This window comes from Taudactylus pleione, unplaced genomic scaffold (genome assembly GCF_031769625.1).
Source record: "Taudactylus pleione unplaced genomic scaffold, aTauple2 ptg000959l, whole genome shotgun sequence".
NCBI classification, from domain to species: domain Eukaryota; kingdom Metazoa; phylum Chordata; class Amphibia; order Anura; family Myobatrachidae; genus Taudactylus; species Taudactylus pleione.
Window position 1 is genome coordinate 4,400,743 of NW_028285360.1, and position 144,179 is coordinate 4,544,921.

Consider the following 144,179-nt stretch of genomic DNA (forward strand, 5'->3'; position numbering starts at 1 on the left):
TCGGGAATGTGCAACTGGTGTGCCTGCTGCTGTCATAAAATTTCTCAGACGCCATAGAGCCCCAAAATCGTGCACCACCCCGAACGCGTACCTCAAGTCAGTGTAAATGTTAGATTTGTCTGCTGTCAGTTCACATGCTCTAGTTAGTGCTACTAACTCTGCCACCTGGGCTGAGTGAGGAGGACCAAGAGGTTTAGCTTCAATGATGTCTGTGTCATTTACAACAGCATAACCTGTACATAATTCACCTGTGTCTGTTTGTCTATGACAACTCCCATCCGTATAAACAGTCACATCCACATTCTCTAAAGGTGTGTCGTATGTCAGGTCTAGCAGTAAAGGTCTGATTCAGATATTCCATACAATCGTGCGTATCATTATGTCCGCTGAACTCACCTCCCGCCAGCTTCTCGCCTCCTTCCACCCTTTGTACATCATGTTGTACATATGGTAAATAAGTTGCTGGATTCAGCGTGCTGCAATGTTTAACAGTGATGTTTGCGGGTACGATTAGAGCTAGTTCCCATTTGGTAAACCTAGCCGAAGAGACGTGTCTGGTATGAGCTGAGTTCAACAGAGCAGATACAGCATGAGGAGTGTAGACAATCATATCATGACCCAATACTACGTCCTCACTTTTACTCACCAATAAAGCGGTAGCTGCTACACTTCTCAAACAAGTGATCTTGCCACAGTGTCCAATTGGGCACTGTAGTATGCTACGGGCCTACTGGCATCACCATGTTTTTGTGTAAGGACACCTGCAGCACAACCATCGGCTTCCGTACAATACAAATCAAAAGGTTTTTAATAATCAGGTATTCCCAATACAGGAGCTTTTGTCAGACTATCCTTAAGATTAAGAAAAGCCTGCTCTGTTTCCTCTGTGTGTATGACACGATCGGGCTTTGAGGAAGAGACTAATTCCTGTAAAGGCAAGGCCAAAATAGAAAAACCTGAGATCCACATTCTACAGTATCCACACATTCCCAAGAAGGTACGAATTTCCTGTTGATTCTGCGGCAGTGTCATGTTCTGTATGGCCTGGATTCTATCATTTGTAAGATGTCGTAACCCCTGGGTTATGCAGTGTCCCAAATATTTTACTCTGGATTGGCACGGTTGTAGTTCGTCCTTAGCCACTTGTGTCCTGTATGTGAGAGATGAAGCAACAAAAGTTTAGTATCATTCAAACATGACATAAACGAGTCAGAACATAGCAATAAATCGTCCACATATTGAATTAGAACAGATCCATTGACAGGTTGAAAAGATTGTAAACAGTCGTGCAATGCCTGGGAGAAGATACTGGGGCTGTCTATGAAACCTTGGGGTAACCGTGTCCATGTGTATTGTACACCTCTGTATGTAAATGCGAATAGATACTGACAGTCAGGGTGGAGAGGCACAGAGAAGAAAGCAGTACAGAGGTCAATGACAGTGAAATGGGTTGCATTTGGTGGGATCTGCATCAGGATGACAGCTGGATTTGGCACTACAGGGAATTGGCTCTCTACTACCTTATTAACACCTCTAAGGTCTTGTACCAGCCTATAACCCCTCCCACCACTCTTCTTCACCGGGAAGATGGGACTGTTGGCTACACTAGCTGTACGAACTAAAATTCCCTGTTGCAATAATCGCTCAATTATTGGAAAAACCCCTAATTCTACCTCCTGTTTTAGTGGGTACTGGGGAATTTTTGGAGCTTGCCTACCGCTTTTTAAATTTACCATTACAGTGCTTACGTTTGCCATTAATCCAGTGTCCTGTCCATCCTTAGTCCAAAGGGAATCTGGAATTTGGGACATTCATCTACCTGAGATGGATTTTCATTTAAACTTGTAGATTGATACATTATCCTTTGGGGAGTGTCCAACATATCCCACACCTTGTGTGCAACTCTCTCTGGGATATCTAAAAATACACCAGCAAGGGTGCAATATATAACACATCCTATCTTACATAACAAGTCTCTACCCAGCAGGTTAGTAGGAGTCGCAGCAGCCAGAAAGAAAGAATGCCTGGTATGCAACGGCCCAATAGTAACCTCTGTGAACTTTGTTAAAGGATAATGTTCCACTTTACCTGTTACACCCATTGTTGGTACTGTCTCGTTGGTCACCTGTAAATTAACGGGAGATGTTATCACTGACCTGGTCGCCCCTGTGTCTACAAGAAAAGGATATTCAGTACCAGCTACATCAACCATCATGACCGGTTCTTCCCTAGTACTTCCCGTTAACCTGACTATCTGTAGACTAAAGGTATGACCTGACCCATAGCGTTGGCTACCATTCTCCAATAAAGCATTTACGGCCACAATTTGAGCTGGTGCCTGCTGGACATTTGCTGGTCTCTGTGCATATCCCTTATGGGGATGTCCAGGTCTTCCCTGATTTGGGGCTCCTACTCTTTTTACTGTACAGTTTCTACTTAAGTGTCCTGTTTGTTCACAATTAAAACATGTTCGTGGATCGGGTGAAGACACGTGTTGTTGTGAGGTTTCAGCAGAGGGTAAGGGTGGTGGATATGGGTAAGGATAGGTAGGGTAAGGGTATTGTGGGGGATATGAGGTTTGTGAGTAGTATGGGACCTGTGGTTGTATAGGGTTTGTTGTTGCGTGGGGTTAGTGAGGGCATATAACTGTTCAGGTGTAAGTGTGTGTGCAGATGCAAGTGTGTCTGTTGGCTGTGATGTTACCGTCATTCCCGCCAGAGCTTGCATACTAACAGCCATTAGTTTTTCGCTCTGGGTCTCTCTCTTTGAGATGTTTTTATCATGTTCTATGGCAGATTCTATGAGGGTATCTATTGTGAGTCCCCTACAGCCAGGTTGTGAGGTCTGAACCCGAGTCTTTAAATTCTCTTTCAGACCGTCCATGAGTACCGTGACTATCATTCCCCTGTGGTGAGTGCTATCTTTAATATCTTCTAACCCTTTGTACTGGGTGATAGCCTGCAGAGCCCGGTCGCAATAATCTTCTGCAGATTCACTCTCCTTTTGCTTAATGGTGAAAATTTTGTTCCAGTTAACTACTACCGGAAAATATATATCCAATTGAGTTACAATGCGGGAAATGTTACCTTGGTTTACTTGGTCTATTAAGGGAATGTCACCATCCAATACACAATCTGTGATAAATTTTGTCACGTCGGTATTGCGTGGTAGACAGGCCCTTAACAACGCACGCCAATCTTTATTAGTTGGCTCATGAGAACTACCCAAATTTCTCAAAAATCTTTGACATTTGGCTAGTTCCTTTTTGGGATCGGGGAAATCATTTATGATGGAATTTAGTTCTGCTCTTGTCCAGGGACAATGCATGACTGCTTCCTTCGTGGGCACAACACCGTTCGCATCTGCATTTCCATTCGGAACGGTTATTGTTCAAATGAGATGCAGACCGGCAGCGCTGCTACCTTTGACCTTGTTACCTGGCTGGGGGTTTAATCTGCTGCTGCTACGTATGGTATTAACAACTTCCTCTACGGGTGCAGAGGGTGTTAGCACTTCCCTACTTCCCTTGCTGTTACCGATGAAGATGGCGGCACCACTCGTGATTGTGGTGATGCAGCATGGGAAATGGCAGACATTACAATAGGCTCATCATCCACATCATAAACATTTTCTTTATGGTTGCTTAGGAGAGGGTACAAATTGCTTGTTACATTTTTATGGGTATTTTTGATAACTGTACTTGCATCTCCATCCACATAAGGTGGGGGTGGTGAGCGTGAACTGCTGGCAATACTCTCCACAACACTACCTTGCTGCACATGCGCGCCATTTTGCGGCTCGCCCATAATGCAATTTAGCATTCTCTGGTAATGCGCTCACAACGCTAGTTTGCATCGCTTGCACATTTTTAAGCCACGCATCCCCTTCATGCTGCCACAACTTTAAACATTCATAATATTTTACCTTTTTCTCTCGGGAGCGCATCAGACTGATGTGATCCCTGACATTATCTAGTACATTTTTATCAAAACTACCAATTCTGGGAAACTGTCTAACACTCTTCATCGTAATTTTAAACCATACATCACAATACCTTATCGCATAAGTACTGTACTTAGTATGCATAATATGATGGGCCTATCCAAACGGCGCTTCCATTAGCAGCACATCATTGTCTAACATCTCTATTGTTTGCATGGCCCCCATTCTGAGACAACTCCTATGCTTTTCAATAAAGATTTAAACTTGTGAAAGACAATCAAGATACTTTCACTTACCTGTGTACGATTTAAACGGCAGCGCCCACACACCTGGATAAGATTTGAAAAAGGCAACTTCCACACCCGGATAGGATTTAGTAAGGCAACTGCCACACGTATGGAAGTTTAAGTCGGCTACTTCCACGCACCTCTCTACAACAAAGACAACATATACACCTGCTACTGTGTATAGAACGGTAAGCTGCTTACCGAGCGACTAGCACTTAGCCCTTAAAGGTCATACGGTACCTCTAACTGTAGGGAACAAGTTACCCCTACCAACAAATACTCACTGTCACACTCTTTTTCCTGCGCAGAAAAATACACATTAACCCAGATATTGATAACAATTGAAAAATGTAAACCTCAACGGCTTTATTTAAACACGAGGCAGCACAACCGGAAGTACGTATACGCTATTGTGCGACCAGTCACATACACAATAATGCGACTACCACACAACCGTATGACAACTTTTTAGCTGCATACGGAAAAGTGCATCTTTACTGTACGCAAAACTGCGACTCAGCCGCGTGCTCAATACTGCGGCACCCCTTTAAACGTTAGGTTCTATCAACAAAGGAAAACAAACTTTTTCCTCTCTTGTCCCTGGATTCTAGTCAGCTTCCTTGGCTCACACGAAAACAGATAGCGATCTTTCAGCACAAAGGGGTTGCAGGTAAACCCTGCATGTGGCCACTGCACCCTTTGCTGAGATATCGATAACCGTATGTGCCGTGTGAGTAGGTAAGTGACTTCACGATGAGCCCCCAACTAAGGATTCTGCCTTCGAACCTCTATATACCCCTGCCTATACCTTCTAATATCCTACCTATAAACCTTTAAGGATGACGCTAATTTGCGTACACAGTCATACAGTAAATAAAGACTCCAGACCTAGAATCTGTGGTTCCAAAGCACAAAGTATTATTCAAGTACAGCAGTTACACGCTAAGATCCTCATGGATCTGTATAATCTCTTTGCGCTAAGATTCTAAGTACAATTATACATACGCAGCGCTCTCTGGTCCAGATGTTAGGCATCAGCAAGAAGCCCCTCGTCAATCAACATTCAGCACAAAGACTAGGAACCCAGGGTCAGAGCACACATATTTATACCCCCCAGAAATAAACAACACAATAGAGAAGATTGTTGCTAATACCATTGGTCCTAAAGGAGAGGGCATATGTTACAAGGCATTTAACAGGTTGATTCAAATAGACACAACCCAGCCTCTAACAACTGGGGGTCTCTGGTTTCCTGTCTCATGCAACATCCTAACAGTTGTTCATATAATGTACATTCTGTTGCTTGAAGTCTCTGTGGTCCATAAGTTGAGAATGCATGATGCGATCTCCACACCGATGGTACCAGAATACTGTTGAGAGAGTACGCATCAGTACAATTCCAAACATGGCTTACTTATCACATATAAAACCTTAGTTACGAAATAACCTTTATTTCATAGCAATTCTAGTAAATGTGCATACTTGAATCTTATACCTTAAAGCTTATTAAACCTTTTATGTGAATATGTAATGTGTAAGTATGCGGGGTGTGATGTAAAGACGCTAGTTAACTTGGGGCAGATGCGTGCACATGAAGCTAATAAACAGTGTTTTCATACAGGATCTTATGCATTCGCTAATATGCGACTAGTTAACAGCGCAATTGTGCGTATTAATGTGTGTATGAGAAATGGTGCACTTAAATCTCACTTAAAATAAGTGAACACCTAGCAGTGTGGAATGCTGAACCTTATAGTTCCATGACTTGCACATGCCCCAGCAGCCCTCACCCTTTTCAGGCTCCAAAATACTGGTTTTTGTTCTCCCAGGGCCTGTGTGGATGAAAATTAGCACAGCTAAAAGACCCAAACCTAAGACAACACTCTTGGCTTTGAAGGTATTTTATTGTAGGAAGCCTGCTAATGTAAGGTGCTACAAACGACCCTCTTGCTCTATTCGAGCAGGGCCACCTGGAGTGAGAGCAGACGTTATGTCCATGAAGCTTGTCTTCACAGACTAGTTGTCACGTGGCCATTTGCTCTGTTTAGCTAATGCAATCCAATTTTGACATACTGTACAGCCATTTCTGAAATATATCCTTTAGGGGAATTATAATAATATACACACTTTATCCAGAGCACCCAAACTACGTAAAGTCATGAAATGGGCTTTTGAATCGCCGTAACTTATGGCGATGGTCACAGATGCAATCGCATGATGCTAATAGTAATATCGCCATATGTACTAAAGTGTGAGTTTATCTAAAATGGCACTTATGCGGCCATTCGCAAAATTCCAGCTTCGACAAAATAGGGTGAAAAAGTGGGCACAGGCACCAGATTTTGTCATTTTGATTAAGAAGCTGTAGTTGTGCAAGGGTCAACTAGCCTCAGTCAACAAATTTTTCACTTGGAACCCACAGAAGTTGGTCAGGTACAAATGACCCACTTGCCATTTGCCTTGACCAACAAGGATTTTGGCATAAAAAAGGGTGGTAAAGTGGGAACAGGCACCAGATTTTGTCATTTTAAATAAGAAGCTGTAGTTGTGCAAGGGTTAACTAGCCTTGGTCAACAAATTTTACACCTGGAACCCACAGAGGGTGGTCAGATACATATAACCCACTTGCCATTTGCCTTGACCAACAAGGATTTGGGCATAAATAGGGTAGTAAAGCGGGCACAGATACCAGATTTTGTCAATAAGTACCTATAGTTTTACAAGGGTTAAATAGCCTTGGTCAACAAATTTGAGTTAATCCCCAAATTAGTAAAAGCCCTACACCTCTGAACATGGTCTGGTATTGGAATACAGGATTAAAAAACGGTGTGGGGTTCCCCTTTTTTTCCAATAACCGGCACTAGGCTGTTTATAGGGAGATGGGGTGGAGTAACACTATGCTGGGGAGACACACTTAGCGTGATGTCCTCCTGCCATCATATTAACCAGCCCCAAACTATTCAGCACAGTTCTGGAATCTCTCTTGAAGTTGGTACACCGGCAATGGCGTAATGAGGGGTGTGTGGGGGGTACCTTGCCCTGGGTGCCATCTGACAGGCCCGGCAGAGGGGGGGAGTTGCCGGCCAGGGCAATGTTCAGTGCTGTGACCAAGTGTTTGATCCCAGCACCTTAGTCCTGCAGTCCAGTGAGATGTGTCCCCAGCAGGACACATCAGTGTCTGGAGCTGGGACAGTATGTCTGTTTCCAGAGCCAGTCAAGGACTAGCGGTGGCTGATATGTGATGCCGGGTGCTAGCTGAGTGCAGCTCATAGACCGCTGTCCATTGAAGGGTGACAATTTGAGCCAATCACAGAAGTGACAATTTGAGCCAATCGTGGCGTGCGGACCAGCAGCCTATAGAAAGCAGCCACAGTGAGTCCATCGTTGTAAGCCACGTCATGGCTGGCTACGCCCGTGGTGTATGATGCCAGACGTCGCTGGGAGGAAGAGTCAGTTTGGCGGAAATGGGCAAAGAGCTCCAGCGGCTGCAGAAGAGGCGAGAAGACACCGCGCTCAAGAGAGAAGAGCTACGGCCGCACAGCTGTTGGCTAGAACGGGCCAGCGGCAGAATGCAGCTGAGGACCAGAGAGTGCTGCAGTGGTTAGGAAGTAAAAGAGCGAATGAAGCTTCTCACCGCAGCCTCTACCCCCGGACAGGTAGGCCCACTATGAGGCCTTACCGTCATTAACCCCTCCCTAGACCACCAGCTTGTCAGGCACTAGGTGCATGGGGGTAATCAGGCCTTAGCCCTGTGGTACTAATAGGTGGGCATTACTCCCGTGCTCCTAAGGCTATAAGTGACCCTGGCAATAGGCCCAGGTCACATAAATAAGGGGGGTGCCATTTGCTCAACTTGCCCTGGGAGCCAAACACCCTAGTTACACCCCAGGACCTTAGACTGCTGAGGCAGTGGGAGTTGGCCAGCTCAAGGTGAAGACTACAGGAAGCCCTGAAATGGTGGTAGTCAGCCCACCTCAGAAAATGAACACATAGTGTACGTGGCTGAACTAGACTTAGTTCAGCCGAAGACTACTGGTCTGGTAAGTCTAATTGCATTGTATTTTCATTCAATTGCATGCTATTTTAATTGTCAGGCATTAGGCTCGTGGCCACTGTAAGCGTTAAATTCTAATCAGCAGGGACGGCCTTTGTTAGGTGGACAATAAGCCCAAGCCAGAGAGGGAACTAATCCCACAAGGCATTAAGCATTATAGGGTTCATTTGGGTTTCACATAATTAACCCATTGGTCGGTGGGTAATAGGCAATATATAGTGTCATTGACCCCCTAGAAGGCAGGCACTAGGCCTGAAGCAGCAGAAGATCATTAAGCCCTATAGTACTGTTGTTCTGATTTGGGCAGCACAGATGGTGTAATGGTTAGCATTACTGCCTCACAGCACTGAGGTCATGGGTTTGATTCCCACCATGGCCCTACCTGTGCGGAGTTTGTATATTCTCCCTGTGCTTGCGTGGGTTTCCTCCAGGTGCTCTGGTTTCCTCCCACACGCCAAAAATATACTGTTAGGTTAATTGGCTCCCTAGTGTGTATGTGCATGTGATAGGGAACATAGATTGTAAGCTCCACTGGGGCAGGGACTGATGTGAGTGGCCAAATAATCTCTGTAAAGCACTGCAGAATATGTGGGCGCTACATAAATAACTGGTAATAAATAATAAAATAAGAATGTATTGTGGTTTGTCATCTCGGCTACTGCAATTAGGCCTCCATTAAAAGGTAGGCTGTAGTAAGGTACCTGCTTGTGATTATTGTAATGCTTTGTAACTGTATTATTTCATTGTCCTGTAACAATTACTACATTTTTGGTGTAGATGTATTGTTGGGGAGCATAGGGGTAGCATGGTGATATGAAGTGCACTACATCCAGTCTGTATTGCTGTTGGCAGGGTGCTGGTGTATGTATGAGTAGTCAGGTTGGTGTGTGTGGTACACATTAAAGAAAGAAGTCAGTATAGCTAAGCCGTGTGGGTGGTTGTTTTTTGTGTTTATTCCAGGTACTGAGATCGGGAATATTCGTCCATTGCCCAAATTATTTATGCCCAAATCCTTGTTTGTCAATTCAAATGGCAAGTGGGGCATATGTATGTGACCACCATATCTGGGTTCCAAGTTTGAAATTTGTTGACCGAGGCTAGTTAACTCTTGCACAACTACTGCTTCTTATTCAAAAGGACAAAATCTAGTGCCTGTGCTCGCTTTACTGCACTATTTATGCCCAAAACCTTGTTGGTCAAGGCAAATGGCAAGTGGGGCATATGTATGTGACCACCCTATGTGGGTTCCAAGTTTGAAATTTGTTGACCGAGGCTAGTTAACCCTTGCACAACTACTGCTTCTTATTCAAAAGGACAAAATCTAGTTCCTGTGCTCGCTTTACTGCACTATTTATGCCCAAAACCTTGTTGGTCAAGGCAAATGGCAAGTGGGTCATATGTATGTGACCACCCTCTGTGGGTTCCAAGTGTAAAATTTGTTGACCAAGGCTAGTTAACCCTTGCACAACTACAGCTTCTTATTCAAAATGACAAAATTTGGTGCCTGTCCCTGCTTTACTGCCCTATTTATGCCCAAAACTTTATTGTGCCAGGAAAAATACAATTGAAATTTGTGTAAGGGACACAATTCTTTGTTTACATAGTGTTAACTTATTTAAATGTTTTAATATAACATTTTCTGAATAAGAAGCTGGAAAATGAGTAAGAAGCTAGAAAATGAGAGATATGGTAAGAACTTACCCTCGTTATCTCTTTTTCTTCGAAGTCCACAGGGTTGACCTTGGGGTATACTTTGGGAACCAAATCCGGGCACCACGCAGTTAAAGCTTTCAGCTCCCAGGATGCACTGAGGGCCTAATTCAGACTCGCTCGCAAGCGGGTCGATGTTGGCCCAGTGCGCATGCGCACGAGGGAGCCGGCTCCGTCATGCACATGCGCGAGACCCGGATAGCGATGGCCAAGCCGTCGCTATGGGTCTCGCTACAAAGGGGGCGTGCTGTCGATGGTGAGTGACAGCACGCCCATTTGGTGGGCGTGCTGGGGGGCGTTGCTGCCAAGACAGAGGCGTTCCCATGGGAACGCCTACCGTCTGGGGCCGGCCCCACTGACATCACAAGTGATGTCAGTGGGAGTGCTCTCGGCTCTGATAGAGCCGAAAGCACTCCAGGGCTTGCGGCAACGAGACCCTACCACAAGGGTCTCGTCGCAAGCCCGATGATCTTGACCATCGCGACCATCTATTTGGCTGCTCGCTATAGCTGTGGGTGGTCACCCACAGCTATGCGAGCGGCCAGGAGGCCGCTCTAAAATTAGGAAGGAAGGCCCTGATTCAGAGCGAGCGCTCTGTCAGGGTCCGGCTCTGAATCAGGGCCCGAGTCCACTCTCCCTATAACCCCGCTCCCCAGCCAGAGGCACCTCAGTTTGTAAGTAGCCAAACCCAGAGGAGGAAAGAAAGAGAGAGAAGACTGGAACACTCAAGAACCATACTCACAGAGAAGGAGACGGGAAAACCGGTGACCAGTAACACAGCCCATATGTAGCCAGGTGCATCAGTGCGGGTGCCCTGTGGACCCTATGGATTTCGACGAAAGAGAGATAACGAGGGTAAGTTCTTACCATATCTCTCATTGTCTTATTCTGGGTCCACAGGGTTGACCTTGGGGATGTCCCAAAGCAGTCATAAGTGTGGGGACGCTCCTGAGATGAGTATCCGTCGCCCAAAGGAAGCATCCTGAGAGGCAAAGGAATCCAATGCATAGAACCTTAGAAAGGTGTGGACAGAAGACCACATGGCCACCTGGCAAGGCAGAACAGCCGAGGCGCCACAGCGAACCGCCCACGGGGTACTCACAGCCAGAGTAGAATAAGCATCAACAGAAACAGAAAGGCCTTCCTATGTGCCAGCCCCTGAGATAGACTTACGAAACCATCTAGCTAATGTCTGTTTATCGGCCGGCCAACCTTTCCTGTGAAATCCATAGACCACAAATAAGGAGTCTGATTTCCTGAAGGAACTTGAACGGACCACACAAATCCGGAGAGGTCGGACCACAGTCAATGAGGCCACCCCAGCCAAGAGGACTGGAGATTGAAATGTTGGTACAATAAGTTTCTGAATAATATGGAACTTAAAAACCACTTTAGGAAGAAACACAGGGCAAGTGCGACTCACAACCCTGTCTTGGTGAAATATCCAGAAGAGGGAGCCACATGAGAACGCTCCCAATTCCGACACTCTCCTGGCAGATGCAAATGCCATAAGAAAGAGTACTAAATCACGTAAGGGCTATCAAAACTAGTCGTTCAAATGGAGGCCCCAGGAGGGCATGAAGAACCACTATCAAATCCCAAGGAGCCCCTAGGGTGGATAAAGGGAGGTAGAGTTTTGAAAACACCCTGAATGAGGGTCTGGATACCAGAGAGTGGAGCAATTCCACATCCGAACCATACCGATAGTGCAGAGACCCGCACTTTCAGGAAGGCCAGGTGGAGGGCAAGACCCAAGCCAGCTGGAAGAAATGCTAGAACTTCCGGAAATCCTAAACACCGGAGAATCGTAGTTACAGGTATGATACCATAAGAATTATGCATGCCACATTCTGTGTTAGATCCCAGCAAAAGCTGGCCTACGCGCTCTAAACATCCCAATGATGACAGAGCCAGAGAAGCCTTAGGACCACAGTAGTGACGCAGTCAAAGACAAACGACCCAGGTCCAGGGAAAGGCAAGGACCCTGAGACAACAAGTCAGGATATTGAAGCAGCAGGAACGGAGTGTCGATGGAGAGACTCCAAAAATCTAAGTACCAGAGACTTCTGGGTCAATCTGGAACCACCAGCAGGACAGAACCTCAGTCCCGATTGAACTTCCGAAGGCCTTAAAGAAGGGACACTGGAGGAAACAGGTACACAAAGTGGAAAGTCCACTTCACTGACAACGCGTCACCGAAGGTTGCTTCAGTACCTCTAGTTCTGGCAGTGTGTGATAGTCAGGAGGCCATGAGGACCACCTCTGGGGAGGTCCCCTCTGCTCACTAGGAGTTGAAACCTCTCATGGAGAAGAGACCAGTCCCCGGGATGCACGTCGGCTGAGGATGTCCGCTTCCCAATGGAGAAATCCTGGAATGAACACTGCAGAGATGGCCAGGAGGAAACCCTTGGACTATGTCAGAATGTGTGACATTCCTGTCATTGCTGCCCAACTACGAGTGTCTCCTAGATGTAAGCCACTGTTGTGACATTGTCGGACTGAACCTTTACAGGTTTACCGTGAAGTATGTGTTAGGCCAGAGCGAGGGCCCAAGACAGCTTGAAGTTCCATTAAGTTGATTGGCAGGGCAGAATCGACAGACGTCCAACTGCCCCGAAAGGGGTGCAGACCGGTCACTGCGCCCCTGAAACTGGCGTCCGATGTAAGGATTACTTTAGATGAGATGGCCATAGCCACCCAGATAGAGAAACGCACCGCTGGAGAGAGCATCATCGTCTGAACAGTGATCCGATGGAGAAACCCATTCCAGCTGGAGAGGATCAGTTTTTGCAAAGGCCTGGAAAGGAACTGAGCATATTCCACCCTTAGAAAGCCTGGATTCCAGAACCCGCATTACAGAGTGTAATGACACCTGTCGACTGTGGGGGACATCCACGCACTCGTAGTTGAAAAGTGGAGATCTTGTCTGACGTCCGAAGGATTCTCAGATTCTGTGAATCCAGCAGGGCTCCCAGATGAATCATACCCTGTGAGGGATTCAGGGAGGACTTTTTCCCAGTTGATTAACCATTTGTGCTTGTGAAGGAAAGCAATGGTTAACTTGAAATGGCTTTAAAGTACCTTGGTGATCCGGCTAAGAGCAGAAGGCCGTCCAGATACTGGAGCAGACTGATACCCTGAATAGGTGGGCTGTCATAAATGCCATAAATTTGGTAAACCCCGGTGGGGCTGTGGACCGTCCAAAGGGCAGAGCCCGAAAATTGGAAGTGTTGCTGTGGCACAGCAAACCTGAGCTAACGCTGATGGGAGGGCTCTATATAAGGTACCTGTAGGTACGCGTCCTGAATATTCAGCTATACCATAAAGTCCCCAGGTTCCTTAGCTCGGATGATGGAGCGTAGGGGTTCTCTCCTGAGCTTAGACACCTTTAGGAACTGATTCAGCGATTTGAGATAGAGGCTAGGCCAATGAGGACCATTCGGCCTCTGCACCAGAAAGAAAGTAAAACAGTCCAGTCCCTTACTGAGATAGTGGGGCTGGCATAATTACCCCTGCTTACCGCAGGACTGTATAGCTTTCTGGCTTTGTAAGGCCTCGTTTGTGTCTGAAGAAGAGCCTGTGTAGCAAAACATGTGGGGAGGCCGTACCTGTGAGAGACTTCAACTCTTACCCAAGCATCCGTGGTGACTTAACACCAGCATTGGGCGAACTGAAAAAGTCCGCATCTCACTCTGGGATCCCCCAGATGAAGGCCTGTCCCGTCAGGAGGTTTATAATCAGGTTTAGAAGCAGGGCATCTGGAGTTCCAGGTCTGTTTGGTTCCGGGTATGGCAGTCCTCATGGTGGCCGACAGCTTAGGAAAGGACTGGCCTTTAGGCCTCCCCCCGAGGACAAAAAGACTTAACAGATTTAGTCAGAGGCCTTGAAGTGGAAGTAGCTAAAGGCGGAGATTTGCAGTTTGCGATACTGCCCACGATGCTACAAACTTGTCAAGGTCAGGACCAAACAAGATCTCCCCAATATAGGGTAATCCATTTCAAGGCCTATCTCGGAGTCCACCTCTACCTTCCATGAGCGCAGCCATAGGCTATGGTGGTGGATACAGTCGCAGCCGAAACTCTGAAGGTTAGGAGACTGGCCTTCAATGTTGTCACTCTAACACATGAAACCGCATTTTGAATCTTAGCCGCATAAGGCATCCGATCCCCAGAAGTTTTTGAGGGAAAGAGGTCTACAAATGCATCAACCCAGCACTCAATAGCATTAGCCACCCATGCGATAGCCATGGTTGGACGGGCAACAGTCCCTGAAGGCGAGTATATTGATTTCAGGCAAAGTTACCACATATGTATTCTTTAGAATCTGTCGGAGCAGGGATGGGAGGCGTAGTAGCGCTCTTAATCAGACGAGTAACATAAGAATCCACCCCAGGAGGTGATTCCTATTATTTGCAATGACCCTCAGGGAATGGGAAACATGAGGCCAAACGCTCTTGTGATACCTCTTATCTGGCGATTGCCATGTGATCCACTTGCTGGTCAGAGAGCAGGGAAACAGCCAAAGACACTTTAATGCTTAAACTGAGGGTGATTTGATTTAGGTGCAGGTTCAACATCCTCTATAACTAGGATGGACATGACCGCCAGCACCAAAGCAGGGATAAAAATACTTGATTTAGGCTCCCCCTCGTGTGAAAGGGATAGGAGTCCGATACATCATCCAGTGCACCCTTGGCTGGCGATCTGTGTTAGACAGCAGTGCAGTCTGGGAAGTAACCACAGGGCGTTTATTACGCCATCTTGTGTTTCTTAGAAACGACATCCACCCAGGGTGGCTGTTGTGGTAATCCCTGCAAGTGAAATGACAGACTGTTGTGGTACCTGAGAGAATTTGAAAAACCCCGGTAGGGAGCAATAGACTGTGTCACAGGGGTAAACCGCAAGAACTGCAACACCCTTAGAGGGAAGGGTAGCATGTGGAAGCAACCCCAAGTGGGTTACAACTAGGGGGCCGCCAGGCGATCCGGAATGGAGGCCAGGTCCGAAAAACAAACCGCCCAAGGGGGATCCTGTAAGGGGCCCGGCACCTCATGCCTAACCCTTTCTGAGTCAAATCCTCCGTACCCACACCTGCAACACATGACTTTCAGGATAGCAAAAATGGGTGCAGTATCGTGCTCTATTTCCTGGTCAGACATATCTGTGGAAATATCTAGCAGCGCTATACCGGTCTTGACTGACGCTAAGATTAGCTGCAGGGACCCATTATCAGCGTATGCAACACACAGTTCCATCTAAAATATGGCAACATGCAGCACGCAACCGTATGTGACAAATCTCACAAATATTGACAAGTATATATATGTGAGGTCTCAGAACCACCCTAGGTACACCTCTATTAGGACAGATTGTAAAGAAAAGGGATAGATATATACTGACAGGGGAGAGAATAAAGCACAGACAATCAGCACTAGCATAAGTCACATACAATGCAGAAATCTATATACATAAATAGTACATATAATATACTGCAAATGTCGATACATTCTACTGCCCAGATTCAGTGTCTTGGAAGGCTATAGCGCTGTGTACACTGACCTAAATGGTGAGGTACGCAGGGTACTGGACTCACTGTCATCCGAGGAGATCTGCTGCTGCACCATAGAGGAAATGGCCGCCTGGAGACCTCAGAGGAAGTGTGGTCCACGGAGGAAGCAGCTCAGGGACGCCAGACCACACACAGGAAAGGTGCACTGAGCTGAGGGGAGGAGCCGCTAGATAGGGAATGCTGCCTCCCCTGGCTAGCAATTAACCCGTGACGCTGGTTCCTGCTGCCGGCATAACTCCCTGGTGGTCTAGCGGTCACACGGGGTATACCTCCACAGAGGGGGAGCCCGCCGCCGCTGCTAGCGCCTCCGGTCTGTCCCCAGAGACCAGTGGTATAAGACTGCATGCACTTGTGGGTCACAGCACGCGACTTACCTGATCCCGGTGATCCGGCTGCAGCCTTGGGATACCTCCAGAGACCGGGTAGAACAGACTCTAGGGTCCCGCTGCGATCCCCAGATCTGTACTGGCGTCGTGGCGCTGGCGGGGTGTAGAAGCGGCAGCTTGGACGTCCAATGGACAGTCTGCCGCTGCCGCTCTGAAGAGTTAAAAAAATAAAAACTCTTAAAATATAAAGTAGCTTAGGGGCTGCTAATCAGCCCCCCCTGTGCCAACGGTGACCTGACTCCGGCCAGGCACCAACTTAAACTAGCCTTTGGCTTGGGGGCGGGGTTATAGGGAGAGTGTACCCAGTACATCCTGGGAGTTGAAAGCTTTAACTGCGTGGTGCCCAGATTTGGTTCCCAACCTATACCTGTGGACTCCCTATGGACCCTGAAGAAGAAAATAAATAAGAAATTAATAAGTAGCTGACCTAATAAGAAGCCAACTTCAGCCTCGTTTTAGCGAGACCTGTTCTGAGAATGGGAGAAGGGCTATATGAAGAACGGTTGCTGCTATATGAGAACTGAGGACGTTTAACACGCACAGAGATGTCATAAGAAGGTAAAAGCAGAATAAGCAACTGGATAAGGAAGAGCAGGGCCACATACAGCAAATATGAAGTGCATTTATGAAAGAGAAATGTTCTGAGAGGGCATTAGTATTATCATCCTTTATATGGTGCCACAAGGGTTCCGCAGCGCCTTACAAAGTACAGAAACAAATGAGCACACAAGACAACAGTTCTTAACAGTACAGACAATGCAGGACAAGTACATGATTTATAAACAATGCTGTATAACAACTAAATAAGCAGCAAGGTGTCAGTAACCAAGTTCTATGAGCCATTGTAAATGAAAGTAAAAGTAAGGCAAGAAGAAGCACGTGAGGGAAGATGATTCAGAGATGGATGCTGTTACCATTGCTGCTCACTGCCCCCGCTGCAGGTTTTCGCCTACTTAATACAAAAAGCCCAGCTGGCAAAGTCTAGTGCTGGCAGTGACCCTCCCCCCCTGATATTGCAGAGAATGGAATGGCCCCAAAAACCCGCCTAACCCATGATATCCCCAAGCCTAGGATCATGATGTGGGCATACACACACCTCACGCCCAGACGTAGGCAGCGCATAGTAAAAAGAAGTTTTCAGCATCCTCCAGCAGTGAAGTGGTTAGCCCGTATAGGTGACGTCATGACGTAGAGGGGCCGCTAACACCGTGCGTTTTGTCACGTGGTAACGTAAGTGTGCGCGGTGCTCGGCGGCAAGATGGCGGCTCCTGGGACAGAAGGACCGTCCGGAGCGGTGGATGACGCGTTCTCAACGTATTACACCGAGGTGACGCTTGTTTGGTGTTGGGCGGAAGCTCAGGGTACAGCATACACATAAGCTGGGGCGTCATGCAAGTCACGGGGGTAGTCTCTGTGTGCAGCGCTGAGGCAACACTGAGGGTTTTCCTCGGGCAGTTACTTATCCCCGAAAACACAGCTGCTGCTACATTATAATGGTCCGCATGCATCTGGGCCACTGACTGCACATCGCGTATTGCGGGCCTGTGCTGATCCCAGCCGGCCGTGGTGTGTGTGTGTGTGTGTGACAGCTAGGCTCGCTGCGCGGGTTCCTGCAGGTTCAGTAAGGTGCTGGTGCTTACAAGGAACAAGATCAATGTGAGCATTTGTATAAACACCTGCAAATACATAGGATTGCCTTTTTGGCTGCCACCTACTGTGTTCCACTTTCCCCTATCCCTCCCTTCAGAAGCTGTGGCTCACCCCCAGAAAATCTATGTAGTGATTCAATTGTTTTGGCCACCAGGCCCCGAGGCTGCACTTGTAACAAATTTCTGCTCACAACCTCTGGAGGTGCAGAATTCTGCATAAAGTAGAGCTTTGTGGCTGGGTGCAAATGTTGGGCATGCCTTACCTGCAGCGTGCCCAGCACTTAGCACGGGAGAAGCCACTTTATGCAACTGACCCTGTTCATATGGGCGTGAGAATGTTGCCACTTCACACAATTGAATTGCCCCCTATGGATAATAAAAGTATAATATTGTAAATAGTGATCTAAAAAAAAACAATGGGTGTAAAACTGAGCAGACTGCAACCCATGCGATGCCTGCTTCCTAAGGGGAGATGTATCAAACCTTCTAAAGGGGTCAAGTTGCCCATAGCAACCAAACAGCTTCTAGCTATGATTTTGTTGGCAATTAGACACATTTACTATTTATTCTGCCCTACAGTGGTTATGGGCATATTACTAGCACAGTATTTGGTAATTTGACAATTTGTTTTAAAATTAGATGGGTAAGTAACTGTGCTCTGTTCTATGTTTAAAGTGTATATACACACAGAGATACGTGATACTACGACATAGCGGTGCCACGAGGATGGGCTTGCCATGTGTACAGTACAGTTGAATCTAATTTTCTGGACAGTTGCATCAGAATGGGCATATTTTATTTTGCACTTTATAAAGATTGGTATTTTTCAGGGCACTTGTCATTGGGCTGGCTCTATTCAATTCAGCGCGATGCTGAATGGCCCTGGGAGGGAGCTCCCAGAGCTATTTAATCACAGGACCGACTAAAGGATTTCTTCTCGCACTCCTCTAACGGCGCGAGGAGAAATCCGACAAAAGTGCTGGCCACGAAGCTGTTTTCCTGCTTAGTGCAGCGCTAACAGCTGCACGACCGGCACTTTAGTAGGAGAATGACAATTCTCACGACTAAACACCCAGGTTAAGTCGTGACAACTGGCTTTCTCCAACGGGGTTCTGGACTATAGACAGACGGTAATTAGTTAGACAATGTTTAGATAGACACCAGATGTTAGGCAGTTAATAGTTAGACAAGGATTAAAGTTCGACACAGACAAAAGTCAGACACACTAAAGTTAGACGTAAAAACTTTGACAGGTACAAAAGGTCGATAGTGTCAAAAGTTTGACATGAAAATGATCGACACAAAACTAGTCGACTTTTTTTTATATATATATATTATATGTATATATATTTTTTTTTTTTTAGGGTTAGGCATTTACCCCCACGGGTAGGGTTAGCCACTTACCCAGATGGTAAGGGTTAGGCACCATGAGGAGGGTTAGGGTGAAGATTAGGGCTAAAAAACAAAAATTGACGACACACTTTTTTTTCTTCTTTTTTTAAGGTTAGGGTTAGGCACTTACACAGACGTTTAGGGTTAGGCACCAGGAGGGAGGGTTAGGGTGAAGATTAGGGCTAAAAAAAAGTTTTGTTTTTTTTTTTAAATTGTCGACCATTTTCGTGTCGACCTTTTTACCCTGTCAACCTTTTGTACCTGTACAACATTTTACATGTCTAACTTTAGTGTGTCAGACTTTTGTCTGTGTAGAACTTTTATCCTTGTTTAACTATTAACTGTCTAACATCTGGTGTCTATCTAGACATTGTCTAACTAATTACTGTCTATCTCTTATACCACACCCTCTCCGACTTAACTGGCAACTGTCGGACCAAACAGCGCAGTGAAGTGAATAGCTTTGAGAGATCCCTCCCCGGGTCTGAATTGACTCGAGCCCATTGTATTCATTGGTAAATCCTTGGGCGTATTTACTTCAACCTTCAAACATACAATTTTAGAGCTATTATTATTATTATTATTATCCTTTATTTATATGGCGCCACAAGTGTTCCGCAGCGCCTTAAATAGTACATAGAACTAATAGGTGAACAAGAAACAAGTAACTTACAGTACATTACAGTGCAGGACAAGGACACGACTTATATACATTGCTGAAATAGTGATTAAAGCACTCACAATAAGCTGCCGGGAGTTGGCAGTCCCGTGTGTGCCCTAATGGGTAGTAGAGAGTAGAAGAAAATGTAAAGAGAAGCACATGAGGGAAGAGGTCCCTGCTCATGAGAGCTTACATTGTAAGTGGAGGGGTGGGCAGACAGACAGGCATGACACAGAAGGGGAAGATAGGAAGGAAAGAGCATGAGGTGGGTTAGCTATGAAAGTGACCTGTATTCCTAGCTGTGCCATTATGCATGGACAACTAGGACGAGCTGTATTATTATTTTACTTACCTGTAGAGAGAGAGTGAAATAGATTTCTTACTGAATTGCAGCCAAAGCATGAAACTTATTAGGCACTTGTTTTTAGCAATCAAAATAGCAGCTGTATATGGTCCTCCCTGGACCTGGTTGAGGTGTACATGTGTGTCAAGGAAATACACAAATTCAATAGCACTTAGTAATTCTGTAGTTTTCAAAATCTTTAGCCCCAGGTGGAAAGCCTTATCTCATGGGAGTTTGTATAATTCAACCTAAGAAGGGAAACATACCAGTAGGCCAGTATGTAGTCAAGAAGCCGGCGGTCGAAATGTTGACAGCAGGCTTGCCGACTGTGGAGGTTAGAGTTAGGCACTAGGTGGAGGTTAGGGTTAAGCACCCCCCTAAGGGAGGGTTGGGGGGGAGTGAGGTAGGTATAGCATACTTACCTGCCCTGTTGGGATCTGCGCTGTTCGATCCCGGTAGACCATAACGGTGCTGTATTAAAAAAATATTAGTACACCAAAAAAGATAGACAATAACTTATCTGTTAGTACGGTATCATCGTTTCTGGCAGTCCATTTCTGAGAACCTCCTTACCCATAGAGAGGTATTTTTGGAGTTGTCAGAAGTCTTTTGAAAAAATTTGTTAAATTGTATTCTGTGTTTGATTTCCTTGATGGTTTTTATGACTGCTTAATAGATATTCAGTTTACTTGAGGGTCTTGTTTGAGTAAATCTATGATAAATATATTCCAAGTAGAACTTGGGTAGTTGCAATAAACATACTGTACAAGTGTATTAAGATCAATAATGTTTAATAAACTATAAGCAAAAGTTCAACAGATACAACATTAATGCTGTGGTTTTCTTTTCTGAAAGAGAACTCTAAGTTTGTGTATTTTAAATATTGTAGAAAATATTTTTATCTTAATGTTTGCTATTTTTTTTACACAGGTTAAGCAGATTGAGAAGAGGGACTCTGTTCTTACTCCTAAGCAGCAAATAGAGAGGTTGATTAGACCTGGATCTTCCTATTTCAACTTGAATCCTTATGAGGTACACTTGATCTAATAATACTTTTTCAATTAAGAGAACAATATAAAAACTACAGAAAGCAGTAACAGTAATACTCAAAAATATATAAGCTGTGGCAGTCTTTCCCAGTAACTTGCTTGTAGTTGCGGTCTTGTCCAGTAACACAAGCACATCTTATAGTGCTCAATTGGTATAACTGCTGTAGGTAGTATCAGCAGTTATACCCCTTATACACCTCAGTGTTTTCCCCAGAAAAGTTTTCCAGCCGGGTGGCATCAAGAATTAGCCGGATGGGAGCCTTCGCAATAATAAAATGTTTTAAACCCTGACCTTATAATGATTTCAACTTGAAATAACATTTTATATATTAATTCTCCTTTTCTTCTTAGAGGCCCAGTCATTTGCAGCTTTTTCATAAGCAAAGTCTCTAGGATCTGGTCTCTCTCTAGTGAAATCAGCATTAGTTTATTTAGTGCTGGCACCACAGAATTTTTTTTTTTATACAGCTCCCAGACACTTTCCCCACTTGCTGGCACCACAGAAATTGTTTTCAGTGTTCTCCCCAAAAAATTTTTCCAGCCGGGTGGCATCAAGAAGTAGCTGGGTGAGGGCCTTCGCAATAATAAAATATTTGAAGTCCTGACCTTTTAATGATTTAAACTTGGGGCACTCTCCCTGGCTCCAATACGGCGCATCCCCATACAACCTACTACCTGGCACTCCCTCCCACCCCAATGCGCCATGTCCTGTCGTCCAGAACCCTCACGTGTCCTTGTAGCCGGAGCACACAGATGCCAGACGCACTGAGAGCCAGGGGTATATCGAAGGGTCCGAGCACCCCTCCCCCATATTTTAGGTAAAACAAAAAAATTTGTTGCTCCCTTTCCCATCACATATAAAAATCAAGATAGGTAATGAAAAGAGGCTGTTACTCACTCCCTAGTTGAATAATAGCGTAACCGGGTGCCTTCTGTGGGAGACGAGGTATGTAGCTGATGTAGAACAGCAGCACTCACAGGACTTCCAACACAGAAAGGTTATATACACATAAAGCTATATCAACTTTTCAGCTGAATAACAGTCTGCCAAAACTTTTGCTGTGCGGCTGCACTAATGACCCAGGGTCCCCTCTCCCTTCAGCAGTAGCACACCTCTTCGGATCACATCAGTAATGAAGATCCGATCTCAGACACTGCTGGCCAGGGTGTACTCGCCCCTCCTAAATCCGGCTCTACCTGCCCTCCTTTATTATGAGACACTGCTGCGGCCGCTGTGTCACAGAGTCGAGACTCCAGAGCTCTGTGCAGCTGTCCTGATTGACTGCAGAGACTCCGTTTGGATAGGCTGCAAAGACTCCATCCCACGAAGGGGGCAGTCCCACCGGTGATAATGGCGTCACATCTGGCAGTGTTTGCAGAATATGCGCTATGGCGCGTATTTACGCGGTACAGGCAGCGAGGGACTCGCTTTTTAAAAATGAGCGAGTCCTGCAGGACACGCTCTGTTACAGCTGGCGAATAACATTTTCAGTGTCTCACTGCGTCCCCAATCAATCAATGCAGCTGGCAACATCTTGTACAATAGCCACCTGAGACCTCTGGTTCCCGGTCACATGATACCACCAGCCTAGTTGTCCTGTCCTCAAGGATCTCCGGGTATGAGCAGCCCCCACTGTGAGGAAGGCGGAGCTGCCACTTAGCAGCCGAACCCGAGCCTGGAGACTGCCCATGTCTCTCTTCTCCATACTACCGCACCGCTGCTCTGGGGCTCCGGATCAGGGAGGACAGCTCTCGGTAAGTACAAAACCCGGTCACCGAGATGGTGAGGGGGAGGTGTTTGTGTGTCCTGCGGTGTGGGTGTATGGAGTGCACTGTGCAGCTCCTGGGTGTAGGGAGGGCACTGTGCAGCTCCTGGGTGTAGGGGGGGCACTGTGCAGCTCCTGGGTGTAGGGGGGGCACTGTGCAGCTCCTGGGTGTAGGGGGGGCACTGTGCAGCTCCTGGGTGTAGGGGGGGCACTGCGCAGCTCCTGGGTGTAGGGGGGGGCACTGCGCAGCCCCTGGGTGTAGGGGGGGCCACTGCGCAGCCCCTGGGTGTAGGGGGGGCCACTGCGCAGCCCCTGGGTGTAGGGGGGGGCCACTGCGCAGCCCCTGGGTGTAGGGGGGGGGGGGCACTGCGCAGCCCCTGGGTGTAGGGGGGGGGGGCCACTGCGCAGCCCCTGGGTGTAGGGGGGGGGGGGCCACTGCGCAGCCCCTGGGTGTAGGGGTGGGGGGACACTGCGCAGCCCCTGGGTGTAGGGGTGGGGGGCCACTGCGCAGCCCCTGGGTGTAGGGGGGGGGCCACTGCGCAGCCCCTGGGTGTAGGGGGGGGGGCCACTGCGCAGCCCCTGGGTGTAGGGGGGGGGGCCACTGCGCAGCCCCTGGGTGTAGGGGGGGGGCCTGCGCAGCCCCAGGGTGTAGGGGGGGGGGGCACTGCGCAGCCCCAGGGTGTAGGGGAGGGGGGCACTGCGCAGCCCCAAGGTGTAGGGGGGGGCATTATGCAGCTCTTAGGTGTAGGTGCACTGCACAGCGCCAGGGTGTAAACTCCTTGATGTAGGGGCACTGCGTAGCCCCTTGGTGTAGGGGGTCACTGCGCGGCTTCTGGGTGTAGGGGGTCACTGCGCAGCCCCTGGGTGTAAGCTTCTGGGTAGGGGGGGTCACTGCGCAGCCTCGCAGTGTAGGGGGGCACTGCGCAGCCCCTGGGTCTCTGCACTTACCCCCCCATAATTTGTAATGGGACCCAGAAACAGTGGAGAAGGACCCCGATTTGTTAAAGTAAGGGGTCCCCGGGACCTACAAATTTTCTTCGCTCAGCACGATCACTGATCCGGCATCTGTGTCCACAGCAACAAGTACACGTTGGGGGTGACTTGGCGACATGGGACGAGGCACATTGGGGTGGGAGGGAGCGCTGGGCTGTTTCTGCTGGGCGATGCGCCCGAACAAAACAGCCTGGGGAGAACACTGATCAGTGAGTACTGGACACCCCCCTGCAGTGGTGAAAAGGGGACATGCCCCTGTTTCTAGTGACCACGGATGCTTTTCGGGCACTCTCGTGCCTTAGGTGCAAGCAGAGCAGTGCCCTTCAGCAACATCCATCCTGCCCACCCTAGAAGGAACACTAGAGGAACTCGATATCAGGATGCCCGGGAATGGACTGAACTATCTAGGTCCCCTGGAAGAGAAGTTTTGTGAATGGTGGGAGGGAGATTATTGGTGAGGTGAAACTTGCTAAGTGCTTGCCTTCCCACCACACCTCACCACCACCCACTTTTCCGTGCAGTGGAGCAGTCCAACTTGCTGCTGTGACTTCCAGGAGTGTTCCTATTTCCATGCAGTCATTTGGGACACTGGGCCTGATTTAGCTTTGGGAAAAGAGTAAGCAAAAGCAAGTAACTGCGCATCTTGGTAAAACCATGTTGCACTGCAGGTGGGGCAGATTTAATATGTGCAGAGAGATTAAGATTTAGGAAGTGTGAGTCCAAACTGATATCTAAATTGCAGTGTAAAAATAAAGCTGTGAAGTATTTGTGGGCTACATGTAAAATCAGCCAATATTTACCGCACATACAAAAAAAATATGTATTTGCACCCCTTGCACTGCAACATGGTACAGTGTTACCTGCTTTTTCTGCTGAATCAGGCCTACTGTTCAGACCCTACCTTCTCTCCTCTGCAATTGCTGTCTGCAGTTCCTGGTTTAAATAGAGCACTCTAAACACTGATTTGCTGGATGAAACATGTGACCGGAGTTGCTGGGAGCTGGTTAGACAGAACAGATCATGTGATGCAGTCCATGATGGCAGAAGAACAGCGGGAACTGCCAGGAGTAGACTACCAGCCACATTTATTGATAAGTGACTAAATACTTTTGGGGTGCCGTAGGTGGCCAGTGGGGATATGGATGGCCACAAAGTGACAGTGCTGCTCCTGGTAATGGGGTCCCGGACTTGGGGTTTTTCCTATTCTTGCATGAGGATCGGGCAGTCTCACATACAATGCCCTCGTTCCAGCCAAAAGTTGTCATCTTTTCACATTAACAAGGAGATTGTTCTTCTTACTTTCTGTTACTCTTCTAGGAATCCGAATGGTTTGGCTCTATTGACTATGGTCCGGCCCTTCACCTGTTTTTGGACCAGTTCTCGCTTAGGTGCACAGTTTCTCTCCTGGTGCTTTATAATAAGTGTGGTTGGCCAGCTGGAAAGCAGCCTATTGCACAGTGGATCCTCTGTTATCCTCCAGGCGTACTCCAGTATGGGGAGGCCAGCTCCATAGCAGGTGTCAGCGCACTGTACCAGGGCAGTGAGTGCTTCCTAGCCTGCTCTGCACAGACTTCTGCAGAACAGTCTGGCCACTTGGTAGTCTGTTCACACCTTCACCAAATTTTATATTTTTCTGGTTGTTGCATCCAAAGATGCTAGTTTCATACTGCAGGTTTTGCATTCAGGTTTTTCTTTGTGTGCCTTCCCCTAGAGATGGTTTTTAAATGTCTTGTGGTCTAGTGTCCCCCCATATTGGATAAAAGAGAAAACAAGATTTTTGTACTTATTAATTCTCTTCTTTGATTCCATGTGGGGGACACTGCAGTCCCACCCTTAGGGGTAGGTTTACTAAAACCTCTAAAAACAAAATGTGATGTTGCCCATAGCAACCAATCAGATTGTAGCTCTCATTTCTCTATTGCTTTCTAGGAAATGTTAGACATAATCTGGTGGCTATGGCAACACAACCACTTGTCTGTTTAAGAAGCTTTAGTAAATCTACTCCTTACTGTTTTTTGTTCATTGGTTTTTGCTGGGTTATAAATTACACTGTGTCTACCCTTGTTATAGGGCTACTTTTGAAGTTGTACTGACAACCAGGGGTTGCAGTGAGGGAGGATCTAGCTGTATCAGACTATTAAGTGCCAGCTCCTACAGTCCAGTGTCCCCCAGATGGAATCGAAGAAAAAGTTCACCAAAGTTTTTTGTTATTCTCTCTTGATCTCTCTCCATCTGTGTTGGCCTGTGTTACTGACTGTCTTTCTGTCAATACATCTTGGATGTCCCTTCGCCACCTCACCCTTAATCTCTCATAAATTGAGCTAGTAATAATCACTCCAGTGAACAGAAGTAACCTTCTGATATTAGTTCTGTTGAAAACACAACAATCAACCCTACTTTTCAAGCTTGCTGCCCAGGTGTCGTCCTTGACTCACAACCGTCCTTTATTCTTTTTTACCTTTATTTTATGGCGCCACAAGGGGTCCGCATGATCTTACAACTTACATAAACAAAGTACAGTGCTAACATCACACGAAAATAGTGCAAGAAAGTTACAGCACAAAACATTGCAGAACATAATATGAAAAAACGATTTAAACATTGCAGCATATGCAGTTATAATTCTCTCAAAAGCAGCAGCAACTGCACCCTTATGGTTGGTGCAGCTATTGCTAATGGGGAGGAAATGATTGTATAATTCAGTGGAAAAAAAACACAAAAGGGAAGTGGGTCCATTCTTAACATTCCAAATCCTGTTACTTCTAAGTAATATTTCCAGAATATGCACATATCACACACAAGACGCAGCAAACACTTTAATTCATGCACACATTATCGCCTTTATTGACTATTGCAATAGCCTCCTTACTGGTCTTCCCCTAACCAGACTTTCACCCCTACAATCTGTTTTGAATGCAGCAGCTAGACTGATTTTCCTTGCAGAATGTGCTGCTGCTGCTTTGTCAGTCTTTACATTGGCTGCTTGTATCTTCGCTTAATCCAATATTATTATACTTTTTTATACAATACTTTTGCTAACATACAAGACCATAAATAATACACCAACATACATTTGTTTGCTTATGTCAAAATATCTTCCAGCAAGACCCCCTCTGCTATACCCAAGATCTGCATGTCTCATCCACACATATTACCTGCTCCCATTCATGGTTACTGGACTTTTTTGGGGCATCACCCACTCTGTAGAATACCCTCTTTCGCACAACAAGATTTCTAGCCTCCAAACCCTCAAGTGTTTCCTGAAAATTCATCTCTTCAGGCAAGCTTCTCAAATTCCAGAAGCACCCATTCATCCTCCATAGACTGTAATACCCAACTCAAATTTCTTTATACAGTCCTTACATAACTTTACATATGTTCTCATTCTAAACTCCCACAGCCCACTGATACCAGACCAGCATTGCTGTGTGACTGGATCAAGTAGCCCACCTTTCTTTGCATTCTGTCTAAAAGATTATTCTCCTTTTATAAAATTCTTCTTTGCCTATACATTGTAAACTTGCACGGATGGCCCTCTTTCTCTCTGTTATTACCCAGTCTCATTTTCTTGTTGTGTTCCTAACTGTAAAGTGCAACAGAATGCTAGTGCTATCGCATGCCAAAACAATAGAAAATATCAAAATAGAAAGCATCCACATCCATCCAGATTTAAAAATTATACACATACCCCTTAAGTAAGAATTAAAGAAGCCTCCCCATGACCCCCACCCCCACCCTGTATAACCTAACCCCACATCCGTGGATCCCTACCCTTCCCCCTAAACTACCATAAAATCCCCACCCAATTAAAGGATAAGGAAAATGCATAACTGACAAGGGCAATAGAATAATGACTGAGCTAGGCGCGTCAACTCTCCCACTTTATTAACGAAATATGGCATTCCTCCCATATATAATACTTGGCACTGTACTGACAAATAAGATAACCCAAAAGAAAATGAAAGGAAAACAGAACATTTAAATTCCCCAAACAATTGGTTAGAGAAAATAATCAAACAGCAGTGCTAAACAGTGGGTTTAAAAATATTAATCCAGCCAGGTCTCTGCCTCCTGTGAGAATGTATGAACAGTCCTGTCCCCATTCACCCAAGGATAAATAGAAAAATACACAGAGTACATAAACAATAAATCATGGAGCCTACCGTCCATATAAGAACCCGCAGAACAAAACAGAGTATTGAGAAATCCTTGATCTTCAACTCATCTGTTAACAATAAAGAACTGATCTTCGGAAAGGCCACAACAGAATCATGGCACCCAGGAACTGAGAAAGGTAGCAAGCTCAGGAGTAAACACATCCGATGAACAGTATAGATCCAGAAATTGCTCTTCTGTAGAAGGAGTGCATGCAACAGCCATCATGTCTTCCAGTTTGGTAAGAAGCCTCTGAGTACAGGCTTTAATGGCCTGGAGGAGTTGCAGCAGAGAGTCAGCCGCAAATATTTACAGGATTACAGTAAACAAGTGCAGTATATGGAGCATAGCACAAGAGCTGCCAACCTTCAGTATTGGAGGTCCAGCACAACAGGGAAAGTTGAGTATCAACCAGAAAGGAGACCAGTGGTAAAATGGTGGCGAGCTCACCAACATAAAACTGCAAGTAGACCGATGAATAGAAGATAGCAGGCAGCAGACCACTGAAACAGAAGACCACTGAGCAGTGCAGCCGCAACACCAGCGATGGTAAACAAACAAGGAGATTCTACTCTACTGTTCCAGGAGGGCCAGATCAGCAGGAAAATCTGTACAGCAGCTGAGAACTACCACAGCAAGATATCGGCGGTCCGTGACCAGCACTCCCCAAACGCCACAGTACATGGATGGAATCTGGAGACGAGGTAGACGACAGGAATCTCTTCAGGATCTTGAAAGGTGCAGCCAGGAAACAGGATAAAACCTTCATGTAAGCGCAGCACCACGAAGCAGGCGCCGGAGACTTGGACACCGTATGCTGGTGGGGGAGCACTCGACCTCTGAGAACACCGGATAATATACAGAGAGTATCGCACTGGGCTTCCACCTCTGTGCCCCAGATATTTAGGAGAAGGTACCCATAACTAAATTTTAGCTTGGGAGGAATTAGCCAACAAAAAACAGGATAGATAAAATAATACAAGCGGGAGAGAGGCGACAAAACGCTCCCTACTCCTAGCTACTCCAGACCACACCGCCCACAAAAAATAATATATATTCTTCTGGGTCCATAGGGCTCCACAGGGAGACCTTGGGGTGTAGGTGGTGGTTGAGGACCGGGCGCTTTCAGCTTCCCGGATGCACTGGTCCTACACCCCGCCCCCGAGCCAGAGGCACCTCAGTTTCGTCGGGGCCCGGCCGGAGTCGGGTCACCATTATGCAGTGGGCTGCTTAGGCAGCCCAAATAGCTTTAATTTTATGATTTTATTTATTTTTAGTACTACATCTGTTCAGCGAGCAGCAGCAGATTGTCCGCAGGACGTCTGCGCTGCCGCTCCGGGTGCCGCGACGGGGTCCTCGCTAGCCGGCCCGGCGGAAGGACCCAGACTGCAGCCCGGACACAAGGACACAGGTAAGCCAGGTCATTGCTCGCGGTGACACGCGGATTGGCAGTCATACCTTCGGTCTCAGGGGACAGACCGGAGAAGCTGAGAGTGAACACAGGCTTTGTCCACAGTGATCCACTAGACCTCCAGGGAACATATGGGGTGGGAATCCAGCATCCTGGTGGTTAAAAAATCAGCATGGGGAGGTCCACTTTCCCCATTAAAGCGGCCCCTCCCCCTGAGCTCATGGCGCCATTCCTCTGAGATCTCTCTTCCCTGAGCTGCTATCCTCCGATCACGCCCCTTCAGTGGTATCTGGCGGTCATTTTCTCCAGGCTCAGCCACAGCTCTCTCAGGGAAACGCAGGATCCGGTCCCCCTACATACCTCTCCCTGGAGTCAGGTTATGTAGCGCTATAGACTACCAGATGTTGAGTCTCTGACCACAGAATCTGTGTAGTTGATTGTATTGCCATTCTGCAGTTATGTTGGATTTCTGCATTGTATGTGACTTATGCGAGCGCTGCCTGTCTGTTTATTTCTCTATACTGTCAGCATATATCTTTCCCTTTTTTTTTCTGACTTTGCCCTAACACACAGGTGTATTCAGGGTTTTTCCCAGTACCTCACATCTCTTCAATTAATGTATTGGTGAGGTTTGTTGCATACAGTTGGGTACGGCACTGTGCCATATTTGTGCTGTGCGCTCCTGCAGCTTGCCCAAGCCTAAGACAGGATCAGTATATTGCATTCCTACTTGTATCCTACATACTCAGTGGTTGCATTATACCCAGTGCCATATTGTCTGCTATACTACTCTACAGCTGTGTCTAGCAAAGGCAAGAGTAGCAAGCAAGCAAGCAACTTCACCCATACTGCTATCATGCAGATTGTGTGCTGAAGGCTTAAGTGAGGAGGATTTGATACAAGATGGGTTGTGTTAAGTGTTATACTCCACCAGGCCCATCAGACCCCCCAGCTCCTGCACAGGAAGCCCCCCTGGGCTTCCTTTTCTCAGGTGCTGGCTTCTATAGCGGTACCGACTGTAATTTCCCCATGGGGTTACCACAGCAGGCCATAATTCCCCTTCTGGGGTTGCCACAACAGGTTCAGGCAATACAGGTACCTTCTGTGCCCTCACCTTGGGTCAACGTATTCTCTAGCTCAGTACAGAATCTGGTGGCTACCTCTACAGCCTTTCAAATTTTGTTGCAAGGTGAGACGCCCCTACCCAGTAACTAAGCGTCCTGTATTATCTTCACAGTCCACGCAGCTCTCAGGTTCTGAACTGTCATCTGAGGAGGCAGAAAATGCTGATCTCTCTATCACTGACTCCCCTGGGGGAGCACTAGACTCAGTCTAAAATTAATTATTCCTGCCTTGGTGCGAGCTGTTAACTCCATCTTACTAATAGAAGATGACGAGCCAGCCCCTAAATCAAAGCACCCACTGTTTAAACAACAGAAAGTGGCTTCAGCAGAATACTCTCCATCATATCAATTTGCTGAACACATGACGGCAGCCTGGCAGTCGCCTGGTAAGAGGGTTTAGCCCCAAAAACGTTTGACCTCCTGTTATCCATTTCCTGCGGCTCACTGTTCAAACTGGGAGACTCCCCCCTGCGGTGGATTCGCATGTTATGTGTTTAATTAAAAGCGCTATGTTGCCTAACCCTACGGTATCCTCTTTGAAGGACCCTACGGATAGAAAGGTTGAATCTTGCCTTTAATCAATTTACTCGCTTTCAGGGGCTGTTGCCCGTCCGACCATGGCTATTGCATGGGTGGCTAAAGCTATAAAAAGCTGGGCTGGCGCACTTGAAGACTTTTTTTTTTTTCCCTCAGATGCTTCTAGGGATCAGATGTCTTTCGTTGCTCACATACAAGATGCAGCTTCTTTATATTGGAGAAGCGACATTGCATGCCAGTCTCCTAACATCCAGAGTCTCGGCCACGGCAGTGTCTGCCCGCCGTACCCTGTGGCTACGTTCATGGAAGGCGGACGCGGACTCCAAGGAAGGCCTAGAACACTGCATTTCTGCCTTCAGCAACTGCAAAGCCTCAGACTACATCTTTTAGGTCCTTTCGTCCTCAAGGAAAACCGAAAGGTCAGTCCTTTCCCAGGCATTCAGCTTCTACTAGGGCCGCCAAGCGCAGTACCAAGCAGGCCTGAACCACAAGACGCCCTGCTTCAAAATCTGAGGATAAGCTCTCAGCCTGACGGGACTGGCCTCCCTCTGGGGGATCCCAGAGTGGGAGGCCGACTTCTTCAGTTTGCCCAGTGCTGGTGTCAAACCACCACGGATGCTTGGTTAAGAGAAGAGGCAACCTTTTGTAGACGCATTATCAGTGAAGTGGACCTTCCAGTTTGCGTACCTATTCCCTTCCAGTCTCCCTTCTTCCTCGAGTTCCTCAGAAGTTCAAAGAAGACGGAGGCACTGTCCTGCTGTTGGCCCTGACGTCATTTGTACTCAGATCTTTGGAGTCTCTCCATCGGCACTCCGTTCCTGCTGCCTCAATGACCGGACCTGTTGTCTCCGGGTCCTTGTCTTTTCCCGGACCTGGGTCGTCTGTCTTTGACGGCGTGGCTCTTGAGACATCCCTCCTGAGGGCCAAAGGATTCTCTACCTCTGTAGTCAAAAATATGCTCAGAGCGCGTAAGCCAGCCTCTGCTCTGATCTACCAAAGAGTATGGCATACATATTTCCAATGGTGTCTTACCAGAAGCTACGACCCCCAAGTGTTAAGGATTTTCAGAGTCCTGGCCTTCCTTCAAGCTGGATTGGACCTTGGACTCCGCCTGGCCTCACTGAAAGTGCATGTCTCTGCTCTATCCATTTGGGTCCAGCGTAGACTTGCTCCACTTCCGGATGTCCACACCTTTGTCCAGGGTTTCCTCTGTATACAACCTCCCTTTGTCCTTCCAGTGGCTCCTTGGGATTTGACAGTAGTACTTCCTGCCCTCCAGGGTCCTCCGTTTGAACCCCTGGATTCTGTGGAACTCAAGTGGCTCACAGCGAAGACTTTTTTTTTTTTTTCCTTCTGGCTCTGGCGTACGCCAGAAGGGTGTCCGGTTTAGGGAAGCTCTCCTGTCGCTACCCATTTCTGATATTCCATCAGGACAGGGCTGTGCTTCGGACTCGCCGTGGTTTCCTTCCTAAAGTAGTTACTAGTTTCCACATTAATGAGGAAATTGTAGTCCCAGCCTTTCAATCACCAGACATATCGGCAGGTGAGGGCTCCTTGGATGTGGTCCGTGCCCTCAGGATATACGTGGACCGTACCAGTTCCGTTCGGAGATCAGACTCCTTATTTGTGCTCTATGGATCTCACAAAAAGGGATGGCCAGCCAACAAACAGACATTGGCTAGATAGCTTTGCATGACTATCTCACAGGCTTACACGCAGGCAGGCCTTCGTGTACCGGCTACTGTTACTGATCAGTCTACTCGCTCTGTGGTTCCTTTGTGGGCAGCTCGCCGTGACGCTTCAGCTGAACGGCTTTGCAAGGAGGCCATGTGGTTCTCTGTCCATACATTTCCGAGGTTTTATGCCTTTGATACATTTGCCTCTCAGGATGCTTCATTTGGGCGCCGGATTCTCCTCTCAGCTCAGGAGCGTCCCCACCCTTAAATGACTGCTCTGGGACATCCCCAAGGTCTCCCTGTGGAGCCCTATGGACCCTTAAGAAGAAAATGAGTTATGGTAAAACTTACCTTTTTGTTAACTTTCTTCGAAGTCCACAGGGCACCCGCCATGACGCACCTGGCTTCATATGGGCTATGTTTCTGCTCACCGGTTTCTCGTCTCCTTCTACATGAGTGTAATTCTTGTGTATACCAGCTTTCCTTCTCCCCCTACGGCCTTTGGCTTGTCACGAACTGAGGTGCCTCTGGCTAGTGGGCGGGGTATAGGGGATTGGACCAGTGCATCCTGGGAGCTGAAAGCTTTAACTGGCGCCCGGTCCTCAACCACCACCTTCACCCCAAGGTCTCCCTGTGGACCCTATGGACTTCGAAGAAAGAGAGCTAACAAAGGTAAGTTTTACCATAACTCTCATTATTTTGTGCGCTGTGCATAGCATAGTCCAGGGTACAACAAAAAAGAAAAAAACTAGTTGGCATGCATGCATGATTTATTTAGGAAGCTAGACCTGTACAAAGCAGACATAAGTGCTCAGCATATTATATAACCCTATGCCCTTTCCTCAGGACCTTCTGCAATTCTCATAAATAAGGAATCGCTTGCTAACTGAGGGTCTGTTCTACTAGTTGGGGAAGAAAGATAAAAATGTTTTTCACTTCCTCTGGGGGTAGCTCTCCTTTTTAAATAAATATATAATGTCATCTGTATACTGTGGTTCTTGTCCCTGACCTCTGCATTTTTTCAGCCGCTGTGCTGTGGCACACTAATGTGCCACGAGTGGTTGTCAAGTGTGCCGCGAGGTCAGTACAGTCAGAGCTGACTTTACATATACTGCTGGCCCAGGCAGTGTTGGGCTCTTCAGGGAGGCTCAGGCGCACCCAGGCCATGACCTTTGGAGACGTGGCTGCGTGACATAGGTCACGCACGTCCATCTGCACTGTGTGCTCAGTCACAGAGTCTGATGAGGGACAAAACAGGGACAACAGTGAGCCTTCTCAGCTGCTTATTTTATTTTTTCTTTGGGGGCCAGTGTGTGTGTTTTCTTTTTGTGAGGACCATTTTGTTTTTTTTTGTTTTTTTTGTCTGTGGGGCGGTACACCTGTCAAACTGTAACGCAGGTGTCCTAAGGCGAGCTCAGGGAGGCAGTGATCGCGGTGAGCGACAAAATTTGTGGGTCCCAGGGACCCACCACTTTAAAAAAAAAAATGGGGTCCTACCTGACCATTTCTGGGTCCCATCATAATTTATGCTTTAGAGCTCCCCATATGCCTCAGACCTCCCCACATGCCACCACACATCCCCCACATGCCCCTAAAATTCAGATCTGATACCCCCATTAGAAACCCCCACAAGCCCCTTAAATGCATGTTTTAATGCCTCCATGATCTTTCAGGTAATATGACTTGTCTGCTCACAAAACCCATAGTGAATAAGTAGGCTTGCCATATCATCCCTTTAAACTGGGACACTCATGGATTACATAGGTTCTGTGGCTCATTAACACTAGGTGAAATCTAGGCATGAAGTCAGCCAGTCACAGAACCTTTTGTAATTAATTCACGTGTCCCGTTTTAAAGTGATATTATGGTTAGCCACTTTAGGTAATAGGCATATTTATCAAAGGGTAAATGCCCGGTCTTTACACATTATTTTACACATTATGCAACACAGCAAAGCCCAGCCTTTACACATTATGCCATGCAGTAATACCCCTTACAAAATGATGCCGCACATTAATGCCCTTTACACATTATGCTGCACATTAATGCCCTTTAGTCCCCCCGTGCATTGCCCCCCGCAGCAGGCTCCCTGTGCAGTGCTCCCCGCAGCAGTCCCCCCAGATGCCCCCGTATGCCTGTCAGACCACGTATGCAGTCCAATGAAGGTATCTGCCCCCCTAATAGGTGTGAGCGACCTGGGCATTAGGCCCAGGCCACTAAAGGGCAAATAGGTGGGCCCTCTAGTGACCTGGGCCTAATGCCCAAGTCACACACCTATTTGGGGGGCATATTGGCTGAATTTATGCCACGGGCCTAGTGCCTGACAACCCTGGTGGTCTAGGAAGGAGTAAAATACCGGTGGCCCAAGGCCGCCTACCGATACGGTGGAAGAGGCTGCGGGGGGGGGGCTTTGTTAGCTCTTTAGCTTTTCTCCCCCGCAGTCCTCTTCGGTCCTCAGCTTCAGTCTTCTGTCGCTGACCCTTCCGTCCTGGCCAGCGGCAACGCCTCTTCCTTCTTGATCACGCCGCCTTCTGGCCTCTTGCGCGGCCGCCGGAACTGTTGCCGCGCCGCTTTTCTCTTTGGGAGGTCTGACGGACTGAACGTTCCCGCTCAGCGGCGTCTATTCTAGATGCCGTGAGTGGGCGGGGCTATGACGCGGCGAGCCGCAATTGGTTCGTCGCGATTGGCACGTCGCGTCTGCCTCCTATTGGCTGCTGGACCGCGAGCCAAAAGCCAGTGCCAAACAACCGCCGCCGCTACTTGGCTTCCGGGCAGCGAGCTCCGCTCAGCTCGCGCCCGGAGCCAAGCTTCTCTCGCCGCCACTGGTGGAAGGGACCAGGTGGTCCCTTCACCAGGTACCCGCCGCGGTGGCTTACCCGGCACTGGGAACAAACACTGTCGAAGCGCCAGGCACGGACCCTGTGCCGATTGCTGGGATCAGACACTTGATCCCAGCACGGCTTTCCACAGCAGCAGCCAATGAGAGTCTGACTCTCATTGGCTGCTCTAACAGACAGCGTTATATCTGTCTCTGCAGGGGGACGCGCTGTGCTGCAGCCAGCTGTCAGGGATTGGCCACAGCACAGTGCGTCCCCGGGGACCCGGCTACTTTAAAAAAGTGAGTCCCCAGTGCCCGATATCGGGTAAAATATGCGCTATAGCGCGTATTTGTGAACACTGGGAGGACAGAAACCTCCCGTGGAGCAGAAGGGCCAATGTCTGTTCTTTTTCCCGTTGGGGCCAAAGTGTGTTGTTTTTTTTTTTTAAGTATTTATTTTTTCCATGAGGGACTGATGGTGTGCCTTAGCAATTTTAAAATCTTGTACGGTGTGCTGCAAGTCGAAAAAGGTTGAAAATCCACTGGTTTAGAGTGAGAGATATATGTTTTATTCCAGTGTTCCTCCTTCTTGCAGTTCAGGGGTTGAGTTTGTTGTAAGCATTGCCTTGTACGTCATGTTCTGATTAGTATGTTGGTATTTTATTTTTTGCAATTTCATTAATGGTGGTTTGTGCACTGCACTGTTTTTTGTTTTTTTTTAGGTTCTGCAACTTGATCCAGAGGCTACAGATGAGGAAATAAAGAAAAGATTTCGACAGGTAACTCAAACTTAAGTGCTGTAAAATGTATAGAGTGGTTTTTAATAGTTGTGTCTGTGTATAATTTTAATAAAAGTACTTGGTGATATATATAAAAATATTTTACACACTCACATACATTTGTGCACCACAAATGTGAAAGAAGCGTGGCAATGGAAAAAATGAAATGCTAGTGCAGGTAATTTAGATAATATTCTAATGGGCAATGTAAAAGAGTTTAAGGTAGTCGTTAATGAGCTTAAAAATTCTTGAAGGGTGTCAAGATTGATGTAGTCATCTGGTAGGGAAAGTATCAGTCCAGGCGTACGATTTGGAAACCATTTTCTGTGACAAGATTATGCTGTGTTACAAGCAGCAGGCTTTAAGACACATCTTGTATGTTCTAAAACATTTTTATGGTAATGGGTGGAAAAATAAGCATCGGTGATGGAGAAGGGTAGAATAATTGCCTTGAAACTGTCCCCTGCTACTGGATTTTGGTAGCAAATGAGACATGTTGTATTATAATGTCCTTTCTTACCTGTTAAAAAGTCAAATTGGCTATTACCAATTTATCAGGCAAGCTGCTTAACGCAATTGGAAATTAGTTTCTTACATATTATGTATGTGTTCAATAAGGAGATCGGTAATTGGCTAGAATAAACCATAACACCCTTGCTAGTTCAAGGGAGGACTGTGATGTTTGCTGTGAGAATTTTGTTTTGTAAGATTTGTAGTCACAGAATACACACACGGCCTTTCATCAGGGGTATGCCAGCTGTAAAAGAGGGGCCTCCTTATTGTAGTGATCTTTTTTTGCATTCATGTTCTGCAATTTGGCCAGAGCGAAGTATTCATATGGTAGCTTGAGGTTGGTACTGTGTCTGGTATAATAATCTTACTTTTTTTCTTTTTTATGTAGAATAGGAAAGCTGTAATATTTCAGTTCTGAGGCCGACCTGGGGGAAGCCATAGATAACAATAACTGGGGGAGATATACGCACCAACGTAGCGACTAGCTCCAACTGTGTACAAATAAATGAAAATGCTTTTAAACTTCTTTATAGGTGGTACTCTGTTCCATTTATACTGCGTAAAATGAATTTAGAGATCTGTAGCTTAGTCTGGAGATTGTTGTATTGATGTAGGAACATTTCTGTATACATGTTGGAGCTTCCCGAAGCTCACCCCCGTTTGGAAGGAAGTTAGCTCTATAATTCATTCCATTGTAGGCATCCATGTCCCGCTAACTCCTATATATGTTCTCCTGCCTCTGAGCCCCCCAGACACCACTTGCCATCAATATTAATTAATCAGACATATACTTTCAACGGCCACATGTCAGTTGGCAGCAGCGAACTAGAAACTGGCTATAAGCTCCCTTATATGAGGAGTGATAGTCTAAGTGTGGCATGTATATGTTATGGCATAAAGTACTAGTCCTTGTGTTCTGCACGGCTCCTCTTCGAGCTCCTCTAAAACATGGGAACCATGGACTGCACATTTTCACGTTCCTTCAGCATTTTCCTGACCTTTCTCTAGTCTAGTCCCTATTCAGCCATGGCCAAAAGTTTTGAGAATGACACAAGTATTGGTTTTCACAAAGTTTGCTGCTGCAGTGTTTTTAGACCTTTTTTGTCAGATGTTACTATGGTAAATTACAAGTATTTCATAAGTGTCAAAGGCTTTTAATGACAATTACATAAAGTTTATGCAAAGAGTCAATATTTGCAGTGTTGACCCTTCTTTTACAAGACCTCTACAAGGTGCCCTGGTATGCTGTCAATCAACTTCTGGGCCACCTACTGACTGATGGCCGCCCATTCTTGCCTAATCAATGTTTGGAGTTTGTCAGAATTTGTAGTATTTTGTTTGTCCACCCGCCTCTTGAGGATTGTCCACAAGTTCTCAATGGGATTAAGGTCTGGGGACCCTGTCCATGGACTCAAAATTTCTATGTTTTGTTCTCCAAGCCACCCAGTTATCACTTTTGTCTTATGGCAAGGTGCTTCATCATCCTGGAGAAGGCATTGTTCATCGCCAAGCTGTTCTTGGATGGTTGGTAGAAGTAGCTCGTCTCAGGATTCTCAGGAGAGGAGGACCGTCTGGCAACAGTGGATGTTCCCTCTTTGATTAGGGCAGTCAAAACTATTTTAAACATCAATAGTTAAGAGCCAGAACCTAGGAAGGCTCCGCTATTGAAGCGCCAGAGGGTCGTAAAGGCTGAGTTTTCTAAATCTGAGCAACTCTCTGAACTTATGAGGGAAGCATGGAGTTCTCCGGATAGACGATTCCATGTTACAAAGAAAGTTACATCTTTATACCCCCTCCCACGCTAGGTGGGAAGTTCTGCCAATTGTGTATGCTCATGTGGCACACCTGGTTAAGAGCGCCACATTGCTCATACCATCTGCGTTCTCCTTTTAAGGATTCCACAGATAGAAGACTTGAAGCCTGTCTCAAGGCCTCTACTCTCTTGTGCTTCTCCTTACTTTATTTTCATCTACTTCTTACCCCCAACTAGGGCACCTAACACTTGGTTGCTTACGCTCTGTTGTATATCTAGGTGTTATGGTCACTAATGTAGCATTGTATAGTGTTCACTCTAGGTCCGGCGGCAGGCAGGGCACCGGACCTAGAGTAAGGACCTGAAAAGGGGGCGTGGTCAATGAAAATGGGGCATGTCTTTGAGGCATCACCTTCATCACTCTTGGGAGCGTGCTCGGCACTTACGGACATGCCGGGCAGTTCCCAAGCACCGCGGTCACTGTGAATGGATACCGGGCGCATGCGCCCGGCATCCATTCACCGGCGGTGATCGCTGCTCTGCTGGTTTCCCCACCCGCAGGACACTGCGGTCCACGGGTGGAGGACAGAACCCGCAGGCTGTTTCAGCAGGGCTCTATTGTACATTGTCCTTGTCCTATATTCTTTTGTATTTTAAGTCGCTGGTCTAATTATTTGTTTATGTACTTTGTAAGGTGCTGCGGAACACTTGTGACGCCATATAAATAAAGGATAATAAGGCGTTTTTTTCTCTGTCAGGAGCTGTTGCCTGCCCGGCCACAGCCTGGGTATCTAATGCTATTGAAGAATGGACAGGAGCACTGGAAAATACTCTTCCAGAGGCTTCCAGAGAGCAGCTGACAATCATTTCCTGTATCAAGGAGGCGGTATTAAACGCTGGTATTCTGGCTTCTAAGGCATCAGCTGCCTCAGTTTTTGCTCGCAGAGCCTTATGGCTAAGGGACTGGAAAGCAGATGCAGGATACGTTTACGGGAGGCATTCTGTTTGGCACAGAATTGGATAAGATTGTAGCTACTTTGGTGGCTTCAAAGGCGGCTGGTCTGCCTTCAACGACTACCCCTAGGCAGTCATTATTTCGAGCCTTTTGCCTGCAAAGAAAGGCGAAAGGTCAGTCTTCCTTTAGACAACCCAGTTGTCATAAGAGACTGCAAACTAAGAGATCTTGGCAATCGGACGTCAGTCTTTCAAGTCAGACAATAAACCCTCAGCCTAATGGGACCGACTTCTTCAATTTTCGGATACCTGACATCACACTACAACAGACGCCTGGATCCGGGAAGTGATCTCTCGAGGATACGACCGTACTTTCTGGAAAAGTCCCCCACAAAGGTTTTTATGCACAACTCATCCCTCGGAGTCTGCAAAGGCCTTAGCCCTCCAGCAGGCCATTTGTTCCCTGCCGGATTCAGGGGTAATAATCCCGGTCCCGTTGGATCAACAAAGAAATGGTTATTTTTCCAATCTATTTTTGATCCAGAAGCCCAATGGGTCCCACCGGCCTATACTGAATTTGAAAGGTCTCAACAGATTTATCCGGCTGCCCAAGTTCCATATGGACACTCTTCGGTCAATTGTTCTGGCAATGAAATGGGGGGATTTTATGGTGTCGTTGAACATTCAGGATGCATATCTGCATGTGCCAATTCCACTTTCCCACCAAAAGCATCTGCGGTTTGCGGTTCTGCTGCAACATTTCCAATTTCAGGTGCTGCCTTTTGATTTCTCAACAGCCCTGCGGGTCTTTACCAAGATAATGGCAGTAGCAACGGCCTACCTCAGGCGTCAGGGAGTCAGAATACTGCCATTCTTGGATGACCTACTGGTATTGGCAGAGTCTCCAGGGGTATTGCAGCATCATCTCAGACTGATGATTGCCTGCCTACACAGACAGGGCTGGATCATAAATTGGAAAAAGTAAACACTTTTTCTCCAGTACAGCAGGTGGTGCATTTAGGTGCACTCCTGGATTCTCTGGCACAAAGGATATTCCTGCCAGGAGACAAGATTGTGGCCCATAAATTGCGGGTTCGCTGATCTCTAGACAATCAGATGGTGTCTATCCACTCAGCGATGCAGGTTCTGGGGTCCATGGTGTCCACCTTCGACATGGTGGAATATGCTCAGTTCACTCCAGACCACTGCAACAGCTGATCCTCTCCCGGTGGAACTGGGAGTACCAGTTAATAAAATCAGACGATCCGTCTTTTCCCAAAGGTTCGGCTTTCCCTCTCATGGTGGTTAAAGGCGTTTTTTCATCTGAACAGGGGACGCCCCTTCTGAATTCCAGATTGGGTGCTCCTCACTACAGATGCTAGCCTCCGCTTATGCGGCGCAGTGACTGGTCGTCACACCTTTCAGGGAAGATGGACGACCAAGCAGGGTCGCCTATCCATAAACATCCTGGAACTTCATGCAGTATTCAGAGCACTCCTTCAGGCACACGATATACTGAAGGGCAGGTGCCTGTCCAGATGCAGTCCAACGACGTGATCGCAGTAGCCTACCTCAACCATCAGGGAGGCACGCGAAGTTTGGCAGCCATGACGGAAGTGACAAACTTTGTGGTCTAGGCAGTATGTCATCTTCCAGCAATCTCGGCAGTATTCATACCAGGAGTTCTCAACTGGGAAGCGGACTTCCTAAGTCGGCTGGATATACACGCCGGGGAATGAGCTCTTCATCCAAATGTCTTTCAGATCCTAGTAGACAAATGGGGACTACCAGAGATAGACCTCATGGCCTCAGATCACAACCACAAGGTACCCAGGCACGGGTCCAGAACCAGGGATCCCTCAGCCAATTTTGTGAATGCTCTAGCAGTGAAGTGGGACTTTTTTCCTCCGATCTCCCTCCTCCCAAGGGTGATCAGGAAATTAAAGTAGGAGGGTGGAAGAGTAAAATTGGTAGCCCCTGCTTGGCCCAGACGCCATTGGTTCACCGATCTTCAGATTCTCTCCATAGACACTACATGGCCTCTTCCTCTAAGGCCGGACCTGTTAACACAGGGTCCCTGCCTGCATCCGGACCTTCCCTATCTGTCTTTGACGGTGCGGCTTTTGAATTTTCCATCTTAAGAGCCATGAAGTTTTACTACTTCTGTAATTCTGACAATGCTTGGGGCACGGAAGCCCTCCTCTGCCCGCATCTATTACAGGGTTTGACACTCGTAATTTCAATGGTGTAAGCATAGAAAATATGATCCTGAAGTTTTTTGGGTATCACGAGTGCTTGCTGGGTTAGACCTGGGTCTCCGCCTGGCCACCTTGAGAGTTCAGGTGTCTGCACTCTGTTTGATTTCAGTGATGGATCGCCCAGCTGCCTGATGATAGGACTTTTTTCAGGGTGTTCTGAGGGTTCAGCCTCCCTTTGTCCCTCCGGTAGCTCCATGGGATTTGTCTTTGGTTCTCCGGGCTCAGCAGGCTCCCCCATTTAAACCCCTAAAATCAGTAGACCTTAAGTGGTTGACAGCGAAGATGTTTTTTTTTTCTTGCTATCTCCTCTGCCCGCAGGGTCTCTGATTTGGCAGCCTTTTCTTGTCGCTCTCCCTTTTAGATTTTTCATCAGGATAGAGCTGTTCTTTGTACCAGGGTGGGTTAGTATCCCGCTTTCATGTAAATGAAGAAATAGTGGTTCCAGTTTTCAGACCTCTCGGTAGGTGAAGCTTCTGGATGTGGTACGGACACTACTTATCTACGTGGATCGTACCAACTCCATTAGGAAATCGGATTCTCTTTTTGTGTTGTACAGCTGTCATAAGTGAGACTGGCCAGCTAACAAACAGGCTAGATGGCTTCGTATGACGATTTCTCAGGCTTATACACAAGCTGATCTCTCTGTTCCAAACACAGTGACAGCGCATTCTACTTGATCTGTGGGACCATCGTGGGTGTTTTGACGTGGTGTCTCTGCTGAACAACTGTGCAAGGCAGCCACGTGGTCTTCTGTCCACACTCTTCTAAAATTTTACGGCTTTGATACTTTTGCCATTCAGGATGCTTCCTTTGGGTGTCGGATCCTCCTTTCCGCTGAACAGGAGCGTCCCCACCCTTAAGGCAACTGCTTTGGGACATCCCCAAGGTAATTCCTGTGGACCCTATGGAACCCGAAGAAGAAAATAAGAGTTATGGTATACCATACCTTTTTTTGTTAACTCCGAGGTCCACAGGGCACCCACCCTAACGCACCTGGTGTTATTGGTAATCCTTTTTTTTTTTCTTTTGTATATCAATAATTCCCTCTTCTTAGAGTGTTTCTGGTGTACAATTGTCCTTCCTTCTCCTCTTTCTTTCTCCTGCCTTGGACTTGGTAACAAACTAAGGGCCGTATTCAATAAGCCGTGAAAAGTCAGAATCCGCAAAAAAGTATCGCCGATTGCGACTTTTTGCCAGGTGGAAACTTATCTCTGTATTCAATTGAATTCACTTTTCGCGTATGCAAAAACGCAATGCAATGTAATAGGCGAAAAAGATTCGCCTCTGAATAGGTTTCGAAAAAAAAAGTGCCTGTAACCAGGGGAGGGGTATATGTGGAGGAGGACCCAGTGCATCCTGGGAGCTAAAGCTCTTAACTGTTTGGTGCCTGGATCACTCCAACCACATATCCCCCTCACCAAGGTAATTCCTGTGGACCCTATGGACCTCAAAGAAAGAGTTACCGTGGCACCCCTAGGCCAAAAGTTTCTTATTGAGAAATTTTGCCAAAATGATCCAATTAAGTAAATTGTGTTTACCTGTTATTCTTAGACTCAGTTATGCTGTGGAGAGCATTTTCCTCTGGTTGTCCACATATTGGCGGCCACCAACACTGGTTTTTCCTGTTACATTGACCATAAACACTTTGATTTTCTGGACCACAACCCGTGCCCCCTTGCAAATACCCTGAGGCACCTTTGGGAACTTCTGCATTGCAAAACCCCTCTCATGCAGTGGGGAGCTACATTATACTGTTGAAAAATGCAGCAGTGGTGTTGGCATGCTATTTCCAATAGCTTTACAAGTACTTATTACCTGTCAGCGCAAGTTTACGGCTATCACTGTGACATGCACTGTCCCAAAATCTGGGTCAGGCATGTCTGTGAGTCCCCTGCATGTGGGACCTCTCCCTGCAAAGAAAATTGTTTAATCTGCTTGTTTGTGCAACACTCCAGCAAGTAATTTGATGCAACAGCTTGGGGTCAGGCTGTCTGATAACAATGTTGCTGTAACTGTTCTGTGAAAAAGCTTTCTGTATTTCAAATGAGCTCCTTGTGGCTCATACCATGCTTGTGTGAGTTGAGCAAAATTAATGTATTAGTAATAATTACGGCAGTATGCCTACAAAATAATAGGTTGTGTTCAGGACCCAGCTCTGATGTCTTTGCCCTATGGAAACATGCTATATTTTTCACAGGAGGGAGCTACTGCTCCGTACCTACTATGGGGATTGCTACCAACAGCAGTGATTCTCAAATTCTGTCCTCAGGACCCCATACACTTCACGTTTTCAAGGTCACCTAGCAGGTGCACAGGTGTATTCATTACTTACTGACACATTTTAGAAAATTCACAGATGGATCTAATTATTTCACTTGTGATCCGAGGAGATCTGGAAAACATGACCTGTTTTGGAGGACTGAGTTAGAGAACCTGTGCCCTACAGAATACTGAAATGACACACGGACTGTAGTTATTGTTGCTACCTTAGAATGTCTGCTCAGGAATAGGTCTGTATGCTTACAAGACTATAAGAACAAGTTGACTAATAGTGCATCCCTAGGTCTGTTGTCATGGTTGTATCTTATTAGGCATTGTGAGTTTGGTGAAACCTCGGTTCACCTATTTTGTCAGTTTGGCTCGTTATTGCTGCTTGTCTTGCAGCTAGTGTGGGCAGGGCGCTAAGGGGACGTTTGCTCCCCAAAAGGAGGCGTGTCAATGTTACATGCCTCCAATTAGTCACGCTTGGTGGTGTGCCCAGCACTTGCGCAGGTACTGGGCATCCCCCAAGCTCTCCCCTCACGGTGAAAAGATGCCGTGTTTTGTGCTCTATCATGCCTCCAAACGTGGCTGGCCTGCTACTAAGCAGACCCTTTACATGTGGATCCGTATGGATATTTGTCAAGCTTATGTAGCCAATAGTCGTCCTGCCCTCGTTCTAACTCTTCTCCTTCTATGCATTCCAGGGGGACCTCTTGAGCTGTGAGGCTTGGAGCTTCTGCTTCTCACCTTGGTTATGTGGCTACGCTGTCCACAGTTTGTACTTTTGTTCAGCCCCTCCTCTACTTTTTGTTATTTTCTGCTGTGTTGCTTCCTTTGCGACCACTGCAGGTTCTCCAGTGTCTAGTGGATAAAGGAGAAAATATGATTTTAGTACTGAATGGTAAATTCCTTTCTCCGATTCCATAGGGGACACTGGACGAACTCCTGGTGCTGTACCTTGCTGCAGTGTTCTCTGGTGGTTTTTTCCTGCTGCCTCTTGGTTGTCTGCAGCATATTGGTGGTTATGGTTTTTACTTGCTGTTTCGGTCCTTATCTTTTCTGGTTGGTTCTTCCTCCTCCTGTTGTCTTTCCTCTCAGTCTCCATTTTGGTTAATCCTAACTTGAGTCTGGTTGGGTATAGAGGGGTAAGTCATTCTTTAGCTCACTTTATCATGCATGATCTAAGCTTGCTTTGTTTCATTTTGCTGCAATTAAAGACCTCTATATAGGTCAGCATTTGTATTGTCTCTCATTCACCATCTAAAATCTGTCTTTAAAATAAAAATCTTTCAGGTCAAAATACAGGAGTTACCCCAATTATCCTTAATTTTCCCATATATGATGCTCGGCCAAGCACACTAGTTACTACAGATAAAATGTTGTGCATGTGCAAGAGTCTAATAACAGTTTATATTTCTTTGGTAGAGACGTCCACTTGACAAGTGTACCGGGCATAAGAGCTGTTTCTTGTTAAGATTAATTGCTGATTGCGTCCTTTTTTTTTTTTTCTTTGTGCACCCTTATGGTTTTGCTTGCACGTCACAAAAATGGAGAGACCACATTAAAATTGTTATATCAAGTAAGAGCTGGATTAAGGGGGGGCATAGGGGCAAGTACCCCTGGGTGCCCCACGGCCAGAGATGCTCCAAAGCAGCTCTTCCTACTTCAGGCCATAGGGGGTCCACAGGGTTGACCTTGGGGTATAGCTGGATCTGGATCCACGGGCACCACGCAGTTAAGGCTTTGCTGCTCCCAGGATGCACTTGGGTCCGTCCTCCTCTATACCCCGCCCCCGACCACAGGCACCTCAGTTTTAGTTGGTGCCCGGCCGGAGTCGGGTCACCCTGGGCAGTGGGGCTGCATAAGCAGCCCCTAAGCTGCATTTAAATTTTTTTCAAAGAAGATTTTATTTTTTTTACTATCTTCAGAGCGGCAGCATAAGACTGTCCATCTGGACGTCCATGCTGCCGCTCCAACAGCCCTGCTGGCGCTGCGACGCCAGTACTGATCTGGGGATCGCAGCGGGACCCCGGAGTCAGTACTAGCGTTGCTTCGGGAGCTCCCACTGACTGCTGCCGGACACAAGGGGCCAGGTAAGCCGCGTGTAGCGCTTTGCGCTGCACGCGGGGGAAAATGCAGTCTTTCAGCCACCGGTCTCTGGGGACAGACCGGCGGCCTAGTAGCAGCGGCGGGCTCCCCCCTCTGTGGCATACCCCGCGTGACCGCTGGCCCCCGGGGTGTAAGTACCGGCGGGGAACCGGCTTCCACGGGGGTGTAGTACTAGCAGGGGAGGCAGCCTTCCCTGCGTGAGCGGCTCCTCCCCTCAGCCCAGCGCGCCTTCTCTCATGTGTGCTGGTGTCGCTGGGCTATTATCTCCTGGCCACTCCTCCTCAGTGCTCTCCGGCGGCCATCTTCCAGGCAGCATCGCAGAGCTCCCAGGCGGATACAGTGGACCAGTCCCCCTGCGTACCTCTCCCCCTGCAAAGGACAGTGTTCGCAGCGCTATAGTCCTCCCAGACACTGAATCTGGGAGGTTGATTGTAGCTGAAGGTGCAGTGAGTATAACTTCTTGCCTGGTATGTGACTTTTGCTAGTGCTGCTGTCTGTGCTTTTTCTACTTACTGTCAGCTTTTTACCTATCCCTTTCCTTCTCCTACGGCCCGCAGGTGCGTGGGGGAGGGGTGTTCTTTCTGTGTACCGCACTTATATAGATCTACGTATTTGTGAGGTCCGTCACATACTGCGGTGTGCTACTCAGTACCAGATTGTGGGCTGTTTGTGTTGCATACTTGGGAGTGCGCAGGTGTTATACGCCTTACCTCTTTTCGGTGATACATTTTTTATTGCAAAAGTTTTGTGTCATGTCTGATGAGGAGAATGAGCGCTCCGTGGCTCCTGTGTGGTTTTCCTGCCGATGCTGTTCGGCAGGGGTTGACGGGGCGGATTGGTCTCGGGACGGTCTGTGCGGATGGTGCCAGCTGGTACCTGGTCCCTCTAAACCCCCAGTGGCGCAGGATCCTCCATGGGCGATGTTTACACAAGTGCTGGCGTCGATCGCGGACCGGCTGGCGGTCCCGACTGCGGTCCCTTGTAGGGCGTTGCCCCAGCCTACCATCCCCCATTCCCCGGGCGTGACGCGTTTGGTGCAGTCTCCTCCCGGGTCTTAGACTGTGGGTCCTTATGCGGGTTTGCCTGTATACGTGCAATCTCCCACGGTACCGCAGCAGTCGATGGTACCGTTTCAGGGGTATCCTCAAACGGTGCCCCCTCCCTGGGTGGATGTCCTCTCCAGCTCTGTTCAGAGCCTGGTGGCTTCGTCATCGGCCTTTCAAACTATGTTGCACAGTGATTTGCCAAGGACGTCCAAGCGACCCGTTCCGGCTTCATTGGCGGCACAGTACACTGACGTTTCTTCGGATGACGTGGAGATCCATGAAGACTCTGACTCGGATGCTGGGGCCCAGGAGGTGGAGGCTAAGTCCTCCATTAATGTACCGGCATTGGTTAGGGCGGTGCGGGCCATCCTTCATATAGAGGAGGATGCGCCGGCTCCCAGGTCGAAGTACCCTAATTTTAAGAAGGCCAAGGTAGCTTCGACGGTTTTTCCCCTGTATGACCAGTTAACGGATCATATGGCAGGGGCCTGGCAGTTGCCCAGCAAGAGGTTCCAACCGCAGAAACGGTTGGCTTCAAATTATCCTTTTCCTGAGGCTCATTGCAGGAAGTGGGAAACTCCGCCTGCCGTGGATTCCCACGTTACCCGCTTAATTAAAAGCGCTACGCTGCCTTTGCCGTCGATCTCGTCCCTGAAAGATCCCACGGACAGGAAAGTGGAGACTTGTTTAAAGTCTATATACTCTCTCTCGGGGGCGGTTGCACGTCCGTCCATGGACATCTCTTGGGTGGCTAAGGCCATCAAGAGCTGGGCCAACGCTTTGGAGGATACCTTTCCGGAAGATGCTCCGGAGATCCAGAGAGCGTTGTTAGGACAAATGAGGGATGCGACTTCCTACATTGGGGAAGCATCGTTAGATGCAAGCCTGCTGACCTCTCGGGTGTCGGCTGCAGCTGTGTCGGCGCGTCGGTCCTTGTGGCTGAGGTCTTGGAGAGCTGACGCAGACTCCAAAAAGGGACTGGAGGCCTTACCTTTTAATGGGGAGTTGCTTTTTGGTCCAGACTTGGACAAAATTGTGGATACTCTGGCTAAGTCTAAATCAGCCTTCCTCCCTTCGGCTTCTGCACTTACCAAGGTACGGAGCTCTGCTTTTCGGTCCTTTCGGGTTCAGGGCAAGGCCAAAGGTCAGTCCTTCCCGAGGCAGTCGGCGACCAAGGTCGCTTCTAAGCCCAAGAAGCAGGCCTGGAGTGCCAGATGCCCTTCTTCCAAGCAGGAGGATAAACCTTCTGCCTGATGGGACGGGCCTCCCTCTGGGGGACCCCAGAGTGGGAGGCCGACTTCTTCTATTTGCCCAGTGCTGGCACAATACCACCACGGATGCCTGGGTTCGAGAAGTGGTCTCCCAGGGGTACGCCCTGTCTTTTCGGCACAGACCGCCCCACCAGTTTTTCTGCACGAGTCCTTCTCAGGATACGACCAAGACTTTACAGATTCAGGAAGCTATAGAGTCCTTGCTGAAAGCAGGGGTCATTGTTCCCGTTCCTCAATTACAACGAGGGACGGGGTACTATTCTTCTCTGTTTCTGGTGCAGAAACCCAATGGTTCTCATCGCCCTATCCTCAACTTGAAGTCTCTGAACAAATTCCTCAGAGTTCCCAAGTTCAGGATGGAAACGTTACGTTCCATAATTCTGGCAATGGAACCGGGGGATTACATGGTGTCCCTGGATATCCAGGACGCCTACCTCCATGTTCCGATAGCACCTTCGCACCAGCGGTATCTGAGGTTTGCTATCCTTCAACATCATTTTCAGTTCCCTTTGGCCTCTCCACGGCACCGAGGGTGTTCACGAAGATTATGGCGGTCATGGCCGCACATCTTCGGAACCAGAATGTACGGCTGTTGCCGTATCTGGACGACCTCCTGTTGCTGGCGAGCTCCCCGGAGGTACTGCTTCAACATCTCCACCTGACGATCGCTTGCCTGCAAGCGCACGGGTGGCTGATAAATTGGAAAAAGTCCTCCCTGATTCCATCACAGCGGATGGTTCATTTGGGAGCCCTGCTGGATTCTCGTCAGCAACGGATTTTCCTGACTCCGGAGAAGGTCTCCTCTCTGCAGCTGCGGATACGCAGTTGCCTGAGCAGTTGCTGCCTGTCGGTCCATTCGGCTATGAGAGTTCTGGGGTCCATGGTGTCGACATTCGACATGGTGGAATTTGCCCAGTTCCATTCCCAGCCCCTGCAGGGGCTGATTCTATCGGAATGGAACGGGTTACCTCACCGGATCCGCTCTCAGATGCTGGTGTTGTCCCCGGAGGTTCGGCAGTCTTTGGCTTGGTGGCTTCAGACAGCGCATCTGGTCGAGGGGCGCCCCTTTTGGATCCCGGACTGGGTCCTGCTCACGACGGATGCCAGTCTCCGGGGTTGGGGGCAGTGACCGGCTCATTATCGCTTCAGGGTCGTTGGTCCGCGGAAGAAGCACTTCTCCCCATCAACATCCTGGAACTGCGGGCAGTATACAGGGCCCTGCAGTCGTCCGGCCCCGCTCTTCACGGAAGGGCGGTTCAGGTGCAGTCCGACAACGCCACCACGGTGGCGTACATCAACCACCAAGGAGGAACTCGCAGTCGGGCAGCGATGTCGGAGGTGTCTCGCATTCTTGCTTGGGCGGAGTGTCACATTCCAGCGCTCTCGGCAGTCTTCATTCCCGGAGTCCTCAATTGGGAGTCGGACTTCCTCAGCTGTCACGACGTGCATCCCGGGGAATGGTCGCTTCACCCAGAGGTGTTTCAGCTACTCGTGGACAGGTGGGGGCTGCCGGAGCTGGACTTGATGGCCTCCCGTCACAATCACAAGTTGCCCGTTTACGGGTCAAGGACAAGAGACGCAGGCGCCTGTCTGGTAGACGCACTGTCGGTTAAATGGACGTTTCACCTGGCGTATCTGTTTCCTCCAATATCCCTGCTTCCTCGGGTTCTGCGGAAATTCAAGCAGGACAGCGGCACGCTCGTGCTGGTAGCTCCGGCGTGGCCCAGACGTCCATGGTACTCCGATCTGAGGTGCCTCTCCATCGACACTCCGTACCTTCTCCCTCAGCGTCGGGACCTGTTGTCTCAAGGGCCTGCCTTTACCCGGATCTGGGTCGGCTGTCTTTGACAGCGTGGCTCTTGAGACAGCCGTCTTGAGGTCCAGGGGTTTCTCCAGTTCGGTCATTGGTACCATGCTTAGGGCACGCAAGCCTGCTTCCGCGCGGATTTACCACAGGGTGTGGCGCACTTAATTTCAGTGGTGTGAATCCAGAAACTATGATCCGCAGGTGTTCCTGGTTTCCAGAATCTTGGAGTTTCTTCAATCGGGTTTGGACCTCGGCTTACGCCTGGCCTCTCTGAAGGTTCATGTGTCTGCTTTGTCCGTGTGGTTTCAGCGACGGATTGCTACACTGCCAGATGTTCACACCTTTTTTCAGGGTGTTCTCTGGATCCAGCCTCCCTTCATGCCTCCGGTGGCTCCTTGGGACTTGGCGGTGGTACTACGGGTCTTGCAGGGTCCTCCTTTTGAGCCGCTTGAGTCGGTGGAACTCAAGTGGCTAACGTTTAAGACCGTTTTTCTCCTGGCAATTGCTTCTGCCAGGAGGGTGTCAGAATTGGGGGCGCTTTCCTGTCGCCCTCCTTTTCTGATTTTTCACCAGGACAGAGCGGACAAACTTGTCCTGAGTTTTTGCCCAAAGTGGTCTCAAAGTTCCACATTAATCAGGAACTTGTTGTGCCAGCTTTTCAGTCACCTGATCTTTCAGCTGGTGGGGCTTCCTTAGATGTAGTCCGGGCACTTAGAATCTATGTGGACTGGACTGCTTCGGTTAGGAAGTCGGATTCATTGTTTGTCCTCTTCGTTTTTCACAAGAGGGGTTGGCCTGCCAACAAGCAAACGTTAGCCCGTTGGCTTCGTTCCGTTATTTGTGAGGCTTATGCACAGGAGGGTTTACCTGTGCCAGCCTCTGTTAAGGCTCATTCCACTCGTTCTGTGGGTCCCTCTTGGGCTGCTAGACGTGGCGCCTCCGCTATTCAGGTGTGTAAGGCGGCCACTTGGTCTTCAATTCAAACGTTTTTGAGGTTCTATGCGTTTGACACCTTCGCCTCTCAGGATGCATCCTTCGGGCGCCGGGTGCTCCTTTCAGCACAGGAGCGTCCCCGCCCTTAGTTGAACTGCTTTGGGACATCCCCAAGGTCAACCCTGTGGACCCCCTATGGACCCTGAAGTAGAAAACAAGAGATATGGTAAGAACTTACCTTTGTTATCTCTGTTTCTACGAAGTCCATAGGGTCCACAGGGCGCCCGCCCTGACGCACCTGGCTTCAAATGGGCTGTGTGGCTGGTCACCGGTTTTCCATCTCCCATTTCTGTGAGTATGGTTTCTTGTGTGTTCCAGTCTTCCTTCTCTCTGTTTAGTCTCCTCCTCCGGCCTTAGCTGCTTACCAACTGAGGTGCCTCCTGGGAGCAGCAAAGCTTTAACTGCGTGGTGCCCGTGGATCCAGATCCAGCTATACCCCAAGGTCAACCCTGTGGACCCTATGGACTTCGTAGAAACAGAGATAACAAAGGTAAGTTCTTACCATATCTCTTGTTGCTGCTGCTGTCTGGAACGATTTCTACTTCAGGGTCCATAGGGTATCCACAGGATACCTTGGGGTATAGGTGATGACGTCAGGCATCGGGCACCATAGAGTTCAGTTTTCAGCCTCCCAGGATGCACTAGGGTCCCCCTCCTATACCCCGCCCCCGAGCCAAAGCATCTCAGTTTCATTGGTGCCCGGCCGGAGTCGGATGCACCTGTTTAGAGGGGGGCTAAGGATAGCCCCTGAAGTTTTCTTTGCGGCAGCTGTGGCTGCACATATGGAAGTACAGCATGGACAGTCACTACTGACGTCCATGCTGTCTTCCCTACACCCCCGCCGGTACCAGAACGCCGGTACTGATCCGGGGATGCTGGTAGGCATCTGGGGTCACAGCTAGCGGTGATCCCAGATGTTTGGGACCATGGCCGGATTCAAGGAGGACAGCAGGTAAGCAACGGGGTCCCGCGATGGGTCCCCGCTGGAACATGGTCCAGAGTCCCCAGGTAGGGTGCTCCCTGGGGACTGGCTGCAGCGTGGAGCCAGGTTTCGGACCTGCGCTTCCACTACCCCCCTGGGACAGCGGACCGCAGCTGAGCGGTAGCGCTGCGGCGTCCCAGGGGTTAATTGCATGCCAGGGGAGTGCGCCTTCCCTGTACACAGCCGGCGCCTCCCCCGCTGCACACAGCCCTCTCTGCACCTGCCGATTGGCCCTGTGGCAGTGCTCCCCCCCCCAGGCCGGCCTCCTCTCTGCTCCTCGGTGGCCATCTTTATGGAAGCATGCTGAACGCTGCTGGAAGCTGCTGATCGGTGGCATCGTGGTCTGGGTCCCCCAGCATACCTCTCCTCTGTTGGAACAGGTCTGTGTATGCAGCGCTGAGTCCTACCAGGCCCTGTGTCTACGTAGTTGAGGATCAGCGCTGATAGTGCAGGGATTGATTTCTTTCCATTGTATGTGACTGCTGCTAGCGTCTGCTGCCTGTACTTTCACTTTCTGCTGTCAGCCTTTTCACTGTCCCTGATCATCTTCTGCTAAAGCCCTTGCGGTGCGGGGATTGCAGGGCGGTTCTCTCACTATACTAACGCGTATCAGTGAGAGGGGTCACATACTTGCCATCATGTCTGAAAGTGATTTTCCTCTCCAGTTTCTGTGTACTACATGTAAGGTTACCTATAGCGGAGGGGCTATGTCGGCCGTGTTTTTTATTGACGTGGCCAATTACTGTTACGGCTCCGGTACAGGAACCGCCCTGGGCTTGTTTCGCTAAAGCGCTTACAATCCTAGTGGGCCAGTTAGCTCCGCAACCTACGTTCCCTCAAATGGGATTGTCCCAGCAGTCAGTGGTGTCGTCACCCATGCAGGGGTTCCCGAGACAACTGATGGTACCCCACAGTCTCCCGATTTCCCCTCCTCAGGTTTCTCCGGAGCCTGCGTGGGTAAATTCTCTCACAAGTTCTGTGCAGCATTTGTCAGACGTGTTACAAGGGGAGTCCGTGTTACGGCCTCACAAGCGGCCGGTGGCGTCTGTCTACTCCTTATGAGGATGACGAGGGGACGACCGATGATGGGGAGATTCTGGATCTGTCGGACCAAGAACCTCTCCGTACTAAAGAGTCAGACTCTAAGTCTAAGGTTTATATACCTGGCCTTATTCGTGCAGTCCGCACAGCTTTAGTTATTGAGGATGATGAACCTCCAGTCTCAAAATCCAAATATGCCTTTTTCAAAGATGTCAAGGGTGACGCCACAGTGTTTACTCTTTCGGGTCATTTTATGGACCACTTAGAGGAAGCATGGAAACATCCTGGCAGACGGTATCAGCCTCAAAAACATTTAGCAGTGGCTTATCCGTTTGCGGACAATTATTTTGCTAAGTGGGAATCCCCGCCACAGGTGTATTCTCATGTGACACGCCTGGTCCGCAGTGACACGTTGCCCATGCCCTCCATGTCCTCCTTAAAGGATGCCACGGACCGTAAGGTGGAAATCTGCCTGAAGTCCGTTTATTCCCTCGCGGGGGGGGGCAGCCAGGCCGGCTATGGCCATTTGTTGGGTAGCCAGAGCTATGGAGCGCTGGGCTGATAGTTTGGAGGCGTCTTTCGATTCCAACTGTTCGGCTGAACAGACCGAGTTGATAGGCAATCTCCGGGATTCGGCCACTTACATTAACGAAGCGGCTTTAGATATCAGTTCCCCGACTTCCCGGGTTTCTTCGGCAGCTGTGGCGGCTCGTCGCACCTTATGGTTGCGATCTTGGAAGGCGGACGCTGATTCCAAAAAGGGTTTGGAAGCTTTGCCTTCTAATGTGTGAAGTCATATTTGGTCCGGATCTGGACAAAATTGGAGCCACGCTGGCGGCAGCCGAATCGGCATGTCTCCCATCTGCTGCGGTTCCTTCCAGTTCAGGTATGTCGTCCTTTCGGCCTTACAGGGCCCAGGGTAGGCCTAAATCACAGTCCTTCCCCCGTCAGGCTGGCCCCAAAAAATCGGCCAAGCCCCGGAAGCAGGCCTGGAGTACCAGACGTCCGGCCCCTAAGTCCTATGACAAACCTGCGGCCTGACGGTCCGGGCCTCCCTTTGGGGGATCCCAGTGTGGGAGGCCGCCTGCTGCAGTTCGCCCAGTGTTGGTCGGTTACCACGACAGACACTTGGGTTCTCGTGGTGGTTTCTCACGAGTATGCCCTCTCCTTCCGACACAGGTCCATGTCCCGATTCTTCACCACGGGTCTTCCATCAGACCGGAACAAAGCCATGGAACTGCGGAAGGTTTTGCACACTATGCTCCAGGCTGGAGTTATAGTGCCTGTTCCATTCTCCCAGACGGGCCAGGGTTTCTATTCAAATCTGTTTTTGGTGCAGAAACCCAATGGGTGGTACCGTCCGATCCTCAACCTCAAAGCACTCAACAAGTCCTTGCGGGTGCCGAGGTTTCGGATGGAGACCCTACGGTCCATCATCCTGGTGCTGGAACCTGCGGATTACATGGTGTCGTTGGACATACAGGACGCTTACCTGCATGTCCCTATTCTTTTACGCCATCAACAGTTTCTCAGGTCTGCAATCCGCAACGATCATTTCCAGTTCCGGGCTTTACCTTTTGGGCTGGCGACAGCACCACGTGTGTTCACCAAGGTTATGGCGGTCATGGCGGCTTCCCTGCGGCTGCAGGGAGTCCGCATGTTGCCGTACCTGGACGACCTTCTGTTGGTAGCAGAATCTCCAGAGCTCCTTCTACGCCACTTGGACCTCACGATTGCGGTACTCCAACGGCACAGCTGGTTAATAAACTGGCAGAAGTCAACCCTGATCCCGGCTCAGAGAATTCTGCACCTCGGAGCCTTATTGGGCTCCGGACAGCAAAGGATCTTTGTGACGAGGGAAAAGATCTCTGCCTTACAGTTGAGGGTGCGCAGTTGTCTTCAGAGTCGCCGGGTGTCTCTGCAATTCGGCGATGAGGTTACTGGGCTCCATGGTGTCCGTATTCGACATGGTGGAATATGCCCAGTTTCACTCCAGACCTCTGCAGCAATTGATCCTGTCCAAATGGAATGGACTGCCTCAGAGTCTAAAGTCCCAGACGATGGTGCTCACTCCGGAGGTTCGCCTGTCCCTTGCCTGGTGGTTGCAGACGACCCATCTCAACAAGGGTCGTCCATTTTGGGTGGCGAACTGGGTCCTATTGACGACGGACGCCAGTCTTCGGGGCAGGGGAGCGGTCTCGGGTCCACACTTGTTCCAGGGCAGATGGACTCAGGCGTAAAAGGAGCTTCCGATAAACATCTTGGAACTCCGCACCGTTTTCAATGCTATCCAGCAGGCCCATCGGGTTCTCCACGGTCATCCTGTGCAGGTCCAGTCGGACAACGCCACCACCGTGGCCTACATAAATCGGCAAGGAGAAACACGAAGTCGGGCGGCACTCGTAGAGGTGTCCCGCATCCTGATCTGGGCGGAGCGCAGTCTCCCGGCCATATCAGCGGTGTTCATCCCGGGAGTCCTCAACTGGGAGGCCAACTTTCTCAGTCGCCAGGACATTCATCCGGGGGAATGGTTTCTGCACCAGGACGTCTTTCAACTTCTGGTGGACAGGTGGGGTCTTCCAGAGACGAACCTCATGGCGTCACGGCATAAAAACAAGTTGCCGGTGTACGGGTCTCGCACACGAGACGAAAAGGCGTCTCTGGTGGATTCTCTGTCCGTCCAGTGGACGTTCCGGTTTGCCTATCTCTTTCCTCCGTTTTCCCTTCTTCCACGGGTAATCCGGAAATTCAAACAGGAAGGAGGGACGCTCCTGTTGATAGCTCCCGCGTGGCCCAGACGGCACTGGTTCTCAGACCTTCAGGGTCTGTCCGTGGACATCCCTCTGCGGTTGCCGCTACGACCGGACCTACTGTCACAGGGTCCTTGTCTTCACCCGGACCTGACTCGGCTGTCTTTGACGGCGTGGCTGTTGAGACGGCCATGTTAAGGTCCAGGGGGTTTTCCAGCTCTGTGGTACGCACTGTGCTGAGAGCTCGGAAACCGGCCTCTGCAAGAATATACCATCGTGTGTGGCATACGTTCTTCCAATGGTGTCGACCGAGAGGTTATGCACCTCGGTAGTTCCGTCTGTCTAGAGTGCTAGCCTTCCTACCGGCGGAACTAGACCATGGGCTTCACCTTGCTTCTTTAAAGGTGCAGGTGTCTGCCCTGTCTGTCTGGTTCCATCGTAGGATTGCTACAATCCCTGATGTGCGCACCTTTATGCAAGGTGTTCTTAGAATTCAGCCGCCATTTGTTCCACCGGTGGCGCCTTGGGATTTAGCTGTGGTCCTGAGGGCTCTCCAGGGACCGCCGTTTGAACCACTGGGCTTAGTGGATCTTACATGGCTGACATCTAAAACAATTTTCCTTCTGGCCATCGCTTCAGCCAGACGTGTTTCTGATTTAGGGGCTCTCTCTTGTAGACCCCCTTTCTTGATTTTTCATGGGAACAGGGCGGTGCTGCGCACTCGTCCTGATTTTCTTCCCAAAGTTTATTCCCGTTTTCATATCAACGAGGAAATAGTTGTGCCGGCTTTTAACTCACCTGACCTGTCGGTGGGTGAGGCCACTTTGGACGTTGTGCGGGCTTTAAGGATATATGTTGACCGCACTTCTTCATTTAGGAAGTCGGACGCCTTGTTTGTCCTCTCTGGCTTCCGTAAGAAGGGTTGGCCTGCTTCAAAGCAAACTTTGGCAGCTTGGATCCGTATGGCCATTTCAGAAGCTTATCTTCATGAAGGCCTTCCGGTTCCATCCTCTGTGAGGGCTCATTCCACTAGGTCTGTGGGTCCTTCGTGGGCAGCTCGACTTGGTGCCTCTGCAGTCCAGATATGCAAGGCTGCCACGTGGTCCTCGGTCCATACATTTGTGAGGTATTACGCGTTTGAAACCTTTGCCTCTCAGGATGCTTCCTTCGGGCGGCGGATTCTCCTTTCAGCACAGGAGCGTCCCCACCCTTGAAGGATACTGCTTTGGGACATCCCCAAGGTATCCTGTGGATACCCTATGGACCCTGAAGTAGAAAATGTAAGATATGGTAAGAACTTACCTTTGTTATCTCCTATTTCTACGAAGTCCATAGGGTTCCACAGGACTCCCGCCCTGTCGCACCTGTGCTGCAGATGGGCTTTGCTCTGGTCACCGGTTTTTCCGTCTCCCTCTGGTGAGAATGTGATTCTTGTGTGTCCAGATCTTTTTTTCTCTCTCTTCCTTCTCCTCCTCCTCCGGCCTATGGCTTGGTACGAAACTGAGATGCCTTGGCTCGGGGGCGGGGTATAGGAGGGGGACCCTAGTGCATCCTTAACTTAACTCTATGGTGCCCGATGCCTGACGTCATCACCTATACCCCAAGGTATCCTGTGGAACCCTATGGACTTCATAGAAATAGAGATAACAAGGGTAAGTTCTTACCATATCTCATATTTTTGCACATCTCCAGCCTCTGCCGCCCCGCACTGCTGCTGGCGGTGGAGGCTGGAGATTAGCAGAATCTGTCCCTTCCCTGGCCAGTGCAGTGGCTGGCACCTGACCTGTCAGTCTTTGCTTGCTCCCTCCTCCTAGGGTGACGAAACGGCCCTGCTTCTGTGAATGCAGCTCATCCCAGTAAGAGCTATTCGATTGTCTCCATTGCACCCTACATCTTAAATCGGAAGATGCAGGTTACGGCTCTTAATTTCGGGTTTTTAGTCGCGGTAATCTGCAATCTCCGACTTAAGTGCTGCCCGCGATTCTGTTAGTCCGAAACCAGCATTGCGCCACTAGTTTAATCGGATTTCTGCTTGCACTTAAGGAGGGTGCGAGCAGATATCCTCTAGTCGGGGGTTACCAGCATAGCTAATTGAATAGCTATGGGAACTCAATCCCAGCACTATTCAACATCACACAACTGATGTACCTGCTACATTTGGAGATCACTCAGGTAAAGTGAGTTATAGAAAAGCTCTTAGAACTGATTGGTAAGCCATGTGTTCTGTAGTGCAAGAGAGAATCAATAAAGAAGACTTCTGGTTATATATGTGGTGATTAGAAGGAGGGAACAGGATCAGCTGCTATTCATATCTTCGCTTCTACACTGAACCATGAGAGGGCTCACTAGTCAAGGTGACTGTGATCTGCCTATTTTGTAGTTCAGTGTTTCCCAACCTCAGTTTTCTTAAGGCACATTAAAGGCACACATCCACTATGCAATAATACTGAGCTATTGCTCGACTACAACATCGTAATCGTGCAATCGCTCATTAATCGTGCACTTATATGTCGGAAACGACCAGCGATGTGCGCTCCTGCTTGTCGTTTCCGACATCAATCATCGCACAAAAACGTCAGGTTCAGCACGGTAGTGGATGATTGATGTGCCTACACTGAACGACTTGCTCCCTCAGTGTAGGCACATCAGACTGACAAACGACTGCACGATTACAATGTTGTAATCGTGCAGTCGTTTTGATGTCTGCAAGTGGATGTGCCCCTTAACAGTTCTGGGTTTAAGGATAGCCATACTTGAGCTCAGGTGACTTAAGTAGTACCTCAGTTATTTTGATACAACTATCTGTGCTCAAGCATGGATATCCTTTAAAATCTGGACTATTAGTATGCCTTCAGGACTGATGTTGGGATGCTTTGCTGTAGCAGTATGGGAGGAAGATGGACATGAAAAATTAAAGCAGGTACAGTTTAGGACAGCATAAGGCTAGGTTTGTCCCGTTCAGTTTATCCACAGTGGGATTAGTGTACTGGTCTTGTGGGATGCAGTGACGTGTCCATTCCTGTCAATGGACACGTTGCACGTGACATGGTCAGTAATGGTAATGTGAAGAAAGCAAGTCATGGCTCAGAGCGGGCTGCAAAGGGTGCGAGATGCCGGTCTGTTGCCGGCGTTTTAACGCCATTGCAACGGCAACTCGCACCCTTCGTGGCTAATTGGATTGACCCCATAGACTGAGATATGGTAGGAGCAGTGTTTGTCTGGAGGTTTCCCTGATGCCATGAATGTGATGAAAGAAGGACTTTTCATTTTATTTCCACCATCCAGTTCTCCTTAGGGCCTGCCCCATTTCTGGTGGTGGTGTGCACTGCTAATACAGAGTTTTTATTTCATGATAAACCATGTGTGTAAGATAATTAAATGAAATGTCTAGTTGCTTATGTTTGGTGCACATTTGCACATAAATGTATGTAGTGTTGGTAAATTGTGCATTGTTTACAGATGTGTAACCCGCTAAGTTTTGTGTTTGGCATCCATTACAAGTGAAACTGTATTCTTCATAATGCTTTTGCTTCCTAATACTGAGTGATTTTCAGTTTAGTCCACACAGTTTAATAGGGCAACTTGGTAGTAGTAGAAACGGGTAAGGGCCATGCTTCTGCTATAGGACAAGCTTGATTAAAGCCTTTTTATCATCTTGAGACTTTTCTGACCAGCCAGGATCACAAAATACAGAGCTGAAAAGCTATAAAGGAGGATGGCTAGTAGGGCCTGCAGCTTAAACTAAATTAGGCAAGATGAGCATGATTCCTTATGTGTACAATATATTACCTGTTTTTTTTAATTGTCGTTTTTTTTTTTTTTTTTTACTGCACCCAATGATACTTTAATTTACCGAGTGAGACGGGGATTGTCGAAGCACCTAAACATGACCTAACCGAGCAGGCATCTGGACATCTCCTGTTTGGGCCATTATCAACATCGGCTATCAGCTGATCGATGGATCAGTTAAATGTGCGGGTCATTCCATGCCAAATCATCACAAAAAAGTAACTTTTCAACCCGACCATCTCAGATTTTTGTGAAAATTGGTAGGATGGTAGATGGCATAAAGTAACTTTCATATATACAATTTTAGCCCTCAGTCATATACTGTGTTCATGCTACAGGGTTGCAAACCTAACAACATTTGAAAAATGTTATGCTTGCAAGGCGTACTAACCGACCTTATAGCCATCAAATCCGGGAGCAGCCCCGAGAGCTGCTGCCGGAGCAGGGCCGGACTGATGATGCTGTTAGGCACAGTTTAGCCCCGCCCCCTCCTCGTGTCTAATTGTGGTAAAACTTTCATGTTGGTCTTGTTTTGAAGCAGAGGAACCATAGTTTTCATAAAAAATTGTTTTATATTTAAATATTGACTTTTACATTTCAAGGTCACATGATTTTGTGCATAATGTATGTTATACACTTTAATACAATCTCTTTGATATAAGTTTCATTTTGGTAAGCCTTTGGTAACAGGAGTAAAAACAATATTAAGTACAGCAGTTGAACCCTTTTTGCACTAAAATGCAAATGGCAAGTTCAGACATGCCTTATAGTGTCTCTCTGGGGTCGATCCAATTAGCCGCGAAGGGTGCGAGTTGCCGTTGCAATGGCGTTAAAGCACCGGCAACGGACCGGCATCTCACACCTTTCGCTGCCTGCTCTGAGACCAAATTTGCGGAATTTTGTCGCAGCTCTATGGGTCTGCGAACAAAATTCTGCGCATTCGGGCTGCCGTAAAGTGCGCCCACTGCCGCGATGACTCGTGCCGGCGAGATCATCGCGGCTAATTGGATTGACCCCATAGTGTTCTAGGGATGGCCATCAGTGAATTTTTCATCAATGACACCATCGGTAATAACCATCGATGATGCAATGTCTGTCTATGGTGAACCATCGATGATTTGCACAACTTGAGGGCCACCACTGTTGGATGTCTGCCAAGCCGCGGGCTAATCAAAAATAAAGGGCAGGGCTTAGGTGATGGGGCTTAGCGGACAGCCAGTGGGCGGGGCTAAGTTCTGTGTCATGAACAGAAAAAAAAAAAAACATCGGCTTCCACTTTACCATCAATGGTAGAAAAGAATTGGCTATCTGCCATCGAGAACAAGACCTTCGGTAATAAACAATCAAAATTTGTAAACTATTGATGGTCGGTGGCCATCCCTACTGTGTTGTTCTCAGTCTGGCTGCAACGTCTGGATTGAGAACTAGTGATAGAAGGGACTGAAGCTGGCCACACACACAGCAATTTTTATTTATTTTTTTCCCCGATCTGGTCGATTCTGACACATCGGGTAAAAAATGCCCAAATCGTTAGTCCCCCCGCAGGTCGCACATCGCATCGTCAGATCTGCCGTCCTGTAGGGCAGATCTGACAATCTATAGACACAAATGCACTGTTGAAAACTCTGGCTGCAGGAGATCGGATGAAGATTGGACAGCATATCGTGTGCATGGTGTGTTCAGAGCTGCCGGGGAGAGTTTCAAGGAAAATTGGACACATCGTCAGATCGTGAGTACATCAGTATGTGTGTGTGGGAACCTTGAGACAGTTTACTTAATACAGTTTATCAGTGAATAGTGGTAGTTCTATCAAGACAAATGGATAAAGAAGTACATTAAGACTCAGTGCTGCAACCCTTTGATATTAAAGGACACAGCAGCAATAGAATACAATTATCAGACACCTGTTCCTCAGCTGGAATATAGAATATATAATTTTTTATAATTTCTGCAATTTTTTCAGCTTTCCTTTTGCAATAGTTTTCTTTTTTATTCTTTTCCTCTTGATAGGTTATGCTCCCACACTGCTTGAACTTTCATTTAATGACTACAAAGCTGATTCAGTCCTGCATGTTGCTACTGTAACTTTCATCAATTGATGGGCTTGGTCCTTTCCTCAGCAGTTAAATAATCCCTTTTAATAGTTTTCCTATAGGTATCACAAATCATTTGATCACTATTGACGTGGCTGTATTTTAATCATCCATGGTAGCATCTTCCTTAATTGTTTTCTACTGCTCCTATGTCCTTTAATATCAAATGTGCTGCAGCACTGAGCCCTAATGTACTTTTCCATTTGTCACGCTCTTGATCAAACTACCACTATTCACTGATGAACTGTATTTGATAAACCAGAGGTTCCCAAACGCAGTCCTCAAGGCACCAAAACAGTTCAGGTTTTAGAGAGATCCATGGTTGAGCACAGGTGGTTAATTAAGTCACCTGTGCTCAGTATGGATATCCTTAAAACCTGGATTGTTAGGGTGCCCTGAGGACTGAATTAGGGAACCTCTGAGATAAACTGTCTTAGGGCCTAATTCTGACCCGCTCGCGAGCGTAGGACGCTCGCAAGCGGGTCGATGGTGCCCTAATGGGAGGGAGCTCCGTCGTGCGCATGCGCGAGACCCGCATAGCCACAGCCAAGCTGTCGCTCCGGGTCTCGCACCAAAGGGGGCGTGCTGTCGATGGTGACTGACAGCACGCCCCCTTTGGTGGGCATGCCGGGGGCGTGGCTGCCAGACGGAGGCGTTCCCATGGGAATCACTCCAGGGCTTGCGGCCACGAGACCCTACCACAGGGTCTCGTCGCAAGCCCGATGGTCGCGATGGTCTTGACCATCGAGACCATCATCATGGACGCTCGCATAAGCTGTGGGTGGTAACCCACAGCTATGCGAGCGTCCAAGAGGCCGCTCCATTTTTAGGTAGGAGGGCCCTGATTCAGAGCGAGCGCTCTGGTCAGAGCGTCCGGCACTGAATCAGTCCCTTAGTCCCTTGTATCATACTTGCCTACTTTCCCGAAATGGCTGGGAGCCTAACGATAGTCAGGTGGCTCTCCCGGTCCCCCCCAGGAAAAGAAGGCAAGTCTCCCTGCTGGCTTCCTACCCCCACGGGTAGGAAGAGAGAGAATACAAGACAAATGTGAACTTGCCAGATGCTTGGTTAGTGCAAGAAGGGTTCAACTGCCGTACTTAATACTTTTTTCTTCTTGGGGTTCCATAGGGTCCACAGGATCTACCTTGGGGTATGTAGTGGATCATATCCAATACACCAAACAGCAAAGCTTTGGAGCTCCCAGCCACAGGCATTCAGTTTTTTTGTTTGGTGCACGGCAAGCCAGTTGCCCCTGTTTTTGTTTTGTGATTTACCTTAGTTTTCAAAACTTTAGCAGTACCAGCTGCTGATAATGATGCTGTACTGCGACTCAGCCTACCTCCGCCGACGCCGAAACACCAGCACCACTATATGCCTTGAGGTTCTCGGCAGGCCTCAGCGTGGCTTAGCTAGCGGCTTAACACTGAAGTCCGGGACTGCAGTCGGGTCACGGAGATGTCGGGTAAGAATTCCTCTCGGGGAATCAGGCGAGAAGCAGTGCCCCGCCTCCGGTGTTGAGACGCATCGGAGGCAGCTGCGGGTGAAGGCCTCGTCTAACGTGTCCTCACTAAGGCGGCCGGGGCCATATAGTCTGTTACTGGGGACAGGTGGAAAGACGCACTAGTCATCGTCTTGCTACCTTGTAGTTCAGCGTACCCGGCCGTCAAAACTGCAGCCTAGGAGAGATAGGCACTACCCGGCCGCTCCTCCTCGCCAGACGCGAACTTCCGGGACAGGTTCCCGCGTCTGGTTTGCTATAATTGACCACCTTGTGCGTGAGACGCGCGCAGTTTAGCGTTTGTTCCTGCACTGCTAAAGCGGCTGGTCTCAGAGTTTTGGTCTGTCTCTCTATATTCATCTCCCTTGGGTTTCACATATAGCGCACTCTATCCTACCATCACCCCTTAGGGGGCTGGTCGGTTGATCCAGAGTCCATATTGCTATAGCAATTGTGCGTATTTATGCATTGTGTGACTGTATGCTAGCTGCTATGTGTATACTGCCTATGTTTTCCTAAACTGTCAGGTACAACTATCGCTGTGTTTCTCCTCATCCCTCTGCAGGTGTGTGGTGTGTTTCATTGATAAGTCACATTGCATTAATACTGTATATCTTATACCATTCATACTTTTTGCGACATGTCTGAAGGTAAAGGTGAGGATAGGACCCCCTCCGGTGCTTAAATCCTGTAAGTCCTGTTCTGCAGGCCTGTTTGACCAGGATGTTAACCTGAATGGGTTCTGTAAAAACTGTTGTAAACAGTTATTGAATCTATCTGGTACACCTGCACCAGAGTCATCTTGGATAGCTATCACACCTGAGGTTTTGTCCTATCTGATAGGTAAAGCCACGGAGGTACGGGCTGCTGTAGTGCCTCATGCTATGTAGTACTCACAGCATGTACATCATCCCATGTGTTTGCCCCTAATGAATCCCTGTTGGGTTAATGCGGCTGCTCACTCTAGCCAGAGTATACTACCGTCATCAGCCTCTCCGCAGGTGGATAGACCAGTGGTAGTAAAGAAACAGGGACACAAAAGAGGTTCTCGTCATGTCTTGCCTCAGGAGTCTGACTCGTCCTCCTCCATTAGATAATGAGTCTCAGAGCTCTGGGTCGGTTTCAGTGAAAGAAGACCATCAATCCCTTGTGGATGTTCCCTCTAGTAAGAGTGGTGAGATCTGTTCTCAATATAGAGGAAGAGGAGGTTGCGTTGACTTCTAAGGAGGTAATCTTTAGATGTCAGGCGTTGACTAAGGATTATTTCCCTCAGTCGGGTTGACAAATCTCATGTCTGAAGCATGGGATACCCCTAGTAAGCATTTTCATGCCACTAGGAATGTAACCTCTCGGTACCCATTTGCACCAGGGGCTTGTAGTACATAGGAGGTTCCTCCAACGGTAGATGCTCACGTGACGAGATTAATCAGGAGTGCTACGTTATCTACAGCAGCATCCTCTTTTTAAAAGAGGTTATGTATGGAAAGCTTGATAATCACTTGAAATCAATCTTTTCACTATCGGGGGCCATTACCAGACCAGCTACGGCTGTAGCCTGGGTGGCCAAGGCTATGGAGGATTGGACGAGGTCTCTGGAGGAGACTATTTTATCCAACAAAAGAGCAGCAGTCTCTTCTCGGACAGATGCAGGAAGCGGCTATGTATTTGAGGGAAGCAGGGATTGACGCAGGCATCCTTGCTTCTAGGGTTTCGGCCAACTCTGTAGCAGCCCGAAGAACCCTTTGGCTAAAAAACTGAAAGGCAGATCCAGGGTCTAAAAAGGCTCTGGAGTCTTTTCCTTTCTACATGCAAGGTACTGTTTGGACCAGAATTAGATGACCTAATGACCTCGTTGGCAACACCAAAGTCTGCTGAATTGCCATCTACGTCTACTTCTAGAAGGCAGTCGTCATCATCTTGGTCCTTTCATCCACAGAGAAACAGTCTTCGGCCAGACAGGGTCAGTCTAATAGAAAACCGCAGCACAAGATATATTGGTCAACCAAGCGCCCGGCTTCCAAGCCAGCCGGTAAGCCTACTGTCTGAGGGGACTGGCCTGCCCCAGGGTTGGAGGCCGACTTTTACAGTTTTTCCAGCATAGCAGCAGACAACCACGGACGCCTGGGTACGAGAGCTGGTTTATCCCGGTTATGCCATTTACATTCCTAAGGCATCCCCCTCAGAGGTTTGTTCCTACAAACCTTCCTGCAGACCCGGTTAGAGTTTCGGCCTACCAGGAGTCTGTTGGGGCCCTCCTGGACTCAGGAGTCATAGTGCCCGTTCCTATGACGCAACAGGGAAAGGCCTATTACTCAAATTTATTTTGGATTCTAAAGCCCAATGGGTCGCACTGCCCTATCCTGAATCTAAAATCTTTCAACAGGTTTGACAGGTGCCAAAATTCCGTATGGAAACTATGCAGGTCAATTATGCTGGAGATGGAGCCAGGAGACTTCATGGTTTCACCGTACATACAGGATGCATATCTGCATGTCCCGATTGTAAGATACCACCAGGCCTTTCTCAGGTTTGCGGTGGATCGGCAACATTACCAGTTTCAGGCTCTACCCCTTGGGTATTTACAAATATAATGGCAGTCATGATGGCTCATCTCAGGCAACAAGGAGTCAGGATACTGCCATATCTAGATGACCTGCTGATATTGGTCCAGTCTCAGGAGATGTTACAATGTCATCTACAGATGACCATTGTTTGCTTATAGGAGCACGGCTGGGTGATCAACTGGAAGAAGTCTTCCCTTTCCCCAACTCGGCGGATGGTGCACTTGGGGGCGCTGCTGGGCTCTCTGGAACAGAGGATCCTTCTGCCGGAGGACAAGATTGTAGCACTACAGTCTCGTGTGCACAATCTACTGTGCAAGCAAACCATGTGGGTTCACTTGGCTATGCGGATATTGGGCTCCATGGTAGCCACATTCGATATGGTGGCTTATGCCCAGTTCCACTCCAGGCCCCTACAGCTGTGGATCCTGGTCCAGTGGGATGGTCACTATCATCGGATAAAGCATCAGATGATTCGCATCTCACCAGAGGTGTGCCTCTCCCTGGCTTGGTGGCTGGAGACGACTCATTTAGACAAGGGTCGTCCATTATGGATCCCGGAATGGGTACTCCTCACCACGGACGCAAGTGTGCGAGGATGGGGAGCAGTGATGGGTCATCACACCTTTCAGGGAAGGTGGACAGACCCGGAAAGTCATCTACCAATAAATATATTGGAGCTTCGGGCAGTGCACAGGGCACTTGTTCTGGTGCAGGACTTTCTTCAGGACAGGCTTGTCCAGGTTCAGTCCGACAATGCGACAGCAGTGGCCTACATAAACCATCTAGGAGACACACGAAATCCGGCGGCCATGAAGGAAGTGGCAAGGATTCTGCTGTGGGCAGAGGGCCATCTTCCAGCAATCTCTGCAATTTTCATCCCAGGTGTTCTCAACTGGGAAGCGGACTTCCTAAGTCGCCAGGACATACACGCTGGAGAATGGGCTCTTCATCCGGATGTCTTTCAACTCCTGGTGGACAGGTGGGGATTACCAGACGTAGACCTCATGGCGTCACATCACAACCACAAGGTCCCCAGGTACAGGTCCAGAACAAGGAACCCCTCAGCTGCCTTCGTGGGCGCTCTGGCAGTGAGATGGAACTTCAGGTTGGCATACCTGTTTCCTCCAATCTCCCTCCTCTCAAGAGTCGTCAGAAAGTTCAAACAGGAGGACGGTAGGATGATACTAATAGCCCCTGCCTGACCCAGGAGGCATTGGTTTTCTGATCTGACGTGTCTATCTGTAGACAGTCCACTTCCGTTGCCTCTTCGGCAGGATCCACTGATACAGGGTCCCTGCCTTTACCAGGATTTACCTCGGCTGGCTTTGATGGCATGGCTCTTGAGTCATCCGTCTTAAAGGCCAGGGGTTTCTCTGCTTCTGTGATTCAGACGATGTTGAGAGCAAGGAAACCTGCATCTGCTCGCATCTATCACAGAATTTGGGCTTAATTTTGTCTTTGGTGCTCCCATAGAAAATATGATCCTAAAGTGTTCAAGGTATCTAGAGTATTTGCTTTTTTGCAGGCAGGATTAGACTTGGGTCTTCGCCTGGATACCTTGAGAGTCCAAGTTTCGGCTTGGACAGTTTGGTTTCAGCGTAAGATTGTCCCCTCTGCCGGATGTTAGAACATTCTTTCAAGGGGTTCTTCGGCTGCAACCTCCATTTCTCCAACCGGTGGCACCATGGGATTTGTCTTTGGTTTTCAGGGCACTTCAGGCGCATCCCTTTGAACCCTTAGATAGGGTGGACTTGAGATGGCTGACAGCGAAAACACTTTTTCTCCTCGCCATCTCTTCTCCTCGCAGAGTTACTGACTTGGCAGCATTGTCATGTCGCTAGCCATATCTGATTTTCATCAAGATAGAGCTGTCCTCTGTACCAGGCTACCTCCCTAAGATGGTTTCCTGTTTTCACATAAATGAGGAAATTGTAGTCCCAGCCTTTCAGTCTTCAGACCTTTCTACAGGTGAAGCTTCCTTGGATGTGGTTCAAGATCCTTTCATGTTTACGTGGACTGTACCAGCTCCATCAGGAAATCTGAGTCTCTTTTTGTGCTATATGGATTTCACAGAAGAGACTGGCCAGCAAACAAACAGACGTTGGCTCGCTGGCTTCGTATGACAATTTCGCAAGTCTATACTCTGGCTGCTCTCCCTGTTCCTAACAGGGTGACGGCACATTCCACTCGGTCAGTTGGACCATCGTGGGCGGTAAGACATGGCGCCTCGGCGGAACAGCTTTATAAGGCAACCACTTGGTCTTCCATGAATACGTTTATCAAATTCTATTAATTTGATACGTTTGCCTCCCAGGATGCTTTCTTTGGGCAGCGGATTCTCCTCTGTGTGCAAGAGTGTCCCCAACCGTAAGGGAACTGCTTTAGGACGTCCCCAAAGTAGATCCTGTGGACCCTATGGAACCCGAAGAAGAAATACAGAATTATCGTATAACATACCTTTTGATTCCTTTTCTTCGAGGTCCACAGGGCATCCACCCTGATGCACTTGGCTTCAGTTGGGATCTGTTCTTTAAGTCTTTTATTCACAGATTCCCTCTTGGCATGATTGAGTGGTTCTTGTACAATTTTTCTTCCTTCTCCACTCTCTGCCCCTTACCGTAAGGCTTTGTTACAAACTGAATGCCTGGGGGTGGGGTATACAGGGAAGAGGATCAGTGCATGCTGAGAGCTCCAAAGCTTTGCTGTTTGGTGCATTGGATGTGATCCAACTACATACCCCAAGGTTGATCCTGTGGGGACCCTATGGACCTCGAAGAAAAGGAATTATCAAAGGTATGGTATACCATAATTCTGTATTTTTTAACTCCTGTTCCCAAAGGCTTCCCAAAATGAATCTTGTACCAAAGAGAGATTGTATTTAAGTGTATAACATAGTTTATGTACAAAAAAATTAAACATACACTTTTTTAGATATTCAATGTCAAAAGTCACATCATGTGACTATGAAATGTAAAAGTCAATATTTAAATCTAAAACAATTTTTTATGAAAACTGTGATCCCTTATCTTCAAAACAATACCAACATGATAGTTCTACCACAATTAGAAGCAAAGTTATGATTTGTTTTAGTTGACCTTGCAAGCATAAATGTCATATTTCATCATTTGCAACCCAGTAGCATAAATGCCGTGTATCACTGAGGGCTAAAATTTTACGTATGAAAGTTACTTTATAGCGTCTATCATCCTACCAAATTTCACGAAAATCTGAGACTGTCTGGTTGGAAGCTGTGATGATTTGGCGTGGAATTACCCGTATAGGAGTGTACTCACGTGTGGAGTTGGCCTTTACATGTGGTTCCAGTATATTTTGATGTAGTCTTTTAAATTCCGGTAATTAAAGTAAAATTGAAGCTTCCAAAGTTGCTTTTTTTCCTTCCAGTTGTCAATACTTGTTCATCCAGATAAAAACCAAGATGATCCTGATAGAGCCCAGAAAGCCTTTGAAGGTAATTTACTAGCGTAAAATACCTGCTTGCTTACTGCATTTGACTTTTTCTCTTCCTACTTCCTCCTCTCATTCCTCTTGTCAAAAGTCCTTGTTTTATCTACATTTATCATCCTTTGTATTATATTCATCAAATCCATTTCACACCTATCTTCTGTCAGACCTTATTCTTTTGACAGCACTTTTTTGTTTTGTGATGGGTGGTACGTGTATGTTGCATTCCATGTAATCCATTGCATAAGAAACATTAGAGCTATAGAGTAATGTTAGTATTGATATATGAATTGATATCTGCTGCAATTCTTTATTTGCTTTCTCTTTGCTTAATACAGCGGTAGACAAGGCATATAAACGACTACTGGACACTGAGCAGAAGAAGCGAGCGCTAGATGTCATCCAGGCTGGACTTGAGTACATTGAACATATTGTGAGTTGTTAAATTTGTTTCTGCTAATCCCTAAATTAGTGTGGAGTCCCGCAAAGCTGTCAAACCTAAAGGACCACCAAGCCCCAAAATTGTAATATTCCGATATAAACCATGAAGGTAAAATACATTGTTCAGTGATAACCTGATATTGCACTACAGCTCTATTAAGAAGTAAAGTATTACCTCCCCACTCCATTACAGACAGCTGAAGTTCCTCCCGCATCTTTAGGACAGTGTGCTGATGGGATCTCACACAGGTCAAAAAGCTGAGACTACAATCATTTGCCTTGCTGTGACATCACTGGCCCAGCCTCTGTGTATGAAACCACCAATCCACACAGTGCATTTCTGCAGAGCAAGCTGCTAAGTTGTCACTCTCTCTGTGTCTTCTCTGTTAGAGAAGTACCTCCCTCCTAACATGGCAGTCTGTTGCAGAGGAGTGAAAGACAGCATGGTGAACATATTTCGTTAAGTATAAACACTCCAGCTATTTCATGTATATTATTCAGCTCAGTAATTCACAACCTATTGATTTATATGAATGTCAAATAGCTACTTTACTAGCTCTTATCTGTTAGCTATATTAGAGAGTGTTTTTTTTTTTTTTTTTCCATTTTGTGATATTCATTTTCTTTTTCAATAATAATAAAGATTAACAGTAAATTAATTTACTGTTTTAGTAAAAAAAAAATTTACTATTTTTCATGTGCTTGAAACTGAGGGAAATGATCTACGCATACTCCCCTTATTATCCTTTTCAATGCAATATATACTTAAAAATTACTTTTACTGAATCTACTTGCTTATAAGTTAAAAACTGATTTGTATACGCTGAGAAATGTTTTGAAGTGGATTTATTGATTCCTATGGCCTGGATTTTAAGAGGCGCTTGTTTTGTTAATGATTGCCCACATTGCAGAAACAAATTAAATATTAAGGACCCCATTTATCATATCCCGCATCTTTATGTGGATGTGATATTAACTAAAGTGAAAATTCATATTTTACATTGAATTAAGCAAAAACGTCGTGCCGGGACAAGGGCTCCGATAAGAGCCCATCTTGGCGAAGAGCTAGAAGTGGAGTGATACCTTACGCTATCACTTCCAGGTTTGGATCTGACCAGCCTAATACGCATACGCAGCAGTTGGTGTGTGTGAGAGCCGGCGTGGAGGCTAGTAAAGAGCAGCCTAAACTAAAGTCACAAAATAGCTTGACAGTGTGGACCTCAGGTGGTATTAATAATCTAAAAAGGGAAACAGTTACTCAGGCCAGAGGGGGAAGGGAAAGGAAAATACCTGTACACCTATAGATATAATTGTCTGTACCTGTGTAAAATGACGCTGACCTTTTTCAAGGTGATTCGCCTTCAGCTTTGTGTTCTCTTTGCAAAGTCAATCTTCAGAACCCATTTCAATATTTGAGTAGCCTCATCTTAGTCTGAGCCAGTCATTTGCCAATCTCCGTAGTCTTTTGATGCCAGGGGGAGGGACCATAAAATAATGCTATGAACATTCTAAATCCTCCATGCTCACTATGTTATATATCATAAGATTTTGACAGTGACACACGACAGACTGTAAACTGTAAATCGCTCAATAGGAGCTTGAATGAAAACCCTAAGGAACTTTAAAAACTAAACCCTGCAATTAACATATCACAACCATGAAGTTAAAATACATTGTTCATTTTTAGCTTGACCTTCCACATCTGTTCTGTAAAAGTATTCAAACATTACAGGCAGCTGAAGCTCCTCTCAAGTTTATGGTAGTGTTTGTTGGTCTCTCTATCAGATCAGAAAGCTTATTTCTCCTTCATTCACTAGGGGACACTGGAGTATACAATGGGGTATAGACAAGTGGATGAGTGGAGCCTGGCACTTTAAATTTCTTTAGAATTGTAGTTGGCTCCTCCCTCTCTATACACCACTGAGCTCAGTTTTAGATTAGTGCCTTGAGGGAGCTGGATGCATGTTAGGGCTGTCTCCAGCCCTTTTTTGTTTTATTTCACATTTTAATTTTATTTTCCTCTGAGGATTTTCACATGCATGCTGCTGCAGTCAGCCTGCAATGTTGGATGCCGCCGGAAGAGACCCGCCACAGTCAACTGAGGCTGGTGATAATGTCTCTGGCCACAGGGTTACCGGACCCTGTGTGCCCCCCGCATCCCTGCAGGCAGCGGTAGGTATAACCTGCCACCCTTGATTAGCAGGAGTGGTGGGTTCTTTAGCTGCAGGTTTTTAGATGCCTCCCAGCACTATTGCGCAAGCGGCTCTTATTAGAATAGCCCTTTTAAGTAAGTGAGGGGCCCCGGCCGGCTTCTGAGACTTCCGACATCAGAATCCCTGTATATAAAAGGAGGGATCATTCAGCCGAAGCATATAATTTTGTCCTCAGTACTGCTTTATGCAGAGTTGAGGGGAGCTTTTTTAATTAGAGCTGGGCACGTAGCGCTGCATGGAACCTTCACAGGGCGAACAGAGGCAGTCAAACATTCTCATGCTGTGCCAGGGTCATGTAGATGCTGGTGCAGAAGCGCCCATTTATGTCAAAGTGCTGCCAATTTTTGTAGAACTACCGTGCTTTTAAATACAGCTCCAGAGAAGCTGTGAGGCTGGGCTTAGCGTAGGCGCCCACAATTTTGGTTACACTCGCTCTGGGGCTGCGCTGGGAACCTGCCTTGCAACACAGGTGGGCTCCCAATGTTCCCAGTCTGCAGGTTAGCCTGGAGGGTGGTAGCCCATCTTCTCTGCACTGCCACTCAGACCGTATAGCTGTGCAGTGCCCTCCTCTGTCATACAGTGGCACGCTAAATTATATTGCTGAAGGCTTGCAGTGTTATTTTGCATAGCATTACGATTACTGCATAATCTGTATGTCTACATACTCATTCAGGCAGATAATCTGACACCACGGTCTGGAGACAAACTGTATTCTATTAATTGCTCTATTATACAGAACAATGATGTATGTGCAACTTGGCCCTATTATTACACTATCATACAGAACAAGTACTATGAGTACATCTACACTATGTAGGCCAAAGTGATTGGGCACTCACGTGCAAGAGAAATGCATACCATTGCACACAAGTTCAAAATGACCACTAATGTGGCAGTTTCAACAAGAACACTTTGTAGGGAGGCCCATGCACTTGCAGTTCTACGGAAGCAACAAATGTTTTTATCAGGACGACAATGCCACCTATCATGTTTCCAGGGTAACGCTGGACTATTATACAGAAAATTCTGTAACCCGGTTGGACTGGCCAGCTCAGAGTCCAGATCTTAACACAATTGAGAACCTCTGGGATGAAATGGAGCGACAGATGCATTCGAGGCCAACTCCACCTTCTTCAGTGTCACAGTTGGTCACTGTACTTAATGCGGAATGGCAATACATACCGTCTGCTGTTGTCCAGGAACTTGTGGACAGTTTGCCCAGAAGGTTGTCTCTTCTGTAATCACTGCACGTGGTGGACCTGCAAAGTACTGACTTTAATAGAATCTCATTGATCTATTTGCTGTCAGTGTCCAATCACTTTTGTCTACATAGTGCATACTGTATATCTGCTTGCTGTGGGTCTTCAGGGGCTACTGGGCTTAGAGCTTCCGCCTCTCACTTTGCGGCTATTTGGTCCACGCTGTTCCATTTGGTCTGTTTTATGGCTAAAGGGTTGGCAAACTGGTTCAGCCTTCTCCTTTACATGGCATAGGTTCCAGGTTCTTCCCAACCTGTCTTCAGGAGAGTTTGATATTTCCTGTTCTTTAGCTTCGGTTTTTCCGTGTTACTTCATTGGAGACCACTGTCTCCAAATTGCAACTAATCTTTTGGTCATAGGGCTCTGCAGGTTCTCAGCGCTTCTCACCAGGGAGGTCAGCTTTTTGGGACTGCCCCATTTTGTACTCCAGTGTCCCCTAGTGGATGAATGAGAAAATAGGATTTTTGGCTCTTAACGAGCAAATCCCTTTCTCTAATCTCATAGGGGACACTGGACGCCCTCCGAGCGCTGCTTCTTGCTGCAGTGTTCCTTGGACAGTTTTATGATGCCTGTTGGTTTTTTGTAGTGACTCGTATTGTTGCAGCTTTTGTTAGCTGTTTCGGGCCTTGGACCTTTTAATTGGTTGGTTGCTCCTTCTACTTTCCTCGGTTGTTTCTGCTATCCATCTCCGCTCAGGCTTGATTACTATTAACTGAGCTCATTGGGATATAGAGGGAGAGGAGCTAACTACAATTCTAAAGAAATTTAAAGTGTCAGGCTCCATTCCCCCACCTGTCTGTATCCCAGTGTATACTCTAGTATCCCCTATGGAATCTGAGAAAGGGATTTATCGGTAAGTACCAAAATCCTATTTTTGCAGACATTAGAATTACTATAGCATTACTGTCCCTGTCCCAGTGTTTGAATAAACTAGTTCACACAGTTTTGGCACAGCAAATCTGTCTAGCTATCACTCAAGCTCTGCATGTTTAGTTAGAACAACACATATCTCCTAACAGGGCAGCCTGCTGCAGTGTCATGAAAGTAAGCATGAAGGACATATTAAGTATAAAGATGCCCACTTAAATTGCTGCTGTTCATCTCTGTAATTCTCAATACATTAGTGTTAAATAAGAAGCTCTTCAAAACAGGAGCTTTAAAGTTTCACGACTGATACGTTTCTGTGTGAATTTCATTGAGAGCTGTTCTAGTGTGGCTGCACACATCTGACATTGTAATTGCAAAACTAAAACAATTGGGGTGGTGATTTGACTGTTCCGCCTTAACCACTTTACTGACAATTTTTTTTCATCAAAACTGCACAGAACTGTCTTTTTTGTTTTTATATTTAAGTTTTTTTAAAAAATCTATTTAAATATTTTAAAAAAAAATATATATATATACACATTATATATATATATATATATATATATATATATATACACACACACATATACCTAGGGGGTGTTATGCACCCCCCCCCCCCCCAAGCCTTGTGTCCATTGGCCCGCATTGAAATAGCCCACCAGTGTCAAAACAATCCCAACAAGATTAACCCCCACCCCCCTAGTGGTAATATGTCCCTGTTGCAGCGTTCCCACCCACACCCCCTGGGGACAATGTGTCTCCAATTTAACTCTCCTCCCCATGGGGTAAGGGTTAGGCTGCAAGAAAGGTGGGGGAAGGTTAGGGTACTTGTCTGCCTGTGTCGGGATGCCGCTGTCTGTATTCTGACTGTCGGCATCACATACCCAACCCTGCCCTTGTGACCAGTAGAATGACAAAGAGCTGAAATTAATAATAGAGAGTATCTGTTCATCAGAAGTCAGTAATTATGCCCTTGAGAGAAGTTTGAGATGATCTGTAAAAATACTTTATTTATTATTTATAGGTAAAAGAAAAAAAAAAGCAATTGAAAAAAGAAGGGAAACCTTTAGATATTGAAGAAGATGATCCTGACGTTGTAAGTAGCACCTAAGGGTTGATTGAATAAGTTGAGTATGTGTGCACGCATATGCCGCTTATACAGTAGCCCCGAGATCACCGGCAGGGCTGCGTTACAAAGAAAAAATGAAATCTGGATATCATGGGAATGAGTTGATGAGCCACTGCTGTCTTATCCACACCACTGCAATGGCACATAGCGGAGCTCGCAACTTATTGATTTGACCCCCTAGGATACATTATTGGTTAATGGGGCAAACTTGATTGCCATTGTTGGAATTTACAGGATACTTTAGCATTCAGAAATGGCAAAACAAATGCATGTGTGGATGGACACTTCTTATCCATAAGAATAGGTGTGCTCTATTGAGTATATGTGGAGAAACCTACGAATGTCTACAACCCCCATGAGAAATGTAGAACATAGCTGAAAATAACCATTGTATGGATATTGTGAAATTGACCACTGCGTGTGTGCATCCTCAAAATGTTGTTGACCTCTTCCTCTTTAGTGTACTTTTGGGGCTCAAATATATATTTATATTATATGTTACAACATCTGCATCGGCTTAATGCTTCTTGATAGAGATTTGAAAGTCTCTAGTGATTGGTGTAAGGCAGAGGTGGCGTATCTGCAGTCCATCAGTGTGACTCTTATTGGCTGCTGCGCCGAACTGAAGCTGTAGCTGTCTGTCGGCTACCACTGATAGCAATAGCAAATAAGAATCAGGCTGATTGTTTTTGGCCGAGGCTGTCACATGTAACAGCCTCCATTGCAACTATGCCAGAGCCGAGATAAAGGGACGACCGGGGATGGGGTTTGGCATGAGGGCAGGGCTGGCTCGAAGGCGCTAAACCCAAAAAGGGGCGCAGTACTTCAACATGGGCCGATCAAGACTAGCAGGCTTGCACTGTGGTTGCTGCTGGACTGCTGGTGTCGCCCACGGCTGAGGGCAGGGAGGGCCTGGGAGCTCCGCTCTCTGACTGGTCAGTATTCTGTGGGCTGCTGGGACAATTTAATATATTTTCTTTATTTTTTTTATGTGAAGGACAATGTTTTGTTTTTTTTCCTGTGGGGGGGACAATGTGTTTGGGTTTTTTGTTGTGAGGGTCAGACAGTCCCCACGCACCATGCTGCAAGGTCACGTCTCCTGTTTTGGCACGCCACGCCCCTCTTTTTTGGGCGCAAGCAAATTTAGATTCTCTGTAGATCAAAGAAGATTTTTAGCTTTAATAGTAGATCAGAGTCCAAAAGTCTGGCCACCCCTGGTATAAGATAATTTGTATTGCCTCAGTTTTCTAACTTATTTTGTCTCTGGTTCAACCGCAATACATTTTTAAAAGTGTTTAAAGCTATATACAGTACATATTCTAGTGCCTAACCATAACACATCAGTAAGTGCTTAACCCTCCCTCCTGGTGCCTAAACCTAACCCTGAAAAAATAAATAAAAATGTTGACCATTTTTGCGTTGGCATTTTGAGCCTGTCGACCATCCATGTCTACCTCCAGTGTGTCAACCTTTTATCCCAGTTGACCTATTGCCTATCTAACATCTGGTGTCTATCTAGACGTTCTCTCCAAGATTCTTTGATACGGACATGAATTCTGCATACATCGACATCTTGTCCATTTTGTGAGATCTCCCCATTTATAAATTATTTTGAAAACTAGAAAATACATTAGCTGCCCAGTTACCTGGAAGCTATAGTTGTCCCAGCGCTTATAGGGAGGTATATCAATAAAATGTCGAAAAATACATATATTTAATAATAATTAAAAAAAAAAAAAATATATATATATATATAATTTGATTATTATTTTTTTTTAATAAAGAATTCTTCTTCAGGGTCCACAGGGATACCATGGGGAAATGTGGTTGGAGTGATCCAGGCACCAAACAGTTAAGCTTTCAGCTCTCAGGTTGCCTTGGGTCCTCCTCCACATATACCCCGCCTCTGGCCACAGCCATTCAGTTGTTTGTTTGGTTCGGCAGGATCAGTTGCACCTTCTAACAGGGGGACTGCTTAGCAGTGCCAAATCTTTTATTTTTTCTTCAGAGCAAGCAGCATTTGGCGTCCTAATGGACGCCGATGTTACTGCTCCATCTACCTCCACCGGCGCCACAACACCAGTAACCGGACTGGTGATCTCGACGGGCACCAACAGAGTCTGGCTAGTGGCGATGCTGGGGTGCAGGACTGCGACCGGGTACACGGAGATGCAGGGAAGGCACTCGCGGGAAACCGCATGTGGCATTCCGTACTTCCGGCGGTGGAGACCAGTGTGTCCGCCCCACTAAGACCACCGGGGCATAATTGTCTGGCGCCGGGGAAGCTAGTAGCCACAGGCTACGGACCAGCGCACCCAGGGGTTTAATACAACATAGGGGAGGGTAGGCTCTCCTCGGCAGCCCCTCCACCATCTCAGGCGGTGAACCAGCCAATGTTTTCCCGCATCTGGGTTGCTCCTCCAACACTCCCCTGTATATGAGATTCCCAACGACCACTTGTCAGTGCTCTGCTGAAGCTGCTGGACTCAGGAGGTTTTGGGTCTAGTCTCCCTGTATACCTCTCCTCAAAGGCCAAGTTATACAGTGCTCAAATCCTACCAAAACCTTGTGTTTTGAGTAGTTGAATTCAGAGCCCATTGCTGGTGTCAAGTAAATCTGTTTGGCGGCCTTGTCCCCTAGAATTTTATACAGGATGATTTGTGTGCTATTTGTTATAAAGAACCACCTCACCAATCCAGTCTACCAGCCCCTGTACAGGAGCCATCTTGGTTGTCGTCCTCGTCTCAGTTAGTGGACCGTTTGGCTGCTCCCACGCTGCCTCCCGTAATGGGATACCCACAGCATTTCCAGCCTGCTATGTTTTCCCCTCTTCTTATACATCCTTCCTGGATGGATGTTTATGCCCACTCAAGTCAGAGTACGGCTCAGTCAGCTGCTGTGTTTCAACAAATGTTGCAGTCAAACAGATGATAGCACCCAAGCGGACGCTATCATCTTGTCAGTCCGCCCAGCTTGTAGATCCTGACGCATCATCGGAGGAGTCAGAAGATGCGTCGGGTTCTTCTCCAGGGTCTATCTCAGGAGAGGAGGACCATCCTTCTACAGTAGATGCCCCTTCTTTGGTGAGGGCGGTCAAATCAATCCCATATATAGAGGATGACGAGCCAGCTCCTAGACCTAAGGATCCAGTGTTTAAACACCAGAAGGTGGTAAAAGCGTAGTTTCCTAAGTCTTAGCAGCTGAACTTATGGGAGGAGCATGGATTACTCCGGATAAACTGTTCCATATTACAAAATGTTTTGTATCTTTGTATCCTTTCCCACCTACCTAATGTACTAAGTGGGAAGTCCCTCCTACTGTGGATGCTCATGTGACTCATTTAGTCAGAAGCGCTACGTTGCCTATACCGTCCGCACCTTCCCTTTAAAGATCCTACAGATAGAAGACTTGAAACATGTCTTAAATCAGTGTTTTCATTGTCTGGAGCTTTTACTCGGGCGGCTATGGCTGCGGCCTGGGTATCCAAGGCGGGGGTACAGGATGACACTCTACCAAACGCTACCTGAGAACAACTGACCTTTATCTTCCACATACGGGAAGCTGCCTCCTATTTGGGAGAAGCTGAAATAGATGCTGGACTCCTGGCTTTTCTAAAGTATCTCTAAAGCTTCGATTGTTGCTCTTAGAGCCATTTGGTTATGGTCCTGGAAAGCAGATGTGGGATCCAATAAGCCTCTGGAATCCCTGCCTTTCTTCTTCAGGGTCCATAGGGTGTCCACAGGATACCTTGGGGTATAGGCGATGGCGGCAGACATCCAGGCACCACAGAGTTAAATTTTCAGCCTCCCAGGATGCACTGGGGTCCCTCTCCTATACCCCGCCCCCGAGCCTCAGGCCACTCAGTTTTCGTAGGTGCCTGGCCGGACCAGTCGCACCGTACAGAGGGGGGTCTTTTTAAGGCCCCTGAATATTTCTTCGCAGCTGTGGCTGCACAACTAGAGTGCTCCAGCATAGGACAGTCAGTATTGACGTCCATGCTGTCACTCCTACACCCCGCCGGTACCAGAACGCCGGTACCGATCCGGGGATGCTGGTAGGTAGCTGGGGTCACAGCTAGCGGTGATCCCCGGCTATCTGGACTGTGGCCTGATGCACGGGGAACAAGGTAAGCGGCGGGGTCCCGCGGTGGGCACCCGCCGGTAACACAGTCCTGTTTGGTCCCCAGGCAGGGGGCTCCCTGGGGACCGGCTGCGCGTGGGGCCAGGTACTGATCCTGCGCCTTCCACTAGACCACCAGGGACAGCGGGCCGTAGCATGTGCGGTACAGCGCGGCGTCCCAGGGGTTGATAGCACGCCAGGGGAGAACGCCTTCCCTGTCTCACAGCCGGCGTCTCCCCCGCTGCACAGTGCCATTCCACAGCGGTCTGAGCGGGCTGTGTCAGCGCTCCTCCCCCGGGCCCTGCCTTCTCTCTGCTCCTCGGTGGCCATTTTCTCACTACACGTGCTGGGGATGGCAAACGCTGCTGGAAGCTGATACAGATGCCATTGCGGTCCGGGTCCCCCGCATACCTCTCCTTCAATTAAGGTCAGTGTATGCAGCACTGTTTCCTACCAGGCTCTGGTCTGTGTAGTTGATTGCAGTGCCTGTAATGCAGGATGTTATCTGTGCATTGTATGTGACTTAAATGCTAGCGCTGTTTGCCTGTACTTTCATTTCTGACTGTCAGCCTTTTTCCTATCCCTGTTCTTCTGCTACAGCCCTTGCGGTGCGGTGTTGCAGGGTGTTTATTACCTCACAGTAAACGTGGTTTTTCTGTGTGGGAGGTCACATACGCTCCGTTCACACTCCTCATGTCGGAAAGTGAACGAGGATATCCTCTTCCAGCTATAATGTACTGATATCATGTGCAGTTAGCGGAGGGATATGTAGACGCTGAGGGTTTATGGAGGGCATGTTGTATTATATATCACGCCCCATTTCTGTCACTGTGCCTGCACAAAAAAAAGGGAACCGCCCTCGGCTGGCTAAGATGCTTACAGCCTTTGTGGGCAATGCCCCCTGCGTTTCCCCAAGGGGTTATCGCAGCCTGTGGTGGTCTCATCACATGCAGGGGTCCCTGGACAGTTGATGGTACCCCAGTGTATCCTGTTTTTCGCCCCCCCCAGGTCTCGCAGGAGCCTGTGTGGGTGAATTTATTGTCCAAATGGTATAGCACCTGATGGACGTTTTACAGGGGGAGTCACCATTCCGGCCTTCTAAACGGCATTTCGGGTCTCAGACGGGTAAAGACATGACGTCTGATGACGGTGACATTATTGACTTTTTCAGACACGAGCCCCTTAGTGCAAAGGAGGCGTAGTCTGGGTCTAAAGTCTATATACTTGGCCTTCTACGGGCAGTCCGTGCGGCTTTGGTTATTACATATCCCCCGTGGCTAAATCCAAATATGCCTTCTTTAAGGATAAGGGTGTTGCCACTGTAATTCCTCTATCTGGTCAGGTGGATCATTTTAGAGGAGGCGTGGAAAATCCGGGTAAGTGGTTCCAGCCTCAAAAACGGTTGACCTTTTGCATACCCCTTTTGCGGATAATTACATTTCCGAATGGGAGTTACCTTTACGGGTAGATTCTCATGTTACACGCCTAGTGAGGAGTGCTACGTTGCCCATGCCCTCCAGGTCCTCTTTGAAGGAGGTTCCAGATTGCAAGGTGCAAATATATCTAAAATCCAATATTCCCTTGCTGGAGGGGCTTCCAGGCCGGCTATGGCCGTGTGCTGGGGGGCCAGAGCCATGGAACACTGAGTAGGTAACGGGATCTCTGCACACTGACTCTTCAGCAGAGCAGGTGGATAGTGGCAAATTCTCAGAGACTTTGCCACGTTCATAATGAGACGGTCTTACATATAGCCTACTCCTTTCCAGAATCTCCTCGCGAGCAGTAGCGGCTTGCCGCTCCCTGTGGTTGCACTCTTGGAAAGCGGACGCAGATTCCATTTGGAATGCTTTGCCTTTTACGGGACAAGTCCTGTTTGGCCCTCGTCTGGACGCAATTGTGGCCCTGCAGGCAGCAGCTACGTCTGTGTGTCTGCCATCGGCTACAGTCCCATCAGGGTCTGGGACTTTGTCTTTTCGGCCCTGTGAGGCCAGGGTAAGTCTAAAATACAGCTTTCCAAGACAGTCAGTGGCTTAGATAACGGCTTTCCTACAGGTGGGCTTAGATAACGGTCTTCGCCTTGCTTACCTGAAGGTGCAGGTTTCTGCCCTGTTAGTATGGTTTCAGTGTAGGATTGCTACTCTTCCTGATGTCCGCACCTTTGTGCAGGGTGTACGTTATATTCAGCATCCCTTTGTTCCACCTGTGGCTCCTTGGGATTTGGCTGTGGTCCTTAGGGCTCTCTGAGGACCGCCATTTGATCCACTGGGCTCAGTGGATTTCAAATGGCTTACGGCTAGGACTGTATTCCTTCTGGCTCTTAATTTGGCCAGTAGGATCTCAGAATGGGAGGCTCTGTCATGTAGACCTCCCTTTTTCTCATCTTTCCTAGGAACAGGGCAGTGCTTGCCTTTACTTCCCCAGTCCTGTCTGCTGGTGAGGCCTATTTGGCTGTGGTACGGGCGCTAAGAATTTAAGTTGACCGTACCAATCCATTTAGGAAATCAGACTCTCGGTTTTGTCCTTTCTGGTTTCCATAAAAAGGGTTGGCCTGCCACTACGCTAACTTTAGCAGGATGGATTCACAGGTATTCCTGTTCCATCCTCTATTAAAGCTCTTCCACTAGGTCTGTGGGTCCTTCGTGGACAGCTCGACGTGGCGCTTCAGCGGTGATTGGCAGCCACGTGGTCATCTGTCCATATTTTTGGTAAGGTATTATGCTTTTGATACCTTCGCCTCTCAGGATGCTTCCTTTCGGCGGCGGATTCTCCTTACAGCACAGGAGCGTCCCCACCCTTAAAGGATACTGCTTTGGGACATCCCCAAGGTATCCTGTGGATACCCTATGGACCCTGAAGTAGAAAATGAGATATGGTAAGAACTTACCCTTGTTATCTCTATTTCTACGAAGTCCATAGGGTTCCACAGGACTCCCGCCCTGTCGCACCTGTACTGCAGATGGGCTTTGATCTGGTCACCGGTTTCTCCGTCTCCTTCTGGTGAGAATGTGATTCTTGTGTGTTCCAGACGGTCTTCTCTCTCTTTTTTGCTCCTGCTCCGGCCTATGGCTTGTTACGAAACTGAGAGGCCTGAGGCTCGGGGGCGGGGTATAGGAGAGGGACCCCAGTGCATCCTGGGAGGCTGAAAATTTAACTCTGTGGTGCCTGGATGTCTGCCGCCATCGCCTATACCCCAAGGTATCCTGTGGAACCCTATGGACTTCGTAGAAATAGAGATAACAAGGGTAAGTTCTTACCATATCTCATATTTTTTATGGAAACATACTTTTTGGAGCAGAATTGGATAAGATAGTGGCTACTTTGGCAGCCTCAAGATCTGCAGGTCTGCTATCAACAGCTACAGCAAAGCCTAGGCAGTCCGCTTTTCGGTCCTTTTCCCCTCAGGGAAGAGCAAAAGGACAGCCTTTCTCCAGACCATCTAGTTCTCGCAGGACCAACAAGTCGCAAACAAAGAGGTCTTTGGCGGTCAGACGTCCAGCTTCCAAGCCGGATGACAAACCCTCCGCCTGATGGGGTAGGCCTCCTTCTGGGGGATCCCAGGGTGGGAGGCCGACTTCTTCGTTTTGCAGACTCCTGGCATCAAACAGATGTCTGGGTCCGAGAAGTGGTCTCTCTGGGGTATACCCTCACCTTCCGGAGGAGTCCTCCCCAGAAGTTTTTTCTTTGTACGACTCCCCCATCAGATTATATGAAGGCTTTGGCCCTCTAGGAGGCCATTTACACCCTGTTGCGGGCAGGGGTGATAATCCTGTGGTTCAACAACGAAAGTGTTATTATTCCAATATGTTTTTGGTTCTGAAATCAAATGGGTCTCGTCATATTCTGAATCTGAAAACTCTAAAGTTTATCCGTGACCATCTGATAGTGGCAGTCTCCAGCTGTTTTACAACGCCATCTTCAGCTGACCATTTTTTGCCTACTGACGCACGGCAGGATCATCCATTGGAAGAAGTCCTCCCTTTCTCCAATACAGCGGATGCTACATCTGGGGGCACTTCAGGATCCTCAGACACAAAGGGTGTTTCTGCCAGGGTACAAGATTTCGGCCCTATTATTGTGAGTGCGCAAATTGCTCCGCATGCGAAGGGTATCCATTCTATCAGCGATGCAGGTCTTGGGGTCATTGGTATCCACCTTCGACATGGTGGAATATGCTCAGTTCCACTCCAGGCCTCTGCAACAATTAATTCTCTCCCGGTGCAACTGGCAGCATCATCTAATGCAGTCCCAGAGGATCCTTCTCACTCCGGAGGTTTGGTTCTCTCTCTCGTGCTGGCTACGAAAGTCTCATCTGGACAAGGCTCGCCCATTTTGGATTTCAAATTGGTCTTCGCGGCTGGGGGGCGGTGACAGCTCATCATACCTTTCAGGGAAGATGGACAAATCGGGAAAGTCATCTGCCCATAAACATCCTGGAGCTTCGTGCAGTATACAAAGTGCTCATCCTGGCACAGGACCTCCTCCAAGGCCTGCCGGTCCAGATCCAGTACGACAATGAGACCACAGTAGCCCATCTCAATCATCAAGGAGGCACGCGAAGTCAGGCAGCTATGAGGAAAGTGGTGGACATTGTGATCTGGGCAGAATGTCATCTTCCGGCTATCTCTGCAGTATTTATGCCGGGAGTCATCAACTGGGAAGTGGACTTCCTAAATCATCAGGACATAAATGCCGGAGAATGGGCTCTCCACCCGGGAGTCTTTTCAACTCCTGGTGAACAAATGGCCTACCAGGCATAGACCTCGTGGCCTCATGTCACAAACACAAGGTCCCCAGGTACGGGTCCAGGACCAGAGATCCCTCAGCCGCCTTCGTGGAGGGGCTGGCCGTGAGGTGGTACCTCTTTCCTCTGATTTTCTCTCCTCCCAAGGGTTCAGGAAATTCAAGCAGGAAGGCGGCACTGTAGTAATGGATTTGATCTTGTTCCCGGTGTATTCTGAAATATGTAAAAAAAAATATAAAACTAATATCGTGTGATATTGTTAAATGGAATATGTTATATTCAGTGAAAATGAATTTTAACAACCGATGTCCGTCCGTTATATGGGATCTATGGTCCTTGGATCCTTCATTAATTCTTTTAGTATACTTTATTTCTTTTTAAAAAAAAAAATTTTTTAATATATATATTTTTTTATTGTGTATCATATGTCCTTTTAGATTATTGATTGAAATTAGGTTACACAAATTATGGACCAAGAAAAGTATTTTTTATAAAAAATACAGCATTTTGATTTTTTCATTAATTAGTCTTTTGGATCCAAGGACCATAAATACCATATAAAGGACGGACATCGGTTGTTAAAAATAAATGTCCAAGGTTTATATCATACCCCACAGAAGGCGAGTACACTACAGAATTTTGAAGGACTTTTTTTGGGTTAAGTGATTTGCACTCTGGAGGCATGTTACGTTTGTTTCTTCCTAATGACTGACACCGTTCCTGAGTGATCCAAGAACACATCGGATCAACATTGTATCTCGCAAGCACCGTAGGACCACGGTGGAAATTGGTCCAACGCTCATATACCACCTAAAAATGGTGAGTGCATTTTCAATTTAATTGAATATAACCTATTCCATTTAACAATATCACACGATATTAGTTTTATATTTTTTTACATATTTCGGAATACACCGGGAACAAGTTCAGATCTATCTACAACACAGATCTCAAGATAGCGCTGGAACCATTCCATTTCTTCACAATTACTCTCTGGGGGCACTGTTGAAAGGCCCCTGTTGTTCCCAGCTGCACGTCTGGTTCTATTGGATCTTACAGGGAATTCGGTGCTAGTCATACACATCTCTACTTCGGCACAGTAGTAATGGTAGTTCCTGCTTGGCCTAGGCGCCGTTGGTTCACCGACATACGCAATCTATCCATAGACACTCAGTTTCCTCTTCCTCTATGGCCGGGTCCCTGCTTGCATCCGGACCTACCTCGTCTGTCTTTGACGGCGTTGCTCTTGAGTCTTTCATCTTAAGAGCCAAAGGTTTCTCCAGCTTTTTGATTCAGACGATGCTTAGGGCACGAAAGCCTTGTTCTGCCCGCTTCTATTACAGAGTTTGGCGCTCCTTTTGGTCAATGGTGTTCCCACAGAAAGTATGACCCTAAGGTTTTTAGGGTTTCCCGGGTACTTGCTTTTCTCCAGGCTGGGTTAGACTTCAGTGTCCGTCTGACCACCCTGAGAGTACAGGTTTCTGCACTGCCAGCTTGATTTCAGCAAAAGATCGCTTCTCTGCCGGATGTTTGAACTTATTTCCAGGGTGTTCTCCAAGTTCAGCCGCCCTTTGCCCCACCGGTGGCATCATGGGATTTGTCTTTGGTTTTCAGGCTCCCCCATTTCAAACTCTGGACTCACTAGATTTGTAGTGGTTGACAGCGAAGACAATTTTTCTCCTCGCTATCTCCTCTGCCTGCAGAGTCTCTGATTTGCCAGCGCTCTCTTGTCGCTTCCCCTTTTTAATTTTTCACCAGGATAGAGCTGTCCTCCGTACAAGGTCGGGTTACCTTGCTAAGGTAGTATCCCGTTTTAATGTGAATTAAGAGATTGTGCTTCCAGTCTTCAGACCTTTCTGTAGGTGAAGCCCCCTTGGATGTGGTTTGTGCACTCCATATCTATGTGGATCGTACAAACGCTTTAGAAGATCACACGCTCTTTTTGTGTTGTATGGTTTTCACAAGCGAGGCTGGCCAGCTAATGAGCAGTCTGTCGAGATGGCTATGGATGATTATCTTTTAGGCTTACACATAGGCTAATCTCCCTGTTCCAAACACGGCGACAGCACATTCTATTCGGTCTGTGGGACCATCATGGGCGTTTCGACATGGTGCCTCTGCTGAAAAATTGTTCAAGGCAGCCACGTGGTCTTCTGTCCCCACCTTTCTTAGGTTCTACGCCTTTGACACCTTTGCCTCTCAGGATGCTTCCTTTGGGCGGCGGATTCTCCTTTCTGCTCAGGAGGCCCATGGTATCCCTGTGGACCCCCTATGGACCCTGCAGAAGAAGAGTTATGGTAGATTTAACTTTGTTAGCTTTTTTCTTAAAGGTCCATAGAGTCCACATGGCCCCCACCCTGACGCACCTGGCTGCATTGGGTAATTTTTCTTTTGGTCACTGATTCCCTCATCTTCTGTGAGAGTTTCTGGTGTACATTGTCCTTCCTTCTCCTCTTTCCTTCTCCTGCCTTGGGCTTGTTTACAAAACTGCCTGTGGCGGGGAATATATGCAGGAGGACCCGAGGTTTCTTGGGAGCTGAAAGCTTAACTGTTTGGTGCCTGGATCACTCCAACCACATTTCCCCATGGTATCCCTGTGGATCCTATGGACCTTGAAGTGTCAGTTGTAATTCTGACACGTAAAGAAAACTCTACTTTGCAGATGTAGACCGCGCTATTGCTGACAAACCACCAATTGTAAAATATACTTGAATGATGACAGACGGGCTTCTCTGTATCATATAACAAATTTATTGCACAAACATTCTAAAAACGTAGATAAAATGTATCCAGTACTGTTGGTAACAATAAAACGTATACGTAGCTCTCTAGGACATTTTAAATACAACATATAATCATAATAGTTTCTATCCAATATACCATTCTCATCAATAGATCTTAGGGTTTTAATCACCACAATATTATTGGGTTATCAGAAATATTGTTATACAAATATCTACTTACTTGAAGATACTTATATGAAAGGTTAACTTCCCTGGCGAAGTTAACGTTTCATATCGGAGTTTTTTTCTGCGTAAAGGTATGGTGCGCGCTCCCGCTTATCCCTGTATTCAAAATAAAATTAACGAAAACAGGAAACTCCGAAGTTGGATTTGCGTAAAGTTACGAATTTTTCCTTAAAATAATTGTAAGACCCCCCTAAAGTTGTAAAAACACATGGGGGAACACTGTGGGTACCCCCGTTTTAGCCTTTAATTGAAAGTCTAGGATTTAAGTAGCCGCAGCAGGTGTTTTTTTCCCGACATTGAAGAAGTGATGCAGAAGAGCACTTAGGTTATTTTTTTCGTTTTTTTAAGTGGTCCCATCAAATTTGGGGTACATGAAAATGGGTACTAGCATATTTTTAAGTCCCTAAAGACCGTTTTTAAAAATTCTGCATTTGTGCACCTGCCGCTATAATTCTATTCTAGAAAACATCTGCCGCATACTTGCAGAATAGCCCTGAACCTATTTCCCTATTTTTAAACAATTTTTTCCCTTTTTTTTTTTTTTTTTTTTTTGCACCCCAATTTTTTAATTTTTTGGAGTGTCCCTATTTTTTTTTTAAACTTTTTTTGACACAGTTCTTTTTTAAATGTCAATCTCAGGGGTGCAGGCTATTTTTTTTTTAAGCCTGCACCCCTAAACCCCAATTCTGCACTTTTTTTCGACACCTATTCAATGGTGAAAAGTTATAACCGTTTTTTATCAAAGACTTTTCAAAACTGCGATAAGTCTTTGAAAGTGAATACGGTGTAAAACTAAAACCAGTGATATTAACGCAAAAAACGATGTTATCGCACCCATATTGAATACCCCTATTAATGTAGTGTCCAGCAACAAATTGGTTAAAATAGTACTTCAAGTAACTCTGTTACTCCAGAGAATATCTTTCCAAAGTGTGTCCGACTTATTATTTGTATGATTATTAAATAACAAGCTGGTATCTGTAATGCGCCAGTTCAGCAACTTTATCATGAGATCTCTCTAATTATAAGTTGTGATCACATATAGGAATACTACCAAAGTCTGTGGTCCATTTCCATAAGAAGGGTTGTGGCACTTGTGAATGATCAATATAATAATAATTAATAATAATGTATCAGTCTCAGTTAGTTGTATCTTTTAGTTCACAAAAGTTAGTTGCACACCGGACCCTCGTGGCAATAAAGCAGTCAGCTCACCTTACTTGTGAGTATAACAGTGTTGAGTCCGCGCACGGTATGTCTCGGTTTTCAGAATCCCGACTCACTGTGTTTTATGGGGGCTGTGGTCAGCTGCCCGGCATGTGTTCAATCCCGGGTATAATGCCTCTGCAGCTGCTGCTTCCGCCGCCTCCTGGAGTCGCGGGTACGTAGCCTATTTGGTACTTTGGGGCTGCCTCTGTGAGAAATTTTGTAAGTTAATGATTGCAATAAACGAATAGATTGATTCCAAGGTAGCAAAAGAGTTTAGGATATCCCAATCGACACGTATTGCTCGCACCTTGGAGCTTTTCCAAGATCTCCCCATTTATGTGAGCAAAACATGCTGGAACTGTTTGCTGTAAGTAAAAAAAAAATCTTTCTTTCAGTTTAAACAGGCTGTATACAAACAGACTATGAAGCTTTTTGCAGAACTGGAAATTAAAAGGAAAGAGCGAGAAACAAAGGAAATGCATGAAAGGTTTGTATCTAACCTGCTGTTTCTTATTTAGTGACAGGTGATATTTATAATTTCTAGAGTGTTAAACTATGTGCTCCAGAAACATTTGTTTCATTATTCCCAGAAACTAAAATATCAGGTATTTTGTCAGTCATCCAATTGGGGAACACTGTGTACATTTAAGTTTTATGGGGTGGGAGTGTTGACAGTTTCTTATTAGTACAATAGCATCACAAACTAAATGGAGATCTAGGGTTGAGTGTCCAGTTTCTCCTAATGATTACGGAGCCAAGGTTGGGTACAACGTTGGTTAAATTTTTTTGCCTTGGGACCATCAAGCATGGATGCCTATTTAGGAGCCTATCGGCCTGATGATCAGCTGCCGCTCAGTGTGGAGAATCCTGGTAGAACCTGCTTGTGCTAGGTCTCTGATCCGGTCCATGGCTGAGATCTCTTCGTTAACCGCATGGCCCTGCCAGGTGTTCAGAGTCTCTCTGTCTATAGAATCCTCAAGGAATTAACCAATTTAACTGAGCGAGTTAGGCTAAGGGTCTTTAAGCCCTGTAGCAACTCCACATGACACCCTGGCATGGACTAGAAGCCTGATGATGTCAGTGTAGGGCATTTGATTCCCCTGCCTGGGGAGTGTAAAAGTCTTGTGGCACTGTAGTCATGCTGACTGTTCCCCCTCCCAACTACTCCTGTTGAGGGAAGGTTGTTGTAGTATGCATGACCTTTTCAGTACGGGCCAGGTAGTAGACATTCAGGAAACAGATGTCTCTGCAGCTCATAATAAATCATTGTTTTAGCAGTTGGTAACACAATTGACTTTCTTCCTTTCTTTACCTCAGTTGGATTATTTACTTAGGTAACGTATGGACTATAGGAACATAGATTTCGATTCGTTTACAGACCATCTGTCCTCCCCCATAGTGGTTAAATAGAAGTCTCCTCTCAATGTAAGTGCCTGTCTTTACTGGACATACACCGTTCCAACCCCAACTCTGCTGCTCTTAAGGGTGGTATGTAGGGTACTGTATTGTGGGGCTATACTTAAGTTCACACTTCAACTTATTTACCCATTTTAACTTTGACTTGGTTTACCAAGATGGTAGACTGCTTTTTGGAATAGCTGACTCCCCCAAGTTTAGATGGTTGATCTTGGTGGAGCATATTCATGAGGCATACGAGTATTGGTGGTGGTCTGCTTTGAATAGGAGTCTTATTGGGAAGAGTATTTCAGTATCCATGTTATGATTCACCAAATGCTATGTCTTAATGTCTGGAAAGCAGACCTGGAGTTAGTACCATTCTCTGGAAAGGTCTTATTCAGCCTCAAGCTGGTTAAGATTATTAGGCAAAGAGTTATTTTCCCACCATTCTTTCTCCCAGACTTAGAAGCTTCAGATTACGCTCCCTTTGGAAAAAGCCATGAGTTGTACATTCCAGGTGTAGAGAATTGGGAGGCAGATGTTTTACAGTCCAACAACTATATGTCCCTCCAACAGTAACATTGGATCTTAACCTGGTTCTTTTAGCTCTTCCATTGTTTGAACCTTTGCAGATTTTGTTTAATTTTTGACTTGGAAGATGACATTTCTTGAAGCTATTGCCTCAGCTTGACAAGTTTCAGAATTGGCGGCCCTGTCCTGCAGATCTCTTCTGATCTTTCATAATGACAGGCAAAGGTGGTGTCTAATTTTCACCTTAAACCGGAGATATTCATTCCTCCTCTGAAGGATCTTCCAGGGATGGACAGCTAGCTCTTCTGGATGTGATCTGAGTACTGTAAACTTACCTGGATAGGACTTCCAGTCTTTAAAATACTTATGCTTTGCTGGTTTTCTAAAATCAAAGAGATTGACCAGCATCTAAGCATACTGTAGCAAGATGGATCAGGTCCGTCATTCAGCAGACTTATTCTGGTTCTGTTCGCTTGGTACAAAACCATATCAGTTAGTGTTTCCTGGGCAGTGCGCAGGAATCCTCCACTGAACAGCTGTGTTGGGCAGCCACTTGATAGTCTGTCCATATTTTTTTTGTAAATGTCTGGTGATTTGGGGTTTGATTCCATCCAGGGCCCTCTCTGTGTAGTATTTGTTCACTTTATAGGTCCTCGCTGTGTTTGCATGGGTTTCCACTGTGCTTCTGTTTCCTGATTCACTCCAGAGACATACTGCTAGGTTTATTGGCTTTTGATGAAACTAACCTTTAGTATTTGTGAATTGTGTGGTAGGGAGTAGATTTTATAAGCTCCACTGAGGCAGAGACTGAAGTGAGTCTCTGTAAAGCACTACATAATACACAGACACTATTGGGTATATTTATTAAAGTGCAGGCTTATAGAAGTGGAGGTGTTGCCCATAGCAGCCAATCAGATTCTACTTATTTATCTAGCACCTTCTAGAAGATAATAGCTAGATTCTGATTGGTTGCTATGAGCAACATCTCCACTTCTCATAAACCAGCAAAAATATAAGTTACTAGTAACAAAACCCAAAACTGTATAAAAAAACTGTTTTTTCTTTTTGTGTACTTTCTGCTGACTAAATTGATCATTTTGGTTTTAGGAAAAGGCAGAGAGAAGAAGAAATAGAAGCAATAGAAAAAGCTAAGCGGGAGAGGGAGTGGCAGAAAAACTTTGAGGTACCATTGGTTGTATATACTTTAAAGCATGCGGTTTGGAAATGGTTGAAGTAGCTAATATGTATATTCTCATCAACACATAGGGGTCTATTTACTAAGCAGTGTTAGGAGACAAAGTGAAATGAGAGAAGGTACCAGCCAATCAGCTCCTAACTGCCATGTCACAGGCTGTGTTTGAAAAATGACAGTTGGGAGCTGATTGACTGGTACCTTCTCTCCTTTCACTTTGTCTCCTAACACTGCTTAGTAAATAGACCCCCTATAATTATATCTGTTTATACGTCTCATCTAAGGTGTGTTCCTCTTTGCAGTGTAGATTCGGTCTTTTACATCTGTAGACCCTTCCAATGTCCATTTTAGGACATATTCAAATGTCTGTCATATTAGGTTTAAGTTTTTGTCTGTCATACACCCTCTACATTACTGCTGCTACCTGGTTGTATTGTGCACATATTACACTAGCTGGGTCACAGAAGTTTCTGCATCATTAGGCAGATAGTGGGGCTATCTTCTTTAGTTCATACTTTTGGGATGTGCAGTTTTTAATTAAATATTTTTCTCTATCTAATAGTCTGTGCTTCAGGTGCACAAAAAATGGGTCAGTTTGATGTATTTTTTTAAACGACTATCACATTAACCACTTAACTGACGAATTCTTTCTCCAAAAACCGCTCCGAAATTGTCGGTTTATTTTATGATTGAATTAGGTCAGGAACAGCTTATTAAAACTTATCCAACACAATTTTGTAAAAAAAAAAAAAATGCTGTATACCATAAAAATGGCAATTTTTATGGTGTATGCTAGTACTGATGGCCATCGATAGAAACATCGATTGTGACCACAGCTGCCGATGTTTCCTTAACATTGGTTGGGGCTGCCATCTATATACGTGTGTGTGTATGTATGTGTGTCTATATATATATATATATATATATATATATATATGTGTGTGTGTGTGTGTATATATATATATATATATATATATATATGTATATATATAGAGATAGATAGATAGAAGCATATATATATATAATTATAATATTATGGCCAGGGCTCTGATTTACTCATGGGGGTGGGGCTTTCCACAATGGGGGAGAGGCTGCTGATAGCGGGGGTGGAGTGAGGGAAGGACAGCGCTACCTTCCCTGCCCGGCGTCTGCTGCTAGCCGGAGTTGGAGGGAGAGAAGGACAGCGCTGTTAGCGCTGCCTTCTCTGCTCTGTCAGCAGCCGCTGCTACTAGGCAGAATAGGGAGAGAAGGACAGTGCTATCAGCGCTGCCTTCTCTGCCCTGTCCTCTCGGCAGCCGCCGATCACTGCAGTGATCGGCCCACGGGGAGGGACAAAGGGCCTGATTCAGAGCCGCTCGTAAGCGGCTGCTCGTTCGCTCCGAGCGATGTTTGCCCAACTGTGCATGCGTACGGATCATAGTACGCATGCGCGAACCAGTCAGTGCGGCCGAAATTCGTTTGTTCGCTAAATAGCGAATGCCTGCTAATATGAGTGACAGGAGTGTGGGTGGTAACAGGGGAAGGTGTTTGTAAAGTGGGAGTGGAGATCCGAACGCAGGCGTGCTTAAAGGTCAAAACGGGCGTTTTATTGGTGTGCATAATTAAAACAGCAGCGTCATTGACCACGTCACTGGGTTATTTTATAGTCAGAACTGCTCGCAAGATTGTGGTAGGAAAAACCAACCAATAGAATAGCGAGCAGTTCATACGCTGGTCGATGTACTTGATTAATCTAATAAATAGCGGGCATGACGTAGGATGCGAGCGGCCAGGGGGCGTAGTTATCCAAAAAACGACCGCAAGTTTTGTTCGCTCGTTCAGACATAGAGGCATGAACAGACCGCAAAGAGCGAACGGTTAATTTGAATAGCCACCCCCTTTTCCTGAACGACCGTCCGTAAATTGCGTCCGGCTCTGAATCAGGCCCAAAGTGTTCAGAGGGACCAGGAGGTCCCTCTGTGATTGGCGGCTGCTAGAAAATGATTTTCCAGCAGCCGCCCACAGTGCTTTTCTGACTGGTCGTATCAGATACGACCATGTCAGGGAAAGCCCAGTCTGGTATGGTCGTATCTGATACGACCATGCCAGGCAAGTGGTTAAGTCACACTGTTTATTTTACTCTGGTTCCAAGTAATCCAATGAAGACGATGAGTGTAACTCAAAGAAACACAAAGAAAAACATATAGTATGCAGTTGAATAGTATCAGGGACCACCACCAATTACGTGTGTATATATATATATATATATATTTTTCTTCTAGGTACACTTCTGTCAGAAATGTGTATGGCAGTAATATATATTCCTGTCAGAGTGAGTGACTGATGTGCTGCTTTACTATGAGCAGTGTGTGTCTGTCTCTGAGTGAGGTTATTGGTTACACTTGTGAAGTGATACTTCTGTGGCTTTGTGATGAGGCTCAGATTACAGTTGGAAGTAGACCAGGCATGCGGTGTGCGGTCGTTGGAAAATCATTGACAGAAAGAAAAAAAATATCTAAATTACTACTTGCCTCAATGGGACCTAACATAGTCCCCTATAACAAATACGGTGGATCAAGCAACACCCAAAGGCGCCAGTCTGGTGTGCACAGAAGAAAATCAAAACCGCATTTAAAATATGAACGCCCAGTTTGTCAGATTAGATACTAAAGCATGGAGCAGGCAACCACACAGCAGCTTACCATGGGGAACATTGCATTTTAATACCAATAATCCTTTCAAACAAAACCATGAAGTCTTATACATATATATTTTTGAATGTTTTGTTTTTCTAGGACAGTCGAGATGGACGTGTTGACAGTTGGAGAAATTTCCAAGCCAACACAAAAGGCAAAAAGGAAAAGAAGTCACGGACATTTTTAAAACCACCCAAAGTGAAGATGGAGCAGAGAGAGTGACCTCCCCCATATGAGAAGATCAGTCACTTCTTCAGTTTTATAAACTGTTTTTCCATCTTATTCTTTGTAGTGTCCTGTTTGCTGACAGATGGTTACTTGTTTATCTGCCTATGAATACTTACCTTATCCTACTTTTTGTTTTGTACAGTTACCTCTCTACCTTTAAAAATAAATAAAATTATTGCAGGGGAAATGCTTATAATGTAATGTTTTGTACCTGGATTGTAACTTTGATGTAAACCATTTAATCATTTTAGGGGCTATGTGACAAATAGAAAGCACAGCTAGGTAACATACATATTCAGAATACACTGACTAGCATTTAACATTATGCTGGTCTGAGCAGGAGTTAGTGACAATGAAATAACCGTTCATTGATGTAGCTGTGTTCAAGCAGATATACAGTACTAACTAAAAATCTGACTGCCATTGGCGGCTGTTTAATGGCATGGCTTGCCACTGATATATATATATATATATATATATATATATATATATATATATATATATAAAATTATATGTGCGTGTGTTTAATTGGTTTGTTTAAGACCAAGGAACACAAGTTGTCTTTTATCTAATGTGACATCAAGCCCAGCCTTTCCATGATGCTTGTGTAATCCTCTGCTCTCTGCCTCCTCCAACAGTGGGCAAATGGCTATTCCATTAGCAACACTTCAGCTATTAAATTACACAATATTCTAACTGTTACAGCAATCATGAAATTGTTATTCTAAAATACATTTGAGTATTGTACTAATAAATAATGAAATTACACAATGATGTGTATGTTGCCTATCAATATCTGGTTAGAAGTTATCTTCTCTTTATTACTGTTATAGTTATATAAGCAAAATATAAATGTGATCCCAATGCACAGGAAAACTAGAAGTACACAGATCTTGCTTTATGCAGTCAGATCAGACCAAAAAAACTTCCATTGTAACAGGGGTGACCGTGTACAGTGCTTATATTTTGAATGTTTCATTGTGCAGAGAACACACCTTTTGTTGAGGGTGGTGTTTTATAAAGAGGAACTACTGTACTTCTATATAAAGTTTTATTATTTGATATATTTTAGAGCAGTGCTTCCCAAACTTTTTTGAATCACTGCGCCCTAGAGTATCGGCATTGTTTTCACGGCACCCCTGAGCCATTAGTTTGTTGTTGAGAAATTCAGAAAAGTGAAGTAAATTGTGCTTATCTGTCATCCTTAGGCTCAGTTATGTGGTGGGCGACAGGTTTGCGCTTCTGTTTGTCCACATATTTACATTACATGGACCATAAATAATTTGATTTGATGCTGGACCACCAACCTGAGGCACCCCTTCAAGTATCCCGAGGTACAGTTTGGGAACCAATGTTTCAGAGCCTTGAAGTTGTGAAAAAAAATGACACCAGTTGATTAAATGTAAAATGTTTCTTAAGTAAATCTTAATGCTTTACGGAACCCACTTGAAATCAACTTAAAAAAATATAATCTTGTCAATTTCACTTAATAACTCTAGTTAAGATAATATTCTTTTTCCAGGAGTCAAAAAATGTCAGCAGTATTATGTTAAATGTATATTTTTGTAATATTACATTTGAATTTATAGAGTATTTTAATGTAGCTTTGTCTTGTCATGAATTCAAAATTATTACATCAAAAAAATTATCACGCTAGTCATCTCTTCCAAAAGCTGATTTTCTTTGGCCATTGTAGGTTCAGGGAGCGTAATGAAATAACTTTATTTTACAATATGTAGGCTCTATAGCTCAACTATAAGAATGCCTGTTCAATTTTAGTATTATCTACTATAATTTTGAAGTGAGCACTGACACATAGTAGAATGGTAAGTCCTAACCTTGACATTTCTGATATTATTTTTTTCTCCTGTGATTAACTCAAATGTCTTTACCACAGTAGGTCTATTTAGTAGGAAATGATAGGCCAGGCTGTGGAACAGTGGTTTTTCATTAGGGGAAATTGGGTAATGTGGGGTTATTCAAACTACAGTATTTTCCCTCAAAAACTTTATATGACTAGCAAATTTCTCAAACACCTTAACTTCATAGTGACCACCCACACACTGAAGGCACTTTTTTATTGTTAGTTCTGAGCGTCAGTGGCAGCAAAAGTGGCGGGAATTGGGTTCCTGGCACTCTGCTTACAAGGCACTGAGCAAAGTGAATGCTTTGTGCTTTGGCCTCATTTATAGAGGAAATCTTGTGACAGTGTGGAAACCTCTCCCAGCAGAGGGCAATAGCAGTACAATGTATGCCTGACTACTAGATTTGTGTAACAAAAGCAGCTTTACAATCTGCCAACCAAATTCCTGATGCTTTACAAGTGCTAACTGCCCCCTTTAAACATTTAGGGGAGAATTTTAAGGAATTTGCACCCACACGCGAGGTGTGTGAGTTGCCATTGCATTGGCGCGTAAACACCGGCAACAGCATCAGAACTTGGCTTGCACTTGCTCCAGGCCCGCACACTTGCGGGTGCGATGTAATCGCACCTAATTGAATTCCCTCCTTAGAATGAGATTAAATTCTAGACTACGTGCCATATATTGTGGTAGCCAAATACTAATATGGGGATCTATGGGAAGTAAGGGAAAATTTGTTTCTAGTCGCATGTTTGGGAGGCACTTTGTGCCTGTTACAGTGAATTAAATCTCCACATACAGTAAGTATACTACATAACCTTGTAATCAGGGTCAGATGACGAAACCATCTGTGCTTCTCCTTTCCTTGACAGTCTGATAGTCTTAGAAGTTTTTGAAGAAGCTGCGGTGGCATTCTCATCCTCCTACACAGTCCTATTCTGCTTCTGATACATGCACCTTTCTCATTCTAAGCTAAATTGTAATTTCATTGTGTCGGTTATGTTTGCGCCATGCCCTCTTTGCTGTAAGTACGTAGTTATTCCTCTTTTTATAGACCTACTCAGTACCTAGGTTTAATGCTAGACGATTGCCAGGCATGTAGTAAAAACTTAGAGTATATATTATTCTGTTTCTCACTTAGATGAATGAAATGTAAATAGCCTGCTTTTATTTGTGGTGAGACATTAAGCTCTCTCCGCCTGGTATTTGTACATCCGCAGTGGCCTTGTTATTACTTTAGTGGTTTAATCAGTACCTGGCTGTCCGTGATGGGGTCAGGTGCCAATTAAGTGGCTAGCAGCTTAAGGTGGGTACACACCTGAAAGATATATCTGCAGATCGAGTCATCTGCAGATATATCTTTAGATGATTGTCGTTCATCTCGCAGGGAGGTGGGGCGGGGCTGCCCCCCTCCCCACGGTTGCCGCAGTGTGTGTGCGGGAGGACTGCAGACCGCCCGTACACCCTTGCCAATGGAAAGATATGTCTGCAGACATATGTCCATCGGCTGTGTGGCACAGCCAATGCGATATGTCTGTGAATGACGTAGATCAGACATAGCGTCTGTTTACACTGGCCGACGGCCAGCAGATATATCGGCCGATCAATTGATCGGCCAGTGTGTACCCAGCATTACTTTACAGTTCCTAGTCATCGCATTGCTAAACTAAAGCTGTATGTAACTGTGTGTTGGGACCCTGAGCTTCCATTTTGGTTCCAGAAAATCCTGTAAAATCACCAGTGAATTGCATATTGCATCAGTGTTGTGAAGCCCAGGCTGCTGCTAAAGTTATTGATCTTCTATTCTTTCCTCGTTAACATTGATAGATTCACTGTTAGATGCAGAGTACACTGCATAATACCTATTCGCTGGGAAGAAACATGAGGCGGATTCCCATAAAATGTAGCAACTTTATTTTGTTATATCTTGCTGTCGTGTTCCCACTAGGCTGTTTTAGCAGGCCGCCACATCCTGCCTGTTTTGTAAATGTAAAATTCTGCCCTGCCCTTTCTGTGGCAACATGCTGATTGCTTAATCACCGGTGGTCCTAACACTCCTCTGGCGCTGAAAGCACAGCCTTTACCTTCCTCTTCTATTAAGGCCCAGACATTAGACTAGTAACATGTGGGCTTTGGCAGGGTGAGCGCCCCCGAGGACTGTATTATATATGTTATGAGCAGGTGCACCAGGTATATCTGACTGCATGTCTTGCTACTGGTGAAATTGCAATAAATCCTGACCATGCAGCCTCGGCTTGACATTGCAAGATTTGTTTTCAGAGATACTCCCCTTGCTGTGCTTTGTCATGTTTGCAGCCCCTGTGTTCCTGTCACAAATGCATGACCTGCTGCTGTGCCATTCGTCAGATTCTTTTAGTTGCTTCACCTATGAATTGTGCCCTTAACCACCTGCAAACATGCCTGCTTTGCCTCCAAGCAACTGACCAGCCCTCTGCTTCCCTGCAGGGTGCATGTTTCCAATAGTGGCCAGTGTTTTTCTTTCTCTTTCCCTCTCTGCTGGATTGCTACACACAGGTTTGTTACTTTGTGGGGCGTGTGGTGTGGTCTGATCATTGGAGGGGCACGTGAGGAAGTCTGAATGGCTTTGAAGTGGCATGTGGCATGTTCTCATGGCATGGCATGTTATGTTATTTTGACATTAAAATATGCCCTGTTCAGTTCTCAACACCCTGCCCAAAAGAATACTAGAGGGAACACTGCCCAGGAGTACGGAGTAACAGTAATAAGGATCCATAATCTATTTAACAATGTATAGCGCATTTAAAACACTACTTATTTTAATATTAGAAAGCAAAAGCCATATGTGACATTGTGAAATGTGGTCTGGCTGACCACATTTAACCATAGTAATGGAGCAATTAGCACAAACTGTCCAGTGATGGATCCTCCTTCTAATGCAGAGATTCCCAAACGTGGTCATCAAAGCTTCCCAACAGTTCAGGTTTTAGGTATATCTATGGTTGAGCACAAGTGGATTAATTAGTACCTCAATCAATTTGATTTAACCACCTGTGCTCATCAGGAGGACCACGTTTGGGAGCCTCTGTTCTAATGTCTGCGTTCTCATCTCCAGCCCTCATGTACCACCAGCGCTTCATGTTTTGTGATCTCTTTATTTATGCACAGGTGAGTTAATCTGTTTCTTGGTTGGTAATTATCCCACCTATTGCCATAGACAGATCATTAAAAATGATCTGTTGGAAAAACTTGAAGGTTGAGAAACACTGTTGTAAAGTGTCTAGCTTTAGATATCAAATTGGTAACGTACCAATGATACTTCGCCTAATTAGTATGTTATTGATCTAGATTTGTGAGCTTTGGCAGAAGCAAGGGGACAAAATCCTTCTAATCTGTAATATGGACACCAAATCATTTTAAGCTATCTGCCCAATGTGGATATTGAAACTCCATGTTCTCTTCCGATAATTCTGCCCTTGGCACATCTTTCCACACCACTCACTATCTGTTGGCATCCTGCAAGGCTAATTTCTTGTCCCTCCACTTGTCACATTGTACATCTCTTGTCTTGGTAATAGAATTTGCTCATTTGACTTTCAGTACTACCTCTGTGCTGAAGACACCCAAATCTAAAGCTGCATGCACACGGAAAGATTTTCTATCCAACTAGTTGATTGGTTGGAATGAAAATCTGGTAAGGTATGGGAGTAAAGGTGCCCATACATGGGACGATTTTTTACCCAATGTGGACAGTTATGACAGGTTGGACAGTCCAATCTTGTGAAAATAGGTGTTTATTGTGTGTTCTGCAACCCCGATGCGCGTCCCTGCCGTCCTTTAGTTGGATCGCAAGATCAGATGGTTTTGCAGAGAGATCTGCGATCTTTTGAGTACAACGTGATACACTTCTATGCATCCTTATCCTATGATCGTAACGATCAATCATACACCATTTGACCACATCTTATGAAAAATTTCAAGGGAGATCGTACAACTCATCTTACCAACTTTGAATTGCACCGTGTATGGGGGCCTTAAGTGATCAGCTATTTGCTCCTAAATGCCAGAAAACAGATGAAAATGGACATTTAGACAAGTTTGAACAAATTGTTTAGATCAAACATTTAACAAACAGTTTTTGTCCATTTTCCGGCATTTGGGAGCAAATTGCTGATTGTCATTTGCTTTCATACCTTACCAGATTTTCATTCCAACCAATCAACTAGTTGGATGGTTGGACAGATCTTTACGTGTGTATGCAGCTTAATCCTTCTCCTAAGACCTCTCTCATCTTATGCGCTGTCTTGTGCAGCTAGGAAAATGACTTGTAATGTGCACCAATGGATATAGGTATGAGATCACAGATTCCAGTAAGAAAAAAAGGCTATTAACAAAACTATATTGAAGTGACTTCTTCCAAAAGATGGCGCCACTCAGTGAAATCCGGTCAGACCTCCCGTGGGTGTATGCTGGGCAGAACTTTGACCCGGGGAGCCTGTTGGGCTTGCCACTAGATGGATTTGGACAACGTCACATAATGAAACTTAATAGCTTGAAAATTTGGTACTTGTGTACTTTACGGACTCATTGCAGAGAGAACCCAATGAATGTTTTAAATGGTACTTGTGTACTTTACGTACACAAGTACCGAAAGTTGTCCCCACCTAAAGAAGAAAGTTGTGCGCTCGCCACACTTTGGGCTCGGTGGCTCGCTAAAAAGTTATATTCCCCCTCTATGCCCACTTGGATGGTAGGGAATGATGTCAGGGTCCTCTCCGTGAAGGGGATTTAGACATCATGATTGATAATAATAATGAGTGCAGGACACTTGGGTTCACTCTGCAATGAGTCCGTAAAGTACACAAGTACCGAAAATTTAAACCTGGACAATGCCAGACACTTCAACTAATATATATATATATATATATATATATATACAGACACACACACATACAGTGCCTTGCAAAAGTATTCACCCCTCTTTGCATATTTCATGTTTTGTTGCCTCACAACCTGGAATTAAAATGGATTGTTTGAAGGTGTGAATTATTTCATTCACAGAACATGCCTACAACTGTGAAGTTTTTTTTTTTTTTTTATATTGTGAATCAAACAACATTTAGGACAACATAACAGCAAACTTCAGCGTGCATAACTATTCACCCCCTAAAGTCAGTACTTTGTCGGGCCACCTTTTGCAGCAATTACAGCTGCAAGTCGCTTTGGATAAGTCTCTATGGGGGGAATTCAATTCAACATGATGTTGAATAGCCGTAGGAGGGAGCTCCCGCAGCTATTTAATTCACCGTACTGTTTGGGTGCGCTAAGGATTTCTTCTCGCACCCCCCTGGGGATGCGAGGAGAAATCCGACCAAAGGGCCGGGCGCACAGCTGTTTTTCTGCTTAGCGCGGTGCTAAAAGCCGTGCGCCTGGCACTTGGGTCAGAGAATGCCGGTTAACGCGCCTTAACACCCTTGTTAAGGCGCGATAACCGGCATTCTCCGACCACACAGCGCAGTGAATAGCTGTGGGAGCTCCCTCCCGCGGCTATTCAGCTATTCAACATCGCGTTCAATTGAATTCCCCCCTATGACCTTGCCCCTGGGATTTTTGCCCAAGGCAAAACTGTTCCAGCGCCTTCATGTTGGATGGTTTCCGCTTGTGAACAGCAATCTTCAAGTCTGACCACAGATTCTCAATATCTGGGCATTGAGTAGGCCATTCCAACATATTTAAATGTTTCCCCTTAAACCACTTGAGTGTTGCTTTAGCAGTATGCTCCAGGTCATTGTCCTGCTGGAAGGAGAACCTCCGTCCCAGTCTCAAATCAAAGGCAGACTGAACCAGGTTTTGCTCAAGAATATCCCTGTATTTAGCACCATCCATCTTTCCCTCGACTCAAATCAGTTTCCCAGTCCCTGCTGCTGAAAATATCCCCACAGCATGATGCTGCCACCACCATGTTTCACTGTGGGGATGGTGTTCTTGGGGTGGTGGGATGGGGAAATAGTCGGGAAGCCGATATACGGAATCCCGACCGCCGGCTTCCCGACTGTTTAATCCTGGCAAGGGTTAAATGAGAGGCGTCGAAATCCCGATGCCTGTAATTTTTCCTACGCCGGGAGCCCGACTCCCAGCTTACCGATCAAAGGTAAGCCGGGTGCGGGAAGCTGTGGAGGGGGGGGGGACTTGGGGTTAGGCTAGGGGAAGGGGGGGGTTAGGGTTTGGCACCCCTAAGGGAGGGTTAGGGGGTAGAATAGGTTAGAGAATACATACCTGGGGACGATCAGGATTTTCAGTGCTGCCGGGATGCCGCTGTCGGGATTTGAACCGCCGGCCATCCGATGGGATGTGTTGGGTTTGCGCCAGACATAGCGTTTTCCTTGGTGGCCGAAAAGTTAAATTTTAGTCTCATCTGACCAGAGCACCTTCCTCCATACATTTGGGGAGTCGCCCACATGTCTTTTGGAAAACTCAAATCGTGTCTTCTTACTTTTAGCACTAAGTATTGGCTTTATTTCTGGCCACTCTTCCATAAAGTCTAGCTCTAGTGTATGGCTTATTGTGGTCACATGCACAGATACACCAGTCTCTGCTGTGGAACTCTGCAGCTCCTTCAGGGTTACCTTTAGTCTCTGTGCTGCCTCTCTGATTAATGCCCTCCTTGCCCAGTCTGTGAGTTTTGGTGGGTGGCCCTCTCTTGGCAGGTTTGTTGTGGTACCATGGCCCTCATTCAGAGGTGGTCGCAAGAAGCGAGCACTCGCTCTGAATGAGGGCGGCCGCTTGCCTTTTCAAGTGCGGCCTCCTGGTCGCTAGCTAAGCTGTGGGTTACCACCCACAGCTTTAGCGACCGACCAGGTTGATGGTCGTGATGGTCAAGACCATCGCGACCATCGGGGCTTGCGACGAGACCCTAAGGTTGGGTCTCGGCAACCGCAACCCCCAGGGAGCTTCCTGCTCTGATCGAGTAGGAAGCTCCCCACTGACATCACTGCTGATGTCAGTGCGGCCGCCCACAAAACGGCAGGCGTTCCATCCCCCTCGCCACACCTACAAAACGGGGCGAGGTGATGATCAACATCGACAGCCGCCCCTTTTGTAGTGAGCTCCGGACTAAGATAATTTCTCTCTTGCTCCAGGGCTTGCGGCCGCTGCGCGTGCGCAGGGCCTTAACATCGACACGGTTGCGAGCGCTCATCGCTTGCGACCGGGTCTGAATGAGGGCCCGTGTTCTTTCCATTTGATGATGATGGATTTGATGGTGTTCGGGGGATCATCAAAGATTTGGATATTTTTTTTTTTATAACACAACCCAGAATTGTACATCTCAACAACCTTGTCCCTGACTTGTTTGGAGAGCTCCTTGGTCTTCATGGTCTGATGGCTCTTGCTAATACCCCTTTTACAGCAACCGAATAACCCGGGTTATTGCCGGGTCGATGCTCTGTGTGAACGGCTCCCAGAAAAATTTCCCGGGTTGATTTACACATGAATCTTACTCGGGTTGAGAGCAGGGTTGAACATGGGTTGTTCCCGTGTCATGCGGCAATGTGAACGGGTGCTACCCTGCTTATTTGACCCGGCTAGCTCTGAAAGATGCTGATTGGAGCTTCTGGGACACTGGCAGATGATGTAATTTGTCAGTGCCCTGCAGAGAGATGCACATGAAGCCATCGCTTGCCTGCCTGCCTGCCTAACCTCCTGCACCACAGCAGCCTGACCAGCAGCCACAAAAGCAGGAAGACACACAGCCTGCCACATCCAGAACAGCAACCTGTAGCAATGCTGTAAGCAGTCCCCACCCCTCTCTTTTGTTGCCTTTTGTGATCATCTTTGTCAGACCTTAAAACAGACCCATTTTTAATGACTTCTATAGAGAAAAGCAGGGATTACCCGGGTTCAGTGTGAACGGGGCAAACCTGGGTCAAGTTGCAGTGTAAACGGGGGCTGAAGCCGAGTTCGACCCGGGATTGACCAGTGTTCAAATTCCAGGGTCGGACCCGGGATTTTGGTGTAAAAGGGGTATTAGTGGTGTTGCAGCCTCTGGGGCCTTTCAGAAAAGGTGTGTTTAACTTTATACTGACAGATAATGTGACACTTAGATTTCACAGAGGTGGACTTCATTTCACTAATTATGTGACTTCTGAAGGTAATTGATTGGACCAGAACTTTTGAGGGGCTTCATAGCAAAGGGGTGATTACATATGCACATGCCAATTTTCAGGATTTTATTTATAAAGATTCTTTTTTATAATTATTTTTCTCATTTCAGACTATTGTGTGCAGATCCATCACATAAAATTCACATTATTCATTACAGGTTGTAATGTAACAAAAAAGGTAAAAAGCCAAGGGGGTGAATACTTTGCAAGGCTATGTGTGTGTGTGTATATATATATATATGTATATATATATATATGTGTATAGAGAGAGAGACAGAGAGACACGGCGGCGGCTCTCGGAGACTTGTAAACTCCAGCAACACGCCTGCGATTCTCCCATAACACGTCAGTAACACCTAATTTAAGATGAACCATCTCCATGCATCTGAATAGCCACTTCCCAGTCACCGCTGAGCAAAGAGTGGGCTGACATGGCCATCGCCTAGGGCATAATATACAGCATGAAGAATGAATACAAGAATGAAGAATGTCAGCCTTCATTCACATGATGCAGACGCCGCATTCTAGTGTAGCCAGCACAGACATGTTAGGCGCTGTCATACTGAGAGCAGCCAGCTTGGTTCCCGTGCCCTGCTACCTCCTCCCCTTCCCTGCCAGCCAGCCATAGATAAGATCTACTTCCCAGATAAGATGAGGAGGTGACCTATGCTGGGAGCTGCAAGATGAGAGGTGTTGTATTAAGGGTTACAGTTGACAAGGACTTACACATGTGCCCACATCTATCCTTCGTGCTCTACAAGTTGTGCCACACATAACGCGGGAGCTCAGTGTGACTCGGTAGCGCCGAGCGTCTTCATGCGTATTACCTTCAATTGCGTCTTATTCACACATTGATGTGCATAGATAGCAGAAGCTGCTTCCGCTGATTAAAATGATATACAGCATGCCTATATTCTGTGAGCGACTGCATGCTAAACACTACGTTACAGTGTTACAGCCGCTGACACTAACATAGCATTTTGCATGCAGATACACCCGCACTCGCTCCCAGAACATAGGCATGCTGCATATCATTGTAATCAGCAGAAGCTGGTTGTGCTATTTAGTCGCATCGTTGTGCAAATAAGATGCATTTGAAGGTAAAAGATGTTCGTGGCGCGACTAGAAGGGCTGTTTAACGCGCAAGGAGGCTAGATGTATGTGGACCCATCTGTAGATTAGAGGCCACCCTGATACAGATCCAGTGCACTTCCTGACACAAGCATCCCATCCCATACGCCGCCGCCTCCTCCTCCCAGTCGGCTCTTTCCCATATAGCAACTGTGGTGCTCCTGGAGCTAAGGAATACCATGCAGAGACAGGGGCAGATTTATAGGGGTATTCAATATGGGTGCGATAACATCGTTTTTTGCGTTAATATCGCACTTTTTAACTCTTTTGCGTTAATATCACTGGTTTTAGTTTTACACCGTATTCACTTTCAAAGAAGTGGCATTCTTACTGCGTGTGCGCAGCCATAGGATTGTTCATGGAGAGGGATCCTCCTGTTACCTTTCCTGAAAAACTTTGCGAAATGTACCCCATAAATTAAAGATGGTGTTAACCATCAGAGCAAAGCCCCAGAAAGTTATGGGGGCTTCTTTGTTGACACATACTTGTCTGATTGCTGACTCTGGCTCTTGGACTTCTGATAAGCACATAGAGCAGTTATAGGTATGCCTGCTAATAATAATAATGATGGTGGTGGTGTGATATGCTGAGGACACTGGGGCAGGAAGGCATGAACAAGCCCCACCTAGCTCCAGGAGTGCACATGACAGGCCCCTAACACAAGCCGCACGCCGTGTTATTACCTAGTCAGGATGAGGACTACCACTGCTGCCTGCTTCATCCCCAGAACCTGCCTGAGGACCAGAGACATTGAGAACGCCATCTTCCATCAGAGTGCAGAAGTGGCGCTATGGCAGCAACAGAAGGACAATCAGGTAGAGTGAGAATGAGGGTGCTGATGCCACTTGGAGCTTGTTCCTACCTGCTGGTAGGGTTTGTCCGTCTACTCCAGCTGCATGCTCTGGCCTGACTTAAAGTAGCCGTAACTCACTCACCTGCACGGAGCTGCAGCATCAGTAGCAGTAATACTAGCTGTGTGTTAGGCGATCGCCCCCCCCCCCCCCCCCCCCCCTGGATCCGCCACTGGGCAGAGATGAGCAGGCTGGGGTCCACATGTCAGGAGGAATCTTGTATAACTATTAGTCTACCTGTGTCTGTCTAGAAGTACTGGAACTACAGGTCCTAGCATAGCTGGACATGTTGGGACTTATAGCTCCACTACAGCAGTAGTTATGACTAGAATTACTTCTCAATATCAGCTTACTGTATATTCCTCTATACCTAGAGTGTAGGGTATAGAGGGGTCAGTAATGAAATGTAGTGTAGGGTATAGAAGGGTCAGTAAAAATAATAATCCCAAGTACTTAGTACACTATTAAATTAAAATACAAAATGCAGGAAAAAGTATGCAATCTGGGTAATAAAAGGTCAGAGGCCTGATATGAGTGACACGCGCCATGCCCTGCACCATGTATCAGTGGCGGAACTCCCGGAGACAATGGAGTCATTTGCTGCCGGGCGTCAGCCCTGAAGGGGGCACCTGGCTCCATTGTCCCCGGGAGCTGCATGGAGAAGGAGCGCCGCTGATCGGCGCTCCACCTCAATTGGCGTAACAACGGAGGGTGCAAGGGGTGCGGTCGCACCCCCTGCACCCTCCATTTGCCGGGCGCCCGCTCCTATTCAAACCCCCGGCGGCTGCCGGAGGACGGAGCTCCCTCCGTCTTCCGGGTCCCGCAATGTACTATGGGAGTGACGTCATAACGTCACTCCCATAGTGCCGTGGAGCGGACGCCGGGGACGGAGCTCAGGAGTGAGCTCCGTCTTCCGGGTCCAGCAGTGCACTATGGGAGTGACGTAATGACGTCACTCCCATAGTGCCGAGGAGTGGACGCCGGGATGGACGACAGCAGCACTGGAGGGGGGATAAAGGTAAGTGTTTGTTTGTTTTTGTGTGTGCGCGCACGCGGTGGGGGAAAACACTACTGGGGGCAACTACTGGGGGCTCACTACTGAGGGCACTGCATAGGGGGACCATTACTGGGGAGCACTACATAGGCGGGCACTGCATAGTGGAACCACTACTGGGGGCATTATATAAAAGGAACTGCATAAGGGGGCCGGCGGCAGCTGGGGCTGGCATAGGTGCTGGGGGGTGGTACATTTTAGTTGGGGGGGGGGGCACCAACATTTATCTTGCCTCCGGGCACCTGGCATGAAGTTACGCCACTGCCATGTATTGTTCTGCTTCCACTGAGATATGTTTATTTTTTTGTATGGGGGGGGCAAAGGAAATTTTGACCATGAGCTAGAACCGGCCCTGCCATCGAGAGACGCCCAATACATTTCCAATTTATTTCTCCATGCGTGTGTCTGCAAACGCAACTGCGACTCTGTACGAACACAATCTGGATGAATGAGCAGTAAAAGCACCCAACTCCATGAGCAGCGGCATCGTGTCCAACTCAGAATCATGTCCTTCGTGTATGCATATAAAATACCACAAACAATAGATATGAGCAAACTTTTCAAACTTGCTGCATGGGATTCTGCATTTAGACACAAAATGTAGCACGCTCAAAATCATTACTAATCTTACCTTGATCTTATTGGTGCTGTAGCGGTTCAGATGGAATGAAAGCTGTCTCCTAAGATTATTCAGGTCATGTGTTGAGGATGAGAGAAACTGATAGTAAAGTAGGAACCAAAATGATCTATGTTCTGGTTTGCAAGGACCGCAGAGAAGTGATGGGCGATGTTCTGCCACATAAAAAGTAACGGCCATGGAGGAGGCCAGAAGTGTGTTATAGCAGGATGGGCTAGATGTTCTCAAAGGAGAAGCCACGGAAATGTTCTTGGTCTAAGGAGCTGATTTCCCAGTCCCAGGCGGATCCTGCTGTTGGCATCAGTTGTTGAGTTGTTGTAATGTCAGGTGCGGGAATGACTCCTCAGATGGCAGCAGAGAGAAGAAATAAGATGTGTATTTCCTATAGAGAGTGAGAGCAAACTCCCATGTGTTTTAGACAGATCCATTTACTGTGAGAATTAATTCATAACCAGTGACACAAATAATTAAATATAAATGTTTTCCATCTTGCTTACTAGATAACTCAGATCCAGACTAAGTTAGATAATAATGTGAAAACTTTATGCCAAAGCGTTTGAATGGAAAGGCAATACCAATAAATGTTTATGATGCTTCCCTCCTGGTCGCAGCTATGCCACTGAAATTGTGAGTACTGTAGTCACATATTATGCAACTTGGTGGCTGTCAACTACAGTCTATTAAGCAATTTAATATACATTTCAGTGTGGTTCAATCATTTGATCAGAAGATCTGTATATAAATTCCCATTGTCCCATAGAGATAGCTCAATAGAGGTTTAATTACTTGTGTAACTGAGTGGGGGGCTTATCTGTGGGACCTGGAGGTCATCAGAACTTATACCAGAACAATATCACACATGTAGATATAGCGTTCATTAGCCTGTGTAAAAGTAGGAGTTTTTTGCAACCAATGATGAATTTGCATATATTAATAATGGTCAGAAGGCAGCAGACCATTGAGGAGAAGCTGTTAGTAGATAGAGAGCCCTTATATCCTTAAACTCATTTTGACAGGTACCACGCCCCCAACTATGCCCATAACCCCTCCCCCTGACACTCCCACATTTCCTCCCCTTTTGATAGTGTTTAATATAATGTTTATAGAAAGTTAATATTAAATTTATATAATTTTGATAGTGTTTGATATTAAATCGAAATCAAATTTATATTAATTTTATATCGATTTGATATAAAATGTTATATAAAAGTGGTTAGAAGCTGCGGTTAAACCAGCCATTGAAATCATAGTGTGTAATGAATGCTGTTAGATGAAGCATTATCAGTAAGATGCTGTGTCCCTTGAAATAGTGTGTTGGTTTATAAAATAAGCTTACAAGCTATGAATATTGTTTACTTGATTCAAGCGATATGGCAACAAACGTAAATAAATCTTTATCTAGCAGCCTGCTATGCCTACGAACAAAAGATCCAGCGTGTCATGACGCTCTGCTATCTAAAAAAAGCGGATGAAAAAGGCGTATTACACGGTATTGAACTCCGGCAGTTATAGCGGTTTTGATAAATATTATAAGTCCAATAAAGGCGTATTTAAAAGAATGCATATTAAAAAAAGGATGCAAAAACAGGATGCATATACATTACATAAACCGGCTAGGAAAAACTATACAAGGAATATGATCTGCCCATCGGATATAAATCAGCAATGGCAATGCGACCTGGTATCACTCATAGACCTTGCAGAGTACAATGATGGTTCTAAGTATATATTAACCATTATCGATATTTTCAGCAAGAGCACTTGGGCTGTAAGCCTAATGTCTAAGAACGCTACAACCGTCGCTAATGCTTTTGAAAAAATATTTCAGCATGGTTGCGTACCAAGGAAGCTGCAAACCGGCCGCAGTAACGAGTTTCTAAACAAAGCCCTAAAAAAAGTGTTAGAAAAATAAGATATACACCATTTTACGACCAACAATGATGTAAAGGCTGCGGTCATAGAATGCTTTAACAGGACTTTAAAAACACGGATGTGGCGCTATTTCACAGTGCAGAATACTTACAGACATATAGATGTTTTACAGGACTTCATATACAGCTATAATAACAGGTATCATAGGACAATTAAGTGTACGCAATGTGAAGTGAATGCCTCTAACGCTTTGAGTATTTTCAAGACGACGTACGGAGATTACTTTAAAACTAAAAAAAACACAGCCGCGTTTAGCCATCGGTGAGCACAAACGCATCTCCAAATATAAGGATATATTTCAGAAAGGTTATGAACAGAATTATTCTGAGGAGATATTTGTCGTACAGGGTGTGAACACTAAAAGACTTAAACTGCTTTATACGTTGACGGACCTGTACGGAGAAGCTATAACAGGCAGTTTTTACCCCGAAGAACTTCAAAGCATACCCGAACTCTATAATAGAATTTACAAAGCGGAAATACGCGTTGGTCAAGTGGCGTGGTTACCCCGCAAAATTTAACAGTTGGGTTGCAGCATCTGAGATAAAAGTTATATAAAGTGCATCATGCTCTAAACAAGGAGAGAGATTGATGACAAGTTCTACATAACTTTGCCCAGCAATGCCTCAGCGGACACATTCCCGCAAAATCAGATTTCTAACTATACAACAAACCTTGCAAAGCCGATACACTTAAGCGTCAAATGGGATGTAGCGCTTACAGAAATACAATACCCGCACACATGAAATACAATCGATATACGCGATTGCGTGTTGAAAATAACAAGGGATGGTCCGAACGCGGATGTCACGAGGGTGTGCATTAAACCCGGCTATTATGAAACAATCAAGGCGCTACTCGAGGCATTCAATGCTGAAATTTATCGACATAAGCTGGATGGAGGGTTAAAACTATGGTACGATCCACTTGAACCGTATCCTTAGACAATAAGCTGATGTACCAGCTCACAACCGGCGGTAAGCTGACAACAATATTGGTTTTACAACCTAAAACTAAGTTTTTAAAGCCGTGCGCCGACATCAACAGAGGACAATATACATTGTACGTGTACACAGACATTATTGAACACCAGAGGGTCGATGATAGTTATGTACTGTTGCTACGGGCTGTTGAAATGAAGGGTCGTAACAACAGTATGGTCACCATTCGATACGAGAAGCCCGATTATGTACCTTTGTGCAAAGACCATTTTAACACGATTTCCGTAGAGATAAAGACTTACAGGGGTATTCAATATGGGAGCGATAACATATTTTTCGCGTTAATATCGCTCTTTTGACGTCATTATCGCAGGTTTGACTTTTACACCGTATTCAATTTCAAAGACTTATCACAGTTTTGAAAAGTCTTTGATAAAAAACGGGGATAACTTTTCACCATTGAATAGGTGTCGAAAAAAAGTGCAGAATTGGGGTTTAGGGGTGCAGGCTTAAAAAAAATAGCCTGCACCCCTGGGAATGACATTTAAAAAAGAGCTGTGTCAAAAAAAAGTAAAAAAAAAAAATAGGGACACCCCAAAAAATTAATTTAAAAATTGGGGTGCAAAAAAAAAATGGGAAAAAATTGTTTAAGAATAGGGAAATAGGTTCAGGGCTATTCTGCATGTATGCGGCAGATGTTTTCTAGAATAGATTTATAGCGGCAGGTGCACAAATGCAGAATTTTTAAAAACTTACTTTAGGGACATAAAAATATGCTAGTACTCATTTTCATGTACCCCAAATTTGATGGGACCACTTAAAAAAACGAAAAAAATAACCTAAGTGCTCTCCTGCATCACTTCTTCAATGTCAGAAAAAAACACCTGCTGCGGCTATTTAAATCCCCGACTTTCAATTAAAGGATAAAACGGGGGTACCCATAGTGTTCCCCCATGTTTTTACTACTTTAGGGGGGTCTTACAATTTTTTTAAGGAAAAATTCGTAACTTTACGCAAATCCAACTTCGGAGTTTCCCGTTTTCGTTAATTTTATATTGAATACGGGTATAAGCGGGAGCGCACCCGATACTTTAATGCAGCTAAAAACTCCGAATTGAAACGTTAACTTCGACAGTGAAGTTAACGTTTCATATTGAATACCCCTCTTAAGGGTCTATGTACTAAGCAGTGATAAGTGAACGACCAGAATGAGAACATAGCATTTAAGTTTGGGAAAGCGATAGTGAAACTACACTTTAGACATTGCAAAAACAATATTTATTAACGAAACAGACTGGGCGCTGTTTAAAATTATGGTGATCCGGCTCTCTACGCGCAATATTATAAAACGCAAGCCGGTAATGGTTTACCCAGTTTTCACTGCAGCACGTACATGTGTGGATGCGGTTTAGGCGTTATTTTTCGAAGTCTTTTCAGAAAAGCGGTATCCTCTTTTCCGGAGAGGTTTAGAGTTAGCTAAACCGAATGTGAAGACCGCGGCACGTAATATCACAAAAGACGTTATCGGACAAGCCACAACAGCCATGGTGAATAAAATACACGAGGCGAATCAAGCAAAACAAGATGGTTCAGGAATAATATATACAAGAAAAGGGGTGTCTAAAAGAAAACGGAAGCGCACGATAGCACTTCCGCCTTGGGGCATCCCCTTTTTAAATAAAAACTGGAGATGACGCAACTTAAAGAAGAAGAGAAAACCGAAGCGCGGTGTTGGTGATATTTTTTAAACAACATGTCTTTTATACACGCCAAGTCTGTCGAATGCGCAAAAACTGAACTGGATCTTTTTGACGTTCCCCTGACACAAACTAGCGTAGAGAAAAGTCTGTACGTCGAAGTTCAACTTTTAGCGGCGTTATCCGACACAGCGGCCGCTTGAATTTTATATAGCGGTCAGCGGCGAACAATACTACGATCTGAACAACACCCTGCTGTACGTGACGTGCAAGATCGTACGAACCGATAACACTCATATAGCCCAAGGGGCTCGGGTTGCCCTTATTGCGACTTTATTCAGCCAAGTGGATGTTACTTTGGCGACAGGCTCATATCACAATCCAACACTCTTTACGCCTACCGTGCGTATATTGAGACTATATTAAATTATAGCACAGACACTTTGGGCCATATTCAATTTGAAGCGAAAAGTCCGATGACGTAATTTTTGCATATTTTAATTATCCCCATATTCATATACTTTTGTCTTTGTTAAAAATCGGGGATAAGTTATCTCCATGTTTTAATACATGGCGAAAAAAAGTGCAGAATTGGGGTTAGGGGTGCAGGCTTAAAAAAAATAGCCTGCATCCCTGGGAATGTCCCCTAAAAGTAATGTGTGTCAAAAATAAATAAATCAGGACACCCCAAAAAATTTACTTTTAATTTTGGGGGTGAAAAAAAAAATAGGGGACAAACTTCTAAAATAGCTAAATTGATTCCAGAGGGATTCCCAAGTATGCGGCAGGTGTTTTCTTCATTGCGGGTAGTAGCGGCAGTTGCATTTTTGAAGAATTAAAAAAATAGCTAAATGCTTTTCTTCATCGGTTCTTCAAAGCCGCATTTATGCACCTGCCGCAGCTATTTAAAAGCCCGACTTCCCTTCAGCTGGCAAAAACGGGGGTACCCATAGTGATCCCCCATGTCAGGACATCTTTAGGGGCTGCCAGGATGATTTCCCGAAAATTGACAGGACTTTTCACCTGTTCCAGTTTCGCTGGGTACCGTTTTCTCGTCCTTAGAAATTGAATACCGGGATAAGCGCGATACTTTTCCGCCTGCAGAACAGGCGTAGGAGGCGAAAAGTCCACCAAATTGAATACGGGCCTAAGGGGTCTATGTACTAAGCAGTGATAAGTGACAGAGTGAAAAGTGATGTCTGTGATAAGTGCCAGCCAATCAGCTTCCAACTGCCATCTCACAGGCTGTGTTTGAAAAATGACAGTTGGAAGCTGATTGGCTGGCACTTATCACAGACTTATCACTTTTCACTCGGTCACTTATCACTGCTTAGTACATAGACCCCTAAGTCGTTATCTCTACGGAAATCATGTCAAAATGGTCTGTGCACAAAGGTACATAATCGGGCTTCTCGTATCGAATGGTGACCATATAGTTGTTACGACCCTTTATTTCAACAGCCTGTAGCAATGGTACATAACTTTCATCGACCCTCTGGTGTTCAATAATGTCTGTGTACACGTATAACGTATATTGTCCTCCGTTGATGTCGGCGCACGGCTTTAAAAACTTAGGTTTAGGTTGTAAATCCAGAATTCTTGTCAGCTTAATGCCGGCTGTGAGCTGGTACATTGGCTTATTGTCGAAGGATACGGCGCATTCAAGCGGAAGCTACCATAGTTTTAACCCTCCATCCAATTTATGTTGATCAATTTCAGCGTTGAATGCTTTGAGTACACCTTGATTGTTTCATAATAGCCGGGTTTAATGCACACCCTCGTGACATCCACGTTCGGACCATCCCACCTTGTTATTTTCAACACGCAATCGCGTATATCGATTTTATTTCATGTGTGCGGGTATTGTATTTCTGTAAGCACTACATCCCATTTGCCGCTTAAGTGTATCGGATTTGCAAGTTTTGTTGTATAGTTAGAAATCTGATTTTGCGGGAATGTGTCCGCTGAGGCATTGCTGGGCAAAGTTATGTAGAACGACTTGTCATCCATCTCTCTCCTTGTTTAGAGCGTGATGTGCTTTATATATCTTTATATTTCCTACCTCCGACCGTCTTCTTTTTAACAAACCTTTTCCACTTTATAAATTCTATTATAGTTTTTGGGTATGTTTGAAGTTCTTCGGGGTAAAAACTGCCTGTTATAGCTTCTCCTTATAGGTCCGTCAATGTATAAAGCGACTTAAGTCCTTTAGTGTTCACACCCTGTACGACGAATATCTTGCACAGAAAAAGACAAATCACGGGTGCTCAACTCCAAATTACTTGGAGTTGTGTACCTGTGATTTGTCTATTTCTGTGCCTGCATTAATAGTCTCAACAGGTAGCACCTCCCATTATATATATATAAATTCAGGGTGTGCAGTCTAGGACCCTTAACATGACAAATATCTCCTCAGAATAATTCTGTTCATATCCTTTCTGAAATATATCCTTATATTTGGAGATACGTTCGTGCTCACCGATGGCTAAACGCGACTGCGTTGTATTAGTTTTAAAGTAATCTCCGTACGTCGACTTGAAAATACTCAAAACGTTAGAGGCATTCACTTGACACTGCGTACACTTAATTGTCCTATGATACGATAGCTGTTTATGAAGTCCTGTAAAACATCTATATACTGTATCTGTAAGTATTCTGCACTGTGAAATAGCTCCACATCCGTGTTTTTAAAGTCCTGTTAAAGCATTCTATGACCGCAGCCATTAAAGGCATTGTTGGTTGTAAAATGGTGTATATCGTATTTTTCTAACACTTTTTTTAGGTCTTTGTTTAGAAACTCTTTACTGCGGTCGGTTTGCAGCTTCCTTGGTACGCAACCATGCTGAAATATTTTTCAAAAGCATTAGTGACGTTTGTAGCGTTCTTAGATGTTAGGCTTACTGTCTTACTGAAAATATCGATAATTGTTAATATATACTTAAAACCATCGTTGTACTCCGCAAGGTCTATGAGTGATACCAAGTCGCATTGCCATTGCTGATTTATATCAGATACGCAGATCATATTCCTTTTATAGTTTTTCCTAGCCGTTTTTTTGTAATGTATATGCATCTTGTTTTTTTCATCCATTTTTTAATATCTGTTCTTTTAAATACGCTTTTATTGGACTAATAATATTTATCAAAACCGCTATAACTGCCGGAGTTCAATACCGTGTAATACGCCTTTTTCATCCGCTTTTTTCAGATAGCAGCGCCGGATCTTTTGTTCGTAGGCATAGCAAACTGCTAGGTAAAGATTTATTTACGTTTGTTGCCATCGCGCTTGAATCAAATAAACAATATTCATAGCTTGTAAGCTTATTTTATAAACTAACACACTATTTCAAGGGATGCAGCATCTTACTGATAATGCTTCATCTAACAGCATTCATTACACACTATGTTTTCAATGGCTGGTTTAACCGCAGCTTCTAACCACTTTTATATAACATTTTATATCAAATCGATATAAATTTAATAGAAATTTGATTTTGATTAATATCAAACACTATCAAAATGATATACATTTATATAAATGTAATATTAACTTTATATAAACATTATATTAAACACTATCAAAAGGGGAGGAAAAGTGGGAGTGTCAGGGGGAGGGGTTATGGACATGGTTGGGGGCGTGGTACCTGTCAAAATGAGTTTGATGAAAAAGGGTTCTCTATCTACTCACTACACCATAGCAATTTATTTTTGTAAAAAGGTTGGTTTTCATTAACACCTATGTTCTTCAGTCCTGTGCTTGATAAAAACCCTTACCTGACCAATGCGATCATACATGTCATCCATCTGGTAGGAGTGTGGAGGCAGATGGGACGCCTGTTTCTGAAGGATCTTATGCAACAAGCATGGGGTGGGTGTAAATGGCAATACTAATGATAACGGCTGGGGACAGAAAAACAATGCATGAAAACAGACAGATATTTGGCATACAGGGGTGGAGACTCACATCAGCATAAGATAGCAAGCAGGCTGCCACAGCAGATGGAAAAATGGGTCCCTGTTGCGTTTGACAGAATCAGGCCCATAGTGTTCAGCACGATGAAACTTTTCTCACCAGTAGAAAATCCAAATCCGTTAACAGGACTATTCGATTTCATATACAGATGTGAGATGTGTCCTCATCCATTCTTTCTGCAGTTGCACCAACAGTCCCCTTACAGGTCCCCTGTAACTCTGCTAGCACCAGATGTTTCTTTTCGCATCTTCTTTGCCCAAAATGTGTCTTAGTCGCAATTTGATGCGACTAGGATGCACCAGGTGACTGTGCTGGTTAATTTGATATGTGACACTAGAATATCTGTGTGTGACTGAGGGGTCTATTCATCAAAACTAAAAATTATGCAGTGTCAGTTAGGTTTAGAACTCGCATTGAGTTCTACCTAATTAACAGAGCAATTCATCATGGTTCCTGTGCAAAAGTATCTCTACCGGAAAACTGTAATTTCTACTAAGACAGCTTTTCGGAAAATATATACTTTCCTCCTGCAGCCCTGGGCTCCCAGCACAGCTGACCGCTGGCCACCCCTTCCCCGGGCACCCCGTACAGCTGATCGCTGCCTATACCCCAGAATCCCTTCACAGCTGACTGCTGATCTCACACCCCAGCTGGCTCCCTGCACAGCTGACCGCTGATGTCACCTCTCCTCCCTTCACCACTGACCGCTGCCCCCCCTCCCCCGGCTCCCGCACAGCTGACTACCATTCTTCCCCCCCTCCAGTCTCCCGCACAGCTGACTGCCATTCTTCCCCCCCCAGTCTCCCGCACAGCTGACTGCTGTTCTTTTCCCCCCCCAACTCCCGCACAGCTGACCAGTGACCGCTGTCCCCCCCTTGGCTCCCACACAGCTGACTGCCATTCTCCTCCCGCTCCGGTCTCCCGCAGAGCTAACTGCCATTCTTTCCCCCCCTCCAGTCTCCCACACAGCTGGCTACTGTTCTTCCCCCCCCCAACTCCCGCACAGCTGACGGCTGTTCTCCCCCCCCAGGCTACTGCACGGCTGACTGCTGTTCTTCCTCCTCCCCCCCTCAGGGCTCTGGCACAGCTGACTGCCATTCCCCCCCCCTCCGATCTCACGCACAGCTGACTGACATTTCCCCCCCCCCTCTGGTCTCCCACACAGAGCTGACTGCCGTTCTCTCCCCCCCCCCCCCCCGGTCTCCCGCACAGCTGACTGCTGTTCTCCCCCCCCCCCCCCGACTCTCGCACAGCTGACGGCTGTTCTCCCCCCAGGCTCCCGCACAGCTGTCTGCCATTCTGCCTTCCCCCCCTCTGGGCTCTGACACAGCTGACTGGTGTATATCTCTCCCCCCCCCCCCAGGTCCCGCACAGCTGAAGGCTGTTTCTTCCCCCCCCAGGCTCCTGCGCAGCTGACGGCTGCCTCCCCTGGCTACCCACCGGCGGGTGCTAAAGTGTATAGTATGGAGAGGTACAGGCTGTAAGAAGACACCAGGAGGGGATCTGAAAAGATCCCTTTCCTGCACAAGCTGCCGTGTAGACGGCAGCTTTTGTACCCTATCGTGGGCTGTACGACACCTGAGAGTGGTGCATAGTAACACCATCAAATTCCAAAAATACATAATTTTTGGAATTTGATGAATAGCCTAACTTGTGGAGTGTAGAAATTAGTGTAGGCTGACTTACCAAGGTGATATTAGTCATATCTCCTGTGTTAAGTCCTTTTGATGAATACTAGTGATACATAAATATGGAAAATACTGGCCCCTGAGTCTCTGTATATGAAGTGCCATGATGCAGACCCAGGGCCTGATTCACTATCGATCGCTGTTGTGATCGCAGCTGCGATTCCGCACGCAGTTCAACTGCGATAGTATTGCGATCACTATGCCATCGCAGCACTACGCAAGGATGCCCACTTTACCTTACACACACCCGTAATGTTTAGAAGGACTACAATCGAGTACCATCACAGCCTCACACACACTTGCACAAGGTCAGACCTTGATCAGAAATTGCTAACCTCAGCACACACTATGAGTACTCAAGCTGCATACAGCATCGCAGTGGCTAATTTATGCACGTCATGTCCCATAACCAGATTTGGAACAGGCTAGATGACCTAAAGCATAGGTCACCCCAAAATAATCTCAGGATTAATAGGTCTGCCTGAACCCTTAAAATGGGCGGGACTATCTGATTTTATTCGTAACACGCTCCTTGCTATGTTACACATTCAAGATGTTTGTGTGGACTTGATAATTGAACGTGCACACCGTACAGGGCCACAGCACACTCATGATGGCACCCGACCTAGAGTTGTTACATTATAAATGCCTGAATTGCCTACACAAGGAAGCTATATGGGTGGCGTCTCACAAACACTGCAACCTAGTCTGGGAGGGGAATAAACTTTCCATATTCCAAGACTATTCAGCTGAACTTACTAAAGCTCGGAAGGAATACTCTCCTCTATGTGCTCGCTTGATTCAAAACGGCAAAAACTTTGCACTTCTGTACCCAACACGCATTAGGATCTATGATGGCTCCACTTTCATTGATTTCCTCACAATTGCAGATACAGAGGCCTACTTGAAAGAGGCAGAAGAGAGCTGTGATGAGCCTATTAATTCAACTGGGACTTGAGTTTCCTTATTGAAGACCACATTCTTTTTCTTACTAATTCCCATTAGATGTGGTTTGGTTTGATGCTTTGAACAAGTTCTGTCTTTGTGACCCTTATGCAGGGCTGTTATTTATGGTTCTTACTATCTAAAGTTTCATTTCAATTTTATTGTGTGGTGATGGTTTGGAATCACTCGCACTCACGTAGGTGACTGTTCTTTTACAGTTTCCGTCTGGAAGTCTACTATGTTAAAGTACAAGTGTTGTAGGATGCTGATATTACTTGATAACGTGTTGATTGTGTTTTTTTATTTGTATATCTGTATAATGAAATTTTCTAGTACCTGTAATGCTTCCCAGGGGATTTTATCCCTTCCCCATGTCAGCTTTTTATTTTTGCTTTGGAATTGCACACTGACCTAACTCACAGAAATCACCCCAGGTTACAATAATTACTGTGATAGTAACATTGCCTATAGTCCTCCCATGTCCTGTTTAAAGATTGGTTCTTGGAATGTGTTTATACCTTAATAAATTACATCTGGATATAGCATTTCTACAAGACACATTTGGTACCCGCTGAGATTATTAAGCTAAACATGTTGAAATGGAAGGTACTTGCTTTGGCTCCCTTCACCTCTAAAGCGAGAGGCAGTGTAATTATTTCAAAACAACATCTCTCTGTAGAAGTCTCATCTACTATATCAGACCCCGACGGTCTTTATCTATTATGTCATGTATCCATACACCGTCAGAAATACCTCTTTTGCAATGTATATGCCCCAAATAAGTATTCTACGCCATTTCTTCAAACTTTGATAGCAACTCTTAATTCTCATCTTGACATACCTATACGCTGCTGTGTGCTAGGCTGCACTGGGAGACTGTCCGAGGTTGCTAAAGCAGCGGCCGGAGAGTCTCCTATGCCAAAGGGGAGGAGCGATCACGCTGAACGCTCCCCCCATTGGCTGTGCGCCGGGCTGAGGGGCACACAGCATCCCCCTCCCCATCGCGCAGTGCTGTGACGAGAATGTTTTTTTTCTCTCGAAGGGGGCGTGGTCATGAGGTCCCACAATTGGGCCACACCTACCCGCCCCCAGGCCGGTCCGACCCGCTGCAGCATGCAGATGATGGTCGTTCAGTGTGTATGAACGACCATCATCTGCAGATATATCTGCAGATCACTCGATCTGCAGATATATCGCTATAGTGTCTACCCACCTTAAGTCATTAAAAAGATTGCAGCTATTAGATATGTGGAGAGTATTTAATCCCACTGAACGAGATTTCTCATGCATGTCAGCTGCCGACAGGACCATGTCTAGAATTGATTATATGCTTTTATCAACTACACTTCTTTCTAAAATATCACGTTTTCAAATGAAACCGATTTACATGTCCTACCATACCCTTATTTGGCTTGATTTGGGTATTAATGCAGAGAAGGGTCCCTACAGGTCCTGGCGCTTTGCACAATCTCTCAAATTCCGCCAAGTTGAAGCGTCTTGGGAAGAATATAGAGTTAATAATCTATCCGCTGCTACAGATGCACCATTATTATTTTGGCTGGCCTCAAAAGCCGTCGTTCGCGGTAGAATTATCTCCTACACCTTTTCCCTAAAGAAAAACTGAACTGCAAAATATCTTAACGCCAAACAAGATTGACACCTTTCAAGCATAACGGATGCATTCCACTCCTGAGCGAAAGCTAAATATTTTGACACTAAATCTCATTTTGATGGCTTATTTATTACAATGGAATCTAACTATTCTTTTCGTAAAGATCATAGATGTTATAAATTTGTCAATAAATCGGGAAAATTACTACGTGGCCAGAAACCCCCAGTGTTCGTTCACCCTCTCAGTATGTCAGATGGAAGATTTACAACTTCAAACGCTCAATTAGCTAATGTACTACAAAAATGTTCTGCTGATCTTTACTCTGATCCGCCTGTAAATGTTTCTGGTAATGCTTCTTTTTGGGAAGGGCTGCCAAAACCACAAATTTCTGATTCCCAAGGTGAATTGTTGGTGACTCCTATTATTGAGCTGAAAGTTTCTCATGTCATATCAGGTCTGAAGGCAGGGAAAGCTCCAGGCCCAGATGGGCTAAGTTCTATAAATGATTGTCTCCTAAAATCACACCTATATTGACCTGGTAGAAATTTTTCCCAATCGGGTTCACATCGCCCTATCTCAATATAGACTACAAACTATTAACTAAAATATTGGCAGAAAGATTGAAATATGTTTGTCACAACTCACGGATGGGTAATGGATGTTGGCCCGTACTCGGGATTGGTGAAGACCCAGAACAGAGGCGCAGAGTCTAACGTGCCAGTGGTATTCACCAGGGAACCCCGCAAGGAGGTATGCACATGACACGCAGGTCATGGCCCTCTGCCCAGGTTCCCTCGTACAGGTGCTGGCGTGCTTGGGAGAGCTGCTGGAAGTACATATTCGGACATATGAGGCGTAGTTGACCAGCCTGGTCAGAACCAAATGGAGGTATGGACTTAGCCATGTCAGAAGCCACAAGGAGGTATGGACTCAGCTGCACTCGACACGCAGGTCGAGCCCTCTGCCCAGATTCCCTCGTACAAGTTCTGGCATGCTCGGGAGTGCTGCTGGAAGTACATAATCAGACATATGAGGCGTATGTCGACAAGCCAGGTCAGAACCAAACGGACAGCAAAGTACCAGGGAGAAGGCAGAATCAGGTCACACGGAAGCCGAAGTTGAACCAGGAATCACTAAACGCAGTACCAGGGGATCAGATGGAAATGGGTCACAAGGAATAGCCAAGGTCAGGAACAGGTAGACTATAGCACAAGGTCAAGGTATACTGGAGCAAGGTATAAGCTGTCAAAGCTGAATAATTGGCTGAGACAAGATCAGTTTAAAATTGAAGCGTGCGCGACGCCATCTTGCAAATGGCAGCTAGACTCCATTTTAGAAACAAGAATCTGCAAGATGCCATTTTGTGACCAGCGTCATTTCAAGTTACAACTCAGGAGCTAAGAACAGATGGCATTGTTTTTGTTAATCTACCAAGGGCAACTGGAAGAACAAGCTTTCTGAGTAAGAGTAAATAGAATAGACAATGGATAATTTTACATACAAATTGGGAATCCCTGGATGCAGATAAAGTATAGTTGTGGCAATTGTAATATAATCCAGGCATTGATCTACACAATTGGATTTGTCTGAATCCTAGACAGGATGGCCCCAACTTCACAGCTTGATTCACAGTTCACACAAGAGTCTGAGAGAACAAAAGAGTTTTTTTCCTTTGAACACAGGACAGGTGGGGGCCTGCTGACAGAGGGCATGGAACTACAAAGCTCAGCAATCCACACTGCTGAATGTTCACTTCGTGTATGAGAAATTATGCACTCAAATCTCACCCATTAATAACTAGCGTCCTTATATCAAACCCCGAATACCCACATATTACATATTCACACATAAGGTTCAATAAGCTCTAAAGTGTATGATTTAAGTTGGTTCAGTTAGTTTAAATGCTGAAAAATAAAGATATTTGATAACTAAGGTATTATACATGCTAAACAAGTCATGTTTGGAGTTGTACTGATGCGTATTCTTTTTACAGTATTCCGGTGTTATCGGTGAGGAGATCGCATCATACATTCCCGAGTTATGGATCGCAGAGCCTACAAGCAACAAAATGTTTATTTTAGAAGCAACTGTTAGGATGCTGCAGGAGGCGTGAAGAGGAAGACCCCCAGCTGTTAGAGGCAGGGAGAGTCTGTTTGAACCAGCCTGTTAAATGTGCTGTAACAGATGCTTCATCCCTGGGAACCAATGATATCAGCAACAGACTTCCCTATTGTCCTGTTTATTCTGGGGGGGTATAAATATGAGTGCACGAACGCTGGTTCTGGGTCTTCGTGCTGAATGACGAGGGGTCTCTTGCTGATGCCTATCTCTGGTCCGGAAGCGCCTGCGTATGTATACTGTACTTGGGGTCTGTATAATTTCCTTTTGCGCCTAAATTGTGTGTCTCTCTCTCTGTGTCTCTCTCTCTCTTTGTGCCTCTCTCTCTCTCTCTGTCCCTCTCTCTGTGTCTTTCTCTCTCTGTGTCTCTCTCTCTGTGTTTCTCTCTCTCTGTGTCTCTCTCTCTCTGTGTCTCTCTCTGTGTTTCTCTCTGTGTCTCTCTCTGTGTGTGTCTCTCTCTCTGTGTCTCTCTGTCTGTGTCTCTCTATGTGTATCTCTGTGTGTGTGTGTGTGTGTGTGTGTGTGTGTGTGTGTCTCTCTCTCTCTCTGTGTCTCTGTCTGTGTCTCTCTATGTGTATCTCTCTGTCTCTCTCTGTGTGTCTCTCTCTGTGTGTGTGTCTCTCTCTCTATGTGTCTCTGTGTGTGTGTCTCTCTCTGTCTCTCTCTCTGTCTCTCTTTCTGTGTCTCTCGTATTTTGAAGTTTAATCATGCATATGTATATCAACTGTACCTTGTGACTTTATGATTTATTTGCGCTTATTGTACACAGATCATAGCGTGTAACTGACTGTACTTTTACTTGAATAATACTTTGTGCTTCGGAACCACATGTTCTTAGTCTGGAGTCTCTGTTTATTGTATGACTGCGTACGCAAATTAGCGTCATCCTTAGAGGTTTATAGGAAGGGTTTTAGAAGGTACAGGCAGGGGTATATAGAGGTTCATTTCAATATCAACAGATGGGGGCTCATCGAGTGAAGTCACTTACCTACTCACACGGCACATACGGCTATCGATGTCTCAGCAAAGGGTGGAGTGGCCACATGCAGGGTTTTCCTGCAACCGCTTTGTGCTGAAAAATCGCTATCTGTTTTTGTGTGAGCCAAGGAAGCTGACTAGAATCTAGGGACAAGAAAGGAAAAAGTTTGTTTTCCTTTGTTGATAGAACCTAACGATTAGAGGGGTGCGGCAGTATTGAGTACGCGGCTGAGACGCATTTTTGCGTACGCAGTTAAAAAAGTAATTATACGGTTGTGCGGTAGTCGCATTATTGTGTATGCGGCTGGTCGCACAATAGCGTATACGTACTTCCGGTTGTGCTGCCACGTCTTTGAACAAAGCCATTGAGGTTTATATTTTTTTTCTATTACCAATATCTGGGTTAACGTGTATTTTTCTGCGCAGGAAAAAAGTGTGTAACAGTGAATATTTGTTGAACAAAGTTAAGGGTATCGTATGATCCTTAAAGGCTAGGTGCAAGGGTTAGTCTAGCCGCTCGGTAAGCAGCTTTACCGTTCTATACACAGTAGCAGGTGTACATGTTGTCTTTGTTGTAGAGAGGTGCGTGAGAGTAGCCGACATATAAACTCTCATAGGTGTGGAAGTCGCCTTACTAAATCTTATCCGGGTGTGGAAGTTGCCTTTTTCAAATCTTATCCAGGTGTGGAAGATTGCCTTACTAAATCTTATCCAGGTGTGTGGGCGCCGCCGACTTAAATTGTCCACAGGTAAGTGAAAATGTCTTGATTGTCTTTCACCGGTCTAAATCTTTATTGAAAAGCGTAGGAGTTGTCTCAGAATGGGAGCCACGCAAACAGTAGAGATGTTAGGCAATGATGTGCTGCTAATGGAGGCGCCGATCAGATCGGCCCGTCGTATCATGCATACCAAGTACGGTACTTATGCAATAAGGTATTGTGATTTATGGTTTAATATGACGAGGAAGAGTGTTAGACCGTTTCCCAGAATTAGTAGTTTTGATAAGGATGTATTAGAGAATGTCCGGGATCACATCAGTTTGATGCGCTCCCGAGAGAAAAAGTTTAAATATTTTGAATGTTTTAAACTGTGGCAGCATGAAGGGGATGCGTGGCTTAAAAATGTGCAAACTACGCAAACTAGCGTCGTGAGCACATTGCCAGAAAATACATCCGCGGCGCTAAATTGCAATACGGGCGAGCCGCAAAATGGCGCGCACGTGCGGAAAGGTAGCGTCGTGGAGAGTATTGCCAGCAGTTCACGCTCATCTCCCCCACCTTATGTGGATGGAGGTGCAAGTACAGTTACCAAAAATACCCATAACAATGTAACAAGCAACTTGTACCCTCTCTTAAGCAACTATAAAGAAAATGTTCATGATGCGGATGATGAGCCTATTGTAATGTCTGCCATTTCCCATGCTGTGCAGATGATAGATGCTGCATCACCACAATCACGGGTGGTGCCGCCATCTCCATCGGTAACAGCAAGGGAAGTGTTAGCACACTCTGCACCAGTAGAGGAAGTTGTTAATACCATACGTAGCAGCAGCAGATTAAACCCCCAGCCAGGTAACCAGGTCAGAGGTTGCAACGCTGCCGGTCTGCACTCCATTCGGACAATAACTGTTCCAAATGGAAATGGAGACGCGAACGGTATAGTGCCCACGAGGGAAGTAGTAATGCATTGTCCTTGGACAAGAGCAGAACTAAATTCCATCATAAATGATTTCCCCGATCCCAAAAAGGAATTAGCCAAATGTCAAAGATTTTTGAGAAATTTGGGTAGTTCACATAAGCCCACTAATAAAGATTGGCGTGTGGTGTTAAGGGCCTGTCTGCCATGCAATACCGACGTGACAAAATTTATCACGGATTGTGTATTGGATGGTGACGATCCCTTAACAGACCAAGTAAACCAAGGTAACATTTCCCGCATTGTAACTCAATTGGGTATATATTTTCCAGTAGTAGTTAACTGGAACAAAATTTTCACCATTAAGCAGAAAGAGAGTGAGACTGCAGAAGATTATTGCGATCGGGCTCTGCAGGCTATCACCCAGTACACTGGTATAGAGGATATTAAAGATAGAACTCACCACCGGGGGATGATAGTCACAGTACTTGTGGACGGTCTGAAAGAGAGTTTAAAAACTCGGGTTCAGACCTCACAGCCTGGCTGGCGGGGACTCACAATAGATACCCTCATAGAAACCTCCATTGAACATGATAAAAACATCTCCAAAAAGAGAGAAGCCCAGAGCGAAAAACTAATGGCTGTCAGTATCCATGCTCTGGAAGGAATGACAATAACATCACAGCCAACCGACACACCTGCACCTGAACAATTACACGTCCTCACCAATCCCACACCACAGCAAACACATCCTTACCCCACATATCATACACAACCACAGGTCCCATACTCATATCCACCACAATATCCTTACCCTCCCTATCCTTACCCATACCCACCACCTTTCCCTCTCACTCAAATCCCACAACAATCTTTTCATCCACCCCGTTCAAAATTATGTTTTAACTGTCACCAAGTGGGACACATAAGTAAGAACTGCGAAGTGAAGAACACACAGGAACACAAGTTTCCCATGGGTTTATAGGTAACCCCAGTATCTTCTCCCAGGCCTTATATGACTGTTTACAATCTTTTCAGCCTGCCAATGTATCTGTTCTAATGTAAAATGTGGACGATTTATTGTTGTATTTTAGGTCATGTTTAAATGATATTAAACTGTTGTGCTTTATCTCCCACTCATAGGACGCAAGGTTGCTAAGGATAAACGGCAGCCATGCCAGGCTGAGGTCGACTACTCGGAATACTATCCAACCCAGTGGCACAGACATTATTTAGAGCAGTAGCTATTAATAACAAGATTTAATTGCAGGAACCTGTATGCAGATACTATATCCCTAGAATTATTAAAAATGATAGGGGGACTAACGTTTCCAAGAACATGTGAAAGGTGATGGGTAACAACACTAAGATTATCCCAGACCGTCTTTTCCTTTATTTGCCCCCCTTGGAGATACTGTTCAAACAGGCAGCCTCATGTGAAAATATGATAATGAGGTTACTGTGCAGGGTCTCACGAAGATGAATGAGAATAACCGAAATTGAAAGTGTTATTAACTAACATGTCTAATACAAACTGTCATGATGTCAAATCTGGAGAATTTGTTATGATCCAAATTTTTTTTAACTCAGGTTGTTTGACTGATCGGTGGAAAGGTCCGTATCTGACGATACTACATCCACAAAGGGTGGCCGGGGAAGATACGTGGGTCCATTCCACTCACTATAGGGAGGTTAACCAACCGGTGGAGATACAAGGCAGAGACAAGGTCGATAACGTGGACCTGTCGATTGCGAGCTTGTGCCGGAAGGATTAAAAAGGTGACGTGAGATATCTGAGCTAAAGAAATGTGTAGATCAGTGCTTCCAGCAATGGAGTGGTCTGCTGTGGTCATCCTAGTTCTTTTTCTTTCCAGCATTTTTGTCATGATGATCTGTTTGGGGGATACTCAGTGTCTGTGATGGGGGACCGATAAAGGAGATGTGAGCTGATGGCGGAGCTGATGGAGTGGAGTCAGGAGGAGGAGTGCAATACCAATCAGGGGAGTGTCTGACCAATTTTAGTATTGTAATTGTTATGTTATTTGGGAAAAATACTTCCAGAAGTTATGACCCTCACACATGTTGAAATGCTGGGTATACATAAAAACACACCGTCACCCTATCTTCACACACAATATGAACACAGAGGCAAAAGAAATATGATGCGTCCGGTGTGTTCCTATTGTGTTGAAGTGTGGAAAATGTAAAAATAGAGTAAAATGAAAGAATTAAATTATGATAGTGGCCAGTATGAATACCGAGGTAAATACAAAACTGCATTACAACCCTGAGCTAGGAAATACCATCATTTAATGTATTATATTTAGACACCCTAAACCGTATAGGGTTAGGGTTTACCTCAGATAATGTAAAGTCTAAATTCCCCTTCAAGACTGCTTTTATAAGACTGGTGCATCCCCACACCTTTCACATGATCTTCCAAGATCCGCGGTGTGCGTATAATAGTAGTTTTATGTCCCCACCCAGAGACACATTATTGATGGATTAAGAACCACCTTGTGCCATCCCATGATAACACTAAATAATATGTAAATGTAAGCCTAAATTAAATTCTAATAGCAGATTGTGATAGCATGTTGTTTGCTATCAAAGGGTGGACTGTCGAAGCTGAATAATTGGCTGAGACAAGATCAGTTTAAAATTGAAGCGTGCGCGATGCCATCTTGCAAATGGCAGCTAGACTCCATTTTAGAAACAAGAATCTGCAAGACGCCATTTTGTGACCAGCGTCATTTCAAGTTACAACTCAGGAGCTAAGAACAGATGGCAATGTTTTTGTTAATCTACCAAGGGCAACTGGAAGAACAAGCTTTCTGAGTAAGAGTAAATAGAATACACAATGGGTATTTTTACATACAAATTGGGAATCCCTGGATGCAGATAAAGTATAGTTGTGGCAATTGTAATATAATCCAGGCATTGATCTACACAATTGGATTTGTCTGATCCTAGACAGGATGGCCCCAACTTCACAGCTTGATTCACAGTTCACACAAGAGTCTGAGAGAACAAAAGAGTTTTTTTCCTTTGAACACAGGACAGGTGGGGGCCTGCTGACAGAGGGCATGGAACTACAATGCTCAGCAATCCACACTGCTGAATGTTCACTTCGTGTATGAGAAATTATGCACTCAAATCTCACCCATTAATAACTAGCGTCCTTATATCAAACCCCGAATACCCACACATTACATATTCACACATAAGGTTCAATAAGCTCTAAAGTGTATGATTTAAGTTGGTTCAGTTAGTTTAAATGCTGAAAAATAAAGATATTTGATAACTAAGGTATTATACATGCTAAACAAGTCATGTTTGGAGTTGTACTGATGCGTATCCTTTTTACAGTATTCAGGTGTTATCGGTGAGGAGATCGCATCATACATTCCCGAGTTATGGATCGCAGAGCCTACAAGCAACAAAATGTATATTTTAGAAGCAACTGTTAGGATGCTGCAGGAGGCGTGAAGAGGAAGACCCCCAGCTGTTAGAGGCAGGGAGAGTCTGTTTGAACCAGCCTGTTAAATGTGCTGTAACAGATGCTTCATCCCTGGGAACCAATGATATCAGCAACAGACTTCCCTATTGTCCTGTTTATTCTGGGGGGGTATAAATATGAGTGCACGAACGCTGGTTCTGGGTCTTCGTGCTGACTGACGAGGGGTCTCTTGCTGATGCCTATCTCTGGTCCGGAAGCGCCTGCGTATGTATACTGTACTTGGGGTCTGTATAATTTCCTTTTGCGCCTAAATTGTGTGTCTCTCTCTCTGTGTCTCTCTCTCTCTTTGTGCCTCTCTCTCTCTCTGTCCCTCTCTCTGTGTCTTTCTCTCTCTGTGTCTCTCTCTCTATGTCTCTCTCTCTGTGTCTCTCTCTTTCTCTCTCTCTGTGTCTCTATCTCTCTGTGTTTCTCTCTCTCTGTGTCTCTCTCTCTCTCTGTGTCTCCCTCTCTCTCTCTCTCTGTGTCTCTCTCTCTATGTGTATCTCTCTGTCTCTCTCTGTGTGTGTCTCTCTGTGTGTGTCTCTCTCTCTGTGTCTCTCTGTGTCTCTCTGTGTGTCTCTCTCTCTGTGTCTCTCTCTCTCTGTCTCTCTGTGTCTCTCATTGTATTTTGACGTTTAATCATGCATATGTATATCAACTGTACCTTGTGACTTTATGATTTATTTGCGCTTATTGTACACAGATCATAGCGTGTAACTGACTGTACTTTTACTTGAATAATACTTTGTGCTTCGGAACCACATGTTCTGAGTCTGGAGTCTCTGTTTATTGTATGACTGCGTACGCAAATTAGCGTCATCCTTAGCGGTTTATAGGAAGGGTTTTAGAAGGTACAGGCAGGGGTATATAGAGGTTCATTTCAATATCAACAAAGCCTATACTTCTGGAACTGGAGTGCTCCCAGGAACTTCCTTATATAGGTCAAGGTTCGATTCTAGCGCCAATCAGATTTCCCCTATTGCCGTGCCTGGCCTTTTAAATCTTAAAAAGAGAGCGGCGCTCATGCCCCTATGGAAGCCACAGCCGCCTGTATGCAGTAGCCAACGGGGGAGAGGAGGGAGAGCTGCTGACAATGGGCGCTAGGGACTTCCCATCTGCTGTCCTTTGCCGGCCGGGACCCAGTGTCGCTTGACCCAGTAAGTGATCACCGGGTTCGGCTGCACTGTGACAATGTTCTCCCCTCAATAATACATCAAGGCCAACTGGTTTCATAATGGGTAGGAACTCAGTGGTGAGTATTTGTACAGTTTTGTGAGCTATAATTTTGGTTAGCGCTCCAAAGATGTTGTCCCCAAAGCTATATTTTCATTAGATGCCGAAAAGACCATTGACATGGTGTGCTAGGACCATTTGTTTGAAACTATGGAGAGGTTCAGTTTCCCTTTGAATTTATCCTCTTTTTGAAGACTTTATATCCCAACCTCACTTCACAAGTGCTCTGTAATGGGTATCTTTCAGATCCCTTCCTTATAAAGAGAGGAACATGACAGGTGTGTCTATTATCCGCATTATTATTTGCGGTAACATTGGAGGGGCCATCGTCAGGAATTTTGGGGCCCTGAACTGACAAAATAGGCAGGGCCCGCCAGCCCCCATTATACAGATAACCTCTAGAAAATTGAGGCATATTAAAAATAGCTGGTGCCAGGAGTTGACCATGTTACAGTAATCACATCACAGCACCCCCCTTCAGTAATCACCTCACAGAAAGTCCTCCCCCATCAATAATCACCTCACGGCTCCCCCTCTTTAGTAATCCTCCCACCATCAATAATCACCTCACTGCTCCCCCTCTTTAGTAATCCTCCCCCCATCAATAATCACCTCACTGCTCCCCCTCTTTAGTAATCACCTCACAGCACCCCCCTCCTTCAGTAATTACCTCACAGAAAGTCCCATTTTTCAATAATCACCTTATAGAACCCCCTCCCCTTCAGTAATCTCATAGCAAGTCCCCCCTTTTAAATATCACACTACAGCTCCCTCCCTCCTTTAATAATCACCAGTCTCAAATGCCCCTCCCCTTCCAAGCAAACTAACCACCTTTTCTTTGGTCTCTGGTCTACCGTTTTGTCCTTAGCTGGCTCTTGTGCTATGATGGAGGCTTTCTCCACTGCAGCGGCTGGTGTGCAGCAGAGCAGCCTGCCCTGATGTGACATTATGGGGTCTGTTCATGAAGCAGAGAAGAGTCCTGGTTAGCTGAAATCAGGACTCTTCTCTGCTTCGTGCAATTCATGGAGCAAGTTTACCAAGAGGAAGTGTGTTACTTCTCCAGTGGCACCCCTGCTCCATGCCTGTATCACATCACCATACTATTGTATGGTGAGTGTGATTCATGAAAGGACTGAAAGCTCTGCTTTCCGGTCCTTTCCAGCGGTACAGATTATGGAGTCATCTGTACTGCACACTTCCCTGCTCTCTGGCACACGGCACTGGCTCCGCCCCCTTTCCCCGGGGTCCTTTGCAGCAGGTCTGACCTGGCACTCGGGTGACGGGGCACCTGCAGTGAGGAGCAGATATGTCTTCTCACTGCGTAAAAGAGATTGCGGAAGGGCCGGACATCGCTAGATGACGCCGGACAGGTAAGTCTACATGAATAGATACTAAATCGCACTGATGTGATGCGGTATATAGTGATATCTTTTAGTAGCCACATCATGTTGTATGTGAATAGACCCCTATGTCACGAAGCATAGTGCTAAGTCGAACAGCCATACAGCTCCGCTTCTCTGAGAGATGCTCAGAGAAGCAGAGCTGTCCGGTAGCTTTACCGTGTTAAAGGCTAGCTAGCAGCATTCTCTCCCACAACCAGCCATGAACACGGCGGCGGCGGCGTGGGTGGACGGGAAGAGAGAGGGGATAGTGACACCAGCGTGCTGGTAAAAGCAGGCCCCTAGATGGGCCTGTCAGTGACAGTTACTTACTTTTATTGTGGCACGGGGGAAGGGAGGTAGCAGGCTGGCCCCTCGAGTGTCCGGGGCCAGGACTCCCGGCACTCCCCCCCTGATGGCGGCCCTGAGCCTTGGAACCACTCGCCATAGCTCTGCGACAATCCCCTTTAATTAAGTGAAATTTCACAGGAGGGGTAGATCTTCGCTTGGCTTTATTTGCAGACGATATGTTATTGTTTTTAGCCCATCCAGAACATTCCCTCTAGTTAGCAATGAACATTATTGCCAACTTTGGTTTATTTTCAGGTTATAAAATGAATATTGACAAATCTGAAATTATGCCCTTGACTGGTAATTTATTCTTTTTATCTCATAGTGGCTCATTGAGCAGAATCAAAATAGTAACTAAACACTTTAAATACTTAGGCATAGGTATTCCCTCCCGAATTTCAACACAATATTAATTTTACCTCAATGATAGCGGAGATGTTGGATAATTGGCTCCAACTTCCTTTGTCACTCATGAGAGGAGTAATTATCAGAATCATCATTAAAGTTAATATATCTCCTGTGGAACTTGAGTTTTAGGGGTAAATTTACTAAGAATTGAGTTTGGGTGAGTTTGCAATCTCTGGAGAGTTTGGGCTTTTTTTCCCACTCGCAAATTTACTAATGTAAAACTCGGGAGAGAAATCTCCTTTGCTACGGGAAAATACTGGAGAGTTAGCAAACTCTCTTCAATTCACCATCGGCTAAACTTGAGAACCTTTTCACTAGTGAAGATAGGATTCAGGAATTTAACAAGCAGAGAGTTTCTAAACTCTCTTGAGATGGGACAACTCTCCTGTAAAGACTCGGGAAATATATTCACCTGCCTGTGATCTGCAAGTTTGGCAGAAACATACACAGATCACTGTGCTCCATGTATGTTTCTGCCTGTAAATAGAAAAAAAAAGGGTTAATTTTTATAAAAAACTGACGTGAGGTCCCCCCTCCAAAAGCCTAACCAGCCCCGGACTTGTCAGCCAGTCCTAGTACCTAAAATTATGGGGTACAAAACGAATAGGGTTCCACCGTAATTTAGGTACCAGCACCAGGCTGCAGGGCCAGTCCTGGTTTTAATTATAGGGGAAAAAAATTGCGTAGGGGTCCCCCTATAATTAAAACCAGCACCGGACCCTTTCTAGCGTGGTGCTGATGCCACAGCCAGGGGAGCCCTTTCACCGGGCCCCCCAGCCGCAGCATTAGTCCTGACCGCTAATCAGCCCAGGCCAGGAATTCCTGGGGAGTTGGGGACCCGCCAATAAAGGGGTCCCCCTCTACAGAGCACCCCTGTCCTAGGCTGATAGCCCGGGGCTATCCCCACCACCCCTGGGTCGTGGGTGGCGGGTTGATAGTGTATGTGGTGTGTAAAAAATAGAAGTATCAACATTGTCTTTACAGTCGAACTGCAGGTCCCAGCAAGCCGCCCCCGCATGCTGGTACTTGGAGAACCACAAGGATGCAGGACATTAAGGGCCCGCTGGTACCTGTAGTTCACCTGTAAAGAAATGTCTAAAAAAAAACAAAACACACACATCGTGAAAGTACATTTTTATTACATACATACACATACTCACTTACATTACCAGGAGTGGTCCCCTTGTCCAAAGTAGGCATCCAAGGTCTTCTTAAAACAATAAAATGAAAATCGTGATCCACGCAACAGATACCAACTAGGATGTTTGATATCTCCCGAATTAAATGCTCAGACATGGCTCCTGCCTTTATAGAGCCGTATCTGAGCGTTCATTGGCTGAGAGAGGTGAGCCCTGCGGCTCTCCATTGACTTCAATGGAGTAGCCGTTCATTGGCTGAGCGAGGCGGGGGCTCATATCTGAGCCAATGAATTCTCAGATATGGCTCTATAAAGACAGAAGCCGTGTCTGAGCGTTTCATTTGGGAGATATCAACCATCCTGGTTGAAACTTTACTGTAAAGAGAAACTAGTTAAGGCTGAGGTGGCGATACTGTGCGTTTGCAATTGGAGCAGCTGATATATTACTTTGCCGGCCTTTGCACTCCACATCAAGGCTGAGGTGGCTAAATTGTGCATCTGCTTTGGAGCAGGTGAAAAGAACTTTGCTGGCTACTGCATCTTATTTTGCTCACAAACAGCACACAGCCGTGACGGAGCAGCCGCCCTAATTGCATCTTACAGTCGTCAGCCGCAAGCGGCACGTCTCTGGACTTATGCGAGTACCCTTTAGCACTGACGAGTGCGGGGAATGTAAGTTTGCAGTGAGCTAAGGAAAGTACGGACGGGGAGAATAGCTGGAAGTGGAGCTGCAGTCAGGTCATTTCTTCTGTCCTACACGACCAGGAGCACAGCAGCAAGTCCCTATACACCTTCCCAAGCTCCCATTTACACGTTCTGGGCCAACACAAGTGCATGCCTATCAGTGACATTTGTAGGTTTGCTGGAATATAATATTTTTTCTAGTGATACATTTGCATCAAGTCAGCTGCTCTAACAACAATATTAAATTGGATATTTATCCGTGTGAGTCAGTTATTGCTGTAAAATATCATGTCTATATAAATGTCCTTTTGATTAAAGGCTTTTTAAACTTTATATTTTACATGTTATGTAATTATTAATGGATATTAAATTTATTTGTACAAAAACCATGAGTTGTATTTAGCTTTTTAGTATTGGTGCTCCAATTAAATTAGATGTTGTGTATGGAGGGGGGTTCACAGAACAAATTGGGGTTCAGTACTTATCCTACGCAGTGTGGAGTTCACAAGAAATATTGAGGTTCAATATTCCTCCTGCACAGTGTCCGGGTGACAGGAGATAATGGTGCTTGGTAGGCTACTTGCAGTGTCAGAGTGACAGGACATATCAGGGTTCAATACTTACCCTGTGTAGTATGGGGTAACCAGACTTATTGGGGTTTGTTTCTCACGCTGTTTGGGCCACAACAGTAAATGAGAATCAGTACTGATCTTGTACTGTGCTGGAATGACAAAAAATATTGGGGAATTTCTAAACCAATTTATTGTCAAAAAATATATAGCTAAAAAAGAGATCCCCAGAGGTCTAAGACTTTTTAAAACACTCTCTATTAAAGAGGCTGCTAATTTAACAGAAAGTTGGAATAAAACCCTTGATGAATACTCAATAAAACTAATGGCGTTACTTATAATATATAGGGGCCTATTCATCAACACTAAAATAGCGTTTTTAAGGACATTTTAATTACCGTTATTTTAGTATTCATGAAGACACTTAACCAGGAGATATCAGTGATATTTCCTGTGTTAAGTCCACCTGCGTTAATTTCCACACTCCCCATACATTAATATGGAGATATGGAAATTATGCTATTCATCAAATTTCAAAAATTATGTATTTTTGGAATTTGATGGTGTTACTATACGCCACTGTCAGGTGGCGTATATAGCAGGTTACACTTACCTGCTGTCAGCTGGGCAGGTTCTCCGCCGGCTCCCTCCATCACTCTGGTCGCTTCTCAGGCTCCGTCTGCTGTACTGACACTGTGTTCTCCCGGAAGAACACAGTAAAGTTTAGAAGAAAAAACAAAATTCTTTTTTCTAAACTTTACTGTGCTCTGCCGTGAGAACACAGTGTCAGCACAGCAGACAGAGCCTGAGGCGGCTGCAGCGGCCAGGTAAGTGGAGGACGGGGGTGGTGAGCGGAGGAGGGAGGGGAAAAGGGGGGGGGTTGGGGGAACAGAATTACCGCAGCTGTAGGAAGTGCTGCGCATGAGCTGCTTTTACGGATGTAGCAGTGCATACGCAGCACTGATTACAGCTGCGGTAAGTTAGAGTAGATAGGGAAAAGTATCTATTTTTCGAAAAGCTGTCATCGCAAAAATGATGAATTCCTTCGGTAATTAGGTAGAACTCCATGCAAGTTCTAAACCTAATTACCTCCAGAGAATGTGTTAATGAATAGCCCCCATAGAGACAAGAAAATATCTGAAATTACTATCAAAATTGAAGAAACTTAAGTTAAGAAGCTCAGCGAGAGACAATCAGGACTACCAAGAATCCGTTGTTAGGTATTTTAGAAAGAGAGTTCACTCTTCAGATCAACAGAGATTATTACCTAGACAGTAATGTAATACCTCTTAACTACCTGTTATAAACTCATTTAGGCCAGTTAATTCTACATAGTATTAAAATTATTATCAGATATGTATATAGTGCACACATATTCCACAGCGCTTTTACAGAGAATATTTGTCCATCCACATAAGTCCCTGCCCCAGTGGAGCTTACAATCTATATTCCGTATCACATGCACACACACATACGTACTAGGGTTAATTTTGTTGGGAGCCAATTAGCCTACCAGTATATTTTTGGAGTGTGGAAGGAAACCCACACAAGCATAGGGAGAATATACAAACGCCACACAGTTAGGGCCGAGATGGGAATTGAACCCATGACCTCAGTGCTGTGAGGCAGTAATGCTAACCATTACACCATCTGTGCTGCATAATAGCGATAGTTCTAACAGCTCTAATTTTAGAAAGGGAGAAAATCTATATTGTTCCCCCCAATTACTATCAATATAGATTTAGAAATGATCATTCCTCATGTTTCACTAATGGAAGAACAAATAGAACAACATAAACGGTCATGATGATCCTAATAAAGGACCTGATTCAGAGATTTACACAATGCCAATATTTACGCAGATTGCGTTCTTTGCCATTGCGCGTGTGTGTAAGCCGCACTGCACGTGTAGCGATTGTATTGCAATCACGCTGACTCAGAGAATTCATTCTCAAAGTGAGTGACAGGTAGTCAGCGTTTGGGGGAAGTAACGGGATGGTTAGGCAAATGCAGATGTGTCTGACCATTTAAACTCTATGCATAAATTAGCCATTGTGATCTCCTTCGCAGCATGAGAGTTCCCTGCGTGTCAGGAGAGCCGTAGTGATGAGGCACGTCAGACTTGACTTAGAAGCTGCGTGCCTGTCCAATCTGTGTCGATATTACCGATGTTTACACATTTGTGCAGCTGCATTCCATGTCAAATCGTAGCTGCGATTGCATTAGCGTACATCTCTGAATCAGGCCCAAAGCACTTAATGATTTTTTAGATGTAGGCCCAAAATTGGGAACTTTGCACATCCAAACCTTTATGCACCTCTTTTCCCTGGGTCACCCAAACGGGGTCAAGAACAAGAGCGGGGTGGAAACCTCAGAAGAAGGCAAAGGACATATTACCCCCAGGTGGTGCTTTTAGTTAATCAAATAAAACCAGTGTTAATGAAGTTAAGGTATTACAGAAAGGTCTTAACTTGCTCCTAGTAAAGATCCTAATCTATTTAATCTAATCTGTTTAATTTTTAATTGAATTTAATCAATTTGTTAGACATTTATGCCAAAAGTAGGACTTTGCCACTAAAGTATTATCAATACCAGGTGATCAAGCAACAAACTACTGTATTAGATACAACAGATACAGATACACTTTACCAGGGACGGATTAGGAATTTAAAGTGGCCCTATGTGCATGTGACGAAGGCGTGTGCCCTAAAAAGTGGGTGTGGCCTTGTGGCAAGGGGTGCGGCCTCATGTTAAATGCCATGTCCACAAGCCACTCTCCTTGGTTTCATCATGCTGGGAGCATGCCCACCGCTCCAGGAGCTGATAGATATGTCCCCAGACCCTCTCTGCAGTCAATAAACAAAGCAAGCATGTGAATGAGTAATTTTTTACCTACATGATCTCTCTGCAACGAGGAACCTCTGAAGAAATTGATCCTTCCAGAGCTGATCCTAGGCATAGGCAAACTAAGCAAATGCCTAGGGGCACCCAAGCCCGCCTAGGGCCTGTGAACAATTAGGGCATGCACAGCCAGGGCACCTGCTGCCAACTGGGCAGAGACTCTGGTAGCTGCTACTGTGCAGTGTCACATTCAGAGCTCAGATGACAGCTCCGATCAGGCCCGGCAGCACCAAACAGTGAGCGAGCAGCAGTGGAACAGACGACAGTGGTTTGCAGGGGTGGGGCCGTAGCTAGGGTAGTGCTGCCGGTGCCATCGCACAGGGCACCACAGGTCAGGGGACGCTGTTTTGGCCTGTACATTTTCTGTTTATTATCATTCTCACTTGTAGCTTCCTCTTATTTCATCCCCAGCATCTTCTGGCCTCCCCTATATCTTCCCTGGCCCTTCCCCATGAGGCCATTCCCCCTTTTTGGGTGCATTATGTCCCTTAGAAAAATTAGGGGGGCGCCAATGCTCTTTCTGGCACAGGGCACCAAAAAGCCACAGCACCCTGGCCCTCTCCCAGTTACAGAATTACTTTGCTTTAGTGCAGCCTGCATAGCAACCCGCGGGTGGCGGACCCGCTTTTGCCGACTCATGCTGGCAAGCTGCAGCTGTGTGATGATTGTTGGAGATGAAGCCCGGAGCCGTGAGGTGTGACTCACTACTCCGAGCTCCGCAGGCCCATGGGAGCAGCTGCTGTGGGTGCAGCAGCCCTCCCACGGCCATTTACTCATAGTTCTGAATGTGCCTCTGCCCATGCGCAGAAGCTCATTCTGATCACAGTAGCAGCCACTGTCCCAGTGCATGCGGCCCCAGAGCTGGCCTGGCGCTAACCACTCTAGTCGTCCAGGTGCCCCGCCCCCTCAAACCGGCTGTTCCACCGTTGCCCGCTCACTGTTTGCTGTTGCTGGGCCCGATCGGAGCTGTCAGCTGAGCTCCGATTGTGAACGTTGCGCAGCGGCAGTAGCAGCTGCCTGAGTCTCTGCCCAGCCGGCAGCAGGTGCCCGGGTTGTGCCTGCCCCAAATCTCTGCCGGCCCTAGGCAGGCTTGAATGCTCCTAGGCATTCTAAATGCCCTAGGCATTTGCTTAGTTTGCCTATGCCGGTTCTGAGCCCCAGAGTCCATATATATTTATATTTATACTTGAGCTGCTGCTGCTGTTTTTTTTTTATTTTCCAATTTACCTTGCCCCCACATGTTGGCTACACCATCTGACCAGGCACACATCAGTACTTGGGGGGTGGGCGCTCACCATAGCACCCACCTGCTCCAAGTGCCATGGTTCCATGCTACTCCACTGGTTGGGGATATTGCTAAGAGGAGAGAACAAGGGAAGAAGAAACTCCCGATAAGGGCTTGTAGTCTATGATGGAAATATGTATTGCACTTTTTTGCTAGTGGAGCCATGACTATAATTAATGAACTTACATAACTTGGAGGAGCCAATAGATGCTGTTTTGCCATGATCTAGCCCAGGGGTGGAGAACCTTTTCTCTGCCGAGGGTCATTTTGATATATCATGAAAAGGGGGGAGGGGAAAGGGAAAAAAGTTCACTGCACCAATTAAAATAGATCTGTATAAATTAGATGAAATAGGCATGCTATAACCACCTCTAATGCATATTGTGGTACTACAATACCACTAATGACTGAGGGTGGTGGTGCTACTCAGAGTTAATATGTAGGAACAAGAAAAAGGGTGTCAGTTCTAAAACAACTTCAACCAAGGAACTCTATAGGGGTGCACTCTAAATGTCATAAGTAAAACATACCTTTTATTAGTATCTACAAGAAAAACAGTATAAAATAGACTTACACAGATATCAAAATATCTGACAAAAAGAGTGATAAGAGTGGGTAGAAAATCTTAGTTAAATAACCCAGATAAAAAAGGCGAAATATAGAAAAAACATGTGTTACAATCGTGGGATTTAAAGACTGTGTTCCCGGACTGGGCCTTGGACCTGTATCACTTGGCGCAGATGCCCGCAGGAGGAGACTTGGTTTAATAAAGTTCCTCCGCATGAGAGGAAGCAGTGAACTAATAGGGAATTTGAGTACTGCTAGAAGTGGTGTGGTAGCTTGGAAGCCACTTGGAAAGACTGGATAGCCTTGTGTGGACGTTAGGAGCTGAGAAGCTACGTGGAGCGGCTGGATAGCCATGGGTAGACGTTGGTAGCTGGGTGACTACGTGGAGCGGCTGGATAGCCGTGGGTAGACGTTGGTAGCTGGGTGGCTACGTGGAGCGGCTGGATAGCCGTGGGTAGCTGGGTGGCTACGTGGAGCGGCTGGATAGCCGTGGGTAGATGTTGGTAGCTGGGTGGCTACGTGGAGCGGCTGGATAGCCGTGGGTAGACGTTGGTAGCTGGGTGGCTACATGGAGCGGCTGGATAGACGTTGGTAGCTGGGTGGCTACGTGGAGCGGCTGGATAGCCGTGGGTAGACGTTGGTAGCTGGGTGGCTACGTGGAGCGGCTGGATAGCTGTGGGTAGACGTTGGTAGCTGGGTGGCTACGTGGAGCGGCTGGATAGCCGTGGGTAGACGTTGGTAGCTGGGTGGCTACGTGGAGCGGCTGGATAGCCGTGGGTAGACGTTGGTAGCTGGGTGGCTACGTGGAGCGGCTGGATAGCCGTTGGTACGTGGAGCGGCTGGATAGCTGTGGGGTAGACGTCGGTAGCTGGGAAGCTACGTGGAGCGACTGGAGCACAGTGGGAAAGCTCACTAGGAAACTAGTTGCACTGGCAACTTGTGTCAGCATTGGGGAACCTTATATAGTGGACGCTGGGAGCTGACAGGCTGAGAGAGAAGGAGAAGACTCCTCATTGGTGGTAGCGTGTCACATGGGCAATCCAAGATGGCCGCGCCCATGGACCGGAGGACAGCGCTTCTCAGAAGAAGTCAGCGGGGACCAGCGACCAGCAGGAGCCAGCGTGGGAGCAGCAGAGCAGCGGGACCTTCCAGAGGACAGCGGAGACCGGCCAGAGAGAGAGGGAAGCAGCGCACAGCGCGGGAGCCGGAAGACAGCGCGGGTCAGCACCCGCAAAGGTAGGTGACGGGGTCTGATTCTGGGGTCTCCAGGGCGGTGTGTGACAGTACCCCCTTCTTCATGAGTGGCCACCGGACACTTCCTTGGTTTATGAGGAAATTTCATATGGAACGCTTTGACCAGACGGGGCGCATGGACATCGGAGGCATTTATCCAGATTCGCTCTTCCGGACCATAATTTTTCCAGTCGATGAGGTATTGAAGACGATTGTATCGACAACGGGAATCTAAGATTCTGTCAACTTCGAACTCCTCTCCTTGTTGTGTTTGAACACTAGAAGCTTTGGGAAGGACCTTCTGAAATCGGTTTAAGATCAGTGGTTTTAGAAGAGAAATATGGAAAGAACTTGGAATGTGAAGAAATGGAGGAAGTTTTAGCTTGTAGGCCACAGGATTCAAGACTTTGACGACTGGGAATGGACCAATGTACCGCGGGGCAAATTTCATTGAGGGAACTCGGAGTCTTAGGTTTCGGGTAGAGAGCCAGACCATATCCCCAGGTTGGAAATTGGGAACTGCTCGTCTTTGGCGGTCAGCAAATCTCTTGTACCGGGCTGAGGTTTTAGTCAGAGAGGAACGAACCTTTTCCCAGATGTTGGAGAACCGTTGAAGAGACATCTTGGCCGCGGGCATATCTAGTGTTGGAAGAAGAGGAAAATCTGGTACTCGAGGATGATGACCAAAAACTGTAAAAAAAGGAGTTGAGTTGGTGGACGTGTGATAATGATTATTGTGAGCAAATTCGGCCCAAGGAAGATCAATCCAGTCATCTTGGGAGGAGGAGACAAAAGTGCGCAGGAATTGTTCCAGGTCTTGATTGACCCTTTCGGTCTGACCATTGGTCTGGGGGTGATAAGCGGTAGAAAATTTTAGTTTAATTTGAAGGGCTGAGCAGAGTGACCTCCAGAACTTCGCTACAAACTGTACTCCCCTGTCTGAGATGATCTCTTGAGGAATGCCGTGGAGCTTGAAGATCTCTTTTATAAAACTCTGGGCGATTAGAGGTGCAGACGGGAGCCCAGTAAGAGGTACAAAAGGAGCCATTTTAGAAAAGCGATCCACGATAACCCAAATGGTGTTGTGGCCCCGAGATGGAGGAAGCTCAGAGATGAAATCCATAGAGAGGTGAGTCCATGGCTTAGATGGAATTGCTAGAGGCTGGAGTTGACCGTGTAGAACCCTCCGAGGTATTTTGTGTTGAGCACATTTGAAGCATGATGATACATAAGACCTGACGTCCTTTTTCATCAAAGGCCACCAATAGGACCGCTGGATGAATTCAAGGGTTTTATCCATACCCAAGTGTCCAGAGAACCGGGAAGCATGGGCCCAATGCAGCAACTTCTTGCGGAGTTCTGGAGCGATGAAGGTCTTCCCAACCGGGGGTATAGAAGATAATTTGGTGGAGGTGAAAAAAGCTGGATTCAGGATTGGTTGGGGCTGTTCCATGGGTAGATTAGGGTCGCTTGTCATGGAACGGGAGAGTGCGTCGGCTTTGAGGTTTTGTCAGCCAGGGCGATAGGAGAGTTTGAAGTTAAACCTGGAGAAAAAAACATTGCCCACCGGGCTTGACGAGGGTTTAGGCAATTTGCGGATTTAAGATAAAGCAGGTTCTTGTGGTCTGTGAAAATGGTGATGGGGTAATGGGCTCCTTCTAGAAGATATCGCCATTCTTCGAGGGCTAGTTTCATGGCGAGTAACTCTTGATCCCCGATGGTGTAGTTTTTTTCTGCAGGCAAAAACTTCCGGGAAAAGAAACCACAGGGATGAAGTTTTTCATCTTCAAACTGCTGGGAAAGCACAGCACCGACACCTTCGGAGGATGCGTCCACCTCCAGGATAAATGGCTGGGTGGAATCCAGTTGCTTTAAGATGGGAGCGGAGATGAAGGCTTGCTTAAGGAGTTGAAATGCCGAGGTAGCTTCGACGGGCCACTTAGTTGGATCTGCTCCCTTACGGGTGAGAGCTGTAATAGGAGCTACCAGTGTTGAAAAACCTTTCACAAACTTCCGATAATAGTTGCCGAATCCTAGGAACCTTTGTATGGATTTTAAGGAAGAAGGAAGAGACCAATCAAGAATGGCTTGTAGTTTTGAAGAATCCATCTGAAGGCCTGTTCCGGAGATGATGTACCCCAGGAATGGTACACTTGAGACTTCAAACAGACACTTGCTAATTTGCAAAAAAGTTGATTGGACCTCAATCTCAGAAGGACTTCCTTCACCTGGTCTCGATGAGTTTGGAGGTTTTGAGAAAAAATCTAAATGTCGTCCAAGTACACGACCACACTCTTGTACAAAAGATCCCAGAAGATTTCGTTGACGAAAAACTGGAAGATGGCTGGAGCATTACAGAGGCCGAAGGGCATAACGAAATATTCGTAGTGCCCATCCCTGGTGTTGAAGGCCGTTTTCCATTCATCGCCTGGACGGATACAAATTAAATTATAGGCCCCTCTTAGGTCGAGTTTGGTAAAAACTGTGGCTCCCTTGACTCTATCGAACAACTCTGTTATGAGAGGTAGAGGGTAGCGATTCTTAATAGTTATTTCATTAAGACCCCGGTAGTCAATACACAGGCGCAGCCCACCGTCTTTCTTTTTTACGAAGAAAAATCCAGCCCCGGCTGGAGACATGGAGGGTCGAATGAAGCCTTTACTTAAGTTTTCTTTAATGTACTCCGACATAGCTTGAGTCTCAGGGAGAGATAGAGGGTAGGTTCGGCCTCTAGGAGGATTCTTCCCGGGAATCAGATCTATGAGGCAGTCCCAATCACGATGGGGAGGTAATAGGTCTGCACTCTGTTTGCTGAAGACATCCAAAAACCCACCATAAGCTTTGGGCAGGTCAGTAGAATCCTGTATGACAGAAGATCGGACAGGTACTACCCGCTGAAGGGAGCCTTTGAAGCAATTGGAACCCCAAGAGGTTATTTGCATGGTGATCCAAGCAATTTGTGGTGAATGTCTCTGTAGCCAGGGTAGTTCAAGGACTAAAGAATGAGAGGCTTTGGGAATCACTAGGAAGGACAGTTGTTCGGTATGGAGCACCCCAATGGTAAGTCTAAGTGGTGCTGTACGATGGGTGATGGTTCCACTAGTAATTCGACTACCATCGATGGCGGTTAAAGTGATGACCCGAGGCAACGCTTCTATGGGGATTTGATGTTTCTGGGCAAAGTCCGTAGTGACAAAGTTCTCTGCTGCTCCAGAATCCAGAAGAGCTAATACAGCTTTGGAACCTCGGGGGAGCTTTAAGTGAGCCTGGATGGTGGAATCAGACTTCCTATGTGATTCAATGGCAACTCCTAACTTAACCT

The 144,179-nt window shown here is 46.2% G+C and overlaps 1 protein-coding gene across 1 annotated transcript; it reads left to right on the forward strand.

Moving 5' to 3' along the window:
* The first annotated feature begins 17,120 nt into the window (after positions 1 to 17,120).
* DNAJC8 (DnaJ heat shock protein family (Hsp40) member C8) lies at positions 17,121 to 95,187 on the forward strand. The gene is made up of 9 exons (XM_088459965.1): positions 17,121 to 17,274; positions 20,923 to 21,024; positions 36,244 to 36,300; positions 69,386 to 69,452; positions 69,784 to 69,878; positions 75,250 to 75,321; positions 88,788 to 88,879; positions 91,429 to 91,504; positions 94,288 to 95,187. The coding sequence occupies exons 1-9, from the start codon at positions 17,206 to 17,208 to the stop codon at positions 94,408 to 94,410; spliced, it is 753 nt and encodes a 250-aa protein (XP_088316091.1). The 5' UTR covers positions 17,121 to 17,205; the 3' UTR covers positions 94,411 to 95,187.
* Positions 95,188 to 144,179: the final 48,992 nt, after the last annotated feature.

Excerpts from the sequence above, each read along its gene's own strand:
- DNAJC8 (XM_088459965.1), top strand. The coding sequence starts at position 17,206 with ATGGCGGCTCCTGGGACAGAAGGACCGTCCGGAGCGGTGGATGACGCG. Across the intron at positions 36,301-69,385 it reads TAAAGAAAAGATTTCGACAG|TTGTCAATACTTGTTCATCC; the intron begins GTAACTCAAACT and ends TTTTCCTTCCAG. Across the intron at positions 91,505-94,287 it reads AGTGGCAGAAAAACTTTGAG|GACAGTCGAGATGGACGTGT; the intron begins GTACCATTGGTT and ends TTGTTTTTCTAG.